This window comes from Leptinotarsa decemlineata, unplaced genomic scaffold, assembly GCF_025532065.1.
Source record: "Leptinotarsa decemlineata unplaced genomic scaffold, Ldec_3_MD MMD2_P_RNA_scaffold_2, whole genome shotgun sequence".
Lineage (NCBI taxonomy): Eukaryota > Metazoa > Arthropoda > Insecta > Coleoptera > Chrysomelidae > Leptinotarsa > Leptinotarsa decemlineata.
The window spans coordinates 8,354,514-8,498,692 of record NW_027412529.1 but is presented as its reverse complement, the minus strand read 5'-3'; the positions used below and the strand labels follow the sequence as shown (position 1 = coordinate 8,498,692).

Below are 144,179 nucleotides of genomic sequence, written 5' to 3'. Positions count from 1 at the left end.
TTATTAATTAAAGATTTGTTTTCGAATACACCTCTTTCAATTTCGCAATTGTTTCATATTCAAAATGATTCCTGACTGAATTCCACAACTCAAAATTGAAACCATTACTTCGAACACCCAAAATTTTGACTAATTTTCATGTGATCTGATGCAGAGAGAATAATTGTATGAGATATTTTAAAAAATAATAGTCGTTCTCAAGACTTTACATTTTAAGCAATAACTCAACAACGCCGTAACCAAATTTCAAAAACCAAACATGAAATGATATCAGAATTTAACGTAGCATCTGAATATGTAATGATATACAGGGCGTTCTATTTTAAAAAATGGAATTTTGGTCTGTAGCACCTACACCAAACACCCTGTATATTTAAAAATTATATGAAAATATAGCTCTCATGAACTCCTAAAACTTTTGTATGAAACATTTTTGTGTTTCTCCTTCAACAAACCAGATATTGCCTGTCACATAAAATGTGGGACACCCGGTATATTGAATTCCATGATTTCATGATTTTCATAAAATGAAAGAAAAAAATTTTGTAGAGTCCATCGGTACTGTTGGAAGCGCTATTGTATTTACTTCAATCGACAAAAAAATCACCCCGATAGCTTCATTAATTCTGCAGATATGACGGTGGAAACAAAAAATAACAGATTTTATCTGAAATCATTTTTTTCCAGTTTTTTTCTGTTAAAAAAGTTCTAGACCACTAAAAAATGTCGTAAAATACGATTTCGTATTCCTTATGACATGCTTAACAAAACCTGCCATGTCTGATCTGGTTCTACGCCAAAAAAAAAACGAAACGATAGGGTCTCGAAATTACTCCACTATTTACAAGATACCTTTGCACAGACTATAATGTAAATAGCCCTGTTTTATTGAAAATATTCCTATACTAGTCCTATGGCGGGTTTTAACAGCCATATCTAGTGTTGTATCGCAATACTTAATTTTTAGTGTAATTATTCAACAAGGTTGAGGTTTCGAATTTTTTAATTCATTTATTAAACTATTCAAACAAAAAATGAATATTTGTTTCACAGGTAGCAGATATTTTGGTTACAATACCTGATGGTACGATACGAGGACGAGAGGAATATTCCCAAAGAGGAATTAAATTTTTTTCCTTCCAACAAATCCCTTTTGCTAAACCACCACTTGGAGAACTTCGTTTTAAGGTATGTGACATTATATTTGTTTATTTTATTGACTTGTGTCATAAACTGGTTTTGACCTGACACCATTTGTCGTGAACTCTCTTTGACCCTTGTCGTACCTGTTGACATTCGTCAAGACTGGGTACTTCAAAAATGAGAACGAGGTACAATGTATTAGATGGAAATTTTACAAATACCTGTCTCACCAGTATACACGCCACCAGACAGCTTCTCACATCCCCTCAACGGTACGGGAGCATGTACCGGAGTATATGACGGAAGAGTAAGTCGAAACGTCGAAACGGAGACTTGTCTGGAAACGAAGGGATATTTTCAAACAAGTGAGACTTTTTTATTGCTAGCTATATGTTATCAATCAAACTACTGAATTACAAGGCAAACATATATTTTAATGAATAATATATAGTACTAATCTTGGATCATGAACAGAAACATATTACAGTGGAAAATCAGAAAGTGAAACAGTTTTCAGACATACAATTACACAGCCTTAATGATACCTTTGTAAGTTCAAAAAAGATTTAGTGAAAATACCAATATTTATAAATTAACCAAGTCAGGGCATAATATCAGAATACAAACAGATTTCGTGCTCTGAAGTAAAATACATAAGGTATATTCATGATCTATTGACGGTCACTAACCAACGTGTTCACAGATAATATTTTCATAAAATGCTCGATAACCTTGTAAATAACAACCCCCAGAATACAATGGGGGTTGTTATTTACAGAATACAATGAAAACATCTTATAATTAGTACAATCAAACAGTAATACAATATATTCATATGTAAAATAATCAAGGAAAATGACAATAGCAGCTGGAGAAGATATCGTGTTTGGAAGGGAGATAGGTTTCTAAAGGGTTTTTCAATTGGCGCGGGTAGATTTTGGCGCTCCGTGGCGGCCATTTTGTTTTGGTGACATCTGTCAAATCTTTTGTTTATTATTCAGTTGTTTATGCCAAATCATCATGGTAAGTTACACGATTTAACAGCACGTTCAAATGATAAAACTGTATTATCAAAATGAGTGTTCGTTAACGCAAACGTTGCGCGCATTGCGCCCATTTTACGGTAGACGTGGTGGCCCTTCACAGTCAACTCTTCAACGTTTGGTGGCCAAATTTGAGACGACCGGTTCAGTAAACAATCAGCCAACATCCGTACGTTCAAGGAACGCAAGATCGGCCGAGAACATCGCCGCGGTCCGTGAAAGTGTACAGCAGAACCCGAGGCAATCTATTCCTCGCCGTGCACAAGAACTCGGCCTTTCGTAGACTTCAACTTGTCGAATTTTGCGTCGGGACTTGGGCCTACACCCGTACAAGATCCAACTGACCCAGGAGCTCAAAGTTCATGACCATAGACAACGCCGTTTGTTCGCTGAATGGGCGAATCGTTTGGAAGAGGACCCCAATTTTGGCCGAAAAATCATCTTCAGTGACGAGGCGCATTTTTGGATGAATTGCTTTGTTAACAAGCAAAATTGCCGTGTATGGGCCGACACCAACCCACGCGAGGTTCACCAGGTGATAATGCATCCTCAAAAAGTTACCGTTTGGTGTGAATTTTGGGCCGGCGGCGTAATTGGTCCGTACTTTTTTGAAAAATACGTTAGTGAGGTGGTCACCGTCAACAGCGAGCGCTACAGAACGATGATAACTAATTTCTTATGGCCCAAATTGAACCATATGGACTTAGACGACATGTGGTTCCAGCAGGACGGCGCTACGTGCCACACAGCAAACGCCACGATTGACATTTTGCATGAACGATTTGAGGGTAAGGTTATCTCTCGCAGGGGTGATGTGAATTGGCCACCATGGTCATGCGATTTGACTTCGCTAGACTTTCTCCTGTGGGGTTTCTTGAAGTTGCAGGTCTATGCAAATAAACCACAATCGACCGATGCCCTAAAGGTGAACATAACACAGGCCATCGCTCAAATTCAGCCGGATCTATGCGGAAAAGTCATTGAAAATTGGACCACTCGGATCCGTGCCACCGTAAGAAGCCAAGGCAGGCATTTGAATGATGTCATATTCCACACTTAATGGCATACATGCGCCTTTCAAATTAAAAAATAATTTTGTTAATACCTCACACACAGCTTGTTTTATTCCATTTCAATATCTACCCGCCCTTATTGAAAAACCCTTTACAAGTTCCACTTTTGGTGAATCGATAGTAATGTAAAATTTTTAACTTTTTATCGTATCAAGTCCGTAGGTTTGTGCATAGATTCAGCGATAAACAATCGATTAACTAAATCGTCACTGCACTAAGTTGGTTCTGGTATTCCCGTATTATTTCTAGACATAATTTCGGTGATGAATTATTTAAAAGCGAAATTGCACTATTCATTTCCTTCATACATTTCATTCAATTCAATACATAAGACCGGATTTGAGATTTAGGTGACCGGTACTGAACTATTTCACTATTACATTGCGCACTGATTCGATATGTACTGAAAGAGTTTTTGCTTCAGACTAATTTCACTAATACATCACGCACAGGTGTGTTTTAGTGAATTTCAAAAATAAAAGCAATTCTTCATCAAGAGGTTAGGTTGTTAAGAGCAATCAGAACATCGTTCAAATTTTTCAGCATGTTAGGCAATGGTAAATATCTTCAGATGATATGAGCTCAAGGAAATGTCGACTTATATCGTGTACGCAAATTGATGTAACAAGTCCCAGCTGCACTTGGGTCTTCTCGACCTCCTCGCCCTGTGCCTTCTCCGTGAGTCTCTCTTAAATTTTCTCAAGACTTTGTTGTATTCAGCTAGGTGCCTCTTGCATAGATACAATATGCCTGATTTCCTTGCACTTGAAGGTCTTCATTACATCTATACTCCATCCACCAGTTCGTTATGCCGACTTACCGAACGATCGTCTATAAAGTATAATTTTTGTCAGTCAACAGATTTTTAAACCTACTTACGAGAGGTGATTTATGCACCTGAAGTTTAGGCCATTTTTTCTCTCGATGTCTTCAAGGATCATGATTGGCTTTTTTGCAAGACGTCTTTATGATTTCTGGTGGCAATCTAACAACTGAGTTTTTCAAGTCTTGTATTGTAGTGACTTGAGCTACCTACTTATATTTTCAAGGAACCACAACCGGTTGATAAATGGGAAGGTGTTTTGAACGCAACGACCAATACCAAAGTGTGCTACCAAACCTATGGCGATGACCGAACAGTTGGATTGGAAAACGAAGATTGTTTGTATCTCAATGTATTCACCCCACGGGTAAGAAATCATTGAAATTGAAAACTGATACGAACTCATAATGTTAATGAAAACCAAATTGAAAACTGATATTACAGTATCCTTCCTCAACAAACTCCCTTCCTGTTATGTTCGAGATCTATGGAGGTGGATTTATGAACGGCGCAGCAACTCTGGATACTTTCGGACCACATTATCTCATGGAAAATGATGTCATTGTCGTTTCTGTCAATTATCGAGTTGCAGCATTCGGTAAGAGAATCAAAGTTCAATTTACTTTACGTTTCCGTACTTTTCATGGACCCTTGAGTGTAAAGTACTACCGGTAGCTTCACTTTTCATGTTGAACAAATGATATTGAATATAAAAAACACGTGAATTCTTTGTCAATAGAGATTGCATAGACCATTTCAATAATCTCTGTGGTTGTTCTGATTATCGGGGTCATTGGTGGATTGGTGCCCTCTCTACTGTCGAATCTTGAAATCATACCGTCTTGCCGCACTAAGGCAGAACGCAAAAAATATTCAATGACACTTCGATAGTTGATTTTTCCATTTTCACAAAAACGCATCACCTCAAACGATCGTCAAATAACAAAGGAACGTTCAAAATGGCTAAAATTTTTATGAGTCCCTGTCAAAAGCAGCCCTACAATGATCCCCATCTTTCAGTGACTAATTCTGCCTTGCTACGTTAACTTTTCAAATGATCACCGTCAAAAAATTCTCCATTTGTTCAGTTTTTCTCTGTTCAAAAGTAGTGTTCACAAATTATAAATATTTCGAATGTTTGATTCATCTCCTCACTCGTAAAACTTTCAACAACGTGATAAGAACATGAACCTCCCAAAATAGACATATGTGAATGACGACGCTGGTCCTAGATGCACCAGCACATCAACCATTAATGGAAATATTGAGAAATTGAAAAAATTGTTATAGAGAATAATCGAAACACTATTAGAGAAGTTGCTGTGGATGCCGACATATCGGTAGGTTGATGACATGCAATTTTTTCGGAAATTTTGGACATGAAGCGTGTGGTAGCGAAGTCCGTTCCACAATTGCTAAATTTTGACCATCGCTCAGAAATTGTAGAATGACGTCAACGGCGATCCAGATTTGCTCAAAAGGGTCATAACTGGTGACGACCCATGGCTATATAGTTATGACATCGAAATCAAAATCCAAACGTTCCAGTGGAAGAGCCCAGGAGAAACGAGACCAAAAAAAGCACGCCAAGTTCAATGTAATTTCTAGGTTTTGCTCACTGTTTCCTTCGATTACCGTGGTGTAGTGCATCAGGAGTTCTTGCCACATAGTCGTACGGTCAATAAGGAGTATCATCTTGACGCTATACACCGCTTGCGAGAAGCAATACAAAGAAAACGTACGGTTTTGTGGAAAAACTCATGACTTTTACATCACGAAAATGCACCTTCTCACTCGTCATTGCTTGTTAGAAATGTTTTGGCTAGAAACAACAACGTTATCATTCCTTAGCCACCATATTCACCAGATTTGGCCCCCTGCGACTTTTTCCTGTTCCCAAGATTGGAGAGACCCATGGAAGGATGGCGTTTCACCACCATTGAGGAAATGAAGACCGAACCGCTTCGAGGATCGGGAAAATGCTGGCACAAGTGTATTATATCTGAGAAGGGCAACTTTGAACAGAACGAATCAGAAATTGATGAATTAATAAATATGTTTTGAAAAAAATGAAAATTCATACAGTGGTACATAAATACAGGGTGTAACTAAATAAGTGTAAAACATCTAAGGTGGTGATTCCTCATCGAAAAAAAGATAGGATCTTTCATATAAAGAAATTTCATTGGAGCATCCCTTGTTAAGATACAGCCCCTTAAAGGGGGTACATAAAATTTGTATAACAATTTTTTTCACAAGCACTAAAAAAGTTACAATATTGAAATTAACCTGAAGTTTTGTACTACCAAAAAGACACTTAGCCAGAAATTTATTTGGTTTACACCATGGTTGTAAGGTGTGGAAAACGCAACCCCTAAAATTTATTTCCAATGTAACTTTTTGTCTTATTATTTATTTACCATTTAAAAATTCATTTCCGATAGCCTGTTTCATTCTTAACAAAAAATGTCTTTTGGGTTTTGTGCCCAAAATAAACCAGTTCACAGCAAAAAATTATTTTAGGAACAACTACAGAGATACATCGTCATAAATGCGAAAATACGAAACTAATTTATTTAGTAGGTCACTATTAGCGATAGTCACAATTAAATTGGTATGACGCTGTCAGTTTGTGAATTTTCGAAATTCAATTAATACTAATTGTGTGTTGTTGTTCTGTTCTTAATTTGTTACTTTAATAATTCACTTGTTATTAAAATGGCATACAGAGATGAGGAAATGGCTGATATGCATTACGTTTACGGTCTGTCGCAGAGGAATGGGTTAGAAGCTTCTAGAAGATATGCTGAAATGTATCCTCAACATAGCATCCTTCACGTAGAATATTTGCTCGACTTCATCAACGATTACGAGAATATGGTTCATTCGACAAAAGAACGCAGGATTGTGGTCGCCATCGAAAAATACGAACACCACAGCTTAAGGAAGCAGTAATCAATTTGATTAAAGAACAACCTACTACCAGTACCAGAAAGATTGCTTCCCAGCTAAATGTTGATCATATGACGGTATTTCGAATTTTAAAGGAACAACTCTTATACCCTTACCATCTGCAACGAGTACAGGCACTGTTATCGCGAGACTTTCCGAACCGTCTTGAATTTTGCAATTAGCTGCTGGAAATGATTAGAAGAAATTGTGACTTTCTGAAGACGATAGAATTCACAGACGAATGTAGTTTTTCTCGGGACAAGATTATCAATTTTCATAATTACCACATATGGGCTGATGAAAATCCTCACGCTATTGTCGAAACTAACCATCAAGAACATTTTTCTCTTAACGTGTTGCTCGGAGTTATTGGGAATGATTTAATTGGGTTTCATTTTCTACCTCCACGATTAAATGGTGAGGCATACGTTCAATTTTTAAGAGAAGTGCGTCAGCATTTAACTGAAACATATGCAAATCAGTGGATAGGTCGAGGAGGACCACAGAACTGGCCTGCTCGATCCCCGGATCTCAATCCTCTCGATTTATCTATTTGGGGCCATTTACAGCATTTGGTTTATCGTATTCCTGTTCGCGATGTAGTAGACCTAAGAAACCGCGTCATCGATGCATGCAGGGTAATCAGAGAGACTCCAGGAATATTTGAGCGAATACGTGGCTCAATGCTCCGACGGCTAGACGCATGCGTAATGTCTGAAGGTAGACATTTACTATGATTTCTACATGTTGTGTGTTTTGTTATCAATAAATTAGTTTTGTTTATTATCCTTTAATCGTTTAATGCAGATACTAACTACAAAATAACAATAAATCTAGTTCGCATTTATGACAATGTATCTCTGTAGTTGTTCGTAAAATAATTTTTTGCTGTGAACTGGTTTATTTTGGGCAAAAAACCCAAGAGACATTTTTTGTTTAGAATGAAACAGGCTATCGGAAATGAATTTTTAAATGGGTAGGAGTTTCGTTTTCCACCACTTTCAACCATGGGGTAAACCAAATAAACTACTGACTAAGTGTCTTTTTGATAGTACGAAACGTCAGGTTAATTTCAATATCGTAACTTTTTCAGTGCTTGTGAAAAAAATTGATATACAAATTTTATGTACCCCCTTCAAGGGGCTGTATCTTAACGAGGAATGCTCCAATGAAGTTTCTTTATATGAAAGATCCTATCCTTTTTTCGATGAGGAATCACCTCCTTAAATGTTTTACACTTATTCAGTTACACCCTGTATAATATTACAGAATTCAACAGGCAAGGCAAGAATTCAACAGGCTTGTATGAAATATTTCTTGAGGTTTTGAAGTCAACAGTCTGATGCATAATCTCACATTTTTCTCATGAATATGTTTATCCATGAAAGTAGCAGTTGCTTTTTCTCTTCTCGGAAGAAGAAAATGAACAACTACGAATAGAATAGTTTTATAATTATTCTGTAAGTTTTGAAGCAATCTCAATAACGATTTTCTTGAATATAATATAATCATCTTGTTAGCTTTGAAGGAAGCTGCATAATGACTTGTTTTTTGAAAAATTCAATATTACAGCCCAAAATTAACACAGATTTCAGAAAAATAAGTAAGTTCAGACTGCGACTGATCATATCTTAAATATAACTTATTTTCAACTCGATCAAGGATGTTATGCAGTATAATTGATGTTTAAATCATCGATGAGTTGCATTGTATTCCTAAACCAGAAACATTGTTTAAATCAAATGGAATTGAATCAGTAATTTCTCCCTCTTCCCATAGATAGATATCACCATCACCTTTAAAAAATACACTAATCCTTAATTTTGATAAATTGATTTCATCGGCATTAACTTCATATATGTATATATTTCATTTTTGGTATCAACCTAACTGATGAGAAAATCATCAAGGTTTTTGCTTCCTTAATCAACTTATATTTCGGATACAATTCGAAAATATATTAGCTCGAAACAACAAAATTTATTTTGCTAATCGTCATATGAAGTCTAATCTAGTCAAAAAAGCTCAACTCAAGATATGATTTGGCGTATAGTTAGTCATATGTCCTACAATATACTATCTTGGGGCAGGAATTAGCATAGACCTTTCATAACTCAAAAATTACGGTTATGCAAATATTTCTGCAGATAATTTTTTGTATTCTGAACTTTTGTAAGAAGTCATGTAGAAAAAACACATCATGTATTAAGTTGCAAATTGAAAAACATATAAAAATATCCTCACCCAGGAAATCTGCTGATATTCCTAATTCAAAAATTGTGCTCAATTCAAATATTACGCTAAAAAATTGTTATTAAAAATTGGTTTTCATACTTTGGAAAAGTTTTAGAAAAAAATATATTATATAAACATTTTGAACGCTCCAATTAAGTTCAAAAATAAAAATAACGTTTATAGTTCAATGTTTTGCAGGCTTCAGAGCATATTGTTTTATTTTAGGATACAGCATTTTATATCGTTTAACTTAACATGTGTAGCTATACTGTATGTTATATTGATGATCAAATCTATTCTATTCTATATCTCAATTCAGGTTTTCTATCAACGGGAGATATGGTAATTCCTGGAAACTACGGACTGAAAGATCAACAAATGGGTCTCAAATGGGTTCAGAAAAATATCAAATATTTTGGCGGAGATCCGAAGAAAGTAACAATATTTGGAGAAAGCGCCGGGGCCTCTTCGGTTGCTTATCAATTGTTGAGTAAAGGCTCCCAAGGTAAAAACTCTACCCTGAAACCCTAATGTGCTTGCAGAAATGCCTCTTATAATTTCATGTATGAAGTGGAAATATATTCTACTTCTTCAAAGTCTGATCTCAGAAATGTTATTAGTTGAATATGGTGAATATGGTGTTAGAAATGCTCTACTGAAATGATTTGTTACATCACATATTCATTGAATTGGGCTATATTTGTGAATTTCAGGATTATTCAGGGCGGCTATTGCTGCAAGTGGAACTGCTTTGTCTCCGTGGGCCTATCAGAGGGATCATAAAGAATACGCTTATAAACTAGCATCTGGTATTGACGAAAACTTCAAAGCGAATTCCACCTCGGAAGATCTACTCAACTTCCTGAGAAGTGTTCCTGCTAGTAAAATCAAAGATGTTACACGAATTTTTCCGGTAAATCAGCATACTTTTTTATCATTACAAAATGTTCTTCACTTCTATTTGGGGATAAATGCTTGCAAATCTCAACGGGTCTAGATCCTTCTGGTCGGTAGCTTAAGCTGTTAATCAGAACTTTACAAAATCCACAATTCCACCACTAACACAAGCGGATGGTTCAATTGTAACAACAGCCATAGAAAAGGCAAATCTACTAGCTGAACAATTTGCGTCCCACTCCACAGTCGATTTTCTGGGAAAGGCACTACCAACTATTTCCACACTAGAATCCATAATTCCAGAAATTACTTTTTGACAGCGTTTAGTCAGGTGAATTTTAAAACAGCTCAATATCAACAAGGCGTCTGGTCCTGATGAAGGGCCCGTCATCGTACTCAAAATGTGCGTAAATGAACTCGCACCAGTATTTTGCAGACTTTTCAACCTGTCTTTCAAGAAAGGGGTTTCTCTTTCTTGTTGGAAGATTGACCCCATTCAGTCCATACCCAAAAAGGGCCAGAAAACTCTTCCATATAACTATAGATCAGTGATATCAATCATGAAGAAAGCCGTAAACCACCATATTCTCAAATATTTGAAAGGCTTCAACATCTTCAGCGATCATCAATATGGCTTTCAAAAACAAAGATCAACAGGCGACCTTCTATCATGTCACCCATATTTGGAATAATACAATCGAGGAACATGGAGAATCAAAAGCTGTTGCGCTTGATATTTCTAACCCCGGCCGTACACGGACCACATATTTGCAATTGAGGCAACCACAACATTGTGGCCACGTTGACTGCACTTCGCGGCTGAACCGACCACATTTTTGTCGTCGACTTGCGGTCATATAAAACCGCACTTGCAGTTGTGGCAACTAACATCTATATTTTGTGGTATCAGAGTTTAGTGCCAATTTCAAAATGGATTTCGAAAAAATTCTACTACTTCTCATTTTGAGGAGAAGGAGAAGACGTAGAAAAGTACGATCGCTTTGGGTACATCCACTTTTGGCTGTGCGACAACAGGGAGGAAATTTTTATATTTTATTCGATAAACTCCGGCAAGACGAAAAACATTTTTTTAATTACTTAAAAATGTCCATTAGTTCTTTTGATGAATTAATCAGAATTTTGAAATCAGAAATTGAACGCTGTGAGATCAATATGAGGAAAAGTACACCACGGTGTACGCGGTTGCGTACGACTGCAAGTTTGTAGTTAGTGTACGGCGGATGCCGCGATGACATCTCGGCGGAGATCAGCAGCAAGTTGACTGCAGACGCCCGTTTTGACTTTTGTACAGTGTTTCTTATGGGTGGCTTGAGTTCGCTGGAACGCGACTGCAATTGTGTGGTCGATCCAACCGCAAAATGTGGCTAGTGTATGAACTCTCTAAGGCCTTTGACCGTGTGTTGCATGAGATTTTGCTGGCCAAACTTCGATGCTATGGCTTGTCGGGCCATGTATGGCTCTTTAGCTTTTTGAAAGAACGTTCCCTATAAGTGACCATCGATGGATATCTCTCGAAAACTTTCACCGTCAACGATGGTGTTCTCCAAGGATCCATGTTGTCTCCAACTCTCTTTTTATTGTATACCAACAACTTATTGAAAAAAAACAAGAATACAATATATTGCTTTGCTGACGATAGCATACTTGTCTCGTCACTCCATTTTGATTCCAGAACATCGGCTACGGAGGATTTTCCTGTACTACTTGTGTCTTGTCCTTGAAAAATCATCAGTTTTTGTTTCGATGATCTCCATATTAATTCAATTTACTTTCTCTAACTGGTCTAAATTATGTGATTATATTTTGTAAGTTATTTTTTGACCTTCATCAACATACGAAATCAAGTTCTGTGTATATTTCTATTGGATAACTGTTTTCCTCACAACAATAATTATATATTCATGAGATTAATTATCAAATATAAAATTGATAATCTTCTTTGGCACTGGAAAACTAACGCCAGCGATTTAATTTTCAGGAAGATTTGCATAATGACCAAATAACTGAAGGCTTCTTTTTTGCACCTGTCGTAGAACCAGCGCATGAAAATGCCTTCTTAACTGAAAAAATGTACTCAGCAATAGAAAACGGACGAGCGAACAGGGTACCGCTTATGATAGGAATGTGTGAAGAGGAGTTATTGATTAAAGCCAACGGTAAATACAACAAAATTATATTGCTTGCAAGCCAGTACATATTCCACAGAACAAAGTTTTTTCCATTTTTTACCTCTATGCCTTATTATTTTCAATTTTTATGTTCGAAGATATTGGTATTCGATAAACAACTTTTTCAATAATGATACACCCAAAGTGCTACTGTCATTATGGTATTTTTATAACAATTTTAATTTTTTTAAAACTAGTTCTTATCTAAGAATGTAAACTTTCACGGCCAGAGATAACTGTATGAAAGCTATTTTCCGGGTTTTTGACCGTGGTTTGCAGGTTTTCATGCCTGACGTTTTGTCTACTACTGCGGTAGACATTATCAAAATCGATGTGGTCGCAGTTGGAACAACGGGAACGCAGTAACCGGTTACTGGGTTCGGAACAACGGGAACAACAACTTGAGCACTGCGACCGTTACCACATCGTTTTTGATAATGTCTGCCGCAGTAGTAGACGAAACTTCAAGCATGAATACCTGCAGATCAAGGCCAAAAAACCGGAAAATAGCTTTCACGTAGCTCTTATCTATCACATATTCATCATTATTAATGATAACAATTCAATACTTTATAATTGAATAGGATGAGGCCCACCAAACTTAAAAGTTGAATATTCGGTTGTATTAATTATAGAAACAAATGAAATTTCGTAGACTACGAAAAAGCTATCGTGAAGATCAAATCGTGAGGTGTAGTTAAGAAATTACTATGAATCTTCATCGAGTAACGACCGAATCAATCAGAAAAAAAAACTTGAATCAATTTTTTTTCTAGGATCAACATTGAAAATATTGTAAAACGTTTTGAAAACTTATTCGATAGGCCCTATTAAAATACCACAGGCCCAATAAAAATATTTTTAATGAAAAATCCACTGATTCTGTTCCTGGATGTATTTTTTGACATAAGGAATTAAAAACACATAAATCTTCCAAGTCCTCTTGGAAGATTTATGTGTAATCATTATTGTAATCATTATCGAATATAACAAAATATCGGTCGGTAGCCAGGCGGTTCGACGTGGGTGCTTTGTCCACTCACTCGAATTGACTGCCGTGTTGGTCGGTGGTTCAAACCCTAGTCTGAACGATCGATTTTCACGATAAAAGGTAATCTTAATCCTTAACTCCTTAGCTCGCAAGTTTCGACTTCTGAGGGTTGTCGTTCGTAGGGGTGCGACAGCTGGTTGACGGAAAAACAGATTTTTTCAAACTGATTAGTCCGGACCTTATTTGCCGTAAGTGCCTTATCAGTTTCTTCATTATTATACGAATGGACAACTATCATCCAGTAAAGCGATCTTATCTGGTGTCCCACAAGAATCACTTCTGGGTCCATTTCTTTTTCTTTTGTATTCAGATAATCTGGCTTTAATTCCAATTAGAGGAAATTTTACTATTTTTGCACACCACCGTCCTCTGGCTTGAAAAAAATACCCAGCAATTGGAATATATTATCACTAGTGATCTTCAAACGGTGTGATTCCAATTACTTATGTTTTAATACGAATAAATCAAACGTACTTACCTTTAGCACCTTCTGTGATGATTTGAGCCTGAACAGACAAACTTCAGACAACAAAAATAATTCAAAATTCCTAGGAATATTTATTGACGACAAACTGAAATTTGATTTGCATATTAGAGCATCGACAAAAAAACTAGCGGCGGGATGTTATGCACTTAGAGTTGTGTCAAATGAACTGAGCACATATACAGCGAAGATGGTTAGTACTCTATGATAGAGGCTCTTTTGAGATATCGAATTATTTTTCGGCGATTTTGTAGTCAACAGTTACTAACTACCATCAGTGTTTGTCCTACAAAAAAAGGCGGTTAAATACCTATGCAAAGCTCGAATGCGTGAACTTTGTAGGCCATTATTTATCAGCAGGGACATTCTAACCCTCACCTGCATTTTCATTCTAGAGTCTGTATGTCTAATACACAAAAACCTCAATACAGTTGATACCTCAAAACCAAGCAGTCAAATGAAATATGTCACAAGGCAAATATCCGAAAATAAAATACCTCTCCCTATTCTGAAATCTACTTTAACAAAGGACTCTCTGATTTATGAAAGCAAAAAAATATATAAGTAATCACGTACCCTCCGAAATAATCAGAAATGAGAAAATTCATTACAAATTCAGAAAAGTAATTGAAGAAGCTCTACTCAAAAAAGCATCCTATAATCAAGAGGAATTTCACAGTGAGACTCTGCTATGATTTTATTTTATATATGATTTCATTCTCAGTATGTATTATTTATATTTTATTCGCTTTTTTGGTTAATTTTCTTATGTGATTTTTCTATATGCCCACTCATTTCATCTATATTTGACATATGTTTATTTTTTAAACTGATTAGTATAGGATTGCTCTACTTCCGTAAATCTTCTGTTTATTTAAAAAACACTCCTTAACATTTTTTTACTAGCATACTTGTCAATAAGAACTTGATTTCTTAGACGACAAAGTATATTTCTCTCTCATCATCATTAAAAACCATTCTTTGAGAGGTTGCAGGAAACCTTCAATGTAGCAAAAGTCATCAACATAGAGAGAGAGAGACATAAATCCATTGATGAGCCGAATCAATGTGTGGTCCCGGTCACTACCAGATTTGTGAACGCACTCTTAATGGAATATTTTCTTCCGTGTTTGGTTTGGGATCGCATGTTAAAAATGAAAGAACGTCGCTTTCTTCTGAATAACTTCGGAAGGTTATTTACAGGGTGTTCTTTCAGTTTTTTGATTTCATAGTACATGACAACTGTATCTGTCATTTGCCAACTTTTTAAATGATATATTCAACATATATATCAATTCTATCATTAATTTATATACATACATACATAACGTAACGTAACGTAATGTAACATAGCATATCATAACTTAACATAATATAAGGTGGTCAATTAAATATGAACTAACTCGTACTAGTATGAATGAAAATATTGACTTATTGTATACCTTTTTTGTCATATTTTAGATCCTTCATTTTCTCAATACCTGAAATTAATCGATGAAGATCAATCAATATTGGTCAACAAAAACATGCGATTGACAGATGAGAAGGATATAACAAATGCCGCTAATGCAATACACAGTTTATATACGAACGGCCGATTCGAGGATCATCCTGGAGCTGCTATCAGAGTAAGTACTACTCCTAATTGGTATGGCTTCTGAGAAAATGAATCGAATATATACATACAATATACATAGCTCATACAAGCTGATAATCCAGAGAAAAACGATATTTGTCGTAGAGTTTTCAGCTAATGACGAGACGAATATAGTCAGAAAAGAGGAGGAAAAACGAATAAAATATCGAGATTTTCTCTTCGAACTCCGCAGACTCTATCAAGATCACTCTGTCAAGATGATTGTCCTGATTATTGGAGTCCTTGGTGAAATGATGCCCTCCCTACTCTCGAATTTTAAAATCATACCGGCTTGCCGCACTAAGGCAGACATTTTAGCCGCAGAGATGCAGAAGGCTGTCATTCTTGGCTCACTGCGCTTGCTCAAGGCACATGATTCTCGAACCCAATGATCATTTATCCCACGGTGTGGGGAGTTGTCATTGGTTGGTTGATAATGCTGGCGCGCCCTCCCGAATATATCGGGGCTTCAGGGGATAAGGCCTGACCAGCGCACACTACGGTGAAAAAAAAATGTTTATTTACTCAATATAGATAGAAGGTATAGATAATTCTCAAATACTCATAGAATACTCATACAGAATAATTGTCTCATATCAGGGACATGCGTATCTCTGGTATGTTCGGCCTTTGTGAAGTATTATTTTTAAAATCCATTTTTGAATTGTATCAAGATTCACCAAATAACAATATTTAACTCCTTCCTCACCATCCAATTATCCCATACGTCAAATGAGACTGAACAAGTGCAGAATATAGGGTTTCCAAGTGTTTCATTTCTAGGAAGTTTTTGAGATATTGGAATTTAAAAAGTGTATAGTTCAAGTAAAATATATAGTGCTCCCTACCTTCCAGCAGTTCCACTTTAATAACACACACAACGCGGTACTCATCGCTACATTCTATTGGTCACCGTAACATGACTTCAAATTGAATTTTATGACTCTTCAGCCAATCATAAAACTCGGTTAGTAAAAATTATCCAATACGAACCCCGTCAATTTTTCAGGCCACGTGGACTAATTCGTTGCGGCATAATTCCTTTGTATTGGTTTTTTTGGCCTTTGACTTCGCCGACACCATTAAGATTACTATATCAGTTACTTCCACTATACCTCTCATCTTTCTTACTGTTTCATTTATGTGTAAGTCCCAACGAAGGTATCTATCAATTGTTACCCCTAGATATCTTATTGATTCACTTTCAGTTATATAGTAATTATTGTTGATATTGAGTTGTCCAATATCAGGCAATATATTGGAGTATGACGTGAATGGTAAGTAATTCGTTTTATCGAAGGTAATTGTGAGTTTGTTCTGTTGAAACCAACTTTCGATTGCTAGAAAATCTTCTTCTATACATAACTTGACTTGTTCCCACGTAGATCCTGTGTATATGATGGCAGTGTCGTCAGCAAAGCTCAAGACATTACCTCTTGTATCAAGAAGGAGCAGTTCATTCAAGTGAATTGTGAAAAGAACGGGGCCTAGCATAGTTCCTTGAGGTATCCCAAAGCCCACAGTTTCCGGATTACTCATTGTATCACCTATCCTGACCATCTGTTCACGATCATTCAAATAACTTTTGAAGAGTTCATACGCCTTTCCGCGAATACCAATCTTTTCCAGCTTTTCTAAAAAGTTTGGGGTGACTCACTGTATCAAAGACTTTAGAGAGATCGATAAAAATGTACACTGTTGGAATCTTTTTGTCTAAAGAATTGTAAATTTGTGATGTAAGTTTATATATTGCATCTTCTGTCGATCCCCCCTCCCTAAATCCATATTTTTGCTATATTCGAAATCAGTGTGATCAGTCTGTAATTAGTCATATCCATTTTATCTCCTTTTTTGTACAATGGTTTTATTATTCCCGTTTTGAATATTTTAGGAAAACAACCATTTTCAAAACATTTATTAATGAGAATGGTCAATGGAACTTCAATTTCAGTAGGAATCATTTTCAAAGTTTCCGAGCGAATTCCATCATGCCCTGGTGACTTTTGTGATTTCAATTCCATGATCACGTCATGTACTTCATTTGTATCAGTTTCATAAAGATACAATGAATTTTGTAACCTTTGTTTTGGAATATTGTAGTTTTTTTGGTTCAATAATCCTGTTCGCATATATTTCTCCAAATGAGGCATAGTATTTGTTGAATAAGTTACATATATCAGTTACATCATCAATTACTGTTCCATTTTTGAGTCTTATTTTTGGGATCTGTGTTTCAGGTTTTGATTTATTGCATATGTCATCTACGAGTTCCCAAAGTGCTTTAGAATTATTATTATTTTTCTCTATATTTTTGCAATTGTCATTAATTTACACAATTCATTTGTGAGTGTGGAGTATTGTTGTTTGAGAATTTCATTTTCTGGATATTTCATTGATGTATTCAACTTCAATAACTACCTTGAAACAAATTAAGGTTTCGGCCGTTACTTGATGAAAATCCATAGTAATTTTATATATAGTATATCCATTCCCGATTGGAACGGCAATAAAAATAAGAGTACAGTCATAAACATTTCTTGTCTGTGGCCCCTAGTCGCCCAGATAGTTAGTAAACGTGCTATCAAATGTAGTTGAGAAATAAAGGCTCGGCTAGCTGGACTGGCTGAATACTTATTTTTTGTCCGTTTCACAATATTTCTCTATCAGTGCCATGTGTTCGTGGGGTTAGGTGAGGGAGTGAGTGGTTTTGCAAACCGATTTTTGAAAACTTTTTCTAGAGATCAATTACGCTAACACCAATCTGATATTTTTGCACTTGACGCGCGTTTCGCTAACAAGGTTAGCATCTTCAGGAGAAGCAAATTGATACTGAATCTAAAGACAAGGGTTAGCTGTTTATATACCTAAAGTTTTTTGGTCCGATATGGAATTTGTTTGTTAAATGATGATTATTCTAATTGATTTTTCGGCAATTAACTAGTGGAACCACTACCTGCAAATTAATTTGTCAACAATAGATTTAAAAGCGAACAAATTAATTTGCAGGTAGTGGTTCCACTAGTTAATTACCGAAAAATCAATTAGGATATTCATCATTTAACAAAGTCCGCATCGGACCAAAAAACTTCAGGTATATAAACAGCTAACACTTGTCTTTAGATTTAGTATTAATTTGCTTCTCCTGAAGATGCTAACCTTGTTAGCGAAACGCGCGTCGGGTGCAAAAATATCAGTTTGGTGTTAGGGTAATTGATCTCTAGAAAAAGTTGTCAACTTTCACACCAAAGGTTCCAATCTCATCGTTTAAACCGATTTTTGTGAAAATCTCAGTGTTTTTGGGTACTTTCATCAATATGGCTTTCTGGAGATCTTTTGAAACAAATGATAACATTACGTGTGAGGAATCTGTGTCAATCGACAGGGATCCGGAATTTGAAAATAAGGACTTACATGTTCAAGTTCAGCGAGTAATTTTAACTTCACAGAATGCTATTGTGAATAGAATATGCGAGTTAACGAAACTATCTCGTTCGACAGTTCTTCGAGTCATTAAAATAGGGGATGTCATTGACCATGCAATGAAACGAAAACAATGGAATAACAAATTCGCAAACGTTGATGGTGCTACAAAAGATGTGATTCGGCGAACAATTTATGGTATATAACAAAAAAATGAAGTACCAACCTTGGAAATGATTTGGTATAAATTACTCGACTATCCCGATTACAATTACAAATCTTTAGAAACTCTCGAGGTGTCTTATTGTCTTGTGGTTTCAAATATAAAAAATTGAACAATCGGATGGTCATAATGGAATCGACACGTATTCTTCAACTCCGACAAGAATATTTGAGGCGAATGAAAAGCTACCGAGAATCCAGCAGATATATAATCTACCTCGACGAAACTTGGTTTGACACCCATGATGTTGTCAAATATGGCTGGGTAGACGAAACCAAGTATTGTGCTTTGAACACACCTTCTTCAAGGGGAAAACGTGTTATAATTTTTCATGCCGGGAATGAAAGTGGTTTCGTACCTAACGCTTTGCTTCTGTCGGCCAAAAATATTAGAGATTAGTCTGCTGATTACCACGAAGATATGACTGCGGCTTTATTCGAAACCTGGTTCAGTGAGCAGCTTCTCCGAAATATTCCTCCAAACTCGGTTATTGGTATGGATAACGCTTCGTATTATTCTCGGTTATTGACTACAATACCAAACAATAACACAAAAAAAGCATATATTGTTGATTTCATGCGAAATCATGACATGGAAATACCCAAAAAGATTCCAACGAAAAAGGTATTACCTACTGGCGACCATAAAACAACGTAATTTCAAAAAAGAGTATATTTTTGAATCGATGTGTGAAACACGTGGTCATATTCTCTTATGTTTGCCTTCATACTATTGTGTGTTCAATCCAATTGAAATGGTTTGGGCACCATGAAAGAAACCTTGCGGAAATGTAATCAGTCACCGACTCTGAATGCTGTAATGTTTGACAATAAAGGCGAGTGGTGAATGAAGTAGGTAAGAGTGATGTGTGGAAGAACTGTGTGGCCCACGTTATAAAAGAAAGAGAACAAATATTAAGTGCAAAGTTCCATAAATCCGATCGTTATTCAACCAGATGATGATTCCACCTCATTCGAATATAGCGAAGGAGAATTTTGATTTTTCTAGCAATTTTGTTGGCCTCTATTATTTTGTAAATATATGTTTGACGAGAATTCGGTGTGATTATTTGTGTTTTCATTGTATTTTAGAGTTTTCGACTCTGAAATCAACTACCTTAAATTTCGAAGTTTTTCATAATTACTCATGGTGGAAAAATTCAGTTGAGAAAACTCTTTCATGGGGTGATAAATTGCTATGATTGTAAGAATAAGTAACTGAAAAACTACCACTGAAAAATAATATGCCGACGCCTATGTCATGGCGGGAATTCCTTCTCTGTGCTGTTCCATTCGGTATTGGAAATACTATACCACACCTAACGAATTGATCTTCACAAACTATATTTGAAAAATATATCTCGACATGTTTCGCTATCACAGTAGCTTTTTCGTATAGAATGAAAAAGCTACTATGATAGCGAAACATGTCGTGACATATATTTTTGAAAATCAAGTTTGTGAAGATCAAATCGTAAGGTGTAGTTTATGAAACGAATTGAGTTGTTTTAATCAGCATAAATTATAGTTTCGTGTGCCGTCTTTAAATTACATAAATCGTTGACATAAATGTTAGAAAGTAAGGGTTCAAGGACGAATTTTTGAGGGATTCCATGTTTTGGTTTGAAGTTTCAAATATGATCGTTGCAAGAAACAGCTTGAGGGTTGAGAGAAGATGAAGAATCTCCTCCAACAACATAATAATGTAATTTTTTCGACTACCAACGACTGTGATTTATACATCAGTATTCAAAATTATAGACATTGATTAAAATTTCATTCATCATCTAAAAAATTTGTAACATTTGAAATATACTTTCATAAAGAATCAATCAAAATAGTTAGTTATTTTTGCATTCTTTAAATGATGTTTTTAATATGTAATTAAAATAAAGTTATTTTGGACTATTAACAAGAAAGTTATTAGTGATCCAAATATTTGTTTATATTCTGTTCATAATAATACAGAAATTAAACATTCTCTTTCTGAGGTTTTTAGTTCATCGATAAAAACAGAGCGTATTTTCATCAGCTCACAGAAAATGGACAATATGAGAGATATTCATTATTTCCAATGTTTCACCAAATATTTTAATCATGGAAAAAATTTTCATGCATACTTCTACTCTAAGACGAGAATTTTAGTTTTTCAGTGACTCAGGATTCTCGAAAGGAATAATCCGTCATGCACAGTTGCAGTCAAAATTCAGTGAAGTCTACTTTTATCAATTCAATTATCATGGTAGATTATCGGGAAATACAGGTCCGTTTTTTGAAGGTATGTATGAATGAAGGGCCAATGGTTTGAATTAAAATAGTTGCATCGATTTAGTCGGGAATAAGGGTGTCTGCAAGAAATTTTCGTTGCTTGCAATACATTAGGAAGTTCACATCATCCACATATTTTTAAATTATTCCACCTGCTACCGCAAAATGTTTAGAAACACCATAAAACTAGATAAAACTCTTTATTATACTAACAGAATAAACAAAGCAAACAATAAGTCAAGAGAAACATGGAAGATAATTAATGATCTCAGGGGAAAGGGTAGAAAGCAAAAATTGGACACTTCGTTATCATCCACCGATTTCAATAACTATTTTTGCATGATAGGAGAAAAATTAACTGGAAATATTCACATTCCGTATGATCCATTTGATTATTTAATTGATATTGGTATAGCAAATAAATTTATTCTATACGACACAAACCTCTCAGAATTGAAAGGAGTCTTTAGGGAGATAAAAAATAAACACACTTCAAAAATTGACGACATCTCCTTGAATATTTTCGAAAATCTACCAGGCAATGCTTTATCAGTACTAGTTGACATAATAAATATCTCATATTAAGAAGGAGTTTTTCCAAATTTTCTCAAAACGTCTATTGTTATTTCTCTCCATAAAGGTGGAGATATTGGCATCTCTTCTAACTTCCGGCCTATCTCTTTAATAACAACACTTGCAAAGATTATAGAAAAACTAGTCGAAAGAAGACTAGTTGATTTTCTCGAGAAAAACCAGATATTAAACAAATGTCACTTTGGATTCCAAAGTAGAAAAATTGTTAAAACGACTAATTATTCTGAGGAAGGAAAAATAAACTATGGAGTTCCACAAGGCCCAGTCCTAGGTCCATTATTATTTCTTTTGTATATAAATGATCTGACATCTATTGATATTAAAGGAGAGTTCACACTATTCGCTGACGACACTACAATTTTATGGCATGATCAATCACCTACCATCAAATCTGAAATTTGCATGCAATAACGTAAACTTTAGGGAAGTTTTGAATGATTTTTTTGTGAGAGAGCCTATTATAATTTATCAGAGTACTATCAAGATACTTTTTGATTCGACTTGTGGCTGACTCGTTTCATGTAATTGATATCGAAAACTTTCCAAATAAACTCTTATTGGCTATATTCGTGCAAGTGATGTATTGTGCTATGCAAATACTAATTGTTTTGTTTTTGTTATTTTTTGTTCTTTGTACATATGTTCAATAACTACCTGAAATTTTATTCAATAACTACCTGCCAATGTATATTATTTTATAGTGTATAGTTTTCGAGAACATTATTCGAATAATCATAACTTGACAAGTAGCGATAGCTACTATGTGTGAATTTGTTTCTCGAATTATTTCAACAAATTACAGAAATAATAGAGGGACAAAATACCTTTCAAATGATGTATCACTCGACCCCCCATGCCATTAAAAAAAATAGGGGGGGTAGTTGCTGACCGCTGGGGGAGAAGTTTCTTGTAAGATTTTCATATCAGAATCAGTCCCCCTAGAAATGAATATTGAAGTGTTCTTTGAAATTTTCGATTACATGTCCGTTTTTGACTTACAGGGAGGGCATCTATACAGGGCGTTCCGTTAGAATGCCATGTATAGATGCCCCATTTTGGCGAAATGATGAATATTTGAAATTTCTGCCATTCTAAATTTTCCGATATCCATATCTGGCATATGTGATGATTTGATCTGCAGAAACTGTATTAATTATGGTTACCGTTGCTCCCTTTTTGGATGAGTTGTTTGCTTTATTTTATTTTTCAAAGCTTCTTCATTATAACAAATTCTTACTTCATCTCCCGTTTCAATAACGAGGAATGAGAAGTGATAAAGTGGAATATTCATACATCATTATTATACCAGTATAGAAGTAAATTTATGGTGAATTGAAGGGGTTATATTTTCAGGAGTGATTAATTTTTGGGAAGAGGACTTTCTTTCAGTTTGTGTCTGAAAGTTACTTCTTTGCATGATCTACACATCCATGTATAGAGTTACTTATTTTCAAATTGATTACTTCTTTCCTTTCTTTGGAAGATTCCCTCGTCCTTTTTTTTGTATCAAGATGAAGTAGTGGAAAGCCAAAAACTTGCTTTCCCATAAATTTATGGTGTTTTGATTTGAACAAGTTTCTGCTAGGATATCATTGATTTTGAACAAAATATTAAAAAGTTGTGACATGGCATACGGATTCAAAAAGAGAAAGTTGAGAAAATATATTATTACTTAAACTTTGTCATTATAAACTAGACCTATTCACAAATTGTATTACACTGTCAGTTAACGCATGTGCATCATTCAAATTCAAGAATTCCTTGAAAGAAAAAACTCGCTCATAGAACTCTCGATAATTTGAAATAAAAAGTAAAAATGAGAGTGTGGTGTATGAAAGCTCTTATTGATTCACATCACCACTTTCTTCAAGTATGAAATGAAAGATACATTAAAAGTTAGAGTTTGGTGAATGAATCATCTATAACAGATAATTAGAATTGTCATTACCTTGTAGGAGCTGGAAAAATTAGACACGGAGAAGACCTGACATATATATGGGCATGGGATAACCAGACTTATTTGAATAGCTTTCCCCAAGAAGATGTACTGACAAACGAACGAATTCGGCAATTATACACTGATTTCGCAAAACATCTGTGAGTATAATTTATAGAACAGAAACAACCCTACGTCTATAACTTGGCTTTCACTAGATAAATGCCTTAGAGCAATAAAATTTGTTCAGAAACAACTACAAACATTTCTTCATAGATGTGAAATACAGAAATCTACAAATTTACAAGGTTGGAAATTATGGTTAATTGAAACGAATGGGAAATCAGTATACAAATAATTATGCTTATTTTAACAATTAGGAACACAGGTTTTCACGGCCGAAATCATGATTGAAAAGAACAAACTCCGAAATAGCAGGCCATGGTCGAACGGAAATTGTAATAACGTTTCGTCTGCTTCGGCGACAGGCAGGTTCAGAATATAGGCATTGATTGCAAAAACGAAAGTGCTATCCCGAAGTATCAGAACGACTCACTGTCAGTCCGACAGATCAGGAAGATCCAGAACTTCGGCATTGGCGAGAACTAATTCTTTATTTGTGCACTTTTTCACTTTCGTTTATTCTTAATTTACATTTGTTGCGAGCAAACTTGATACGATTTTCAGCACTGGGATTTTTGCCCCACTGTCGGTAGACGAGATTTTTAGAAGTTTCATTTTATATGATACATATTTCAGTTTTTTTTATATTTTGCAATAATTTTTATTTCTATACTTATAATACAATGAGTTATAAACGTTCATATTGAAAAGGGCTGCTGTTGTTTATTGAAAAATCAATATATTTGTATTAAGTTCTGGAGTTTTCATAAATTTTAAAATGAACAATAGCAGCACACCTTCTAGTCAGTAAGATAAATTCCAATTTTATGTAGACGATCAAGGTATCAGCCATGGTTTAGTCTAAACAACGATGTAAGGTTAGGTACTCTGTAAACTCTGTATCAATAATATTATCAATATGCATGATGCAAACTAATAAGGTTGATTGAATTAGTTAGTAGTGATTGGAGAAACAAGCTTTTGATTTCTTTCAGAAACTTCAAGGAGAATTTTCTTATTGTCACATATTAAATATGTTTCTGCTTATTGCTGGGAGAGCAAATTTCAAATCTGAAAGAGTTATAGCATTATAGAAATTATCATTAGTAAATAACCAAAGAAGTGCTTCGGCCAAAACCTTAACTATATACTGGGTGTTCCTCAATAGTATGCGAATATTCAAAAGTGTAAATCTACATAAAAAAATAATATAGAGTGTTGTATAAACTATGATGCAAAAAGTCCGTCACAAAAAACACGAGAAAAAAATGGAAATTATTTAGGATATTCCAGTGATATTTGGTAAGCAGTGACAGTTGATAAAAATTTATATTTTTCAGTCAAAAAATAATGTTCAACGTCAACAGTGATGTGTGTACGGTAATTGACTTCAATATTTTTGAAGAAGAAAATGATACGTCTATGAATTGTCCTCAAATATTTTTTCCAATGATACTTCAGTATTGGAATTAGGTAGGCGATGACAGTTGATAAAGCTGCCCATTTCGTTATAAAAAGAATTCTTCAATTCAACAGTAGTATGCATACTATCGATATTTTCTACCGGTACATTAAATTTTTGTTCGCAAATGAAATTAATTTTTGAATCTCTCGTTCAATTTTAACCAGGGTTGCTCTTTTGAGTGTTTTCTGTGACTCGCCATTTTTGAGTAACTGTCAATTGTCACTGCTCACCAAATATCACTAAAATATCCCAAATGTTTTATGAAATTTCAAAAAATTAACATTTCCATAGTTCAAATGGATTTACATTATACTAGACTAGTACTATGTTGCTGTATCGCTGCTGTTCCAATATTTTGACAGAATCAGAATCAACGAACTTAGGCGTGCGCATCGTTATAGAACAGTGCTTTCAACAAATTTTTCTGCAACGCCATCTAGTGGTAAGTTACAGAAAAATTGATAGCCTAAAAACCTTTTCTATGAAAAGTTACTTATACATTACATGTCAAGTTTCATCACGATCGGTTAAGCGATGTAGAAGTTTATCACTTACCAACCAACCAACCAACAAACATCCATTTTTATATATTAGATTTATACCCTTGAATATTAGCATATCCATATGAAACACCCTGCATATTGAGCATAAATCTTGTATTCGTTATTGAAATATGTGACATCTTAATATAAAAATACAAGAATCTATAGACAATTTTACTAGTTTCACTACTATACTATACTATAGAGGAAATTTCTCACTATAAGACTGAACTTCCATCATTGTATTCTTCTTCCAGAAATCCAACACCATCTGAATCAGAATTGCTTGAGAATATCATTTGGCCAAAAGTGAAACCAGACGATTTTCAATATTTGGATTTCAACAACACTTTGACTATCAAGAGTAACCCCAAAGCTGATGTGTATTCCAAATGGCTGGACATTTACGAAAAAATGGTTGTCAAGCCATATGATACATTTTAAGATCACGTCTGTAGATGTTATATGAAAAAAAAAATATTGTAATTATCTGAGAAAATTTTCTTTCTTTTCTAACATTTCCAAAACGGCTCATTGTATGAAAAGCTTTGCGGAGGTCCAGGAATAAAAGACCACAGTTAAACTCAAAGCAGCGGACTCATTATCACTAGACTTTCGAAAGCCACATTGCCTGCCCATCATAAAAAAATGTATTGTTTCTAAATATTACGTCTTCACGCATTAGTCCGGTCAAATTAGACAAAAAATAAGAGTAAAGCCACCTAAATTCCCATCAAGCTGAAAATCAGTAAGATTGTTTGAAATATGATTAAAAATATAATTTGACAGTTCCCCATCCTTCCCCTTTATGGAAAAAATTGTATTCAAGGTCAAAGGCCAAAAAAATTAGTTTTTCGCGATTTTCAGGAAAACTTGTAAGTTTTATCATAAAAATACTTCAGACAAAAATTGTAGATCAAAAAATTATCTACAAAAAGTGTATTAATACTTCTTTTCCTACGAGCCATCGTTTTTGAGATATAACGATTCAAAAAGTTGTAAAAGTTGTGATCGTCATAATATGCATGAGTGCGCCACGATATACATCTCTGTAGTTGTAATATATGTTAAAATATGTTTCTATCGGTCACTGTATATGAATTATCTCTCTACCCTTTATCGTTGTGTGATAACATCGGGATACACAGAAGTCTGCCATTTACGATTGTTTCGAAAAGGTAGATTTTGATATTAACAACACAAATGCGACATACATCATTGACGGAGGATGCTCTACTAGGCACATCGCGCTGTGTAGGATAGCGAAGAAACATTAAACGTTATTTTAGATAAATACGTACAGTATGTAGGTACGTCGACATTTTGGTTCCAGAGTTACTGTCGTATTTGATGGCTATAATGATTGCACGAGAAATACTAAAGCTGCAGAACAACGTCGTCGAACTTTAGCAACATCTACATCATTTGATATTTTATTTGATGAAAATGACATTTCCAATAAGTAAACAAAAATTTCTTACAAATACAACAAGTCTCGGTTCATTTCAATATTGAAAGAAAAATTTACTGCTGAAAATATATTGGTAAAACAAGCTAATAATGATGCTGATGTATTGATAATTGAAAAGGCAATAGAGCAATTCAATTTGACAAATACAACTATTGTTATTGGTGAAGATGTAGACTTACTCGTATTACTCAGTGCTCGAACTCCAACTGAAAAAACTTCTACTTCTTCATAAACCCAGAAAAAGCTCAACATCAATCGGAAATATATTCATCAAAAGTTTATCTACTTTTTTACACGCAATAACTGGCTGTGATACATCTGCAGTTTACAAGAGGGGTAAAATAACAGTTTTCTTAAACAGGATCACAACTGACCTGTGGAATAGACCTACTGGGGAAACCACGTTGAAAAAACACGCTAACCTCGGTCGGTAGCCAGGCGGTTCGACGTGGGTGCTTTGTTCACTCACTCGAATTAACTGCCGCGTTGGTCGGTGGTTCAAGCCCTAGTCTGAACGATCGATTTTCACTTGCTATCGTCCAACCCGTGTTAGGAATCACACGTTGAAAGATAAGACCTCGTTAATCCTTATCTTAAGTATTTTTATGATAAAACCTACAGTTTTGCTGAAAATCGCGACTCATTTTTTTTACTTTTGACATTGAATAATTTTTTTTCCATACAGGGGAATGATGGGGAAGTTTCAAATTTTATTTTTAATCATATTTTAAACAATCTTATTGATTTTCAGCTTGGTGGGAATTTAGGTAGCTTCGAATGTCTAAATTGACCGGACTAAATGGCCTTTCTAAAATTTTTAGAAAGAAATACAATGAAACTGGTCTATAATTATTCATCACAATGAACACCAAGCTTTTGATGAAGCAATATTGCTTTTAAAACTGAAAACCTGATATCGGTTCTAGTTTATTAAAAAATTATCTCCAGAATCGCAACTTTGCGGTGAAATTCAACAGTATATTTCTGATTCATCTGGTGTTCTACACGGTTCAAATTTAGGACCTTTGCTATTTGTTCAAACTGCTCGAGATTGTGTTTGTTGCATTTCAAATTCAAAACAAGTAGTGTTCTCAAACACCAGAACTGCAACACTCTTCTCAACGCGCATCGTCAGCAACTACTCTAATAGTAGTTTGACGATTCTCCATAACAATTTTCTTCACTTTCTCACTTTTGTGACTCAGAGTACAATCACCGTATGCCACTGTCAACATTCAAGTGTTTTGGACACTCAATTATATTTTTCTCACAAAATTTGATTCAAATTCCTCAATAGTAGAAAATCGCCAAACACGCAATACACTCTTCTAACTTGGACGTCTCTCACCAACAAACAAATTATGCTAAATAGCTGAAACTGAAAATATGTTCGAGACGAGTGTAACAACAAAAAAAATTGCTAATCGAATGAACGAAATTTGAACCTCACCTCATTTTTTAAACAGACCACTATACCACTTCAATAAATAATCATGAACGTCATAGAACATTGAGATGGACGAATCCAAAAATAACATCAGCATACTTTCGTTAACCCACCAATAACATCTCTTTTTCGGAAAAAAACGGACTCGGACAGACAATAATATAAGCAAATTTAATGAGTTATTGCCCAAAACGTTATATTGGCCAAACGTGAAGAATTTTTGCTCATAGAATAAAAAAACAGAGAAATAGTTCCCTGAATGTGAAGACAAGTTACACATTTGAGAACCATCTTTTGACAGAAGTGCAAGAGTTCAAAGACGACTATGAAGGATTACGTTTAGAAGAGAGAAGTTTGAAACTCAAATCTTTTGGAGTGCTTAGAAATTATTAGATTTGAGAATTCTGGAAATTCACCGAATGATCAAATAGAATTGAATGTTTCTAACTTCTGAATTTGTTTTCTAGTGTAAAAATTTGTAGTTATATATCACTTGTTCATTTGACTGGTTGGAAAAATTTTGATGATGTTTAAATTTTTAATTAGTTTTTACCACAACCCAGGTAGGTATAATTATTAGTCATCAAGTTAGAATGATTCAAATTGTAATCATATAAAGCGCATATTGTATATTCCCATTCAAGAATTGGAACATTTGATATTGATAGGGCCCTTTAGGTAAAAGCCTTATTGAATTTAGTCACAAAATTAGAGATATTCTCACAAAAAAGAAGTAAAGATCTGGGCATGTTTATGAATTTCATCTGTAATTTTTTAGCTTTTTTATGAAATTTGAAAGAGGGTCAACAAATGTTGGGATTTAGCTATTCATTCATGAATATATCTACAATAAAATCTCATATTATGCTTTGAAATTCAGTTAGCTCATTTAGAAATCTCAACGTCAACCATTTGAACAGCATTGAGACCTATTCAATTAGACAAATGTATCCCAAATAATGATTTACATAATATCATGAAAAGCAATATGGTTAGTAGAAACATAGTGGAACTATTTTAATGTTTCCCCATGTCCTACAAGTCCAGTATTTGTTAGATAACCTTAAGCAGAAAAAAAACGCCGAGCCCTATTTCAACCATGTTTCAGGCAGTGAATGAAATTATTGCTTCAAAAACATTCAAATTTTTAGTAATTTCTTTTCAATCTTCAGGTAGAAATATCAATGTGAATATTGGGAATGAATATTAAAGTATGTAAGCTTACATATTTTTGGAAATACGAAAAAGTCACACGGAGCCATGTTTGGCAAATACGAAGGCAGGGGCATCGTTATAGTATTGTATTTGATCAGAAATTCACAAACAATCAATTAAGTGTGAGCAGGTGCATTATCGAGGTGCAAAAGCCGTGAATTGTTTTTTGATAAACCCGGGCGTTTTTTTGGAATGCTTTACGCCAACTATCAGATCGTTCATAACCATTTCTTGCACTTTGTCCACGTTTTCATTGGTTGTTGATGTTCTTGGATGTCCGGAGCGTTCGTCTTCGTCAACGTCTTCACGGGCATTTTAGAAATACCTGTACCACATGTAAACTCCTGTTTTACTCCTAGGTGACTCACCATCAGCCTTTGTTAACATTTCACACAATTTGTTACTGTTTGTGTAATTTTTTTCGCAAAATTTGATATACATTCTAACAACCGAAAATCGCCGAGCTCTTGACACATCTAACCTTAGCAGCTGCCACAGACAAAGCAAACAATGAATACAGCTGAACATTTCATCATGAACTTCAAAAATTCTTGTTATTTCATGAACATACCTCGTAGAGTTGAGAATAAGTATTTCCATGTAATCAAGCTCCACGTCTGTATGGAAAAATAAAATGAAATAGCAGACCGTGAATACCACACAGGGTTAATCAAAATAATACCATTATAGCTTTTTTTGTTAAGGTTATATATTAAAAATGTTGAAACAATAAATAAAAAACAGCCAGAGGTTGCCAATAAAATATAAAGAACAAAAATATACTAGGTCAGTAGCATCTAAATAAAAAATTCTAACAGAATTTACTTCAGACCTTAGCAAAACATTTTCATTTCAGGTAAGAATGGTCACTGGGTTATTTGAGCTTAATACAAAATTAAAGAAATGAAGATCTAGACCCTAACACTTGAGATTACAAAGTTAATAAGCTTCAAATCCAAGTTGCTTTTTTTAATTTTGCTGATGTGAACAGTTGTTCCTGCCAAAACTGTCGAGATGCTTCATATCACAGAACACAATATTCTTTCATGACAGTAACCCATGTCAAATATCAATTACACCAATATAAAAACACACTGAAAAGCAATTAGTACAATTGGCTAAAATATGTATAAATGTACTCAAAGAAATGATTGAGTTGGTTGTTATATTCCAACCTGTTGAAGCTGCATGAAATTAACAGTAAAATATAAAACAACATTGGTATAAGCTAAACAAAGGCACTATTTTTTCTGAAATCCAGATTCATTCTCTCCGGACTTTCCAGTTCCCTCAGAGAAGAACAAACCTTGACTCCTGGGGTGCAGGTGTAGGCAGAACGCGAAAGACGGGTGCTTCTGCGTACAGGGGTAGCCACCAGCTTGGGTTCTGTGTCATTCCTGGAATTCCTTGATTAACATTTCAGTACCAATATCACAATTTATACTTACTTTCTCAGTTTCTTCTCTTGAACAGCAAATTTAATAATAGAAGACTTGAAGACATTCCTAGCATCTTGTACAATTCTTGCTCTCTCCCTAGTAATTTTTTCGTTTTCCAAATTTTCTGTACTCAAGTTTAGAAGACTGAACTTTTGCAGGAGAATATCAAGAGATTTGTCAACTTCCTGAACCTACAGAATCACCCAAAAAATATATCAAAAATATGTTTCAACATTCAATAAATAAATAACATACCTCTGCCCCCTGTACAATTGCTGTTCTGTAACATTCAACTGCACTAGTAATGTTGCCTCTAGACTGTTCGATAGAAGCCCGACATTCCCAATATTCTGGTTCCTCTTGTAGTTTACTATATTTCTTTTTGATAACTTCAAGCCAACCTTCACATTGATTAACTGGGTAACCCTGTGAAGATAAAATGAAAAAATTACTGGCGTTTCTCGAACATTTATGCTAAGAATACATTGAAGTGTAAGATCTTGTTATTAACTCCCCCAAGTTTTGACGTCTAAGGGTTGTCATCTGCAGGTTAATGGAAAAACAATTTTTTTAACTAATCCATTATTTTGATACGTTTTATTTTGACTGCAACTTTTGAGGCACCAATTATTTACTTTTGATGAAGAAAGCTGACGTCTTTTCAATTTTTTTTTTTTATTAATAATAAAGGCTCATATTATTTCCAAGAATTTACAATGGTTTATACCGGAAATGTACACAAGAACTATTCATATACAGGGTGTTTATTAAACATGCGGCAAAAATTTTAGAGACTATTCCTTGGATATTCATAGGGATATTTTGTCCTCTGATGATTTTTTATAGGGCGCTTTGTTTCGAAGATGATAGGTAGCGAAAAAGAATTTCGATAATAACAATAATATCACATGTAATTGTGATATACTGTTTGGAACCTTTGGTGTAGTAATGACTATTACCGGAGTTTTTTCCCAACACCAAATCGTTATTTTTACACCTCGACACGTGTTTCGATCAGCAAGTGATCATCTTCAAGAGGAAGATAAAACTAATAACTACTCAGAACTAAAGCTACTTATACTAATCAGGTACATCATACAGGTAGGTAATCAGTAATACCACCCATACAAGTGTACCACCCTAAATTAATTTTACAATTGCCCTTTCTATATTATTTACCATATGTCCTTATGTATGTTTAAATGTTACAGCTATATATAGAACAATTTTCAGCTATATAAAATTAGTTTCACAATATTGCCTATCTAAATATATTTACAATGTGTCTTTTTGTAGTAATCAGTAAACCCAACAATATTATTTCAACAAGCTATATAGTATGCTATTTGGTATTGGTCCGTTATCGTTATTCATAATATTATTATGTTTACTTATTTCCACACTCTCATAGGCATCTAGTTGCCTGTTGTTATTAACTTGTCTAACTAATCTTAAAGAACTGAAGTCTATGGAATGGTTTTGTTGCAAAATATGATGGGCGACTGCTGATTTTTCAAATCTTCCATATTTTAAGTGTGCTATGTGTTCCTTATATCTCACTTTAATAGATCTTTTTGTCTGTCCATAATATTTTGCATCGCAGTCCTTACATTCAATTTCGTAAATTCCAGACTTTTCCGAATTCTCGACTTTGTCTTTTGGACTTCCCAAAAGGTTCTGCAGTGTATGACTTGTTTTAAAAACCACCTTCATACCTAGTTCCTTTAAAATCTTTCCAAAGTTCTTCGTATATTGGTGGTATGGAACTGAGATGTATTTATCATGGTTTTTGTCCTTTCTGAAAGTCGAGATTTCGTTCATTCTTAACCTAAACTTCTTTTTCCTAATTATGTCATCTACAATACCCCTCGGGAAACCGTTAGTGGCTGCTATTTCCTGTATTGTACGTTTTTCTTTTGTGAACCTATCATGTATTAGAGGGAAAGTCAAAAGACGATGCACCAAAAAATTCAACACAGCACGTTTGTGCTGTCCACAGTGATGTGACAGCACAAACCAAACCATTACCAAAACGTCAAGAAATGGTAGTTGTCCCTTATTTTCTACTTCATACGTGAATTTTATTGATGGACATCTATTATTTAAAAAGGAAACAAAGTCCTCGATATTCGATTTTTTGGTATCGAATACCGCGAAAATATCATCCACATACCTTAGCCAAATCCTAGGAAAATACTTTGACTCTTCTTTAGTTTCCATTTCGAATCTGCTCATGAACAGGTCTGCCAGGTAGGGGGACAGGGGATTTCCCATGGCCGTTCCTTCCTGTTGTTCATTAAAGCAACCTTCTACCTGGAAACGATTTTGTTTCATTCACAAATTGGTAAGAGAAACGAATTCATCGATTTCGTTGTTATTGAAATTATTTTTCTCTAGTAGTTCCCTGAGGTATTGCAATGTCTGTGGAATTGGGACGCTAGGAAATAATGAACTAACATCAAAAGAAACCAAAATCTCACCTTCTTGCAGAACCATGTTTTTTGTGTGTTGTATGAACTCTAAACAGTTTTTTATACTAAAACCTGGTTCCGCAATAGACAAGGTTTCAAATTCCTTAGTGAGCCACTTCGCTATTTGGTAGGTAGAAGCTCCAATAGCTGACACGATGGGGCGCATTGATTTTCCCGGTTTATGGATTTTTGGGAGGCAATATAGTTTCGACACCGTTGGGTTGGAAACTTGTAACTTCCGTTTCAGTTGAGGGGTAAGTATGTTGTCGCATTTCTTTAGGATGTCTTTTACTTCTGCAATCATCTTTGGCAACGGGTTTCTGGACAATTTCGCATACGGTCCGTTGGTAATGAGAGTATTGACCCTTTCGTAGTAGTCCGATTTATCCAGAATTACTACTTTGTTACCTTTGTCGGCTTTCAAGTAAAAAACGTTCTTGTCTTTTAATCGTTTGATAAGTTTCTTTTGTTTTTTCTCGTTGTTTATTGAATGCTTCCGTTTATCTGTTATCATGTTCTTAGAGATTTGATTCCTGACCTTTTCTCGAACTAGTCCCTTCGAGGAATCGGGCATATATTGAATCGATTCAATATATAAATAAGCATTCAATAAATTCCCTTCGGAAGCATTCAATAAACAACGAGAAAAACCAAAAGAAACTTATCAAACGATTGAAAGACAAGAAAGTTTTTTACTTGAAAGCCGACAAAGGTAACAAAGTAGTAATTCTGGATAAATCGGACTACTACGAAAGGGTCAATACTCTCATTACCAACGGACCGTATGCGAAATTGTCCAGAAACCCGTTACCAAAGATGATTGCAGAAGTAAAAGACGTCCTAAAGAAATGCGACAACATACTTACCTCTCAACTGAAACGGAAGTTACAAGTTTCCAACCCAACGGTGTCGAAACTATATTGCCTCCCAAAAATCCATAAACCGGGAAAATCAATGCGCCCCATCGTGTCAGCTATTGGAGCTTCTACCTACCAAATAGCGAAGTGGCTCACTAAGGAATTTGAAACCTTGTCTATTGCGGAACCAGGTTTTAGTATAAAAAACTCTTTAGAGTTCATACAACACACAAAAAACATGGTTCTGCAAGAAGGTGAGATTTTGGTTTCTTTTGATGTTAGTTCATTATTTCCTAGCGTCCCAATTCCACAGACCTTGCAATACCTCAGGGAACTACTAGAGAAAAATAATTTCAATAACAACGAAATCGATGAATTCGTTTCTCTTACCAATTTGTGTATGAAACAAAATCGTTTCCAGGTAGAAGGTTGCTTTAATGAACAACAGGAAGGAACGGCCATGGGAAATCCCCTGTCCCCCTACCTGGCAGACCTGTTCATGAGCAGATTCGAAATGGAAACTAAAGAAGAGTCAAAGTATTTTCCTAGGATTTGGCTAAGGTGTGTGGATGATATTTTCGCGGTATTCGATACCAAAAAATCGAATATCGAGGACTTTGTTTCCTTTTTAAATAATAGATGTCCATCAATAAAATTCACGTATGAAGTAGAAAATAAGGGACAACTACCATTTCTTGACGTTTTGGTAATGAGGAGCAAAGATGGAGGGATAGAATACGATATATTTAGAAAAGAAACAAGCACGTACAGGTATATTCCTGACAATTCACATCACTGTGGACAGCACAAACGTGCTGGGTTGAATTTTTTGGTGCATCGTCTTTTGACTTTCCCTCTAACACATGATAGGTTCACAAAAGAAAAACGTACAATACAGGAAATAGCAGCCACTAACGGTTTCCCGAGGGGTATTGTAGATGACATAATTAGGAAAAAGAAGTTTAGGTTAAGAATGAACGAAATATCGACTTTCAGAAAGGACAAAAACCAAGATAAATACATCTCAGTTCCATACAACCAATATACGAAGAACTTTGGAAAGATTTACAAGGGACTAGGTATGAAGGTGGTTTTTAAAACAAGTCATACACTGCAGAACCTTTTGGGAAGTCCAAAAGACAAAGTCGAGAATTCGGAAAAGTCTGGAATTTACGAAATTGAATGTAAGGACTGCGATGCAAAATATTATGGACAGACAAAAAGATCTATTAAAGTGAGATATAAGGAACACATAGCACACTTAAAATATGGAAGACCTGAAAAATCAGCAGTCGCCCATCATATTTTGCAACAAAACCATTCCATAGACCTCAGTTCTTTAAGATTAGTTAGACAAGTTAATAAAAACAGGCAACTAGATGCCTATGAGAGTGTGGAAATAAGTAAACATAATAATATTATGAATAACGATAACGGACCAATACCAAATAGCATACTATATAGCTTGTTGAAATAATATTGTTGGATTTACTGATTACTACAAAAAAGACACATTGTAAATATATTTAGATAGGCAATATTGTGAAACTAATTTTATATAGCTGAAAATTGTTCTATATATAGCTGTAACATTTAAACATACATAAGGACATATTGTAAATAATAGAAATGCCAATTGTAAAATTAATTTAGGGTGGTACACTTGTATGGGTGGTATTACTGATTACCTACCTGTATGATGTACCTGATTAGTATAAGTAGCTTTAGTTCTGAGTAGTTATTAGTTTTATCTTCCTCTTGAAGATGATCACTTGGTGATCGAAACACGTGTCGAGGTGTAAAAATAACGATTTGGTGTTGGGAAAAAACTCCGGTAATATTCATCACATGTAATGTTTCTGAATCTACAAGAATCGTTGAAAATGACTAACCCCCGCTCGGAAGCAACAATCCCATCTTCTGCTCATAGACCCCCACACTTTTTCTTAATTTAATGATTTTATGAAAGTAGTTGTTTGGAGAGTACTTTTTCTTCCAGTTTGTGTATGAAAAATTCTTCTTAACATGATAGACACATCTTTGTTGAGAGTTAATTTTTGGAAATAGGTTGCTTTCTTCTTTTTTCAGAAGACTTCCACAAAAAAAAATTATTCTCCGTAAAAATATACCCCTTTTCGCAGTAATTTCATTCTTAAATTCAAAAAAAGGTATTGGTTATGTGGTTTAAATTTCTTATTTCCAGAGAAAATCTGAAACGTGAATTCTGGATTCATTGGATTTTTATCACATTACGACTCATGAGAGTTGAACCATAAATACGATCACAATATGCTAATTTGGACATAATTCATAACCACAGACTTTTAGATTGATCTGTGGTAGCTGTGACCTCATGATTAATCTCGATTTAGTTTTCTCGAACAATTGAAAGTCAATTCAAAATTATGGGCAAAAGATATATCAACTAGTGTTGATGTGTTGTTCATTTTTGTTAAAGCGTAATGCACGAGAATAATATTGAAGTTGATAAACATTTATGTGTCATCAGCATACTGATAGAGGATACAATCTTTCACATATTTGCCATAATCAGATATTTAGATTGTAAACAGTAATGGGCCAAAAATCAACCCATGAGGGACATCGAATTCACAAGTTAATCGACTAGACTTTCAACTCCCACATTTCGAGTACAACCAGTAAAGTAACTCAATAAGAGAAAGTTGCTGTTGAATCATCAAACACATATAGCAAAAGCTTCTATCAGAAGAAGGTAATCTAATGTATCAAACAGTGTGCAGTAATCAAGTAAATTTTCTTGGATGACCTTGGTCAGTGGCAACAACAATATCATCAGTGATACTGAATCAGATATTTCATTTTTCAGTTATATCAAGTAGTTTGGAGTATGTAAATACTCATAGGGCTAAGATTACAAAAATCTACTGGTTTTCATACTTTGGGGTTAGCTAAAACTTCAACGATTTTCTAGGAGTCAGGAATTTTGATATACCATCTTACCCAATTACATTTGAATTTAATGAATTTAAACACTCCACCATATTAAATTATAATAATCTTTCGAAAATTCAAAAGCGTTATCATGACAAGCAAAATTATATTTCCCAAGTAAATTTGAAATTACTGGAATAAATTGCTAACAATGAGTATAATAATAGGGGAGCCCAAGCGGGGATTTCGGGATTTACTAAAGCACGGCAGATTAATATACAGGGGGATACTTTGTACCCGGTTAAGTACCTCCACCAAATATGAGCCCCATATATAAGGCCGGCTGTGAGGGATAAAGGATCAGATTAGTAAAAGAAAAATTGATCATCAGTAATTGTCGAGCGCGTCAGTGCAAGGTAGGGTGAGTTAATTACCTGCTAAAAAGTGTATATTCCAGTAATCTGACAATTTGAGAGTGACGTAAAGAAGCGGAAGGGCAGCAAAGTTGTAAAAAATAACGTCACTTCGACATTCTCGAGCGTAGCTAATTTTTTTTTATTTTGAAGGAAATAATTCAAGGATAACGAAAAATATATAATCTGACGTTTTCCGCAAGCCGAAATAACAAAAATTCGTCAATGAAGTTTAATGTGTGCAGCTGTGTGATACCTATATATTTCCCTCTCCGAGTTTCTATTCCTCTATTCTCTATTCACTTTTTCTCTATCTATTACTCTCTCACTCCGTTCCCACTCTGAATTCTGTTGCCATGACGCCATCACAGCTGATCACAGAGACTCGTTCGTGATGAAGATGATGAATAATTAATCAATTAATTGGTGGATGTAGCCATTACTACGTAGTAGGAAATCATAATGAAGAAAAGAGAAGTTAAACTTTTTATGTTTTTTACTACTTTTATTTGTAACTAACGTTACTGCAGTTTCGTCCTATAAGGACATTTTCAAACTTATACAATATATTAGGAAATTTTCAAACTTATACAATATATGAGTTTGAAAATGTCCTTATAGGACGAAACTGCAGTAACGTTAGTTACAAATAAAAGTGGTAAAAAATATAGAAAGTTTCATTTCTCTTTTCTTCATTAATTAATCAATTGATTATGAAAAATTGAATTTTTTTGAGCATTTTTTTAAAATTATTTTCTTATAAATACAAGTATTCTACTTAAAAAACATGCACTTATTTATTTGCATGCTATTTCCTGAGCTTTTCAATTGATTAAGTTCAATGAATTGAAAAATTTTAAAAAAAAATATTGATTTTGTCAGATTAAGCAAATCCCTCTAGATAATCGTCAGATTTTTTGAGATAGCATGTCTAAAACATAAAGATGAACCATATACATCTTAATCTGACGCGCTTGAGTATTTCAAAATGGCGAATTTTTTTTTAACATTAAAATAATGGCCGCGAGTTTGCGTTAGATCGAAATCGTCAGATTATTGAATGGGAGCTTTTTTTTGTTGCACTTAACACCTCCTTAGAAAATCTGACGCGCTCGATTAATTTTTTTTTTTTTCACTTTTAACCCTTACATACAACCACCCACATCATGCAAACGATCAGATTAACATACCAACATTATTAAAAATACGTAGGACATTGATGCTATCAATATCTGACGCGTTCAAGTATGTCCATGCAACAGCATTTTTTTACATATTTAAAAATCTATAGCCGCTTCCCTCCACCGATGGAAAGGTATGTATTATATAACATTTTTTTCTTCTTATCATCTAAGCTTTGCAACCTAATATATCTCAATGACGCTCAAGTAAATCCCCATTTTGCATCGTGGGCTCCCCTGCTATAAGTTTCATGCCAGATTGTCACTAAATACCTTTCAACATTAGTTGTAGATTTTTTTAAATTTCTCACGTATTGAAATAATCAACTTTGAAACCAATTCAAGTGATACATGTTTAATTTAAAAAAAAACACAGTCAATTACAAACAATTGATTAAGAAAATTTACTTACTTCTCTTATCAAATTATTCAAATCTACCAATGCAGCCTTGGCCACATGCTCCAAGTTCTGGTTATCAGGCTTATTATTTTTGGCTCCATCATCCAAATCTTCAGATGGAACTATCATCAGATCTTCATAACTACCTTTGTTGGGAACATAATTATCTTCTATATTCTCCTTGTTTTCCTCCGTTATCACTGCCGGCGACTGGAAATGCTTCAAATGAGAAAACATGCTGATGCTCTTACCTCTCTTAACTAGCCAATCGTTCAATCTCTTCTGAAGCTCTTCCAATGATGGAAGATCATTCGAAGGATGATATATCGATCTGGAACAGAAAATTCATCATGTACAGAGATATTATCATTTGCTGACTACATTTCTGATTTCAAATAAAAAAAACACTAGTGACAAGGGACTGATTATTTTACCTTATTCGTTATCTTGTTGCCTTTTATGTTTTTATATAATGGCATTATGATATTCATGAAATTCGACTTTTTTTACAATACAAATTAATGATGAGACTATTTGTCAGTGGGTGTTTGAAAAACGGAAGTATGAGAAAAATGGAAATCACTTGTGAAGGTTGTTTGAAGAATTTTCATGATTTTAAGGAAGGCCTAATTTGAAAAGAATATATAGAATACTTCTTTCACCTTTTAATAATGAAACACCACCAGAACACAATTGATCATTTCATGATCACAATGCATAATTTTGTCTTGATTATTTATCCTTCAGTGAATAATCTCGTTTAGGGCAACCAAATCAGTTGTAATTCCAAAAATAATGATGTTTTAAGCAATATTATTGAAGAAGATTGGCGGCTGACTTACTGTGAAAGCTTGTAAAAATAATTCTGATGACATAGTCATCAAAGGTTATAACTTTCATAAGTTATTCAATTGTGAAACATTTTATATTCCATGAAAAATATTACTACAGATTTTCAATCATAATTGTGAAAGAGAGTTATATCATATTCACAAAAATCCTTACTGTAAACTTCATTATTAAATAATAATGAGACATCGAAGAATAAATTGATTGAGTGGAGAACAACTCAGTAGCACTTGTGCTAACCCAGTTAGCAATTATTTAATTTAGTTAATTTAAGTTAGTAATTTATTTAAATATGTGTATGTAACTACAGCTGGAAAACAATGAAGACGATTATTATTATTATTATTATATAAAATAAAGTAAAGTAAACTTTATTGACTATTGAAAATATATATATATATATATATATATATATATATATATATATATATATATGTTAACTCGAAGATTCTCACGGATAAAGTATGATGAGCTGTTTTCTCGGGTTTCGCTCCGTGTTCTGTGTATTTTCTCCCCATAAGGATTATTTTCACAACGTTTCGGCAAAGTCTCATTTGCCATCTTCTGGTGATGTCTGGTTTTTTCAACTAGACTAGTTGAAGTACTTTTCTTGATTATTCACATAATATATATATATATATATATATATATATATATATATATATATATATATATATATATATATTATGTGAATAATCAAGAAAAGTACTTAATAAAAATAACTGTGTAAACGGAAGCAAGACATAAGTAGAACCCCCTATTGGTGTAACACCCAAGTCAAATTGCCAAGTCTTTATGTCAGTGTTGGTGGTTTGACTAATCAACCGACAACTGCGGTAGCAGAAATTTGGGAAGCTAACCTGAAATATCATCGGAAAACAAATCCACGTTTCTAGAAATGATATGAAATCGACAAAAGTTAATGCAGGCAAGCTGCTGGAAAATAATTCCATGAAAATCAAAAGATAAATAGATAAGTACTACTTTGATCACCCCCACATTGATTTCAATTTAAGAGCCACTGGTTTCATATCATTTCTAGAAACATGTGGATTTGTTTTCCGATGACATTTCAGGTTAGCTTCCCGAATTTCTGCTACCGCAGTTGTCGGTTGATTGGTCAAACCACTAACACTGACATAAAAACATGGCAATTTGACTTGGGTGTCACACCAATAGTTGGTTCTACTTATGTCTCGCTTGCGTTTACGAAGTTATTTTTTAAGTACTTTTCTTGATTATTCACATTTTGTCTTCAATCGAGGACCGCCTGCCCGGTACTGACGATGCCCAATAGGCTGAAACAGTTGTCTACCGGTATGTAGTCACTAGCACATCTTTGTCCACAATATTTTTCAGTTTACGCAGCAAATAGTTCGCTTGAAAGTTTATTGCAAAAATGGTTTATGTGACTATTCCACTTTAAATCATCATCAAGAGGTATCTCCGGAAATTTAACAATGGATCCATGCGGAATGTTTTTATTAGAGGAGAATATGATGTGCTGAATATGAAGTTTATGTATGGAACTTTTCCTGAACAAATTTTTTATCATAGCTTCACAAAAAAGGTGAAATATATTCGATATTTTTCTTAGGCGGATAAAAAAGAAATTGAATCAATCCTAATTTCTCAGAACTATATCAATTCTACTGGTAATATCGAAGATTTGAGAGTTTTAAGATTAGTCCAGTTCCTGCAACGATATATATTGTCCGAAAAGTGGGAGTCCGCAATACCATCGATCATTATATTTTAACGAAGAAACTGTAATATTATGGGGGTAGAGGGATTTCCTATAAATAACTTGAATCAAATCTGTCAAAGCGTCTCCAAACAACATAGTGGAACAAATCAATCTCTTAGACAATTCTACTGATTCAATGAGTGCCCCAAGGTTCCATCATTAATACTAGATCTTATTAAAAATGTCACGTTTGTCACGGCAAGTGCATATACAAATGACACCTTATTCCAACAAAAGATGAAACTGAAAGTGATCTAAAACAACAGGCAGAGTTACTTCTACCCAAAGCTTATAATTGATTCTCTGCAAATTTACTCCTGCTATATAATGAAATATTACAAACCCTAATCTTGATACACAAGAACAATACAAAAGAAAAATCACTAAAATTGCTTGGAATATACATGAACTCAAAACTACATTGGAAGTCACATAAAACAGCTTGAGCAAGAAACTGAATCAATAATATATAAGGAGAGTGAAAATAATTTTGACACTCTCAGCAGCTAGAATGCTTATTAAGCAAAGTATTTGTCCAGCAAAAACTAGCCATAAGAACTCTATGGAGACTTGGATATAGAGATAGTCACAAAGATGTGTTTTGTCAACAAGGAATACTAAAGATTCTGAGTGTGTGTATATGGTTTCCTATAGTTTGTTCACGCTAACCCAGAGAATTTCTCAAAAAATTAAATCATTTTTGGAGACATTGAATGCACAATACTTATCAAAATAGTCAAAAATAATAAGTCAATAAAGTCAATTGGAAATCATAAATATATGAGAGTGGAAGATTTATACTTCAACAAAATGAATTACATATATCTCTAGTGGGTATATATGTATGTAATATTTTTTTATATATTTATTTTATTATTTTGAGAAATATGTCTTGATTCCTTCAATTCAGGTGTATCTTTGGAAGATTTAAACATTTTTTTTTATCAAGATGGAGAAGTAGAAGGCCAAAGACTTTCTTTCCCGAAAATAATGATTTTCTAATGTCTCATTTACAATGGTTTTTATCAAAGTTCACTTACCTTCTACTCAAGTTAGAAGACTGTGGAGTTAATCTAAATACACTACGCCTTTTATATGCAGAAGGAGTTTTGAAAGTTAAATTACCCTCCTGGCTAATTTCTGCTATGGGTGATATTGTATGTTTCAAAGTTCCTTGGTCTGGCATCCTCATATTCTCTAAAGATTGGGCTGGCTTTACATTTTTGTCACTTTCCTCAATTTGAGCTTTGCTCGCACCTTGAATAGTCAAAATTTGTTAAAATGATAAGTAAAAATGTACTTACTTTACACAAGTAATAACAAAACTCATTAGATAAATAATTAAATCTGGTAAAGCTGGTAGACTTTGAATAAACAATTAGGTAAAGTACTTCTAGGAAACAGGTAAAATATTGAGATATGTTAAAACTTAATTAGATAAATGATTAATTCTGGCAAAATAGGTGGATTTATAAATCACAATCAATACAATATTATTTCTAGGAAAACAGTCAAAATGTAAATATGTTAATTAATGACCTTTCAAGAGAACATTGATTTCCAGAGATACTAGCAGGTTTCATTGTCTGGAAATCAATATCAGGGTTAACAAATTCTTTAATAAACTCAAAATAAAAAAAACAAGCAGACTGATGTAAACAATATTGGTTGAAACTACGACCACCTCTAGAACACTGAACAAGAACAAATAAATGGGAAAGAAAGATGAACAGTGATTGCACATATGATATAAATAAAAGCAATAATGACAAAATATTCTACAAGAAAATCTTTTCACGAATTCGACCAATTTTCCAAAGTTGATGAATAGTCCCATGAAATAGAAAATACTAGATGCAATTTTTATGAAGATGAGTCAAGTTTTGCTCCATCTCTCTTTGTATATTTGTTTAATTTTAGGCCGAAGGAAGTTTTTGTGTCTGGTCAAACAAAGATATTAATCAGAAAATAACAGTTCTATTCATGCTTGATACAGAAATTAAATTTTGCTTCTTTGAAGTTTTGAAAGGAACAATAGATTAATCCATTGGTGGACTCATCCAAGACTGTATTTTGAGTGAACCAGAGACTAGATAGATAACATATGATATGGTGTTTCAAATCCGTAATAATAACTTCAATCACTCTTTCAGAATTTCAAGGCCGGTAAGTCCTTTCTTCCAAAGTGATGATTATCAGTGTGAAGCACAAAGTTATTTAAATAAAAATTAATACACAATACAAATACAATTAGGAATCAGGAAAAAGACAATTTTTCAGTTTGAGGTTTTCTTGCTGAAAAAGTAAGAATAACAAGAACGTTTCTTTCTTAGGTTGTCAACACCACTTTGAATAAAACTATATAAAAGCAATCTTAATTTGGAGTCTTTTTCTTTACATAATTTACAAGGACAATTTTTTTCATTCAGGTCAAGAACCAGTGCATTGTGCCATATTATATTTGATGGGTACAACCAACTGTTGTAGAGTTAACATCACCAGAAAAATCATAATTCATTATCATAAACTAAAGGTTAACAGAACCCAGAAAAAAGTTGAGGAATAAAAAATAAACTACATATTACTTTTTTTATGTCGTGTTGTTTCTTCTACTTTGATAGAGGTTCTTTTTAATTGGTTTAACAGTTGTGTAGGAACCACATGATGAACTTGCTATATGTGGTTTTGTTAGCTGAGGAAATAACACAATGGGGAAAATAGGATTCAGCTTTCTGCTTCTCCATCAAACAAAAAATGTGGTAATCTCCCAATGAAAGGATGAAAGCAATTAATTTCAAAATGAACTCTATGCAAAGATTTGTTGTTCATAGGAGATTCTCACATTATTTTGTATGAAGATAGAGAAGTAGAAGGCCAAAACTTTTCTTTTCCAAAACTATACTTACCCCTTTCAATTTCAAACACAATTCTGATTGTTCAACATTACAAAAAGTGGTACCACTTTTTAAAGGAATATTTTTACATTTTTGGTTCTGCAGAACAAAAAGGTAATTTTTTTTTCAAATAAAAAAAAACAACAAAAAATCTTTTTCAGATGTATCAATCATTCCTGGCTGGATAAACCTATAAATTAATTATTTTTGCCTTACCATTTTTGCGATCAAAATGCTGGGCAGAAAGGGATCTTCTGAGATGTTTCGGTTCCCCATTTGAAACTAGACTTTTGGACCTTCTCACACCTTGATTCATCACCTTCTGCTTAAGGTTTGAAGAGTTTTTGCTCATTTTACTCAGTGGATGTTTGATGACTTCTTTACTCATAGGATTTATCAAGGTTTTTGGCTGTGACATTTGTTTGGGTTCATTCTTTTGCGAACTATTAGTTTCAAGTATTGTTGAGGATAGAATTTGGTTGGTTGAATTGAAATCGACTGACGAGAGCCTTTCTGAGTTTAAGCTCATATGTTTAGCATTCGGATTTGGTTCGTTGCCAGCCAATTTTATAATGGTGCATGGTTTTGATCCAATGTTTAGTTTTGTATTTGCACTTGCAGTTACTTCGACATTTCTTCTGGGTGCATTGTCGAGGTTATTTTGAGAATTTTTTTGACTCAAATGGCATGCAACAGGTAATGGAATACCTTCCATTTCGTATTTCAACAAAGGGTTGGCTTGTAACATTCTTTTCATGCTCGTTCGAGTTTGTTTAACCTCTGGGGCTTTTTTCTTAATAGAAGGCTTTCTATAGAAATGATACTTTTTCGAATTTTCACTCTTGTCTTTACTGCTGTCTTTACTTTCTGAAGACGTACTTGTCTGAATAACGTTCTTTTTATTTTCCATTTTGCTCTTTGTGATGTAATATTTCCCGAGTAATGAAACCACAATTATTATGCTAAACTGGACTAACTAGACTTTCAAAATTTCCACTTTCACGGTTAAAATTCAACATTCAAATTAACAAATTGAATCATCAAATCAACGGTCACAGTCACGTGATTTACTTCTTCTCCTTTCCTTTAACTTTTATGGTCTTGGCTACTGGAGCTACCCGACTAGGATATGACAATTTCAATCTCTTGGGTAGGTTCCATTAGCGTCAAAAAATGGTAATATTTTTGATACTGGCTGGGAATTAAATTAACTCTTTTTTGTTGAATAAATGATTTCATAAATGTTTTATGACATGATGAACTGAAAGTTAAAACTGAACCTCTGAAGTGGAATTAATCCAACATTTCTTTCGTACAAACACATACACAACAACCTTACTGTTGCATTACAACTAGTGAAATTTAAATACGAGTAAAAAATGTTAGCAGAAGTAGAATTCATTGAATAGTCAACTTTCAGGGCTTGAAAATATCAGTGTAAATATTAATTGTCCCCAATGGGGAATGTTCCTCAATTTGGGTTATTACAGCAAATGCAAGTTTGAACAGAATAAAGTTTGGTTTAATTCATGAATTTTTCAAATTCACTTCGAAAAGTATTCAAATTGATGTTTCAAATGTTGGGTTTTAATTTTTAGAGGGATTTGTTTCTAATTCGCATATTGGCAACAGTGCCTATATCAAGTTGAAATAATTTATACGTACCTAGATATTCTACTTTGAAAAAGGAAAATTATCTTTATAAATCAACAATTAAGGCAAAATATAAATTATAGTTGAATACCACCTCCACAACCCACATGAACAACAGTTGTTTTGTTATTTATTTATATAGATGAAGATAGGTTAGGTGCACAAAATGTCATATATTACACATGTCTCGAAACTCGGAACATAAGTAAACAGAACAGCACGCCTCTGAAATATGTCATCTTAGTTTGTCTCATATAGGTAGCAGATTCATTGTCCTTTATTAGCTATAACCGATGTTGCCAAATGGTGAAATAGACACGAATCCCTTCAAATGTTGAATGTATTATTTCATTTCTCTTTTTTAAGTATTTAAATAATTTTTTAAAGAAAAAGGTTGAAATGATAAGTTCAAAATACGTTGTTTTAGAGCTCTTTTATGAAAACTACTTGATTTTCGTCAGGAGGAACATTCTCCATACCAAGTGAAAACTGTTATTAGAGAGATAGTGTTCTGGACACTAAATTTTGAGTGCTACAAAAATGTGAGATCATAAATCAGATTAGATGATTTATTATTTTCTTCGTAAACTGTCACTTGTCCCCAATTATGACTAGGTATATTCAAACTTGAATTTTCAGTCCCAGTAAACTGTGACTTGTCCTCGTATTCGACCACGTCAAAAATGTTAATGAAAGAATGATACACTGAACTCTGAATTTTCAGTCCTACAAAATAATTGCATCATAGAATAAAACATCCCATCTTCGTCAGATTATTTATTTTTCTGTTCGTAAACTGCAACTTGTCCTCGATTGAGACTGAGTGGAAAATGTTGAAAGAAAAACGATGTATTCATCCCGGAGTTTCAAATTTGTATCTATCATATCTAATGATTGGAAAAATAAATTGAAAAGTGATGAACATTTATTCATTTATATAGAATTTCAGCAGTTCAGCAGTTTAGTTCTTAGGAAATATTGTTGGGTATTGTTGCATAAACCCGCTATAAGAGTACGTTTATGTTGGATCAGAGATAAGCGACAAGAACAACGATGAGAACAATACGATTGGAGGAAACCAATTCTTTGCTTTCATACGCTGTTCTCATCACTACATGTATGTAATGGAAAAAATAAATGTTGTTTCGCAATATATTGTAGCATTGAGAAATTGATTATTGTTAGTTAATAGTGAATTGTAAGTAGATATATTCACTTGCTGCAAAATATAATAATTTACAGAAGAGGTACATAAAAAGGGGCCACCGAGAAATGTGCTACAAGATCAAATGACCTCTGTGGAAGCTAAGGCAGCAAATATCAAGAATCTTTTCAAACAATTGATACGACAGTTTTATTTAAGCATAGTTATCAATTTCACCCCGCACTTTATTCAACAGTGAAAGCCTGGCAAGAAATCCACCAATTAACTCTTTTATATCCATCCTCCATAAGAGAAGAGAAAATTGGATTAAACCTAGATTATCGTCGCTCTTATATCATTAATCATAGACCACTTATCGTTCAAAGTGTTGCTTCAATGTAAACAATTACATAAGAAACAATGTTGTTTCGCTAGTATATCGCTCTTACCATTTATCACGGTTCCAACATAAATGCTAGGCTTACATTACTTCATAATTTTTGAATACGTAGATTTTTATGTTGATTCTAAATATATTTCATACATTTTTCTATACACGGAATCCTTCTATACTTTTTATAAAGAAGAGTGAACATTTCCAGAAAAAATCTGACATTTTCTCTTCAATAAATAAAAGATATACTCGTATATATTATCAGTATGTGTCAAACGGTTTCACGGCCATTTTTTCATAAAGGTCCACCCATTTTGGATACACATCTCCCTTGGGATTCCTCTTTATGGTTAAGGTTTCGTTAATATCCAAGTATTGAAAATCATGTGGCTTCACCTTTGGCCAAATGATGTTTTCGAAAAGAGGCTCACTTTTAGGTGTGGGGTTTCTGAAAACAAATACTTTAATAACAATGAAAAGTAGGTAATGTTGGCATTCAACGTTCAGTCGGACATAAACTCACAAATATTTAGCAAAATTCGTAAATAGTGCTCTGAAACGATTGCTGGCAGTAATATCTTCAGCAGAGTATTTGTCGAGGAAGGTATGGTTTGAATATGCCCATAAATAGTGGTTATCTTCGGCGTGACCAACTCTGTAGGCACCTGAAAAATCGAAATTCAATAATAATGATAATTATTTTAACAGCAACTTAGATTGTTAGGTATTCAATAAAGAATCAGGAATGGGTTCAAAATAATTATTGAAACACACCCAAATAATATCCATAAAGTGTACACGGATCACACACAAGCCAATGCAATTTTTCTCGGGCAGTCAAGCGGCGTTGGTAGCTCTTGGCTCCTACGGAGTAACATGCAAATTGGTAGCACATTGCCAAAAACAAATCTCCTCAATAGGAAGACTTAACAAATTGTCTCTGGTCTGGATTCTTGACCACACGGGCCTGGAATGCAATGCAAAGGAGTGTGCTGCAAGTAGCTTCATCGGACCATAATTTGTCATTAGCATCGCTTTAGGTTTTGCAAACAAACAAACATTGAACACCTGAATGGCAAGAAGATTTAAAGACTTCTGGCAAAATATTTCAGGATTGGCTTACTCCAAGGCGTTCATTCACCCTTCGAAGCTTGATTCCAAACAGTTGTTGGACTACAGTAGGGATGAACTAAGATGTCCAACAGGACTCCTCACAGATCACTGTCGTCTGAATTATCATATGCAGATACTCGGACTGTCGGAAGACAGTGTGTTTCACCTCTGTTTAGAAGGAAAGAAAAAGAGTGATGGGAGGACTAAAACCACCAATACTCACTGAAGTGGAGATCCCTCTGTCGCCCCGGAAGTCAAATACTTATAGGTGTGACTTTCGATCACAGACTCACATGGAACCTCCACATCCAAAAAACAGTACAAAAGGCGAAGATGACCCTGGGACTCTGCAGAAGAATGTGCAGGAACCCAAAAATGACACTCTGGTTATATACAAGGGTAGTGAGACCCATGATAACATACGGTGTAGTGACTTTGTGGACAAGAACAAACCAATCAGGTACGGCTAGGCTATTAGGCAGCATACAAAGGCTGTCATGCCTAAGTGTCGCGGGAGCCATGAGAATGACCCCAACTGCAGCACTTGAGGTCCTACTTGGACTTCCGCCATTGCATATCTACATACAAAGAGAAGCTCGACTGGTGACACACAGGCAGGGGCACACCCCAATGAGCCAGTCACATGGTGCAGAATACTTGAAACTGTACAATGAACTGAAGGCAGATCCAATTCTTGAAATGCCCGTGGATAACACAGTTCCGCAGTACAACTTTCAAAAAGATTTCTAAATCATCATACCAAGTAGAGAGGACTGGCAAAACGGCCCACCGGTAAAAGCGGAAGAAACTTGGTATACAGATGGCTCAAAGACCCAAGAAGGAGTGGGAGCGGGTACCTATATACGGAGGCAGAGCAAAGTTGAGAATCGCACTCAGCCTGGGACATAATGCAAATGTGTTCAAGGCAGAAGTAGCGGCTATCAAACACTGTATAGGGGGAAATAAACAGGCAGAAGGGCACAAATAGTGGAAATCTGACACTAAAGCGTTTTTGAATTCATCTGCATATCATTTTATTAATCCTACAGATTACAATAACGACACAGAATGGGGAATGGTCGTCAATTTGGGTTATTACAGCAAATGCAAGTTTTAACGAAATGAAGTTGAGTTCAATTCATGAGTTTTTCAAATTCACTTCGAAAAGTATTCAAATTGATTATTCAAATGCTGGGTTTTAATTTCCAAAGGGATAACCATAACTGTTTCTGGAAATAATGTTGAACAACTCATCAGCAAATCAGACATCATAATCGATATATTCAGTGCATGGTGTCAAAGAAACAAACTTATTTTAAACACGAACAAGTCTGTATCGTTGAAGTTTCACTTTAGTAGAGATAACCCAGTAAATTCGATCATAAATGATAACCAAAGTTCTTTTGAAGTGAAATTTTTAGGTACCTACCTAGACTCTCACTTAAACTGGGAAAAGCAAGTCGATCACACTTGCTCTAAAATGAATAAAGGTTACTACGCCCTTAAGCAACTGAAACCAAGTTTAGATGAATCCGGCCTGCTCAGCATCTACTATGCTATGGCCTACTCTCATATGAGCATGAACATACTTGTCTGGGGTATGGCTAAAGATTTCTCTCGAATATTTCTAGCCCAGAAAAGAATAGTAAGACTTATCTATAACATAAGCTACAGGGACAGCTGTCGACCTATCTTCATAGAGAAGAAAATTCTTACAGCTCCTTCCATTTTCATCTTCAAATCCATAATGTTTGTCAGATTAAACCTACACCTATTCAGAGAAAACTCCTCCGAGCATTACTATAATACACGTAAAGGTGACCTTCTTAGAATTCCCCAACATAGAATGACACTTTTTAAGAAGTCTCCTCAGTACAATGCCATTACTTGCTTCAACAAGTTACCAACTGAAGTTAAAGGAATTAGAAGCGACATAAAATTTCAGGCAATCATAAAAAACATTTTAATAGATAAGTGCTAATATAGTTATCAAGAATTCTTGAATGACAACCTCACAAACAACTCATTGTGAATTTATGTTTGTAGATATATATGTGTATGTGTGTAAATATATACCTATATTTTTAAATGGGTGTGTGTGTTTACGTGTATGTGAAATTTTAAGTTATGCGTTAATAGACCTAGATTTAGGTACCTTATTTTTACATAAATATACCTGTGTGCTTTATATTTCATATATTATATTTTATATTTTAACATTTAAATTTTAGTTTTTTTAACTTATCTATGTGAAATTTCTGGCTGACGTACCATAAATACAAATTGTATCATAAGTGGTAAATAAAGATATTATTATTATTATTATTATTATTATTTGTTTCTAATTCACATATCGGCAACAGCGCCTAGAACTTTACCTGCCATTCCTAAAAATATTTTACCTTGCATATAATATATCAAGTTGAAATAATTTATACGTACCTAGATATTCTACTTTAAAAAAGAAAAATTATCTTTATAAATCAACAATCAAGGCAGAATATAAATTATAGTTGAATACCACCTCCACAAGTCACATAAACAACAGTCGTTTTGTTATTTATTTATATAGAGAAAGATAGGTTAGTTGCACAAAATGTCATATGTCACAGAATGTCTCGGAACTCGGAACATAAGTAAACAGAACAGCACGCTTCTGAAATATGTCATCTTTGTTTGTCTCATACATGTAACAGATTAATTTCCTTTATTAGCTATAACCGATGTTGCCAAATGGTGAAATAGAAACGAATCCCTTTAAATGTTGAATGCATTATTTCATTCTTTTTTTTAAGTATTCAAATAATTTTTTGAAGAAAAATGTTGAAATGATAAGTTTAAAATGCGTTGTTTTGAAGCTCTTTTATGAAAACTACTTGATTTTCGTCAGGAGGAACATTCCCCATTGGTGTATATCAAAAACAAACAAATACCAAAATAGAACCCTGTGCAACTCCACAAAAAACTCCTATTGTTGCCGATGAAAACATTTTTTTGTCTTCTTCTTTCAGTTTAGAAACCAAGCGAAACTATTATCTCTAATACCTATATCATCTAGATGTCAAGTATTTGGTGATTGGCAGTATCAAATTATCAAATGCGTGTTGAAAATCCAAAGGTAGCAAGAACACATTTTTATTCTTATTTAAATTCAATTGTATTTCTGTGACGAGATCTAAAGTTGCTACTCCCGTATCTCCAAAATTTCAGAAGCCGTACTGATATTTTCATAATGAAGTTAAGTTTTCCCCGTGGATTTGATCAGAACTGAGGACACTGTACAATTGAACTCTAGTTCATTTCACTGCTATACTGACAATACAACATAAACACTTCAACTAAAATTTCGGACTAATACTCAAATGTCTATTGCCTTACTAGAACACTTCGTACCGAACTTCCAACTAAACTTCCCGATCTGCGTGTCGGTAGTATTTATATATCGTAATAGAAGTCTCTGGACGCCGAAAGGCAAGTCGCTGGAAGTCTCTCGACGCGACATCTAGAACGGTCGCGAAATGCAAGTCGAGTTGAATGCAACCTTGTCCAAATCACAAACGATTGACGAAGGTCAGTGGCAGCCAGAAATATTTTTTCAAGGGATGATTTACAACAATATCTGGGATTTTTTAAGCAACTGCTGATTTGCTTTCCATTAATAGTTCTGATATTTTTCCATTACAAAAAAAGTACGCAATTTTGAAGATAATACGTTGCTTTTTCAAAATATATAACACAGCATTCTTCCTCCCATTTGAAAAAAATGAGGGTAAATGCCTACCCCGCTGAGGGGTTGAAGTTACAATGATAAAATTGATGTGTAAATATATCTTCGATGGGCCACTCTGTATTTATTTCCTTAGATATATTGATTTAACAATGAAATAAGATAGGAATAGCCTGTTTTTACACTCAAATAATGCTTATAAACAAATACACATACATTACCTTCAAGATATGGTCTATTTCCACCCAGAGGTCCATGGTAAGAAAATTGATAAAAGTAGACGTCACTATAATTTGATTGCATTTCAGCATGGCGAATTACAGCTCGATTGAAAGACATGTCACTGAAATACTATAAAAACAATTTGTGAATTTCAATAGTGATAATAATTCAATTGAAATAAACGTTTGACAATGCATAAATACTTTAAATAATATCCATTTTTCTACTTAGGCACTATCTGTGCGCCCTTTTTTATCTTTATAAGTCTATAATTCAAAGTTTTACTGTTTTTCAAGCATGTAATTGGTAATAATTCAGACTATTTCTATGAAATAAAAATTGCAGTCTTTCGAAACCAAAACAACATCTACTAGTGGAATAGAAAATTCAAGATAATATACCTGCAATTAATATTACTAATTGCGTTACCGTCAATATACATTTTTGCAGTCATAATTAGCTATGAAGTTGTAAATTATATCTGCATATTAATCGTGCAGATAACTTATTCCACACTCGTGTGAATGTGGCATTGGCCCTCGCTCGTACTACAATTTTCACACATCTACATCGTGTGGAATAGGTAACTTTCTGAACTTGTTACACAATATACTATTATTGTACCAAAGGCGTAAACTCGATATTGTTAAACTGAAGTTTCGTCTGTTGAAAGCAACTTCAGTTTCATATTTTACTGAACCAGTTTCATGAAACAAGTTTCTCCAGTGTGCACGGTACCTTAGACAGGAGTTTTGAATTTATGGTTTTTTTCTACACTACTTTTGATAAATATTAGAGCCATAGACACAATCGGTAAAATTAAAATAGACAATACTAACGATTCACCCAGAAGTATTTTTATACCTGTCGTTGAAAAATGCCTGGCCCCGTATAATGTTCTCAGGGATAACTAAGATCTCTGAACAAGTTTGTTTATGTGTTTTTCGAATCTTAAAGTACAGTATATCTCCACATCAAGGTTTTTTTGTGTGATCTATAAGAGCTAATTGGTCAATATCAATAGTAATGTTGATATCTTGAGAAAACGATAAATTGTCTTTTGGATGAAATAATGATTTGATGCTTTTTGCATGGAGATGTGAAAATCTTCGTTAATGAAATTACAGGCCGTTATCATATTCCCTGGATAAAAACTGTAATAAATCGTCGTAAGAGCAGATAGCAGTGCAGTGTGGGACACCGGATTTGAGGTTTAGAGTTGTTGAACTGACATAGCCAATACACACCTTTTGTTTCCGTCCAAGTAAAAATGCTTCAAATAACTTAATTGTTGCTACTGATAAGCCTAAATAGGGCAGAATAGCCAAAATCAGTTGATAATTGATATTGTCAAATCCACGGTTGAAATCCGAGAGCATTAACAGTGTACATTTTTCACGATCCCTCGATGTGATTATGTCATCGACAATTTGAAGGAGCGCTGTAGTACAGCTATACCTTTTTGATTGGGAGTACACTTATAGGGCGGATATCTTTATATTCAGCTGGTTCAGACCTTTAGGCAGTACTTTCAGAAATCTCCTAACTATCAGGAAAAACACTATTCATCAAACAGAAATTGATTATATGAGTTATAAATTCAATAATAAATCTTAATTGAACTCAAGTTCAAATCGTCATATTGTTACGTTTTTCTCTGTGGGTTAACCAATAATTGACTACACTGAACAATAATCGAACTCAAATTTATTTCACTTTTGAATAAAAGAAACACTTCAACTAAAACTTCAACTATTATTCGAATGTCTATCGCCTTACTAGATCGCTTCGCGTACCGCACTGTAACTTATACTTGACTGTCTCGATGGGCGGGTGGATGGCTCTTATATTTGGCATTAGAAGGCGCCGGAATGTTCCTCGGAATTTCATCGAAGCCGCTAGCAACCTTCTAGAAGCAACGCCACGCCTGAAACGGCGGGGAACATAGAACATTCGCGCGCTCTTAGCTACGTCACAAAAGGTTTATGACTACCAGTGGTGGCCGGCGTTATTTTCTTTAGGGTGTGATTTATATCCCTAGCTTTTCACATTAGTTTTATATTACAAATTGTTTCATACAAAAATAAATCATTAACCTCAGAGAACTGAAATCGGTGTCCTGATATCAAACAATAATGTTAATGAAATTATACGAGCTTATTTGGGGATCATTGTTGGGAACAGACTCGATACAATAATCATCAATTTCATTAAGATTCTTCAGTGATTCGGGTAGTTCGTGACGTTTTTGAGAAATAATATATAAGAAAAAAGAAATTTAAAAAACTTCAGATGAAATCGCTGAAAACTTAACAGAATACATGTATTTCGTGTCTTTTGGTTTCAATGCTCACCCTTACAGCCTTTCCCAAATCATTTTGCAGTAGTCCATTGGTATAAATCTTTCTTATAGCTTCTCCAGCAGTTTTTTTCTCATTAGCGTCGACAAGGTGCATATTTTTGTTAACTAGTCTTGACAGGTCATTTTCGTATGAAACAACAGATGATTGGAAATTTGCAACTAGAGCAAAACATAGATTATAAAATATTTATATAACCTTCTTTTGATTTCAAATCAATTTAACTTGGCCTAGATTAAAAGAATACAAAAACAAAACCATTTTTTGACAAAAATGTAATCTTCTTGGAGGAATCAATATACCGGGTGTCCCACATTTTATGTGACAGGCAATATCTGGTTTGTTGAAGGAGATACACAAAAATGTTTCATACAAAAGTTTTAGGAGTTCATGAGAGCTATATTTTGATATAATTTTTAAATATACAGGGTGTTTGGTGTAGGTGCTACAGACCAAAATTCCATTTTTTAAAATAGAACGCCCTGTATATCATTACATATTCAGATGCTACGTTAAATTCTGATATCATTTCATGTTTGGTTTTTGAAATTCGGTTACGGCGTTGTTGAGTTATTGCACTTTTCCTTAAATATAAAGTTTCAAAAAAACTTATTTACTCGTACACGAATCCAGTCTATATCTTTTATTAAATTGAACTAGACTACTACTGAATACAAACCATTATTCTCACCTCTACGATACGATATCGATATCAGTTGAATATAATATTGAAATTCTTGAGAATGTGACTAACTTGAGGGTGAATTGCTTTATATTGCACAATTTCATCAAGTAGCTTATGCTTGTTGATGCCATAGTGACAGGGACGCGCCAAGTAACTTCGGCGCCGTCGTGCGAAATATTGATAAGCGCCTTTATCAAAATTACCAGGGTAGAAATATTATAATCAATGACTCCTTCCCATTTCAGCGTGGAAAACTATGAAATTTTTTCTACATCAACCTAGATTTTTTTTGAAGAAAACAATAAGTACACAGTACACTTATAAAAAATAATATATTAAACACTATATTGGCTATATTGCACAATAAAACAGAACAGAATAAAAACTATGTTAAAGTTATAAAACATTACTGAAAATTATTAAAAAACTGAAGATCAAATAAAACATATTTAGATTGCGATTCTTTTTTGAACAAATACACTTATTATGATGAAAACCAACGGAAATTTCTTATAGAAATTGAACTTTTCTTGCTTTACCTTTGGCAAATTCATTAATTAGATTTTCAATATTCAGCTCCTTTAACAACTCAGATTCTATAGAAATAATAGCAAGATTTTCTAGCCGCTCCTGACCCATTCTAGATCTTAAGTAATTCTTAATTAGTTTAAGTTTAGAAAATGATCTCTCGGCTGAAGCTACAGAAATCGGTATAGTTAATAATATACGTAACGCAATAGTAATGTTTGGGAATGAGTGGGCCAAGTTATTTTTTGCAATGTAATTAAGTGTTTCTACTACAGATGTTACCTTTCCGTCGCAAATTTGTAGAAATTGTAATTCGGTTAAAAGTTCCGTCTATGTCTCTCTCGTTTCGATTTTTGTCAGTTAACGCTTCTTCAAGTTTTTTACAAAAATTAAATTGATCTTCATCAGAATACTTGCCGAAATCTTCAGTATTCCACAAAAATTTGAAAACATCAGCATGGGAGTATAACAGCTCAAATCTCTCATTTACAGATGAAAGAGTAATATCTAGCATTCCAAAAAAACAGTTGACTTTGAATTTTAATTCTTGGTTTTCAATTGGCTGATCTCCACTTTCATAGGAAAATTGTTTTTTTATTCTTCGTGGCCGTAAGGTTTCTGCACTTTTGAATTTCGCATCTACGTCCAAGGCAGTTGCCAATTCTTTGGCATCTACCAGCATCTCACTGAAGCCTTTCTTCGCCACTTCGCCTTTCCGATAACGTTTTACAAGTTTAAACAAGAAAACTCTTGCCGGGAATGCGCGGCGCCTACACTTCTAGAGAAGACAAGTAAGTAGGTACTTTAAATAGCATTAATTTCAAATTGCACCACCAGCATTGGTGAATAATAAAATTTCACCATCGGTATTGGTAGAAACATTTTTTATGTTGATTTTTTGTAAAGTTTCAAAAAATCCTCAGTTTTGGATTGAATATTTATTCAATTTTGTCAACTCAAAGGGCGCCTTTAACGCCTTGGCGCCGTCGTGCGCCGCACGACCTTGCCCATATGGACGGCGCGTCCCTGCATAGTAACAAATGTTGTTGAATTGTATCTACTTGTCAGTTGGATTCAGTGATTCTTTGCAAAACAGTAACTGTGTTCTTTGTGCGAAAACTCCAGTATGCCTTTCCCGTTTAGTCCAAGTGATTGCATTAATATGTTATTAATTTTTGGGGAATGTCAGAAAAACTGCCGTCAAGCACAACGTCTATACCAAGAACGTTTTCCAGACAGACCCATTCCGTCACGAATGACTTTTTCGAGAGTTGTAGAAAAATTGCGAACTGGGTCAATTCCTTCTACTATAAAGCATCGTCATCATACGAGATCTGTTAGAACTGAAGATTTAGAGATCAATGTGTTGGCTTATATTATTATTCATCCACATGTTTCTATCCGTACTCTTGCAGAAGAAGTCGGTGTGAGTAAATCTAATGTACAGAGGATTCTGAAAGAAAATAAATACACCCCATTCAAAATTCAGTTGGTACAAGGTTTGAAACCCACGGACTTTGAACGATGACTTGAATTCATTGCTTGTATTCAGGTAATATTACATGAAAGTCCTAACATATTCAGTCAAATTTTCTGGAGCGATGAATCGCGATTCCACAATAATGGAGTTGTGAATCGACATAACAGTCACTATTGGTCTCAAGAAAATCCCCACTGGGTCCGCGAAAGTAATTTTCAAACTACTTGGGGTATTAATGTATGGTGTGGATTGTTCAATGGCCGCATCATAGGACCTTACTTTTTCAATGAAAATCTCAGTGGATTGCGATATTTACATTTTCTAGAAAATGATTTGATCCAGTTGATGGAAGATATTCCCATAGCAGAACGACAAGGAATTTGGTGGCAACAAGATGGTGCTCCTCCTCACAATTCACAGGTTGTTGCTGAATATCTGGATAGAACGTACCCAAATAGATGGATTGGTAATAAGGGTCCAATTCGGTGGCCGGCTCGTTCCCCAGATTTATCACCGCTTGATTTTTTCCCATGGGGTTATTTAAAAGATATTGTTTTCACTACTCCCCCTTTGAATGTGGATGATCTGAAAATGAAAATTCGACTAGCGTGCAGTGATATTACGCCTGATGTTATAAGAGCGACTTGTACGAGAGAAGTGATTCGACGTTTCGAAGCCTGTATAATATCTAATGGGCATCACTTTGAACATTTTTAATGACTTATTTCTAGGTACCTACCATTCTTATGAAACGATTTATCAAGTTATATTATTTACATTGTTATTAATTAAAGATTTGTTTTCGAATACACCTCTTTCAATTTCGCAATTGTTTCATATTCAAAATGATTCCTGACTGAATTCCACAACTCAAAATTGAAACCATTACTTCGATCACCCAAAATTTGACTAATTTTCATGTGATCTGATGCAGAGAGAATAATTGTATGAGATATTTTAAAAAATAATAGTCGTTCTCAAGACTTTACATTTTAAGCAATAACTCAACAACGCTGTAACCGAATTTCAAAAACCAAACATGAAATGATATCAGAATTTAACGTAGCATCTGAATATGTAATGATATACAGGGCGTTCTATTTTAAAAAATGGAATTTTGGTCTGTAGCACCTACACCAAACACCCTGTATATTTAAAAATTATATCAAAATATAGCTCTCATGAACTCCTAAAACTTTTGTATGAAACATTTTTGTGTATCTCCTTCAACAAACCAGATATTGCCTGTCACATAAAATGTGGGACACCCGGTATACTGTAACGAATTAAATAATTAACTGTCTTAAACAAATTTATTTTCAACAATATTTCATTATCACAACTAATTCATATTCAACACTTAGGAACTAACGCTTAATTTATCTTCAATGTTCGAATTATTTGTTTACCGCTCGATTCGCTTTCTGAATTCATACCCCCTCTCTGTCTAGTCATCATAATTTCATTCGGGTTGGAACCCAGCTCCCCTATCCTTTGAATTGTCCTTGTCTGAAAGACAAATGGGTCACAACTGAGTTTGGTGTGGCGGCATGAATGTCCTCAGACATCAGTACCGCCCTTCGCGGTGTACCCCTACCTGGCTGGAGTGAGATGGATGAAGATATTATTCATGTGTTAACGGGTGACATGAGGGCCTCATTCGACAGAGTGTCGGGGCCTTCTATATCGGGAGGGGTCGTCTACAGCGTAATCTATAGCTTCCCTGACTAACGGGTTATCGTGAGTTTACCCCCTCTCTGAACGGGAAGCCGTCCTTTAATATTGGTAACAATCGCTCTAGATTCCTCTAGGGGTTTCGGTCCTCATCTATACTTTTCGCGGAGGTTCACGGTGAGTCATATGTTTGCTGGCTGAGATATCGGTCAGGGCCGGCTTCAGATTCGTTTCAATACATTTTTTATTTCTGATTCAACTAATTACTGATCACTTACTGAAAACCGAGTTAACGATGCATCATTATCTAAAAACTCTTTCATTTCAAATGGCAATGCAAGTTTCAAAATCATCTTGTAAATTTCCTCACCTGCTGCTCTAGCAATTGCTTCCTCTGAACAAATTCCCATCATGAGGGGAACCCTGTTCATGTGACCTTTTTCAATAGACGGATACATCATTTCAGTAATGAAGGCGTTTTCGTGGTCTGGCTCCACTACAGGAGTAAACCGGAAACCCTGTATGATTTGTTCGTTTCCAGTATTTTGCTAAAAAAACACAAGATGATTTAATCTGAATTCTTATTGATTAATATTAGTTTTTGAAAACCTTGAAGTCATTTGCAGCCTTATTAAGATCTGCAGCAGAAGCTCTCCTAAGAAATGTTAGAAGTTGCATCGAATCAGAGGACCTGTTGAAACTGCAATCTAAAGACGAAGCTACGTCATAAGCAATTTGCTTGTAATCTCTTTGGTAAGCCCATGGACTGATGATTGATCCACTCTGAGCTATGGCCGCTCTAAACAAACCTGAAATATAATAATACTTTCACATATTATATTATATTAAGAAAAAATATTTTTTGACATATTCACATTTGATGTTACTTCCCGTATCGCACCCATCAGAGCATGTCACCAATTTTTTCAAATGTTTCGCATAATCAGATATTCCACGATGAGCAGATTTCAACAAAGTATAGAACATATGGTCTGAAGCTTATGGTTCGGGAGCTACAAATTATTTGAGTTGAAAACGAGCCACCCTGAATAACATTTGGAACAATGACTTGCAGGAAAAACTAAAAAACTGGTCCAAAATATTCGTTCTAGAGACGAATATGGCATCAATAAATCAGAAAAAGAGATTTTTATTAATCCTTGAATCAAAATCTGATGACTGGACATGGTACAGAGTTTCTATTGCCGCCTTCACATGGTTGAGAATCTCGGGAGTTATTTCTCTGCAATGCCTATATTCTCTCTCAAATCTTTTAATGTTGTTGATTCTATCTCATACACTTTCGACTCTGAATAACCCTATAGAAAGAAATCTACAGGAGTGAGATCCGAAGATCTTGGTGGCCATTCTGTACGACCTCTTCTGCCAATCCAGTGACCAGGAAAATGATCATCCAAAACTTGTCGCACTGGAGCTGCATAATCAGGAGGTGCACCATCCTGCTAAAATGCTATTTCGTTTTAGAATAAATTTATATCCTCCTCAATTCCCCTATTGATGCACGGTATTATTCGATTCTCCAACATATCCAAACATTTATCAGTAGTCAATTTGTCATCGATTAAAAAGGTCCTATGATGTGGTCACATTTCGTTTTTGAGGTCGTTCGATATGTATATCGAAATCATCTTCGTTTAATTCATGTACCACTCTAATCTTATATGAATGAAATTTGTACTTATGAAGGATCCTGAAAACATTTGTATGACTGATTCCTGATTCTGGAGATAACTTTTTTTTGTACCTTGGGAGCTGTCTGACTTGTCCATTTAGTCCAAGTCTCCAGAAAACACTGCAGCCTCTTGGGCTTTTGCGTTTATTCTCCCATCTTCTTATGACACCCATTCCATCAGTCTCGTTCCCTGTACTAGTTTGTACAAGTTCCGTGTTGGATGTTCGTCATATTCTTCTGGGCGTAATTTTGTACGTCCATATATTGCCTACCTCCTGTGATTCAGTGCCTCACATTCGCATAAGATGTGTTGAGCTGTTTCTATCCCTTCGTTGCATAATCTGCAGCTGAGGTCTCCGTTGTACAGCCCCATTTTATTCAGGTGTCCTCTAAGCGGACAATGACCGGTTAGTAACCCTGTAATTATTCTGAGCCGATCCCTACTATATTGAAGTAGTTATTCGGTTCTTTTCTCGGACGGTTCCCTAATGAAGGTTCTACTGTATTTGTTGCCAGGTACTTTTGTCCAGTACTCTGTGTGCTTCTTATTGGTCCATGTCCTACTCTGGTTTCGTACCAATGATTTTGGTACCCCCAGAGCTGGTTCAGGACCTATATATGAAGTTGATGATCCGCGTCTAGCGCATTCATCAGCTTTATCATTACCTGTGATTCCTGAATGCCCTGGCACCCAGTACAAAGTTAATTTGTTCCTGTTTGCAAGTTCATTCAGTTCTGCATGGTATTCCCAGACCAGTTTTGATGTCACCTTCGGGTTTGTCAGAGCCCCTAGTGCGCTTTTGCTGCCTGTAAAAATATTGATCCGCTCATTTCTTTGAGGTCTCAATTTAATAAGCCTTGCACACTGCAAGATAGCATACACTTGAAAGACGGATGTGTATAGTCCTAGCGGATAGCTGTAGTTTAGATTTCTACCCGCTCGGTATATTTCAGCTAACGTTCCATGTTTGGTCTTCGATCCATCTGTATATCAGGTGTATTTTCCAAACATGTTTCCGAGATGACTAATGGTCTTCCACTCTTCACGGCTTACAATTTTGGCCGTGAAGTTTGTGTTAAAGGTGTACTTCGGTGTTATGTGGTCCGTGCACATATTCAATATGTGCTCCCCCACTTGTTCCAAAATTTCTGTTCGGTCCGATCTTTTGTAGTTCGGTGAGTTTTCTAGTCTGAATTGGCCTATCCTGTCCTCCCCTATTATCACAAATTGTAAAGGAGGTGGGAGGTAGTAAATGTGTAAAGGTAGGAGAAGTGTCTCCAATGCAGCTGTTGGGGTACTTTTCATTGCTCCCGTCATTCCCAAACATGCAAGTCTTTGCACCTTGCCTAGTTTGTTGATGGCGATCGCCTGCTTTATCTTTGGCCACCAGACCAGAGATGCGTATGTTATCATGGATTTAACTACCATCGTGTATAGCCAATATACCATGTCTGGTTTCAGCCCCCATGTTTTTCCATAGGTGCGTCTGGCGAGCATCAGTGCTACCTCCGCTTTCCTCTTTGTCCTGTCCAAGGGTTGGTTCCAGGTCAGTTTGAAATCTAGGATTACTCCCAGATATTCAACCTCCCCCGACACTTGTATTTCTTCACCTCGAAGTTTTAGAGGTCCGAGACTTTTGGTGAATGCTACTATGGTCGATTTGGATGGGCTTATGTTAAGCCCTTCTTCTTCGGTCCATCTTGTTATAATGTTCAGGGCCTGCTGCATGCATCCCTTCACTACATTATTGTATTTACCCTGGACTGAGATAACTAAGTCGTCTGCATAGCCCAGTGCTTTATACCCAATATGTTCCAAGAGAAATATAGTAGCTCGTCCATTACAAGGTTCCATAACAGAGGGGATAGAACCCCCCTGAGGACAACTTCTTGCTACCCGTGCCACGACTGTTTCCCTCATAATGGTTGTATATACCAATCTTCCTCTAAGCATGCAGTCTATCCACCTACAGCTTGTCTTGTCGATCCCTCTTCTCCTCGACAGCTGGATGATTGATTCTAACGACGTATTATCAAATGCGCCCTCAATGTCCTTGTTTTTGTAAGTATATTCTACTTTTGCTGTTACCCGACATAGAGCCGTTTCTGTTGACATACCTGACCTGTATGCATATTGGTCTCGATGTAATGGTCTGATAGACAGTGATACGTCCCTGATATGCCTGTCAAGTGGTTTTTATAGCGTTCTCAACGCAAATGTCATGAGACTAATTGGTCTCAAAGCCTTCGCCGAGTCCTGTTCTATTTTCCTAGGTTTCGGAATGAAGGTGGCCCCAAGTTTTTGGTATGTGTCCCAGTGCTAAGCTTGCCCTGAGAATTAAACACAAATTTTTAAAAAGTACTTCCGGTCCCTTTTGAAGCATTACTAGGTATATGCCATCAGGTCCCGGCAACTTATAGGGTTGAAATGAGTTTACAGCCCATTTAATTTTTTCCATATCTATCACCTTCTTTGTCATTTGCCAGTCCTCCCTGGATGCCCTTTTCGGGGTCTTCAGTTCTGAATTCGCCCAGGACTCCGGTGTTAGATTTGTAATTTCTGACCCGGGAAAGTGTACCCGGAAAAGCTCTCTGAAAGTCTTATCTTCGGTTTTTGTATACTCCTCCGTATTTGTTTTCAGATTATTTATTGAGACCTGAGGTTCCTTCGAGAGTATTTTGTAGAGCCTGGCACATGCTTGGGTCTGTTCGACCTCCTCACATTGCCTTCTCCACGTATCTCTCTTGGATTTTCTCAGAATTGTGTTATACTCAGTTAGGGACCTTCTGCATTGGTCCCATGAACATGACTTCCTTGCACATAAAGATAACTTAGTAAGAGATTGCGAATTTTCTATTAATCCAACGTGCCCTAAACCTGCAGTACAAATAGCTTCATCGTTGACAACTCCTGAACGGTTATGCTTTTTATTGTTAACAGATACAGTTTCCATACATTTGTTCAATAATTCCGAAACGTATTTGTGTCGTACATTTTTTCCTAGATGATTAACCTTGAACATACGGGCAGCAGCTCTAGCACTATTTCCATTCTGGTAGTATAAAGTCACTATTTCAATCCGTTCCGTTCTCTGTTATAGTGAATTCTCAAGAATTCACTATAACAGAAACACCAATTGTAACTTCACCTGGTAGGTAATCGTTATTGTAGAATGAGACAAATACAAAATGAAGAAGAATATCAAATTCAAACTTAACTGAGCAAAATAAGACTTTCTTGAAGTATACTTCACAAAAACACCTATGAAACCTAGATAACAGATTGTACGGAAATTCATTCAGGGTGGCTCGTTTTCAATTCAAATAATTTTTAGCTTCCAAACTACGAGCTTCAAACCATAATGTATTCTAATTTGTTGAAATCTGTTCATCATGAAACATCTGATAATGCAAAACAATTGATCCGTTTAAAAAATGGTGACATGCTCCGGGGATGCGAAAGTTAGATTGAATGTAAATATGTCAAAATTTGTCCCCCTGTATACTAATGTTGAGGTGTTTTTCAATTATTCCTGAAAATCATCGTTCCAAAAGTTATTCAGGGTGGCTCAAATAATTTGTAGCTCCCGAACCATAAGCTTCAGACCATATGTTTTATACTTTGTTGAAATCTGCTCATCATGGAGCATCTGATAATGCGAAACAATATAGGGTGATCCATTTAAAAAAATTGGTGACATGCTCTGGGGGTGCGGTAGGGGAAGTAACATCAAATGTGAATATGTCAAAATGTGGCCCCCTGTATACTATGGTTGACGTGTTTTTTTATTTTTCCTGCAAATCATTGTTTATACCAAAAGTTATTCAACATAGCTCGTTTTAAATGGAATGCACTATTTTTCTAAACTGAGACACCATGTATTCCGTAACACTTTTGAATAGGTAAGAAAAAAATGAAATGATTCCATATAAGATACTATGTACCTAACTATAACCGTTATCGAGTTAATGTTTTTGTTATGAAAATGCTAGGGTTTTTTACAAAAATCTGTTTTTTAAAATCTGTTTTTCCGTTAACCAGCTGTCTACGAACGACAACCCTCAGAAGTCGAAACTTGTGCGAGCTAAGGATTAACGAGGCGTTACCTTTCAACGTGTGATTCCTAACACGGTACAATTGAACATTATATAACATCGAAATGTACAAAAATCATCCCTTCGAATTCTGACCAATCATAAAAGATTTTTTGGTCTATTTCTCCCTGACGTTTTGCTAGCGCGAATGGCTAGCTTCTTCAGAGGTTCATACAACCTGAGTTATCTTCGATGAGTGGATATTACGGCTGCGTAAAGTATATTTATGGTGATTCTGTTAGTTTGGTGTGTTCATTCCGGTTCCTAGATTAGGTAAATTGTCAATAACATTATTTGACCCTTTTCTACCTGCTGTCATGATGTTTGTTATTCAACCAACCGAATATGGAATCCCAACTTCTATTCACACTTCCAGTATCATTGGAGTTGAGTAGCTCAGAGTGAAAATACATTTCCAACACAAGTATCGTTCAGGTTGTTTCAGAATGAGTCTTGCTCTGGCTCTGAAACTTTTTAATTCGGTGAGACTTTCAGTGGTTTTCAGTCTTTTATATCTGTTGAGTGTTTTCTTATTGTTTCGCAATATTCATCTCACCAAGGAACTGGGTTTTTTCCTGCAGTGGAATTTGTTTTTCAAATGAAAGCCTCAACATTTTTCATGACGACTAGCAGAAAATGTTCAGGAATTGATCAATGCTATTCGTGATGCTACAGTTTTTTATATCTCTACTCCATCTGTTCATTATTGTTTCGGTGTTAGACACTAACTTCAACACATATTTTCTTGGAAATTTGAACGCGTTTTTCTATTTTAGATTATAGCATTTGCGTTCAAGTTAGGTTATTGAATATACCTATATGAATTCATCTTTTAACTTACCCACTGATTTTTTGCTCATCAAATGAAAGGAAACTGATGCCGCCCCGGCACTTTGTCCAAAAATAGTTACTTTCGCTGGATCTCCACCAAAATATCGAATATTATTTTTCACCCATTCTAATGCTAATAACTGATCTTTCAGTCCATAATTGCCGGGTAAAACAGTGTCTCCAGTTGATAGAAAACCTAAAATTTTGTTAATGAACATTGCAATGTTGAAGTATAAAAATAATGCTGAGTTCAGAAGAAAAGGATTCAGTATTGCACGGAAAATGTTTTTTCGCCTACCTCTATCCAAAGTATACATTTCCTGGCCTCATTGTAGGGAGCAAAGTCGTACTTTTCCTCACTAGGGAGGAAAAGTAAAAGTGACGTCATGGTACATAATCAATGAAATAATTTATACGGCATTGACAACCTAAACTATATTCTATTATATAAATATAAAGTTTACCGTTTATTTATAGAACAACCTGTATTTTGCAATATGGTATAAATTAGTGGGTATTTTAATTTAACGATTTTTTCATTGATAATTTGTTAGATTCATAGATCCATCCGGTTTTCGAATTTATGACAAATTTTATAGCATGCTATGGTCGTTTGACAGTTTCAAAGTGTGCTTCACCATACATAATAGGTATATCTGTAAAATATTGAGAATATTTCAAAAATGAGTGATTCAAGCGATTTTGAAGATATAAATAATACACCACCGGATATTTTGGAACAAGTTAATGTAACGGTACAATCTTTATTGCCCCAAAAATCTAAAGATAAATACGAAAAACAATATTTACATTTCAAGCGATGGGCCGAAAAAAAGCATATTCGTATTTACTCAGAAAATGTTATGTTGGGATATTTTTCGATATTAGCAAATACACTAAAAGCCTCTACATTGTGGTCCAAGTATTCGATGCTACGTACCATGCTTCAAATAAAAGAAAATATGGATATTAAATACCCAAAATTAATTGCTTTCTTGAAAAGGCAAAACCAAGGATATAAACCTAATAAGGCTAAAACCTTCTCAAGAGAGGAACTAAATAAATTTTTATTAGAAGCCCCCGATAATAATTATTTATTAATGAAGGTAAGATATTTTCGAGAAGTAAATATATTTAAAAAATAAAAGTTGAATATTATAATAGAGCTAAAGCTTTATACTATGTTTATGATTCCGCAAATAGTATATTATGCAACGATCATGTAATGATGGTTATTAAGACACGAGCATTAACCGGGATACGAAACGAGCCGAAGGCGAGTTTTGTATGGTATATGCGAGTGTATTAATAACCATTACATGAGAGTTGCATACGAATTTTTTCTAAACCCAATAAATAATGAAAACCTATAAATATTATATTTGTATTGAACACATTTACAGTGATTAACTCATATTTTTTTTTAAAAACACAAACTTAATGGTATTATCATGGATATATGAAAACTATAAAGATTCTAATTATATTTATATTGAATATAACAACTGTTATTAATCTGATCTTTTAAAAATTTTGGAGTCGATGGTATTCCTTCTATATCGCTGTTTTCAGACATTTTGATAATATAGGTAGGTAGTATGAAAACTGATTTTGACAAATAAAGCAATTAGTTACTTAGGTTAGAATCTAGGACAAACAAAGGAACAGGATTCTTGATTGAAAAATTATGGGTTTCTATTAGTTGATATTCTGTATCGTTATGAAAAATCTGTATCATAATGGATATCATTATGAAACGGATTATGGTCATATAAGTGTATTGTTAGAGTACGGGTGTAGAAAAAATAGTTTATTAGGCTCAGTAGCGCAGTGAGTTGGTGCACCGCTCATTATTCATGACGGCCTTGTAGTTTTTGGTTCGAATTCCAGCGTCGACAGTTTTTTTCTTTTTTTTAAATTATTTTTCTTTGTTTTGTAGGTTCTCCTCATTTTCGGAATTTCAGGAGCATGCAGGTGTGACGAGCTCCTTAAAATGACCACTACAGATATTGAAGATAAAGGTTCAATATTAATAGTAAATATACCAAATTATAAAACAAATATTCAGAGAACGTTTGTAATCAATGCTTCACTGGGGAAAGGCCCTAATTATATTGATATTTATAGAAAATATCGGTACGCCCTAAAATAGATCAGACACGTTTATTTGTCTGCTATAGAGCAGGAAAATGTATCAACCAAATGGTTGGGAAAAATACTATAGCTGAAATTCCTACAAAAATTGCAGAATTTTTAAAACTGCCTAATGCCATAAATTATACCGGTCATAGTGCCAGAAGAACCTCGGCAAGTTTACTTGCAAATTCTGGAGGAGACATTCTTACTTTAAAGCAACACGGAGGTTGGGAGTCTACAAATATCGCTGAAGGATATGTGCAGCAATCTCTTGCAAAAAAGCAAAAAAATTCGAACCTAATTATGGGAGTCACTAAAGTTAATGAAACTGATTGTAATCAGCCAAGTACGAGTATTTCCGAGGGATACCAGCTGTATAATAATATAGTCAGTGAAAATATCACGAAAACTGCGTTGGATCCAGCTCTCAGTTCTAGTGGTATTCAAATAACCACTGCTCAAAACTGCACGTTTAACATCACTATAAATAATTACTCTAGCAGAAATTAAAAATATGTAGGATGCAAGTATGAAAATACTGTCCCTATGAGTTATACTGTACCTACTTCTCAGTTTTAGTTCTTTAATAAATTTTGTTTGTAAGTTTCATAAATAAATTATATTTTGGTAGTTTCATAAATAAATTATTTAAAAATTTGAGGGAGGTGGAAAAATAATATGTATAACATGGAGGTAAAGTGAATTTTCCTCCCTTGAATGATTACTGCCCTCCGCTACGCGTCGGGCAGTAAACATCATTCTCGGGAGGAAAAGTAACACTTTCCTCCCTTGTTATACAAATAGCTATTGTGTTTTATTTTTCAGTTTTTTTTATTGTAATTTACTGCTTTCTGCGGAAATCAGAAGTTAATTTGAAAATTTCGTAAAAATAGAGAATCGACTGCTCAGTTCAAACTACAGCTCAAACATTTGAAGAGGTTCATGTTGAAATAAATTAAATTTTACTCAAAGGGTTGATGCGATTTCAATTCAATGAATTGATAAACTGGGTTTCTAGTCGTTTGGAATCAAATGAGCCACCATTATCAATTATATAAATTCCATTGCCTCATTATTCCAATTGATACTAATATCGTACAGCATCTGGTGAAGTACTTTTTTGTATTTGATATTGAGCAATTCTCTTAGTTCTGAATGGTAACAGTATACCCAAACAACTGAATAGAACTCACCAAATGCTCCCACTCTGTAATTAGCTGTAACGACGATGACTCCACTTTCCATCAAGTAATGTGGACCGAAGAAATCAAAATCACTGGCACCATTCACAAATCCTCCCCCATAAATATAAAATAATACAGGAAGATTCGCGTTACTAGATGGGTTCTGAAATAATCAAATGAGGTAAGGTCAACGTAGTAATCAACAGACTTCTACTCATTATCAAAAATTCAGGGAACTAAATAACAAAACAGATGATAATGCATATAGAAATCAATAAAATATTACCACCAAATCAGTCTGATTTCAGATCTGGTTACAGCTCTTTCACTGCTTTAGCAACTATAACAGATGACATTTTGTAAGCCTTGGATAAAAGTGAGATGCGTGTTCTGGTATCGATTGACTATTCTAGAGCATTTAACACGCTAAAGCATCAAATATCAACTGCAATTTTAAATTTTATTGGTTTGAGTACTTCTGCTTGTTCTTTTCTCAAATCATATTTATCAACTCAGTATGTTAGAATAGAAAATAACATATCAAGTAGCATAGTGGTTCACGAAGGGGTTCCAAAAGGATCACTTTTAGGTATATACATTGTATACCTCCGATTTTCATAATCATTCAACATATTGCAGTTACCACATGTTTGCTGATGACTAGCAAATTTACTGTGCATTTAAATTGGAAAATATCAATCATCATTTAGAAATCCTCCTCAATCTTCCTAATGATCATCATCCATCTATGTTATAATTCTTCTGTTGAATTATTTGGTAATAATACTCAGAATCATGATGCTTCGAGTGAAATACAAATAATCTTAGGAGCTGATATGTTGACTTTCATTGACAGCTGCAAAAATTTAGGTTTACTCATAGATTCTGAATTACGTCCCATTTCAATCACTCTGACATTGTGCATGGTTCATGGGATTGTAGTGATATACGTCGAATCCAAATAGTCCAACTATCGTCCGACCCGTGTTAGGAATCACACGTTGAAAGGTAAGACCTCGTCAGTCCTTAGCTCGCCCAAGTTTTGACTTTTGAGAATTGTCGTTCATAGGGGGGTTACAGCAGGGGTTACGAAAAAACAGATTTTGACAGATAATTTCAACAGTTAGTGACTGTGAGCACAAAATTATTGCAGAAAGTGAAACATTGTTGAAGTCTGAGGTTAGATCCACTGAACTATTTTCCGATAACTATGAAGTATATCGCTGCGATCGAAAATTTGACCAGTTGGAGTCTACTTGTGGTAATGGTGTATTACTTGCATTGATTCTGAGGTTCTTGATACCACTCAAATTTTCCAGAAATAGACTTTTTGATTTGAAGTGTTCTATACCAATCTGTACCTTTTTTATAGTCATCATATACATTCCACCTCCTCTATCTCTTGACACTTTTGACAACTTCACTGAGGCTATGGAAGGATGGGATTTGATGGTAGAACAGGCTTCAGGTAGAAGACAGTAAGAGCTCCACAAGAAAGAGAAGCCGCCACAACCAGTACTTGTACTTCCCTACATCAGAGGATTATCGAAAAGGATAAGAAGGATTGGGTCCAAGTATAACATCAAGACCTGCTTCAGATCTGGGAACACTATCTGTAGCAGCCTCACGAAAACCAGGCCACCAAACGCGGACTGCGATTCCAAAAATTGCATTTACCGGATACCCTGTGAGTGCGGAGAATCATACATCGGTGAAACTAAGAGGCCATTGAAAGTTCGCATTGCTGAGCACAAGAAACACACACAGCGAGGAGAAACCACCAAATCCGGAAAAGCAGAGCATGTTTGGACTCATCAACATATAATATCAAGTGAGCTCAAGCTGAAATCATCCACAAAGAGGAACACTGGTTTAGGAGAAAATTCAAAGAAGCCGCGTATATGTTGTCTAACAACGTATTTAGTCAAGCTAGCGTAGAGATACGTAACATATGGAAACTTTTAATCAAGCGAAAAACGAACAACTCCCGCCAAAAGGCGGTGAAATCACTCCAATGACCTATAAATAGTTGGATCTCGGAGGAATAAGTCCAGTTATCACCCGAAGACGATTGTGGACACAATCGAAACGTCGTGACGTAACTTGGTTTGGAGTCTTTCAATTTTTATTTTTAATTTTTTGTTAATAATATTTTTTAATTTTCAGCTTTTATTATTATTTCAATTTTTATTTTTTTGGTTGTTAATTGCATGTTATTTCTCTGTAATTTCAGTTTTTTGTTTAATAAAATTGTTATTTCCGGTTAATCTTTTGATTTTTTTCAGGGACTTCAAATCAATTCATATTATATTAGACAATGTAAGTCCGAACTGATGAAATACGGGATTTGATGAATTCGGATAAAATTATTTTTCTGGAGTGATTTCAGTTGTGCATATTCCATTGATAACAATTTAGAAGACAAAAAAACTCGCACAATCGAAAATGTATTAACGTTTTTGAATATGAAACAATATGTAACGTTGAACGGTTACAATAAAATATTAGATTTGGTATTGAGCAATATTGAATGTAATGTATACCGAAAAAATGTAGCACGTGTTAACGAAGATTTTTATCGGCCATCTATATCTATTGATCTCTGTGGTCTTTTCACAAAATATAACAACTTCAATTTGAATGACAATAACAGATAATTCAATCTCAAAAAAGCGAATTACTCCGCTGTATACGAGTATAATAAGTATTCAAATACCGATTGGCACTGCCACTGGCATTGAAATTTCAAGTGCTCACACTCCGTTATCAAGATATTTCAAATATGTTTACCCGATTTGGTGTAGACGTGAACTAATTGAACTCATTAAAATGGAAGCTAAAATGCACAAAAAGTACAAAAGCCCTGGTTATAAACATTATTAAGTTGAATTTTGCAGGCCCAGAAGAAATATCAAACAAACAGTGACGCATACTCTGCATATTTGCAAAATATTGAACACAAACTAATAGGTGACTCCCAAAAGTTCTGGGCATTTGTTCAGAACAGAAAAACACTACGAGAATTCTAGGTAGGATGACCTTGGATGGTGAATCATATAATAATCCACAAACAATTGTTAATATAAATTGACGGATGTTGGGAAATGAAATTTTCTATGTTTTCTTACAATTTTTATTCGTAATTAATATTGTTATAGTTCAAGTAAACGATATAGTGCAACCTACCTTTCAACAGCTCCCCTTTAATGATATAGTTAGGGAGCTAACTAATTTCGTTATTCAATAATCATTTCTGATTATATAAGATGATTTGTTTCAATTTTCCCCTAATCAAGTCGATGGGATTGAAAACACACAAGTAGGGGGCAAGTCTCAATATGGTGTGTCCATATATTTCAGCAATACTCTCAAGGGCATACACTTTTTCAAATGTTTTCATCTGTAGAACCTCAAGTAGTTGGTTTTTGGAATAGTTATCTTCAAAATACAAACTGTTATCCATTAAAAAACTTTGAATTTCATCTTTTCTCGAATTTTCATTCGGTTCTTTGGTGAGCTGTCGCGAATGACAAAAAGCGTTGTCAAGACTATTACATTATTCACATCTAAATTTGGGATCAATGTGTTTCCAAACCATTCCTCAAAAATATTAGCTTCCATGTTCTTATGATAGTCAACATTGCTGTCCTCAAGTTTTGTTCCACATAATTTCAAAAAATTCGGAACGATCCACTACTTCCACCGCAATGCATAATGAATTGTCGCGATTCTTTGTTTGCAGGCATGTTAGGCGTACACATTTTCGAATCATCAGTCCACCCTTTCGTAACTGTGTCGTGAGTGTCATACCAAGTTTCGCCCAAATAGAAAATTTTCCGTTGTTCTTGTACATATTCAGTTACGCAATTCCACTATTCTTCTGCTTTCCATAACTGCTTGACGTTTGTTTATCATTGTAAATCTAAATCCTAGTTTCTTTATCCGATTCTGAAGAGTTTTGTCACAGCAACTCACGTTATGGCCGGAAGTATTCAATTTCTTCCTTATGATTTCAGTTGTAGGAATCTCATTGCTTTTGTAACAGTCGTATATTGATTTTTTCAATGATTTTATCAGATGAACATCTAAAGGTTTTGGTAATCCCGTATCATATCGCGTTTTGCGTTCATAAGCTTTGTTTTTCACTATTTTATATATACAGCTGAGACAGAAATGTCGGTCAAATCTGATGTTGCTTGTAATAGTTTGTTTTTCTCGAAACCAAACTTAACCTGTAGATTCTTATATACGTTAAAACATAATCTTTGTGTTTCAATATTCAAATGCATCCGAATCGTATTCACTGGTATTTTTTTTTTGCATTGTTCACCATTGCTATTGGAATTGCTACACAGAAAAAAGTCTGCGTTGTTATCACACTCGTTATTACTACTCATTAGTACTTGTCCAAGGACGCCACATTTTAAACAGGTAATAAAAATTTTAAGTAATTATAACTGCACCAATATCGAATTTCAACTTTCGAATCGCAATCAGTTCCTGAACTGAACATTGACAACACGACTCTTATGACCATTCTATTCGTCACCGTAACATGACTTCAAATTTAATTTTATGTCTCTTTAGCCAATCATAAAACTCAGTTAGTAAAAATCATCGAATACGAACCGACAAGTCCACAGTCTACGTGGACTAGTTGGCAGCGGCTTCATTTCTCTGTATTGGTTTTTTTTGGCTTTTGAGATCGCCGACAGCTTTAACTATGCACTATACCGGTTACTTCGACTATACTGTAGTTTCGTCCTATTTAAGGACATTTTCAAACAGCAGTTTATTGTAATTGTTTGAAAATGTCCCAATAGGATAAAACTAGAGTAACAATATTAGTTACGTATAAAAGTGGTAAATTAACATAGAAAATTTTATTTCTCATTTTTTAAAATTGTTAATGTCATTGCTAGTTTCTTTGATGGCGCGTACTCCTTATTTACAACGGAAGATGATAACTTTGTTTTCAGCTCTGATCATCATTTCTCAATGATAATTAGCGTGGTTCCCATCACTGAAATTGAAATATTACAAGGTGGTGAAAAACTTAAAAACAAATTAACTTCAGGCAGGGCTGTAGCGAAAAGAAAAACCAGAGGGGGGAGGGAATCCAAATTTTCCCAACCCCACCAGCAAAATTTCCCAACTTTCGAAAAAATTAAAGCAGAGGGATTAGTTACTACTATAATATATTAATTTTCTTACTCAGCTATCCAAAGATTGGCTGAATGCTTATGCCCGTTAGGGTATGTATGCACAAACAAAAATAAATTTTGGTAATTATAAAAATAATAATGGGAATTATTCTACTTTGGACCAAGGTTCTTGGTCTCCCACCATATCCACCATGTTCAATACAAGGAAACAACACTTATATAATATTGCGCTTACTGTTTAGTACTATTATTTTTCGTATCTTCACGGCCCAAAATTTCCCAACTTTTCCAAGTCGAAGAAACAGCGAAAAGTTGGTAATTTTGTAAAATTGTCACTTCAAAATTTGTGGAGTGTTCAGGACTGTTCTCTTACTTGGGAGAAATTAAACTTTTTTGAAGTTTTCAAACAACTCAGAATTTCAAAGTATGGGATCTCTAAGTTATGCATGTCAGGAAATCCCAATCTTCTTGTGGTTATTTCCTTTTTATTATTACATCTACCTTTCTTTTCTTTCATTTTTATTTTTTTCATTTTTAATAATTTTTTTACTATTGTTTTTCCATTTTCTTCACGGCCCAAAATTTCCCAACTTTTTCCCAAGTCGAAAAAACAGGGGGCGCCGGCCCTGACTTCAGGTCCTGATAAAATACCTTCATTTCTGATAAAGGACTGCTTGAATGTATTATTACATCCACTAGAAATTCTCTTTAATCTTATTCCAAAGACGGTAGTTTGTTAAATTCATCATAAAGCGCGGGATCGTAAAGTTATATTGCCCGCGGCTTCGCCCGCGTAGAATTTGGTTTGTCCCATTAAGTTTCGTGATAGACCATTTTAAACAAACTTATATTTCAATTTTAAAAATACAGTAACTGAAAACTATGCCAACTGTACTAAGTAATGAATAACTTCGAGACTCAAATTATGTTTCCTATAAAGAAATTCGCAAAACTAACACAACCGTCAGCGACGTCTGCCTTCACGCGTTTGCCCGTATTCGGGTCGCATTCTCGGCGATGACGCTTCATTGCTTAGACCGCCCTTCTACCCCCGAGCATCGTCCCCCGTAGTCTTACAGTAGACGCGACACGTATTGGCTTACTCCGTTGTGTCAAGTTAATTTTATCGTGATAACTTTCAGACGATTAGTCCAAATTACTTGGTGCAAAAGACAAAGTTTATCTATATTAAATAATTAAAACAACACTAACATCAATTTTTATAAGAATTTAGTAGATATTTTAAAATGTGCATTATAAAAAAGTATCCAATTTAATTGTATTTATCGCTCAGTATTTTACATATAGTGGCTATTACATAACACTATTTGAGATAAACAATCTTACGGTACATTATCTCCATGTAACTCCAACGGTACAGTCAGCGCCCGCCAAGAAAGCTCTCAAGGTGTAAGAATTTTTCCGACTTACTCAATACTTATCGTTATATTATGACCGAAATTACACAAAATCTTTGTAAATTGTAGTCAATATGTTACTCTGATGTATAAGGTGTTTTCATGTAAAGTTTCATCTAAATCCGTTCAGTCGTTTAGGCATGTCAGAGATACAAACATACATACATACATCCATACATACATAAATGTATACAAACATACATACATACATCCATACATACATAAATGTATACAACCGCATTTACCTGTCAATCATACATATTATTTCCGATCGTCCACATGATCGTTTCATGAATTATAGATCCACAATCAGTCACTTTGCTGTTTTTGATAAATTTTTATGTGAAACACTAGACCGTATGGGACAGGTTGATTTATTTAATTGTGCGAATAAGAAAGTGTACAGGAATCAGACTTACTAATGGTGTGTAAACGTTGAGGTATAAACAGTCTTCATATTCCACGGCACTCATATTGGCGATTTTATACATATTACTTTGCTGGAAGCACAATATTTGTTTGTTTTTTGACGCATCCAGAGTACCCTTCCAGTTTTCTACAGGTTGTGGATCCTGAAACACATCGTCGGTGAGAACATTTCAAATTATTAGATGTAGTAGGTATATTAGAAACTGCAAATGATTAAAATTTTACTCATATGGCAGAATATTGAAAAAAAAATTGTGACGAAAATGTTCGCAAGCACGCTAGCAAAAAAGTAAAGTTCATTTTTATTTACAACATCCGAAGTATAGGTTGTTTCGAAAGTTTTATCCGTTTTCATGAGTCTACTTTAAACTGTTATATATAAGTGAATACTCATTCAATTTGATCGTAATAGGCGACTTTTCAATCAGTGCGATTTTGCCAACGTAACACAAATTCATCACCATAAAGAAGTGTATGCTCTTGATTCGATGAAGTCGATGAAGGCTGTTTCTGTCTTGCTCTGATTAGCAAAGATTCTACTGGTGAGAAAGTTTTGGAGGGTTTGAAAAAATGGTAGTCGGTTGGCGAGAGGTCTGGAAAGTATGTTGGGTAATTTGTGAAACTTGTGGATACAGAATCAGAGGTCTTGTGTTGACGTCACACCAGCCGCAAACCACCATACTTTAACCGTGATATTTTTTTGGATCCTCAAATCCTCGTCTTCGATTAGTAGGTCGACCACTTCAGGGTTCATCTTCGAGTCTAAAATCTCCGAAATGAAATTTCGCAAACCAACGCCGAACAATGCTTTCATTAAAACTACATTGCCAAGTGTTTCGGGCTGTTTCGGCAGCGCTTCGGTTCAATTTGAATTCGTAGAGAAAATTTGGCCAAAATTCGCTCAACTACGTCACAAAGTAATAAGAGGCAAACAATTAAATTTTGGAAACATTTAATTCCTTGTAACTCTGTGTATCTTTTAGAAAAGCCACGACCAGCATATTACACTTGTTTGTTATGAACTCAAAGTGCTTTCTGGCTTCCTCCGTATCTAAGTTTTGCAGGAAGGAGGTTACTTCTTCCTTTTATCAGCCAGAAACATTCAATAACTTGACCTTTACTTAGCCAATGGACATTGTTGTGTTGCAGTAAGTCAGAATACGCTGTATCACATTCAGAAAGAAACTCCTTGAAATGTCGGTGCTAAAGAGCAGAATGAGACCTCATAAAATTGATCAACTTGACCAAGCTGTTCATTACTTCTTTCAGTGTAGCACTAAGCTTTCCACAAAGGGCTGCCAGTGAATTGTGCCCTGATACGATATTAGACCCAAGTTTGTATCTCTGATTCTCTGTACTACACCTTTTTCTTTGCCAATCATTTCTGGGTCCCGTCAGTTGAAAGCGACATCATTTTATCATAACTAATGTTAGATTCAGTAATAAACTCATCAATGACTTTCAACGGTAATATTGCTAGCAACTCTTTCCTAAAAATTTGACACTCAATATCAAGAAATCTTACGAAAATAGACATTTGTTCATCATCAACAATGTCACATGATTCGCCAAGTGCTATGGCATAACAAGTGCCTATTTTCTCTGTCCACTTTACGCTTTTCAGGATCATCTTCAGGCTTGCCATTTATGAGATAATCCTTATTGAGGTTTAACAACTTTCATAATATCAAAAGATACGCTGAGTTGTAGCTTCTTGTTCTATTGCTATATTAGCAAAGCTACCATTACCCCAATAAGGTCGTTTGTTTCAGCTTTGGGGATCTGCCGTGAACTCCATCAACTTTATTTGAATCTGATTGATAATGTTTTTTGAAAATCTGACAGGTTATAACTTCCATTGTCTAGAAAGGTCTCAACGTGAATGGAAGGAAATATAAAATGAAAATGAATTATCATGCTTGGCTTTCATATTTTTTTAATTATTTTTGCCTCAGTATCCTTCCACTTAAGTTACAGGTGAGCCTAGTATACAGAGAGGTTCAACGAAAAGTACGCACCTTCCTTTTCTCCATTTTTTTAACTAAATGCAAAAATGCTCGGACAGGTCAATTTTGCTTTTGAGGGGGGGCACATTTATGATGTGTTTTTCTACCTATGCCTTCAACCCCTAGCGAGGGTGAGTAACAACCCTAAAATTTTAAATGGAAAGTGGAGTCGAGTGATATATCTTTCGAAAGGGCACAAAATTATATTTCCAATGATACCTAATTTGTTGTATTTCACTCAAACATGTAGGTACTATGAAGAAAAACAACTACAACCCAGTACTTTGAAATGTGTGATTGACTTAGTAGAATCCTACTTCAGCAAGTGCTGAAAATGTGACCCATTTGCTTCCATACAATAATACAGATTTTGTTCAAATCTATTCCTAATATTCTGTAGCATATCAAGTGTTATACTTCTGCACTCTGCTGTAATTTGTGGACGAAGATCTTCTATGGACTCGGGCTGCGTAGCAAAACATTTATTTTTCAAGTGTCCCCAAAGGAAAAAGTCTAAAGGCGATAAATCAGGTGACCTGGCAGGCCATTCGATGGGGCCTCTTCTTTCAATCCACCGTCCAGGAAACCGGTCTAAAACCGGTCTAAAATCTCTCTTACCGGAGCAACATAGTGAGGAGGTGCTCCATCTTGCTGGAAATGAAGCCGATCATCATTAAGATTTTGATCATTTTCAATTATTTCTGTTATGAGAGGATCAATTGTATCTTCAAGCATGTTCAGGTAGACCTAACCAGTTAAATTCCCAGGAATAAAAAGTGGCCCTACACTTATGACTACCTAATATGCCACATCAGACATTGATTTTTTGAGGGTACTGGGTATGGACCTCTCGGAATGAGTGTGGGTTACTGTCATCCCAGTAACGGCAATTATGCCTATTCACAGCTCCATTAAAAAAAATGTACTCTCATCGGAAAAGCACGTGTTGGTGCAGATCATCAATTAGTAGCTGGCTCAGTTATTCACAAAATTGCAGCCTTCTATCAGGATCATCTTCATTGAGTTCCTGTACTAATTTAATTTTGTACGGATGAAATTCATAGGCTTTTAATATCCGTATTATGGACGAACGGGAGACACCTGAGGCTGCAGCAAGCTGACGGGTACTTTGAGTATGATCCAATTCAACATGTCCCAAAACAGCGACTTCCACTGCTCCATTTCTGATCGGTTTCCGTAGCTGGTGTTTCACATTACAGACAGATCCGGTATCGACAAACTTTTGGACTAACTTGGCAACGTACGAATCATTCACATTTTTCCCGAGATGACTGTTATTAAAGAGGCGAGCAGTAAGTCTAGCACAACCATTATGTTGATAATAAAGTTTAACAATTTCAACTCGTTCAGGAATCGAATAAACCATTTTTACAGTTAAGTTGAAATAATTTCAAAAGCAACCGAACTGAATCAATGAACGTTTGCCTAAATTCTTTTTGTACACTTATCTGCTGTTGTTATTTGAACCAAAAAACGCAAGAGAGAAATTGAGGAATGTAGTAGTGATAAAAATGCCGTTTTTTCCGCATTTTCATTAACACCAAAAATATCGAGTAAATGTTCTTGCTTTTTTTATAACAATTCAAGTAAATACACCAAATTAGGTATCATTGGAAAGAAAATTATGTGCCCTGTCAAATGATATATCACTCGACCCCACTTTCCATTAAAAATTTTAGGGTTGTTACTCACCCTCGCTAGGGGGTTGAAAGCACAGGTAGAAAAATACATCCCCCTCAAAAGCAAAATTGACCTATCCGAGAATTTTTGCGTTAAGTTACAAAAAAATTAGAAAAGCAAGGTGCATACTTTTCGTTGGACCATTCGATATACTCATAAGAATCTCTTCAAAAGTTCTGGATCCACTTTTAACAAAAGTTTTGAAACTGTGTGAAAGTCTAATGAAGACTTCCAGACTGTAGCGGACTTGTGTTCAAACCTCCTGCAAACTGAACTGGAAGAAAGGTGGAACACATCATCTTGGTAGTCAAATCAAAGTTGAAAGTCTATTTTTTTGTAATCATCTGAATGAAAGTAAGTATATTCAAATATCCTCAAAATAATGTCTTCTGTGGCAGGAGAATTGAGGATATACCTAGCAACTTCATTGAAGAAAATGTGGACTCAATTACTTTACCTGGAATCGTAAATTCCCCACGGGCGGTTTGGCAAACGGTATTTGTTGAAAAGCAAAAAAAGAGATTCCTCTAAGCGAATATTCCTTTCTTCCTTTTATTTTTCCATTTGGAATTGTCACCAGAACATCATCAGCTCTCTGGAAGAATAAGGATTATTAGGATATTTGATGGAATTTACCGATACTTGATGAAAATCCATAACGTACTCAAGAAGCACTTCATAGTAACATTTTCACTAAGCAGTTTCACAAAAACGCAACATGTGTTTCGCTATATAATAGCTTCTTCAGGCGTGTCTTTAATAACTAAAATTCACATATTCAATGCTTCATATAATTAATTTTTTTAATGTCCCCCCCCTTTTTATTTTTTGAACAGGCCAATTCAAAAAATTGAAATTTGGAATAATGAAATTATTGCAAGAATACTTTATTTTGAAGTGACATTGACAGATAAAACTTTCAAGTTGGCAGCTGGGCACCATCTGGGAAAAAAATATCAAATAGAAAGGGGGATCTTGTGACATTTTGAAGCTCCTGATGAATACTTCACAACCCTAGAATATGAAGTTGATATCTTCACCTACTATATAAAATAGCGGAACATTTAATAATTTCCTGAAGCCAAACACATTAATATCGATATTTCTGGAATTTTTTTTTATCTGCCCTATGGCAATTTCAACAACCCGATAAGGTTTGTTAAGTTATTTTTCGTTTATAAAAATGACAAAAAATGTCAGTACGACAATGAACATCATTGTTCAGTCAGAATATTCTCATTTAGTTTTCGGTTTTACTAGTAGAAAGGTATCACGTTTTCCGAATCATCCTATCTGTAGAAAATATTTGATGGAACTTGTATCCAAATGCACAACTACCGGTAGTATACATAACAAAAAGCCCTGAGGTCATCCGTCTATTCCAGAATAACAGCAATTGCAAATAATTGGTGAGATCATAGTAAATTTTGAACAGTCTACTGATTCCATCGCGAATGTTTGTGAGGTGTCTCCTTCCACTGTGTGGAGACTTTCGAAAAGAAATAGGTATCATCCATACAAAATTAAAATGGTACACCAATTAACTGAAGAAGACCCTGATCGAAGAACAGAATTTTACGAAATCATGACGAAAACCATTGCAAGGCGTTCTACTTATCTCCACAATATTTGTTTTAGTGACGAATGTACATTTTTTTAAACGGCACAAATAAAATTGTCGTTATTGGAGTGACACCAACCCTCAGGATTTCCGGGAAACACATACCCAATATCCAGAAAAAATTAACGTTTGAGCAGGATTATTGGGAAACCATATTGTAGGACCTTTATTTATTGATCAAAATTTAACAGGGGAACTGTATTTGAATATACTGGAAACTACTGTTGATCCTCTCATCACTGAAATCGTCGAAGGGAATCCTAATGAATTCGATATGGATACTGTATTCCAACAATTACTCCAGACAAGTGAGTACCTAACTATTTGGATACTACTACTTTTCCCGGCCTGAATTCTGTAGGCCGTCGAGGTCCTACAAAATGGCCAGCCCGCTTGCCAGATTTGAGACCTTTGGACTTTTATTATGGGGCTATTTGAAGCAAAAGTTGTACGGAACTGAACCTGCTACAATATTGGATATACGGCAGAGAATAATAAATATTTGTAGAGATATTGACGTTACTGCGTTCGAAAATATTCGGCGTGAAATATGGGATAGGCTGTTCATATGTCAAGAAGATCAAGGCAACCATTCCGATCATCTTCTAACTGACCTCAAGGTTATCACCTCATATTATATAGTTAAATGTCAATGTATTCAGGCAATTATTTAAAGTTTCGACATTTTGTAGTAGTTGAAGATATTGACATTATATTCTACGGTTGTGAAGCATTTGTCAGGAGCTTCCAAAAGATGTGTCACAAGACCCTCTTTTCTCCATTACATTTTTTCCCAGATGGCGCCCAGTCGCCATCTTGAAAGTTTCATCTGTTAATTTCACTTTGAAATGAAGTGTTTATGCATTAATTTCATTATCCCAGATTTCAATTTTTTGAGTTGATCCGTTCAAAAAATTAAGGGGGGGCATTAAAAAAATGCACTGTATCTGTTTTTACAATTTTAAGTACCTAAATTTTAAGTACCTGGATTTTACCTAACCAAATAATGTTAAATGTGAACCTGATTTTGTAATGTACCTTATGAATGAAATGATCTGAGCTTATGTACCAGTTACCACATTTGAAAAATTATTCAGTTACGGAGAGTTATTTCATTCTATTTGGTTATTCAGTAAATCACCCGAATTCTTAAATCTACTTCTATGATATTCAATTCTTTGGGAAAACGTTCTTCCTGTTTGGACACTATAAAGTTTTGGACAACTGCCACAAGTCAACTTATACAGTCTTGATATATTTGAAAGTAAAGTTTTGTCTTTATTGTTTACCATAAACTTATATGAACTATTATTCGTTCTGAAAGCCACATCTATCCTGAAAGCCACTAAGATATCACAATGGTCTATAGCGGACGTTATCGTTTCTTCACTTTGGGTAGACCTGGTCCATGGATCATTTTTGCATTTTTTTGGAAAGAATGGAGTCGATAATATATATTTTGTAATCGTTGTTGACAGCGATTTGTTTGATTAAACTCTGCTCTTTCTCTTGAAATTACTTTCCGACAGTGGAATATTCAATAGTCTGTGAATCATACTTTTGAATGCAGTTAATTTATGCTGGTAAGGGTATGTGGAGGAATTATGTATAACAATGCTTGTGGAAAACTGCAAAATCGTAATTTATTGAATTATTTACCTCCCTTTCAGTGATTTTAGTTAATAATGACATTCCCGAAAAAGCTATTGTATAGCGAAACATGAGTTGCATATTTGTTAAATTGTTTGGTGAAAATCAAACAAACTGTTTCTTTGAATGAGTGTCGTTATAATTTATAGTTGGAGTAGGTAAAAAAAATATCTCATTCTTTGAAGTACTAAGAAGAAACCTCCATATATGTATCATTATACTTTTTTGTAGATCTGACCGTCTGATTCAGAATACGCATCATATCAGTATCAAACAAACTCATCGCGGTATCATTTGATTTTTTTTACAGATACAACCATAAAAGTTAGTATGGAATCATTAACTTTCATATTACATCAATTGTGGAAATTTCATGTTGCATTGAATTCACTTCATAGAAAATGCACTGTCATTTAAAAATCTGAATCGAAGCTTATACACATTGCAGGATGGAAAATGGAACCGACGTATTGAACGTGTTTCTCAACATGCTTTTATTAGCTTCACCTGTATGTATGAATGTATGTATGTTTGTTTGTTTGTAACTCTCAAGCTCGGGATCTGTATTTGATAGAATTATAGGCATTATTGCTTGATCTGTTGACGGGCAGATGGCGCTGTACGTAACTCCTTGATATATCGATATTATTGCTTGATCTATTCGCGGGCAGATGGCACTGTACATATCCTCCTTGATATAATTCGAACTCACTTCACATGCCCTATTTGTAACCCCTGAGCGCCTACTGCCTTGGGCTTGGTAGCTTATTTTCAGGCTCCCTCTCCGGAATCGGAAAATATCAATGGTCATATTTCTAAACAATATACGGCTGATTGATCCCAAAGTTCAGATAAAATAAATATAGTTTAAAAAGACTGGAAAACACGCTCTTTTAGCATACGAAACTAAACATTGAGAAATAAATATAGTTTCAAAAACTAAAAAACACGCTTTTAAAGAACATCCAACTGAAAGGGTAAAAATATTCTTTTTAAATGAACTTAGAACAACGAACGAAAAATACTAGTACCTATAATTGTGAAAAAAGCGTGGGCGCTTTGTGCCATATTTTTTGTATATGAAGCGCTCGTCGCATCAGTAAAGTCGAAATTTTATTTGGGATGGAACGAGAAGCAGATAGCGCATAAAAAATGTCATCATTGTCAGATTACGATAACATTGATCTCAAAAGCCTTTAATTCTTCATTAGAAATATTTTTCCACTGTGAACACTTGGATGTTTGTATTTTGTCTTTCCTTAAAGAAAACCTTATTAGAAAGCGAACTTGTGAACACATCATTGAAAATCAAATTGAATGAAGAAAATTCCCCTTGATTATACGATGAATGTGATACCTGAAAAATTTGAAGCAATGTTGAATTCGACTTTCTAGAAAAACTGAAGTTGTGAAAAGCTTTCTGAATGAAAATTCACTTTCTTTTTCAATATAAATGAAATAACATCGATGAAGAATTTTGGAATATTATTTGAAAAAAATTTATTGTATATCTTCTTCATACTTGGCTGAAATTAGTTAATTTGACCTTGTTTTTTCAATCTTCTTACTGAGATTCGAAATGTTATGAGTTATCTAAAGACACTCTGAAGAAAATTGATATATTTGTAGTTGTATTCATACTCACGCTGAACAAAATACTGGAGAAAAACAATAAAACACTTATGAGCAACATCGTTCTGCGGATTAAATAATCGAAATGAAAATTTAATTAGCAACTTCAACTGAACGGAATATATCAATGAATACTTAAATTGGAAAAGTTCAGGGGCGTGCTTGCCAAACGTCCACTAAATCAATATAGATACGAGTAGTTATAGCAAAAAGTTGTGATGAATGTTCAATAACTGCTGCCAGATTATGGAAAGTTCTGTATCTGTAGAGTAAGCCACATGTGACCCATTGTACATCCTCTTGAGGAGTTGTCCTCCTAGGTAATCGTCCATCCTTCCAGGAAGGTGGACAGGTCACTAGGATACATCTCCTTCATATTGGCAGGTGTAGGCCAAGACTCGAACAAACACTCTTTTTGGCAACCTTGAGGTGTCTCACAGTGGCCTCCGCGAAGGTTTTGAAAGGTGCAGCGACATTACTGTCGTTGCGTGGCTCCTTCAACCTTCTTGGGGTTTCCTCCGTGGAGTGCACAAGTGAGGGAGCTTTCCTGCAGGGGTAGACGGTTCCTTGCCTTTATTCAGGTCGGAGCTCTTAGCGCCCACCGCCGGAAGTGCCCTTGCTGTTGGATGTGGAGCGGGGGAGGGGGTGCACTTACAGTTGCTGCTATTCCTACCTCCCTTACCCTCTTTCTCCTTTTGGCCTCGGCGCCGTAAATGCGCTTAAGCCTTAGCCTTGGCAGATCACAAGGTGATCTGCTATGTCCAGCCTAATTCCAAGCGGTAGATTGGGTTGGACATTTCTGTTCATCCCCAGCCACCGCCTTAGATTGAGGTGAGCACTTCTGTCCAGCCTCGGGATTGGTTTTTGTTTTTGTTGTTTCGGTATTTGTGTTTGTTTCATTCATGTGTGTTCTCACGATTAGCAGGGGAAGAGTTGGTCACCTCTGGCAGATCCCCGCATTACCAAAGTTAGACTGATTACAATGAGGTTTCGCCTGGTTCCCCAGGGGGATCATTCGTAACCGCATATCACCCTGCGGCCATTCAGCTGTCGGCACGATTCCTTACACGTTAACTTGGGTAGGGTGGTCCAGGGTGGCATGTTTTGTAAAGGTTTTTGGGGAGTTTTAGTTTCCCTCACCCTACTTATTCCTACAACAGACCAGGAGTCCAGCGACCCCGTCCGTAGGGCCACATTGGCTTTCCTGACAGGGCTTCAGTCCCCTGGTCGTTCCCCTATGCGCCACTTGGCGCATAGGGGAATCCCGTGGGTTGGTAGCCCAACCCACGGGATTATGCGAAGTTATGGAGCATTTTTTGCGAGATGATCAGAATGATTAGTAATAGATGAGAAAATTATGTGAGAAGCCATACTTATGAACACTTTACTACTTCAGTCTAGCAAGATGGTTGTACTGTGAGTCGATTTTTTATTGCTCCAAAACATTCATAACAAAAAAAGTTTCACTTTTCTGAATCTGTATTCATTTCCTTTGCTAAGTTTCTTTTCTTAAAGCTAGCTTGAACTACATTTTTACCGGAAGGTTTAGATTTATACACCTACCTTAGTGCCTTTCTAAGCTATCATAAAGAGCAAGAGATGATATTGAAAATTTTATGCCCACCTCAGTTTTTAACAACCTCGCGAAACTCTTTGAGATAATCTTATACTCTTACAATAGAATCTACATTAGAGTATAAAATGTGATGTCTCTTCACCAACATGGTTTTGAGAATTCCAGATCTACGAAGGTGGTCCCAGAAGTACCACCCCCAACAAAGAAAACAAACATTTTGGAAAAAATGTGATTATTTTCCAACATAATCTCCTTGCAGCTCTATACACTTTTCCCAGCGATGTTCAACAAGTTCGATACTGTTTTTATAATATGAATTCTCTTACCTGACTGATCATAGTCAGCTGATCTGTGTGAATGGAATGAATTCTTAAGAAAACGTATATCAAGAGAGGTGCCTCAAGGCTCTGCTTCGGGACCCCTTTTATTTTTTGTTTTTATAAATGATCTTCCTAAATTTTGTTCAAAAGCTTCCATTACTGTTATTTTTGCGGACGACACTAACATCTTGATATCTGCGGGAACTATGTCCAAAGTAATTGTCAAAGCTAATGAAGTAACTGATCAAATTTCTGAGTGGTGTTCTATAAATGGCCTGCTGCTAAATTCTGCAAAATCTCAAATGCTCAACTTTGTTACTAAATATACAACAATTGATAAAAGCTATTTGGTTAGATTAAATAATGAAACTTTACATAATTGTACTAAATTTTTAGGTGTTGATATTGATAATGAACTTACTTGGAAGTTATATGTTCTTAGTGTCAAACTGAAGCTCAGTAAACATATATATTTACCTCGTCGGTTAAAACAAACAATCTCCCTTGATATTCCCAAGCTTTTATACCACAGTTTAATTCAGTCAGTGATTTCTTATGGTCTTGAACACGGGTGCTTGTCAGCCTCAGCTGATGAAATTTTTGTTATTTAGAAAAAGGTAATCAGAATTCTAGCTGATGCATCTTCAAGTGCACACTGCAGGCCATTATTCATTCGTTATAGTATACTGTTAACAATGCCTAGTTTGTATATCTACCAAACTCTGATATATATAAAAAACAATATTTCAATTATTCCTAGAAATGAGCAAATCCATGAACATTTCACCAGAAATAACTCTCAACTTCATCAACCGTTTAGTAGATTGACAGTATCAAAGAATCACCCTATGTGTTGTGGAGTTGAACTATATAATAAGCTTAGTGAGGACATTAAATCCTCAAATATGAAGGCGACTCAAGATTTTTCTATTGCAAAAAGCATACTACTCTGTGGATGAGTTTCTCCTTGAATCTTAATTTGATTGCAGCTTCTAAGTATGTTTTATGTTTTATATTGATTTTGTAAAGCTTGTTTGGCCTGTTGAATCAGCCAGTATTTTTTGTCTAATGTGATTGTAAAGAAAACTTATTGAATAAATGTTTGATTGATTGATTGATTCTCAACATAGCCAATAACTGCCGGCATCACTTCTTCATCGTTAGAAAATTTTCGACCACCGAGCCATTTTTTTAAGATAAGGAACAGAAAATGATCCGAGGAGGCTAAATCTGGCAAATAGGAGGCATGAGGTAGCAATTCAAACTTTAATTCTTTAATTTTAATCATTGCGATATAGATTTGTGAGCTGGTGCATAGTCTTGATGAAACAACACTTTTTTCTTAGCCAAATGCGGCCGTTTTTATTTGATTTCTTCACTCAAACTTTGCAATAAGTTTGCATAATACTCGCCGTTGATAATTTTACCTTTTTTAAGACAGTCAATGAAAATTTTTCCACACGTATCCCAGAACAAAATCCGATGCCATTACCTTGCCGCCAGATGAAATGGTCTTCGCCTTCTTTGGAGCTGGTTCTTCCTTTCGAGCTCACCGTTTTGATTTTTCTTTTGTATCGGGTGTAAAGTTATGTGCTCATGTTCCATCCACATCAGCTCACTCAAACGACTGTTACATAACAACTGCGCGTCCAAAATGGCTGAAACTTTGGTGAGAACTGTCAACCGATGAACAACAAAATTCACTAGCTTTTATTACGAGTGCTGCCATCTTTATGTTGAGGTCGGAAACTTTTCAGTCCACCCTTGTATGTAACAAACAATTTGTCAACTATGTTATAAATAATTTCATGTATTTTTTCTTTTTTTAATATTCATTTTATCAGTCATTGTACCTAGTTTTGACAAATTGGTCAAAATGGTTTTACTATTATTTTACTATTGGGCAATAAAAGCTGTACTACTATTATTATTTTATTTTTATAATCATCTCAACTCGTACATGTTTGTTTTTTAACTTGACTGGGATTTTCCTTTAAAAATACAGGAATTTTCTCAAATATTCGACAATAATAACATTTTCATTGACTTAGGTAAGAAAAAATTGTTCCTTTCGAATTTTAAAATGTTCGTTGGTAAAATGTTATCTTTTGAAGTATCTGTGTCTTGAGTTATAGTCAAGCCTGAAGAACTTATTATATAGCGAAACATATGTGTTGCTGTGTTAGGCGAAAATCTTAAACTAATTATTTTAATTGACATTTTATATCCGCCACTGAAAAATATCTTTGGACTTTGTTTGTTAGCACATGCATATCTAATCGTATTTGATCTCTTTTTTGATTAAATCTATTTACCAACCTATCAAAATTATTATCGTTGTTGATATAAATAGAAACTGTGGAAATTATATATAAAATCATATTCCTTGCTCATGGAACTGGATATTCATTCTTCCATAATTTCTCGATCTTGAGTTGCACGAAAAAAATTGGTTTTCTTCTGGAAAGCAACTCGCTCTCAATCATCATCTAAAACTTGAAAATAATTTTTTTCAATCACTCAACGGAAAGAAATTCGTCAAAAGTAGTAAAGCTACCAATACAACGAGTGGACCGAAGCAGATATGATCCAAAAGAAAGGTCACTGGTTCAAATGAAAGTTCAAAGAAGTGACATCTCATTGAAAAGGCCTTCTGATACTCTATCCTTTGCTGCTTTGATTACGAAAATCGGCTTCATCTTTTAGGAGATATGATAGTACAAACCTATCGCATTATTCTAATTGTTAAAGATAAATTACATTTCGGTAATTTGCAGTTTTTGGCACTCAGCGAGTATAGGTTTTTTGCTCGCTCAGATAAGCATAGCGTGTCTAACCAATAGTGGTGTTAAGTTTGAAAATCATATCAGAACTTTAACCTCAAATGGATATAGAAGTAGGTTGGGGATTTATCTCTTTTCTATAGATACTTTCACGCTAAGTGTTGAAGTGACTTGGCACATTTAATTTCACCAAGAGCGTTACATATCAGAAATATGCGACGGACTGTGGCTGCTCATCGTTTTGAGGTTCAACTCAGTACACCTCGAACTTCACTGTTTGGGAACTCTTCCATTAGTTTCATTTGGAGAACTGCGTGTATGTGGAATAAACTTCCTGAGAACGTTTTTCCAAATGGATTCAATCTCCATTGTGATCCGCTACTTTCACAATCCAATGTGAATCGCTACTTTCGCACAGGCACCGCTCTTAGAGCGCCTCAAGGATTTTCCTGTAGTGCTTGTGTTTTGTCCTTGAAAAAGCATTGGTTATTTTTATTTTCTATACTATATACTTTTGTCAACTATTAAGTTAATATTCAGTGATTGGTTTTCTTTGTTTAGCAATCCTTGAAGCTAAATTAAGTAAAGTCTTTGCTAACTTTGAATCAAATTGTGAGTTTGAACTATGAGAAATATTTATTGGTGACCTTGAAAACCTCCAAGGAAAACACCCAATTATAGAGGGGGGATGCAGTATCATGATACACCACTCCCACTTATCGGGGCCGATATGTCACCTCTTGCTCGGGCCAGTTTTTGATACCGGTTCGGTCCTGGATTAAATATAGGCATTTTGGTGGGATCTAGAGGTAGCAGGACCTCTCTGAATCTATCGAGTGATCACATATAGACCGATTTCGGAAAAAAGCTCTTACTTGCTAATAGTTTTTGTCCTAGATGGAGATTTCATATATCGCTGAAGACACGATGAAATTATTCGAGTCCAGGACAAATTGCTCTTATGGTTGTTTCTATAATTCACTGACGAGCAAAAATTTCCTCTGTACAAATTTCTGTTAATTATAAGTCTATGTTCTTCGTGGTATTAGCCAGGAAATTAGTTGTATTCTAAATTCTACTACGTAGAAACGTTGTTGAGAGAGGTGAGTATTTCGCATTCAATTTCAAAATATTTACTTTCAGAGATGAAAAGATAATTTTGTTTCATGAATACGCATTTTCCTCCCGCGGTTGACGCCCCATTTGGAATATTTAAGAATCAACATAAAACGAACCTGCATTTCAGCCTCTGAAAATATAGCGGAACGGAGAAACAGTAATAAAAAGGAAATTTTCATAGGTAAACGCACCTCTTTTACCCCCACGGAGACCGCCCCAGATGTTTCATTCGAGAATCCGTTCTTAGTGCGCATCTAAGACCTAAGAAGCACCTATTTACCAAATTTCAGCTGCCTAGGACTGATCAGGTGGAATCTTTCTGGAAGGATATCTATGAACTCCCGCAGCCACTCAACTTAGACAGCCCTAGCACAGTTCCAGCCCTAGCACAGTTCGAAGCTTTCAACAGAGAGCTTTGACAGCCTGAGCTCAATGAAGTGCGCAACCTGATAACCTCAGATGACGTTCGAAGAGCCCTTGTGGGTTCCAACAACTTTGCTACTCCAGGCCCAGATAGGCTAAGCACATATTGGTGGAAAAAACTACCAAGCACCCACCGCCATCTGGCCGGCCAGAGTTTTCAACTCATGGCTTGACGGAGAGTAGTCGATTCCGGATTGGTTTGTCGAGGGGCGGACCGTTCTCATGCCCAAAAGCGGAGATTTGTTGATTCCTAAGAATTACAGACCGATAACATGCTTGAATTCGTGTTATAAGTCGTTTACAAGTATCTTATACACACGAATACTCACCGCAGTTGACCGAGTGTTCGAACGGATATATGAGCAGAGAGAATCAAAGAGAGGAATCGCTGGATGTAAAATGTAAAGAGAACCTACTCATCGATAGATGTGTAACGCAGGACTCGGTACAATATACGCGTAACCTCCCTATGGCCTGGATCGATTACCGTAAGGCATTTGATACAATATCGCATGAGCTCATCTTGCATGTGCTCAGATGCTTTGCGGTACCCGACAAAATAGTGAGATGCATTGAACAACTGATACCACTCTGGCGAACTCGCTTTTCCATAACATCTGGTCAAGCCAGAGTCCAAACAGGGTGGGTCACTTTCAGAAGGGGTGTATTTCAGGGCGACTCCCTCAGCCCCTTCTCTTCTGCATCTCACTACTGCCATTATCCGTTGCGCTCAGAAATACTCGAGGGTATAATTGTGGCATCCCCGGAAACCGAATGCACAAGGTCACCCATTTGTTTTATAGAGATGAACTTAAACTTTATGCCTCTGGAGACAAGGATCTCCATTAGTCTTTGAGGGTGGTGGAAGAGTACACGCATGCTATCGGTATGAAATTCGGGATAGACAAATGTGCAATGGTACATCTCAAAAGAGGACGATACGGGGACTACGGAGAGGATGTGCAGCTCGTAGATGGAAGCATCCTACACCATCTGGATGCCCGAGAGACGTATACTTACTTCGGGGTGGAACAACGTCACTCACAACAGGTAACAGCAGTGAAGAACTCTCTCCGCGGTAGGTATCAGCACAAACTTCGACATATCTAGTCATCGGAACTGTCTGGGAAGAACAAAGTTGCTGCAACAAATATACTTGCCGTTCCAATCTTACTCTACTCGTTTGGAGTAGTGAAGTGGACTCGGGAGGAGCTGTCTCAACTCGATGTAAAGACTCGAAAAATGATGCATCTCAATAGGAGTTTGCATCCCAAATCGCCCGTCCCACGGTTGTACTTCCCCCGACAACAGGAAGGCCGTGGACTTTTGAGTTTGGAGTGTCTAAATGACAGAATGATACTGGATACAACCTGTAAAGTCGTCAGGAGTTCGAATCCTCTTCTCTGCATGGTCCGTGACCATGAGAGAGCAGGAATTGGAGCAATTCTCTTTAGGGCAGCTGCCCGAGCAGCTGATGAACTCGGTATTGTTTTCGACACAGAACGAGGTGACCACAACTCTGTCACCGAGTTGGAACCCGTTCAGCAAAAAGCTCAGATAAAAGCCGCAGAGATCACCTTACTTCTGCGGAAACAAAAGGATAAGCCAATGCATGGGGTCTTCTTCAATAACATTGGAGACCTTGGGTTATCAAAGCGCCTGACGTTCGCTTTTCTCAGGTCGAGTGGGCTGAAGTCGGAAACTGAGGGGTTCATCATGGCTTGCCAGGATGGTGTCTTCAACACTTTAGTCTACCGCGGCCGCGTGATGGCTGCGAGGCGGCTGAGACCCTAATGCACTTGCTATCAGCATGTTCAGCATATGCGGTTTCGGCCTATATCCATGGACATAATGCGGCCCCAAGAGTGCTATATTATCATCTACGGCACTCTTACGGTATTGACGAGACACCGGTGTTGCCCTACGCTCTGGGGGATATTGAATCCGTTGTGTGGAACGAGAAGTGCCGAATTTATTGGAACTATTCGTTCCCCGCCCTCAGGCTCATACAAGCTAATAAGTATGATGTAGTCCTTCTCGACCACCAGAGCAAAACAATATTTGTCGTGGAGTTTTCAGCTCCGGCTTCCATGTTGCATACAGCTTTCTCATGTGCAAATTTTCATATTATATGCGATGTACCGCACTTTTTGAAATGCCCACTGAGTCTGCTAGCTCCCGGGCTTTCAATCGACGACCATTCAGTACCGCCTTGTGGGTTTCCTTCATCGTTTCTGGAGTCGTCACCTCATTTGGTCGACCATTGACATGCTCGTCTTGGCAGCAAACAAAATCATCAAGAGCGTACACGCATACGAGAACAAAAATATGAAAGTATAAGAACCAATAATATAATTCAAACAGGAATTATATTATTAGGATTGGACACAATGAGAATAGTCTTATACGTGTCTGGCTGCGCTATAAAACATAGGTCTGAGGTGGCTGCTGCTGGTGAGGTGGCTACTGCTGGAAACTGTCAGAATTCCGGATCTCAAGAATCAGAGGGGTCTATTTGAAGAAATGTAAAACAGAAGCCCGAGTTTTCTTGATGGTTTTTGGAAATATGATAAGAAGTTTTGAGGTTTAGTTCATTGAACCCTGGGGTAACACCCTGTACTTTGTTATTATATTTTCTTTTAAAGCAAACATTGGAAGGAAATGAAAATGTCAGAAAATTGACACCGATTCCTTTGTACAGTGGTCTATAGTGTTAAAAAATGATTTATGGAAATTCCTGTAGATGATGCCCGAATAAAATGTTTAATCTGGTAACCCTTTTCAGCACTTATACATAAATTTCTAAAAAAAATCAACAACCAACCTGGGCACATGTACCGCTTTCTAAATCAAGAAAAGAGGAAGAAACACCCTATAGTATTTAACGAATAATTGAATGATAATTTTGAATAAATTCTCAAACTGTTAATTAGGCACCACAAACCTCAATTAATTTCGTTCGTGAACTAATCTCTAAACGGATAATTAGATCTCAAAACAATCCAATCGAACGAACAGTTCTACCCTTTCCCTGTAGGTATTTATAGACGTTTATATGTATCTCGGATGATGGTACCTTGCTCCAATATTAATTTGTCTCATGAATTTTTCGAAATCTAACCTTGTATTTGATTTATTTCCATGCTGAATACATCAATAAAATTAACGTAGAGTCACGATTTTTAGTAAGCATTTTTATTTCACGCAAGGCACATGTTCAGAAATATTACCAGTTTCAGGAAAGTTTTGTTAGAGTAGCAAGTATGGTTATGAACAGAGAAACTTTTGAAGGTATGTTTTTCAATTGTTATAACAAAACATTGTTCAAAGGGTGTTGAAGAGTTCGAAAGGAGTGGAAAGTGCATAGAAGATTAGTTGGAGTTTTTGTAGTTGTTGTAAAATCTCAGGGGTTGAATTTATTGTGCAATGTCTTTCACATATACAGTGCATTCCATTTATAGTAGGGGAGCCCACGATGCAAAATGGGGATATACTCGAGCGTCATAGAGACATATTAGGTTGCAAAGCTTAGATGATAAGAAGAAAAAAATGTTATATAATATATACCTTTTCATCGGTGGGGGAAGCGGCTTTAGATTTTTAAATATGTAAAAAAATACTGTTGCATGGACATACTCGAGCGCATCAGATATTGATAGCATCAATGTCCTATGTATTTTTAATAATGTCGGTATGTTAATTTGATCGTTTGCATGATGCGGGTGGTTGTACGTAAGGGTTAAAAGTGAAAAGAAAAAAAGTAGTTTCAAATTGATTACTTTCTTCCTTTCTTTGGAAGGTTCCCACTTTTTTTTTATCAAGATGGAGTAGTAGAAAGCCAAAAAGTTTCTTTCTCAAAAATCAATCACTCCTAAGAATATAACCCCTTCAATTCAACCAATTTTTTAATTATCAGAGAAAAAAAAATATTATCATTATTATTATAGGAGTTTTTATTACGAACTGAATGCAACAGCATTTCGAATTCAATCTACCTTCAGTTGAATCAAATGTTAGGAAAGATCAACTAGTCTTTGATAATAAGCAGATTTACATATATACACCTACTACTGATTGCTAATAGATTCTACTGATCCTTCCAATAATTCAATGAATCTAGTGGATTTCACATTTTCAAATAATGCCACAAAAATCCAGGGTCTAAGATCTGGAAACCTTGGGGGCCATTTCATCAGCCCTCGTCACCTATACTCCTTATGAACATCCCATGCGTACTACGGGAACGCACCATTTTCTTGCAAGGAAAATGTTTCATTCTTTCATCTATAATTTAATGAAATATTATCGACGGGAACCACCTCCTTTGTAAACTTTTCGAGTGCACGTAATTTGTACAGATAAAACTTTTTTGCTTTCAACTAACAAGTAATAAATTGTTGCAATTGTTGTTAGATATTTGGTGTCACAATTATCCTCTACACTCAATGAAATGAAGTTTTACAATTTTTGTAAAATACTTTGACAGGACATTTTGATATTGGTTGAAAAAATATTGATTGAGGATGTTTTCTGAATATCTCAGAATATCAACCGGATATTTGATCGATATCAATTTCACACTAACTTAATTTAAAGAGTAATCAGACTATTTGTGAGTTGGAAGTCAAAAAGTTTAGCTCTGAAGCTCTCAGTAGCTGTTCATTTTCGAGAGCCTGAAAATATATAAGTCAATTCCAATCTCCATTTTGTATTTTGAATACAGAATCTCTATCATGTCTAAATTGTATTGTATTGGATAGTCAATTATTCTTAATCGTGTCTCACATTTACTCTTGATTGTTCATCACCAAGCATTAAAGCTAAAACTAATTGTTTGCTAGAAAATGTGTCTTTTTTCTAGGGTTTGATTATGTAGTCAATGTTAAAGCAAGCGACAAGATCTGCTTCGGCTCAACTATTGAAAGAAACACGAGTCCAGTTGGCAAAGGGCTATCACCCTACCAGAAGTTACAGGTCTCAGAAATATTTCCGAGGATTGGTCCAGGATATTACGACTCTGCAAAAATTACATCGGCTTTCCACCATCAACTCAATAAGGTAATTAGCTGATGCAACTGAATAAAAAAAATTGAAGTAAATAAATGAAATAAGCAACGAGAGCATTGGTACGGTATACTGATGTTTTTGAAATGAAAAAATAGAGACAAAGTTAAAATCAGCAGTACCATCAGATATCAAACAAATTTGTATTGACAAAATGAATGTTTTGCAATGAAATATTGAAAACAACCACTTCCTCAGCTAATACCGCGATAGACATTGAATTATATCAGACAGAAATGTATGCACACGTGAACTTCTTGCAAATGCTTTTATTGATACGTACCTGATTTGTCTGAGGATGTTGCCTGATTCGTCTGGGATAGGACCTTCTCAATATGTATGTATCTTCCTATACACAATTATCACACTCATTTTGATTTCTGTTGAGAGTTTTGGTACACAGGATGTTTCTTTCCCGCTTGAAGCTTTGTTGATGAGATGGTAATGTAATTAATTTATTCAAAACAGATTCAGTCTCAGACTAAAGTTTCATGTATGTGGTGGAGCAACAATAAAATTACTTGAGTCTGATTGGATCTGTCCTGCACTGATGAGTCTAAAGCCAAAATCAAAATCTCTTCATTTTCTATTTTTATTATAACACCAGTGAAACATTTTCCCCCCATACGAGAGTCAGGGGCGGGAAAGAAGGAGGGTAGTTATAGAAAGGGAAAGAAATGGCAGTAAGACGACTGTACTGTTGAGCCCAGGAAGACGACGCCACCACACAGTCCCAAGATGGGACATAAATAACGCCTTTGCCTTGGATGTCCTAACCCATAGGCCTTGCATCAGGCATTTTCCCATTATCTAACGCCACCACTGTCAAGGGAACCACTACTCCTCCGAACTGACCCCCTCCCCATACCACCGTTGCAAGGCAACGGCCATACGAGGAGGCGAATTAGCGGAGTAGAAGACCCTTTTTATTTTATTTCCTAAAAAACATTACATATCATGACTTAAGATTTTCATACTTAACTAACAATCAAAAATAAAATATTCTCATAACAACAAGTCCCAACCCCTATATTTGTTTTATATAAACAATACTGCACCTCTTGGATTTGTTCACAATCTAGCGGTATCGTTTCAAGCCATGATTGACGAACTCAATACCCCCTCCTTTTCTGTTTTCACGCTGGCTTGAGTGCAGCTTCAACATCTATCGTTCCCTTTCTTCCCTCACCACGTTCTCCGCCCATTCATTAACAAAACGTATCCATTCATCCTTTTTCCCATTCGTATCTCTCAACATGATTTCACCACGTGTTCTTTCAGTCCTCTCCTTCCATTCTCGCCATCCAATCCTGTCCCCGTTCATGCATCTGTCAATCACATGCTCTGCCGTTTCAGGCTCCCCATACTCACAGGCGCAGGGAACCTCCGGGCCCAGATTAAATCTCGCCAGGTATCCCGGAAAGTTCCCATGCCCAGTGAATAGTTGGACAGCCTTCCGCGACAGATCCAGAGATTCATATCCGACTGTTCTGCAGAACCTGTAGAACAGCCGCCCAGTCGTCCCTCTCTCCCACTCTCTCTGCCATTCTCTCCAAATCTTCTCTTTTATTCTTTTCCTCTCGTCCCTTTTAATGTTATATATTGTCACTTCCCATGTATTTTCTGTTCTATCCATTCCCTTGGTGGCATCTCCATGCGCCTTCGCATTTCCTTCATTGTCCCGGCGTGCCCCCTTCTCCACGTAATCAGGGTGCGTGCTCCCCTTCCATGCCTTTCCTCAATCATCCGCTGAATCATCGCTGCCCTTCTACTCCCCACTCTTCCTGCTTTCACTCTTCCCTACCGCCATTGCAGATTCACTGACTACTTTCACGCTCTCTTCCATGTTCCACATGCTGATCACTCGCTCAATCGCAATCAGCTCTGCCTCGTTCACGCTGCTTTGTCTGGAGACCCTTTCATTCCCTGTGATCCATTCATCCCCTCCTCTTTTGTATGCCCACCCTATCCCCATTCTTTCTTCCTCTATCCTCGCCCCAGCATCAACATATACTTCAATCACACCTTTGTCCTCTCTCTACTCCAGCAACTCCCCTTGCAGCCAGGGGAATATCCTATCAACTCCTTTCACCCTGTCCTCTGTCTTCCGTCTCCCATTCTCTCTCTATTCTTGGTTCCTGTCCCATCCCTCTACCTGAAATGGCGCCATTCCGGTGATGACATTGAGTGCAGCCGTTGGCATCCCAAGATTGGACAGTGGGAGGCGCTCCCGCTGCTGTTGGTGTTCCACCACAGTAAAAATCAACCAGAAAGTTCACTTCCACTACTTTCATTCATAAATTCACAAAAATCTCGGTGACCTCGAAACGAAGTGCGGAGCCAATTTCATTCTTTTACCATAAGCGTGCCCTCATATAAAAACGAAATTTAAGGATATTAAAGAAGATTTTGTAGTATAAATTTTCAAGGCTGTCGAAACGGTGGCACTGAATAAGTGGGTTGCAAATTTAACTTTCATTTCTCGAAGTTAGTGGGAAAGACATGAGAATTTGTTAGTTTTAGAGCCCCACGAATTGAATTTTTTTCTTCAGTATAAAATTTAATCATGTAATCCCATGTAATAGTTTCATCCGATAAAATGAAATTATATTTCATTGGCATATTTCTCAAAGCTTTGATAATTTCATGTCAACATTAAACTTATTTTGAATACGTGTAATGTTGACGTGAAATCATTAAAGTGTAATTTGATTGGGGCTTCCAAGTTATAGATGAATAAGGAATTTGATGTCCTGGTTGAAGTGAAGAACACTATCATTTCCCTGACCCTCTTAAAATGCTACATGAACTACCAATTATTCTGGTTATCTTTCCCATCAGCAAAGTAGTTTCATTAGCTCCTGAATCTATTGAACACACATTTTACCTAATGAGGGTCATCAAAATGATTCCGAGTATTACCTATTGTGTTCTTTGTTATCAATAGTCTAAACTCTGTCCATCCAAGCAACGGAATGCTCCAAAACATTACCATGCATAGTGCACGTGATCTCCCAGACAAGGCTGCTTGTACAGAGTCGCACTAAGGAACGACCGATTTTTTTAATAATATGCGGCTGGGTATAGGAGAATCATTCATCATAGTTTAACTAATGAAGAAAACAAAAAACAATTTTGTGTATTTAACATTGAATGAACTAGAAAAATAGGGGTCATTTTATTTCAGCAAGACGAACAGGTAAACAGTTTTTGATTTCAAAATGACGTTTCAGCATATACATTGAAAAATAATAATAAAATTATAAATCCTTTCATCATTTTAGACTGATTTCTGATACTGAAGAACTGCTACTGGAAGAATCACCATTAAGATTAATTATCAACGGATTTCTGTCAACTAAATCATCCATTAGATGGTCTAATCTTAATATTTTCATTTCTTTTCACATATAGTCAGTGGGCATACTTGAACCCTGGCTATAAATCAAATCATCTAAAAGAACAATTCATTAAGGCCAGTCTCAACTCCCTATACTGTAGGTTAGTGGACTGATACCTATCAGAAAACAACTAGTCCCCTGGCTAGTACCACGAAGGGCGTTGGATTTTATCCGACAGGTGTCAGTGCAGGATTCTTTACTGCTTATGCTGTTGGTGATATTACTGCCGCAATAGATTTTCAATTATTGGAACAGACTTGCAGGTTTCGGGCTGTTTGGCCACTCGTCTGATGATAGACACTACCTAGCACGAATTGTTCTTTCAGATGATTTGATTTTCATTTCTATTTTATCTTTCACTAAGAATATTTTAAGTTCACATATTTTTTCAAATATTACTGGAGTTTTTCCCCAACACCAAACCGTTATTTTAACATCTCGTACACGTGTTTCGATGGCCAAGTGGTCATCTTCAAGAGGAAGATTGAAAACATGCAATCCATTTCCTCATGCCCGTTTTCTTCTACTCGAAGGCTCACAAGGCGTTGTAGACAAAACTGGTTTCGCTTTCTATGTGACATACTATCAACTTTTTTTTATTTTCCTGAAAAGGGGTTCATTTTGTCTCGGTTGAAACAGGAGAGACGTTTTTTCTCATAGGAATAACGTCACATAACAATAACAAGTTATCTTGTTCACGAACCTAGGCGGTTTCTTGAGAGTATAATGAGGTGATTGTTACCTGAAGGGTTTTTCAAGCTAGTTGAGAAGCCATCTAAAAAAGCTTGTTTTCAAGAAGTTATTCATTGATTCACCAACCCAAATTTTGGACTGCATTTACCTACGTTTCATCCAGGTAGTAGATTTTTCTATTCTCTCTTCAGGCTCTCATTTTCATTAAATATTGTCGTCTCCACAATACTATTTCTGGTTTTTTGGGCAACAAACTAGATATTTCTCCCTCATTTTTTAAATTCAAAACTTAAATTTTTTAATAATTTGTGGTGTGTCAACCTTTTGAAATTTGGTAGATCAGGATCATCTTTTACAACTTTTAGAACTGAATCTATTGTTGGCATTTTGTTTCGAAACAAAAATATGTACTTTCTTTTTAAAATCGTCTACCTTATCAATAATTCTCTTTCGTGAGGAATATGGTTTTGTAGCCGAAAAATAATGCTTCTGTTTATATTCTCTCATAACCTCATAAACACTTGAATGAGACACTTCAGCAATGTTCCCTATTTTTCTCACGATTTCATCAATGGACAAAATTTGATTTCTGTAAATGTTCATAATTACCTTTTTTCCATTAATATTAAGGTGCATTTTTTTGGTCTTTTTTTAGGTGGAGTTTAGGGACTCAAATTTAATCAGTAGTTTCTTCAGCCGTATCTTTTTTTTTATTTTAAACTTCAAAATACCATATATATGTACACACTACATGCGTTAAAACGTAACTGACCCCTTTGACACGATAACAATGAATGCCGCCAGTGGATTTAACTAAATCTGATTGGCCAGCGTAAGGAGACTTGTTTTATTCTACCAAAAAGTTGTAAATGTGCCTGGTGATCATGATTTGATCACGCATCTATCGTTGTTTGGGTTGAATTGTTTGTTGGATGGATAGTTATAACTTTGTAGTGTGGATAGTTATAACTTTGTAATACAAAATTTTGGGCTCATACCTACTTATATTTTTGAATAGGTCAGGAGCAAAGCTGGTGTAGGGCCTTTGGCTAGTAAGGATCCACGGTTTAGAGAGAGGATTTACCATAGAACGCCTTCTCCTGGAAGATATGATGTAAGAATCAAAAGAAAAATCAAAAGAAGTGCAGTACCTTTCGGAACAACTTCTCATCGGAAACAATTTACATGTGATAATGATAACCCTGGGTGAGTTCAAGGTCAAAACTATCATTATTATAAATCATTATAGCATACATCTAAATGAAATCACTAGGTTAGGTTACACCTTCTGTTGATGCTATCATAGTTAGTGAAACACGCGTAAAGAAACAGTATTTTTGTTCTGATATGGGAAAAGAAATTTTAGATTAATTTGACCCCAGTTGTAACTATCAAATCAAAAAATCACTTTTTTCCTAGCTTTAATGAATGAAAGTCGTAAATATTCGCATTGTAATGATATCAAATGGAATTACAGTACAAGTATCCGTTTGCGCTGGGTTCTTGATGGCCTAGGGCCCAGACTGTAGTTGCGATAGTGGGTTACATGGCGGTAGGTTTGTCTGGCTCATCCTCATCTGTAGAGAAATGTAGTATTATCATTACCTTCTCTGTATTTTTGATTATTGAAAATCATTTTTAAACGCATTTTCGCCTATGAAAATAGTGGCTTCAGGAAGACCACCCATAGCTCCTTCATCATCCATATCCTTATCTTGTCTTTCTCTAGTCTTTTCTGTATTAACAGTCAATGAAGTTGTGGTACTCTGGCACTGGAGGCTTGGACATTATGACAGGTTGGAGGTGATTGGGATTCTTTTTCCAATCGAATTATAAAGGCTCGTACTCTTATCACAACCAGAGTTGTATCTATGTAGGTGAACAAGCAGTGGATGTTAGCGCACTTCTTCCGGAATTGGAGAGAATACGGCGATATAGATTACATTGTAACTCCTGTACCTATATGTACATACAGGGCTGCTCTCCTACAACGAAAGCAATAACCTCAGTTGCCCCTTCAGCCGTAAATATCCTCAGCGAGACGTTAAAGTTGGGGTTCTTCTTCAAAGTGTATCTGTTTTCGCTTTTCTCTATTTTAATATGGCTGAAGTTATATCGCAGCCATTCTTCGCATGGAAGCATAACACTTTGTCCTGTCCAAAGTGGTGTAGGAGTGGAAGGTGGACGATTATACTTCTCCTCGACAAGGTTTTAGAAAGTATATGTTAGATGGTGCAGGTAGTGAATGTCTTTATCAACAACGGCCACTGAGCTGCGTTCCTCATTCAATGCAATTGTGTTGGTGACAATGAGCCTATCAGCATCGTCGGCAGCTTGATGACATATATCCAGTTTATACTGGACTTGGCACTCATCAACATGTCAATAAAGTAGTTTTTGTCTTGGTCGTTCACCAGAAAGGGTTCTGGCTCCATAGTTAATTAACTTATGATGACAATAAACCCGATGGTAGGTAGGTAAGTACCCGAACAACGAACTTGCAACAGTTCGGTGTTCAAGGTTTTCGGTAGATCAATCGGATGTTTTTGACAGAATTGAAATTGGTTACCAATCAAGGCTTGAAATGAAGCTAATTTCATTCTTCAACTGCCCATGATGATGAATTACCAAGAAGAGGTTTTTCAATATTCAGCTCAATAAATGATGTGAAACAGATGGTTTTGGAAATCGTGATATTTTCTCGAATTGATGAAAATTCAGCTTGTTCAAGGGTATATTGTTACGTTGTCCCCGTGGGTTTGTGGTGTACACCAGATCGTTTTTTTTTTGGTCACCTAGTAAGGTCTTCGCCATGGTCTCTGCAATTTGAAACACAATTTTTCTTGACGTTGGGGGTTGGTAGAATCACACAGCTTCACCCTCTTCGAAGGTCACTGGTAGCGACTTTTTGTCAAATCTTATATTCATCCTGTCACTGGAAAGCCGTAACTTAGATCCGGCAAATTTGCGTAAAATGTTCAGTCAATGTCTCTTGAGATCATTCACAAACTCTGAAAGAGGTACCTCTTGAGATTCGTCAGATGGGCTGCCACACATTACGTCCATTGGAAGCTTCAGTTCTCGGCCAGTTAGCAACATAGATGGTGTGTAAGCTGTTGCGTCATGTTGGAAGCTCCTACATGCCAACAGAAAGAGAAGAGCCAATTTATTCCAGTCTCTTTGGTTTCCCGAGACAAATATCGGACTGTGGGTGAAGATTAGTTGTTCTTATTTCCTTTATTCCAAACAAAGTCATCATTTTTTCCATAAATCCGATTCAAAGATGCGATCCTGATCCAAATGTAACTCCTGGGGTCCTCCGTGGCAATTCCGTTCTGCAATAGAGCTTTTATCATCATTTCAGAGTCTTGGTCGGGTAAGGCTACAACTTCAGGCCATATCGAGGAATAATCCATTACAACCATAAGAAATTGTTACCAGAAGTCCCTCGAAGCGACGCGACATCTAGAACAATCGCGAAGCGCCAGTCGAGTTGACCGTGATCTTGGCCAGATCACGATTGATTTCGTCCATCTTAGGTCAATTATCGATACGATTAGGTAATGAACATAAATCAGTCAATCCATTTACAAAATGAATGTCATCTCAATCATTATATCGTCAATCAATAACATGTTTTTTTTAGGCCACCCACATATAATTTGCAAGGATTTAATGAATATGCGAGAACGAAATCCACGAATAGTTTTGGTAAACCAAAAATTTGCAACGCCGTAGAAACTATTTGTGTTAATAATCCCACAGATACCTGCCATAAATGTAGTAAGTTATGCGAAGGGGATTACTGGCACAAAGACTATGCATTGCTTTTGTGCCAACTCTGTTGGAATGAAGAAAAAACAACTAGAGAGATTTACGATGAAACGACGTTGAAACAATTTAAGGTACCTACTAACAAGAAATACACACATCGGAATAGTCTAGGGATATTTTCATAACATACTAAATATCATAAAAATAAATGCATGAGGTCGTTTAATTTCGATTAAATTGGTACACTCGACCACCCTGTAGATTTCTATGGGTTGAACAAAGCCTGCAAAAACGGTAACTAATCTTTCATCAAGTTTTTTACAAACTGTAGGTTTTCGGCTGAAATGAATAATCTGAAAGTGTCGAGTTTGTACATTCTATACAGTTCTTGCTCAGCAAATAAACTGGAAATATTGTGCTTTAACATGGAACGCCATCACTTACCATTGGCTGAGATGAATAGAGCTGTAGGTCTTCTTCAAGGTGGCATGCGACAAAATGATGTAGCTCTTCGTTTAGGGGTCTCCCAAAGTGTTATCAGTCGAGTGTGGCGGCATTTCCGTGAAACTGGCAGTCCAGCCGAACAACATCCAGGGCGAGGATGCGCTACAACTGCAGTTCAAGATCGATTTTTGGTCTAAACCACAAGGAGACATCCGACAATCACAGCACCTGAGTTGGTTAACGTGTTGCAGCAGACGCACCAGGTAACCATTGGTCGTGATACTGTCAGAAATCGACTGCATGAAGCAGATCTCCACAACAGAAGGTCACTTAGATGTCCACCTTTGTCGAGAGGCAATCACGGTAGAAGATTAGAGTGGTGTCAAGAACATCAAAATTGGGATGCAAATGATTGGGCCACAGTTTTGTTTACAGACGAATCCAGATTTGGATTTCATCCAGATTCTCGTCGAGTAAGACTGTGGAGACGACCTGGAAATGATGAACGTTTGAGACACGTCCAGGAAGTCCACACATACAGATGTGGTACAGTAATGCTATGGGGCGAAATCATGATCGGCGGCAGAACCGATCTTGTTTTTCCAAATCGCTCCCTCACAGCTCGACAGTACCTCGACAACATTCTTCTACCTATCGTCCGTCTGTTTGCTGGTGCTGTTGCTGAAAACTTCCACCTAATGCACGATAATGCTCGTCCACATGTCGCGCGTCTAGTGACTGACTGGCTCACCAACAAAGGAGTTGATGTATTGCCATGACCAGCACAATCACCGGACCTGAATCCCATCGAGCATATGTGGGACATGCTTCAACGAAGAATTACTCCGCATATGGGGAACATTCACACAGCGTTTCAATTGAGAGAGCTTTTAATCGCTGAATGGGCAAATGTACCTCAACAAGACATTGTCAATCTCATTTTGTCGATGCATGATAGATGTAGGGCCGTAATAAACCAGCGTGGAGGCCATACTTTGTACTGTTTCCAATTTTTTTTGTATTATGATTTTTTTTCGGGGTGTCAAAGAAGAGCCATATTTTTTTTTAGTTTTGCTTATATGCGCACTCAGTATTTTTGACCATTTAATAAATTTTGTTGTAAGTTACATTCGTTTAATGATCACCCGTCAACTTTTTTTTCCCTAAAGCGATCTAAAAAAAATTATTGGCATTTTAAAAAATATCCCTAGACTTTTCCGATGTGTGTAGATAGTGAAAGAACTTCTGTTCGATTCTGATATATTCAAACTTCAGTTTTTAATGTTAATATAAGAGCAATAATATATTTTATTATTGTCATATGTTCATAATGATATACTATCAATTGAAATGTTTTTGTAGTTTCGTTCTTCGAACCTCAATATGAAAAAATACGTATAGTTTTCTAGGTTTATATAATTTTCTTCTTACTTATCATATATTCCTTTTTTTAGAAAATACGGAACTGTTCTTTCATGCATGATCATCAGAATACCAATGCTGCTGTAAGAATTCTACCTGGAAAAAAGGTGACAAAGAAAATTCGAATCGAAAATTACTTAGATGTGTATTTCGTCCATTAATAAAAATTATCAGCACAGGGTTTCTGAATTTTGTCTATGGAACTATTGAACAATGAACTATGTCATATTCTGCATTTGAAAGGTTGTCCAATATGTTATGTTCCAAAATAATAACTGACATAGTCTTCCTCAACGTTGTCATTATTGGCTCATTATGTTTTCACTGAGCACATTGTTTCCGGACCCAATGATCATTTGTTTCACGGTTTGTGTAGTAGTTTATCAATTATTGATGCCTGCGTAGTATCAGAGCTTCGGAGAAAGGACCTTTTTGGAAAAAATAATATTAATTCGCCGACCGCTGATCAGAAAGCTAGCTCCAGTTCTAGTGCAGTCTCCTGTATAAAGAGTATATACTCTAATCCCTTGAGCGTTCGAAGAAACTTGTAGCCCCAAGCCAGATCATGAATTGCAGACTTATCAGTTTCTCCTATAATCAGGGTTGCTTAACACTGCAAACATTTCAAAATTTCCACTAACTTTCCGGAAGATGAGTCATAGTTTGTTATTATTCCATACGAACAAAATCGGTCGAATAAATGGAAAATTAAACAGTCGTTCTTCTTGATTAAATACTCAAATGATGCCATACGAACTGTGAATTATGTAAAAGCTATTTTACGGGTCTGCAAGGGCATATAGACGTATATAGCCATATAGCCACATAGACCGTTACCATATTGTCTTCTGCAGTTGTAGACGAAACGTCAGGCATAAAAACCTGCAGACCATGGCCAAAAAACCCTGAAAATAGCTTTCACGACGTCATCTCCGTGAAATTGACATTTTTTGAACTCTGACTTGTTTTCAATCAATTCTTAAAAAATACTACATGCTTTCAGAGTGGTTTATTAAAAAGTATACATTCAGAATTATCTTTGGAAAAATCATAAAGCGTTTTATGTAAAAAATACAATATGTCATGATCTAAAGAGATTAGTATGAACACCATTTTTCTAGGAAATGTAAATACAGCCACATATTTGTTGAGTTGTTGCAAGAATGAACTTCAGAGACCTATTTTGGACCAGCTTTGGCAATGAAACACAAATGGCAAAGGAAAGGTCTGTTGAATATATATTTTTGAAAACCTTTTTATGAATATATATATATATATATATATATATATATATATATATATATATATATATATATATATATATAAAATATATATATATATATATATATAAATATATATATATATATATATATATATATATATATATATATATATATATATATATATATATAAATATATATATATATATATATATATATATATATATATATATATATATATATATATATATATGATGTGTTGTTTTTCCGGGTGTTCATCCGTTGTGTACTATTCGATAGTCGACGTTTCGCAATCATCTCAGATGGCATTATCAAGACGAGTTACTGCTTCGCTTCGAGAGGTGTAACTCTGAAAACCTACATTGTAATATATTATATATATATATCATGTCACCATATTCAACCTTTCTCATTTATTCTATACATATATTCATATCTGCGAGTTTTTTGAAGGAATGATTTACCAATATATCACTTTAATAAATTGCTTGAATTTAATGATTCGGCACTTGTAAACTTCACATCCATCAAATTTTAAATAAACATTTTCCATAGAGTAACAACAATAATGGAGCTTTCAAAAGTCGAGAATAGTATTCCAATAAAATCTTAAACTTGATAATTATTGAATATTTGTAAAATCATACAAATGGGAAATTTTTTCAGACAATATCCGATATTTTCAGTGACTGATGAAGAGGATTATTTTGGAGCACACTCATGCTATTGACAAAAAAATACACATATACGAAATGTTTTTTACAACATATTCGACTCTCAATAATGGTTTCATAATTTATCAATTGAAAACTCTCGTCATTTCGAGAGACACCAGAGACCCATCTGCATTAACCCCATTTTTAAAATAAAAATACTAATACTTTTGAGTCCTCATCAAGCAGTCAGTACTGAAGATTCTCCAGCATTGTCTGAAAAATTACAAAAAATATTTGCTAACATATATCTTAGAGATTCCTCAAGTGACGGGTCCTTCGGACTAGTATACAACTGGACGATAATCCACAAGACAATCTTGATAATTGGCTGATGTTTACAGATCGTCTGGGGTAGTCTATTTTCTCACCAAACACCTGAAAATTTCATTTCAATAAACGTGTGCTATTTCATATGATATGAGTTTTTATTAGTACGGTGAAGAATAGGCAAAAACCTATGAAATAGTGTACAATGAATTCAAAAGTTTTGGACAATATTGTGTTAAATAATCAACACATTTGGAACCAAGAAAATGCCCTATACTGTGGTGTTGTGACTATTACTCTTTTGTTGAGACGTAGTTCTTCAGAACTAGTCAGGAGATAGTGATATACACCGCTGTATGAGGAAGAATGTTGCCTTTCCTGATAATTTTTCTTTGAACTGAATATGTTAGGCTATTGCAACATTTGTGTTTTGACATTTGTGTTTTTACATTCCATATTTATCGATTTCTAAACTTCCAAAGGCATCTTGAAAACCTGTTGTCATGTATCAGTCTTAACGAGTCCAACGTACATAGTCTTTCAACAGGGACTTCCCAACTTTGACAATTGATAACGGCCATCTGTTCAAGACTTTTTGTTATAATCCTCTCGGTTGTTATAATCCTCGATTGGGCCTTGATTACAATATTCAACCTCCGTTATTTGCTAGATATCGGCCTTGTAACATTAATAACTATATTCTACTCTTCCACTGTGAGTGATGCATGCCGACCACTAAACAAGAAACAGCTGATTCTGTTAGTCTACTAAGTTTTTTGTCAAGTCCTTTATTACCATCGAATATTTGGAGATCGAATGTAAATCAGATGCTATTTTCCAATAAACATTCAAAATTATATGAGAGATGAATTGGAATAGAGTAAAATGCGTGAGGAAGATGAAAAACAAGGATGATTAAAGAGATGATCAAATAATTGAAATATTATCTACTCATGAGATGGAAATGTAAAATAAAGACAAATTTTGTATACACTGATCCATTGTTGTTTAAAATCTGTTTCTCCATTAACCAGCTGTCGCACCACTACGAACGACAACCCTCAGAAGTCGAAACTTGTGCGAGCTAAGAACTAACGAGGTTTCACCTTTCAACGTGTGATTCCTAACACGTTACCTGACATTACTTGATGAAAATCAAGTAATCAACAGTAATCATGATAATAATTCTATATTGCAGAATGAAGACACTTAGATGTTACCTGACATTAACATTTTTGAAAAATTTACCTTGAAGGATCGGGGTATTTCTTCAATACTGCGATGAACCAGAGTACCATTCAGATAAAGGACGTTGGCAGCTTCATCTTCTGGTAAAGTGAGCGTTTGATAGCTGAAGGTTGCTTCCCTTTCCATTCTCTTCAGAACTTCTTGGGAATCTTTTCCAGCTCCTACGCACAGTAAATCTGGACCGGCCATCGTTATCAATGTTTTCAAGTGTTTTGAGTCTGGTACCTGCAAAGAAAAGTGATTTTATCTTGAAAAATTACTGATAACAGTCCAACAGATATAACATACAACTACATAGTTTTCCAACGTAAACTGTATCTCAGAAGAATATGTCGGCGTAAAATGTTGGTACGAAAACCATATTAAATAAAAGACAGGGGCCTTGTCTTGTGAGATTTGTGTTATTGTGTAATAATTTGTTTTCTGTGCTAAAAGGAATAATAAAGGGCAACATTGATCTATATTAAATGCACAATATACTGAAGGTACTTAATTGGATAAGGATTAATGCTGTATTGCTTATTATTTTTCGAGGATGAAAAATGGTTATTGTGGGTCATCCCTAAGAGATAGACATATACCATCGTGGACTTTTTTGTAGACCGTTATCAAGGGGTACAATACTGTAGTACATTATTTTGATGTATCTCGTAGGGTTCAGCCAGCGTCTGCAATGTAAGCGCAAAAATTATGTTTATTCAAATCACATTAGAAACCTCTAAAATGATCAGTATTTCTCTACTATCCTATGAATGTTCTATACATGTTATATATTGTTTATTGACCTTCTCTATTCATATCCAAGGTGACATGGATGAACAAGGTTAATGTTAATGCTGACTTATGCTGAATCGATATCCGGCAATACGCAATATCATTATTTCCTTTGCTCTATTTCCAGACTATGTAATCATTTAATTTTCTATATATACGTCCTGCGTGGCGAAATGAGTTACTTACAAGTCTGTTACGTTTGTAGTTATATTACAGTTATATTATAGTTTGCATTCTGTAACTCAAGGGGATCAGTACTGTTTCCCATTTTTCAAAATGAAAAATTTTTAAAAACTTAAATTTTCAAAGTGAGATGTAACATACATATATAAATATAGTTTGCATTCTGTAACTCAAGGGGATCAGTACTGTTTCCCATTTTTCAAAATGAAAAATTTTTAAAAACTTAAATTTTCAAAGTGAGATGTAACATACATATATAAACATAACAAGTAAAGTATCATTAAGATTACAATATGATTGAACTATAATTCGCCATAATCTCAGTTCGTCGAAGCTACTGAGTAAAATGTTATTTTCGAAGTATAGGAATAAAATCCAAATCATAATTACAATTGCCTTTCAATGATGCAACGCAAATCGGTGGCATCATTGAAAGTAGTCCCAGGTCAGCAATCAGCATTCTATCGAAATGAACTGAAATGCAACAGTGATTATAATAATAATCGACTTTATTCAGCACAAAAGATAAAGGATATCTTATTCATATTTACATTAATTGAAGAAAACCTTATGACCAATGGCCAAAGTATCAACCAAAGCTGTTTTTCAACTCAACCCTGAAGTAAACAGATATAATAGAAAAAACTGAAGCTATGCAAATAATATCGCTAACGGTACGTTTCCTAAAATACATGATTATAACAAAGATTTGAAAATAAATGACATGATTATTTGATAATGTTATCATTTTCAGAGGAAGAATAGCCAGATGTTACAATGCATTCTACACAGACGTATTTACAAAAAATATAACAATACTGACTATAGCATTTTGGTTAAATATATTGAACAGATAAAGGTAGGTTGGTATCTAATACTTACAATTTTAAAAAATCATATATTTGTAGTAGCCGGTCTATTCACCAACAGATGCATCTAGAGTACGCCTCTTTCTCAACTTCTTTTTGAAGTTATACAGAGAGTAATCCCAGAATCATCAGGAAGCAAGTTATATTCTTTCTAATAGACGTAAGATGAACTTCGTGCTAATAGAAGAGTAAAGTGTTTAGGTACAAGTAATATATTGCTTTTTCTGGTATCACTTGTTTCGGGCTACGCATTGTTATTAGCCTTTTGAGTAGATATGTGGGATTACCAGTAATCAATACTTTGTGAACAAGAGTGAGGAAAAGAAGTTTATTCATTTTTTCGTGGTTAAGCCACCCGGAATCTACAAACTTGTCGCTAATGTGATCAAATTTTCGAATTCCATATGTAAATCGAATACAAGACTTCTGAATTCTATGCAAACGATTATAATGAACCTGAAGTCATACAGGACCCTTTACACAATCACAATATGATATTATGGACATCACCAAAGTCTCATGTAATTACAGCTTAAGTTTACTGGGTTGGATATTTCGATTGGGGCTGGCTATTCCACTAGACCGACCACTTTGCCAATTCAATGCCTGGGAAAACATTCTTCCAAAAACTGTGTCATGCAAACTATGGAATATGAGAAGAACAGCGAAGTCTGTTACCTTAATAGGTGTACATGGATATTCCGGAAACGCTGCAGCAACTGCTCTGGCTCCAGCTTCATTTGTCCATTGGGAAAGGCCCACAAAGAATTCACGACCTGAAAAATAATTATTTCGATTAAAAAAATCGAAATAAACTACCGGAAATACATAGTAGTCGTCAACAAGTAAAGCCGTACACTCAACAAGGTCGATTTGTCAAAGTAGATTTCTCAATACTCAGACCGCATATTTTTAACAGTGTCACTGTAGTATTGAGCTAACTCAGTTAAGAAAAACAAATACAGAATTTTCGCAAAATATTTGACAATTTTCAAGACATTGCAATACTTCTATGATATTTATCAGTCTAATTCCGACAACCTACAGGCAGGTGGTCTCAATAATTGCTGTACCTATCTCCCCCATCCGACATCCATGAAAGGTCCCGTTTTGATCTCTGTGAACATGAATATCCATTATTTGTCAATACAAACATAGACGATAAATGGATGCCCATAGGAAGTCTGTGATCATTCCTATTATAGATACCCTTTTATGGACATGAAAAGAACATCGGAAAGATTTCAATGAGTGGTCCATTTAAAACGAACCTGAAGTGTAGAATTAGTGGACATCTTCAATAATAATTCACGTCGATAAGTTTTTTGGGGGTTGAAATGGACACGAGCATGTCTTGGCACAATCATGTCACTGGAGTTGCAAAGGCTGCTTCTCAAAAGCTTAGCACACTGTTCTGAACCAGAAAACTGTATACACCTCAGCAATTGTTGATGCTTTATTAAGCTCAGAACAGACCTTCTATTAAGTATTGTTCTTATGAAGCTGCTGGATTCCATCCAGAAAAGAGCCATCCGCCTGATTGGAGACGCGAACATCACTTGCAATCTTGATAGTCTGGAACATCGAAGAAATGTTGGAGATTTGTCTCTCTTCTATAGAAAGGTTCACGAGAAGTGTTCAAGTGACTTGGCACATTTGATTTCATCAAGAGCGGTACATATCAGAAATTTGCGACTGTGGCTGCTCATCGTTTTGAGATTCAATTCAGTACACCTCGTACTTCACTGTTTGAGAACTCTTTCATTTGGAGAACTGCATCCATGTAGAATAAACTTCCTGAACACGTTTTTCCAAATGGATTTGATCTCCAGTGATTCAAATCCAATGTGAATCACTACTTTCGCACAGGTACCGCTCTTACAGCGCCTTAAGGATTTTCCTGTAGTGCTTGTATTTTATTCTTTGAAAAAACTTGATTGTATTGTTGTAAATCATGACCGAAAGAAAATAACGCCGGCCGCCGCTGGTAGCCATAAACCAGGTGTGACATGGCCAAGAGCGCGCGAGTGCACGATGCTTCCCCGCCAATCGAGAAGCAGCGAGAATAATGCTATCGGTTTCGACAGAACTTTGGAGAAATTTCGACGACATTCGATAACGATATTTAAAGGCTAGCCAGGAGGATATCGAGATAGTCAAGGGGACGTTACAGCGCGGTACGCGAAGTAATCTAATAAGGCGATAGATATTCAAATAATAGTTGAAGTTTTAGTTGAATTGTTTGATGTATTTAAAGTGAAATAAAGTTGAGTTTGATTATTCAGTGTAATCAATTATCGGTGAACCCACGGGGGAAAAACGTAACAGTATTTACTACTTGTACAGTTTTTGAAAGAAGATTCGTACAGAAAAATTATACCCGACAGGTATCGCCTGTTTGAATCACCTTCATTCAATTTGTCACAAGATGAATTATATTGGGTATTTTAAAATTCTTCGAATGCTCGTACGGTTTACGACAGAAATTTTGAATAATTGTCTAATACTTGACATGCTTATCCAAATTTTGGTCATTAAACTAATTGTACTGTAATATTAGAGCACCTACCGTCAGGGAGTATTAAATTGGAAAAATGACATAATGACATAATAATTTTATTTGGGAGTTGATGAAAACTAACTTTCTTCATCTACTTTCCACACAAAATTTTCATCAACTTATATTTTTGTCAGTTCCTGCTACATTAAATTCAATTAAATGAATGGGTTGAAAAGAGAAATCGACGATTTCTCAGTGATGTTTCGCTTGACCTCTAATTCCATTTAGGATTTAGAGGTTAGAATCATCATGCCAAAGAAGTGGTAATGATAGTGGTATAGGGGTTTGAGCGATTTTATTCTAATCGAAAACTCAAACTCCAAAATACAATTATTATCTACCGAGACAAAATTATTCATCAAAGAGCTGTAGGAAAAAATTATTTCACTGGAAAACCGTTATCTATGCGGATTTTCGACCACTTTTATACAGATGTGACAAAGACGATTGTGGGTTCCAACAATCTAAACGACATGATTTCAAAAAAATTAACATTTTGAGAGGACATTTGGTAAACCGATTTATCATCACCATTATTTTCGATGATTACAAAAATATTTCACTTATAAGAACCGATCACATGGAGCAGTTCCAGGGTTTATTATTTATTTACCACCTTTACCATTCACTGACAAAAATTGATAACAAACATTTTCCTTTATACACTCCTCAAATTGAAAGCCACATTGGTTTCTCACCTGTGAACAAAACGTCTCCACCATCCAGTCTTGCTTTGGCATCGGACATTTCAATAATGGGAAGATCCAGTTCCTTTTTGAGAACTACGCGAATTGTTTCTACCTGAAATTCAAATTGATAAATGAAAATCGTGAAATGAATAGAAAGTCTTATATAGCACCACTGATGAGACTCATGGTGGGTCGAAACAGCGCTGTCTGATGTTGAATCATAAATGCGTTGTATGAGGTTCTAAGGCCGTACCTTGTGATACACCATATTTGATTAGATGGTGATTACTTACGGTTTCATCAATGTAAACACACTGTTTATTATTGATTATACACTGTGTCCGTAAAGTATGGAACAAATTCATTTTTAGCTAAACAGGTCATTTTAAGAAATAATCCTGAAACATGTCGATTTTTGATGTTAATTTACCGTATTTTAAAATAATAATCTAATATACAGGGTGAATTACGTTCGAGTAATGACGTCACCGTCATTTTTTTTAAATGGAACACCCCCATTTTGTCTCAATTTTCGGATTACTCTAGCTGAGCTGATTCCAAAAATGTATCACATGTTGATTCCAATTGGTACAGGGTGGACAAAAATACAGTAGTTGTGTGTGTGCTAATAAAGTAACACGTAACATTCTTTATTAGGTAAATTAACAATATTATCAAAAATACTTATTGTCTAGCGGCAATTGGTTTAAATGTAACACCCCGTAGTTTGCTACATGTTTAGAGTAACAAAAATGAGCTGTTTCCAAACATGTTTGGTACTTGTGGTCTAGCAGACAGAATATGAAAGAAATTATTTCTTATCTACATTCATAAAAAACATAGTCGTCTAGTTTTTTGTGAAATATCATTATTTGTTTAGTAATTTATTGATGTTCAGTGACAGTTTAGTACTACAATATTTTTGGTATTCGTGAATATTCGAATGATTGCTTAGATTTAATTGGAAGTAGAAATGGAGTTAAGTGTAAAACAAAGAATTGAAATACTTATGATGATTGGGTATGGAGACAGATAGCGAACTCAGATGGAAGTGTGCAATTTGTTTAATGATAAATATCCAGAAAGACCTATAACGCGTTCAACAGTCAGTAAGCTGGAAACGAAATTTCGAGAAACTGGTACAGTTGCAAATGTACGCAAATTAGGTCGTCCCCCTGCAAATTCTGATACAGCATTAGATGTTTTACTGAGTTTTGAAGAAGATACGCACACTTCTGTTCGTAAAGTTAGTCGCGAAATCGGTGTTGGCAAAACAACGGTACACAAACTATTGAAGCTTGAAAAATGGCATCCTTATAAAATCAAACTTGTGCAAGAATTAAACGAAGATGATCCCGATAGACGACTCCAATTTTGCGAAGAAATGATGGATAAATGTCACCGAGACCCTCTCTTGATACAAAACATTATTTTTTCTGATGAGTCCACTTTCACGTTAAATGGTGAGGTTAACCGTCAGAATTGTAGATACTGGGCAAAAGAAAACCCCCACTGGATGCGTGAGCATCATACACAATACCCTCAAAAGGTAAATGTATGGACTGGAATTATACGAAATCGAATCATTGGACCCTACTTTATCGAAGGTAATTTAAACGGGGCAAAGTACCTTGAGTTTTTAAGGGGGTATCTCGTACCTACTTTACGTAATTTATTTCCCAGCAGACGTAATCCTGGAGGTTTCGATGAAAGTTTATGGTTTCAACAGGATGGTGCACCTCCACATTATGATGTAGATGTTAGAAGGTACGTAGATGAAATTTTTCCGAACAGGTGGATTGGTAGACGTGGACCCACTGAATGGCCAGCGAGGTCACCAGATTTAAATCCTTTGGATTATTTTCTGTGGTGGCCATCTGAAGAATGTTATTTATAAAACGAAACCAGCAAATATTGAAGATGTACAAGTGAAAATTTTAACAGAAATAAACAATATTACGCAAGAAACCATTCACAAGGTTCAACAAGAATTTGTACACCGTTTGGGTTACTGTCAAATATAGCTGCAGTTCGAACATTTAATATAAAGTCATGTATTCCAGCATATTCTGTCCGCTAGACAATAAGTATTTTTGATAATATTGGTTATTTACCTAATAAAAAATGTTACGCGTTACTTTATTAGCACACACACAACTACTGTATTTTTGTCCACCCTGTACCAATTGGAATCAACATGTGATACATTTTTGGAATCAGCTCAGCTAGAGTAATCCGAAAATTGAGACAAAATGGGGGAGTTCTATTTAAAAAAAAAATGACGGTGACGTCATTACTCGACCGTAATTCACCCTGTATATTAGATTATTATTTTAAAATACGGTAAATTAACATCAAAAATCGACGTGTTTCAGGATTATTTCTTAAAATGACCTGCTTAGCTAAAAATGAATTTGTTCCATACTTTACGGACACAGTGTTTATCTAACTTTGTGAAAGATTATGAGCAGCACCTGAAATTTCTATATTCTCGAGTTTAGCGTGATCAACAGTTTATTTTCCAAAACCAATTACCAATACCTTTGCCTGTTTGAAAATTTGAACACGTATTGAATTGATTGCTAGTTTATTAATAGACATCGAATTCAATCAGATGGAAAGTTTGGATGTAGGAGAGTAGGATATTTGCAGGAAATTCGATAAACACAATTGTTGGACTGGAAAAATTGTTTTGAACGGTAATACCAATCGATAAAAGTATATTCAATAGGAAAGTTCAATATGAAGGATGCGAAATCCTAAATCATTCACAAATAAGTATAGACTGCCATAAAAAGATGTACCAATAAATGACAAAAATTTCTCATATAGTGAATTTTATTAATTCCTAACTTCACGAAACTTCAGAGGATGATTCGTTAGGACGTTTTAAGGAAGAAGTTTTTACGAACATATGTTTGGAGTTGCTTCGTTTCTGATATACAGGGCGTTGAAGTTTAAAAGAAAACAGTATTTATAAAACATCATAAATATCCTTACACCGATTCGGTTGAAATTTGCTGCAGTTATTTGAAGTGATAAAGCGCTTATTTATCCCGAACTAGATTTAAATTATTAGTTCGAGACTCCACTGGACCACCACTAAGGGCATCACAGCTCTCACAGAAAAAAAGTACGCCACTGACTTGTTGTATTTTTTTTCAGATTAATTAACTAAAAATACAACTTTTTTGTCGCTTGTGTTTTCTTCACATCTAGCTTCGTTTCCGAGAAAAAAAATTGAAGTCACTTGGCATATCATGAACACCTGTATTGGAGACCAGCTGATAGTGATAGTGTTGTCATATCAGTGAAAATCAGAGTTGCCAACTAGCAATAATTCTATCATGAATAATTTTACTAACACTGAAATGGCTGACATGCACTTTATTTATGGTTTAGTAAATGGAAATGCGAAAGAAGCACGAATAATTTATCTAGACAGATATCTTAACAAAGTATCTGTATCTGTAGAGCAGGGAGGGTGAGTGTTAGCAAACAGTACTTAGATCACATGTGACCCATTGTACATCCTCACAAGGAGTAGTCCTCCTGAGTCATCGTCCATCCTGTCCTTTCCAGGAAGGTGGACATGTCACTAGGAGACATGTTTTATATTGGCAGGTGTAGAGCAAGACTCGCCGAACACACACTCTCTTATTGACGATAACTCCGGGCACTCGCACAGGACATGCCTGACAGTCTCATCTTCCTGTTCACACATCCTGCATAGAGGTGTGTCCACTAGCCCCATATTATGGAGGTGTTTCCTTAGTAGATTTTTCCTGGTCATCGCCAGATATTTCTTCGGCGCTAGCTTCCCAGGGTGATCCTGGCAAGATTGCATCCTTTGGTTGCTGTTGGAGGCGGTGAAGATAATCTTATCCAGCTCCTCCATCAGTAGTTTTTTGATGAGACTCTCCCGTTCTGCGGCAACCTTACCGTACGGGTTAGTCTCATCGATGATGGCAACGTTGAGGTGTCTCAAGGCGACCTCCACGAAGGTAAAGGAAGGTGAAACGACATTACTGTCGTTGCGCAGAGTATTCAACCTTCTTGGAATTCCCTCCGTGGAGGTGCTCGCGTGAAGGCGCTTTCCTGCAGGGGCAGTCGGTTCCTTTCTTCTTTTTTAAGGCGGAGCTCTTGGCGCCCGGCACAGGAAGTGCCTTTGCTGTTGGAGGTGGAGTGGAAGAGAAGGAGAGTGCACTTATAGTTGCTGCCATTCCTGCCTCTTTCACTCTCTTTCTCCTTTTGGCCTCGGCGCCGGATATGCACTCACGCCTTGGCCTTTGTGCAGCGTCACAAGGTGATCTGTTATGTCCAACCTCATTCTGAGCGGTAGATTGGGGTGGACATTTCTGTTCATCCCCAGCCACCGCCATAGATTGAGGTGAGCATTTCTGTCCAGCCTCGGAATTGGTTGTATTTTTTTATTGTATCCATGTATCCCACGAATAGCAAAGGAAGAGTTGGTCACCTCTGTCAGAGCCAGGCTGATTACAATGAGGTTTCGCCCGGTTCCCCAAGGGGATCGTTCTTAACCGCATATCACCCTGCTGCCACTCAGCTGTCGGCACGATTCCTTACACCTTAGCTTGGGTAGGCTGGTCCACGGTGGCATGTTTTGCAATGGCTTATGGGGAGTTTTAGTTCCCCTCACCTACTTATTTCTGCCACTGACCAGGAGGCCGGCGATCCCGTCCATAAGGCCACATTGACTTCCCGGGCAGGGCCTCCAGTCCCCTGGCCGTTACCTTATCCGCCACCTGGGGACGCGCCCGACAGATATCCCAACCCACGGGATCTTAATAGAGTAATTCCATGTGCTAAAACATTCAAAACGCTACATGCAAGATTATGTGAAACTAGGAGTTTCAATAAAAATGTAGGTGGTGGAAGAGCAGAAACTGTAACAACGCCTGAACTAGAAGAAGCTATACTTGATGCGACAGAAGAAGATCCTTCAAATAGTACCAGCAAGATTGCACTGCAGCTGGAAGTCAGCCCAAAAATCGCATGGACAGGTCCAAAAAGAAACCTCCTATACCCATATCACATACAGTGGGTCCAAGCTCTACTGCCTGGGGATTTTCATCCAATATTGATGTTGGTGGTTGATTCATACGAATGCTCACAATGAACATTTTTCACCAAATATTTTATTAACGAACGAAGCAAAGTCTTCACGAGATACCACAATGACCATTTTTGGGCTGTCGAAAATCTCCACGTTAATAGAGATTTAGGTATGAATGATTGGTCCATTTTTTCTACCAGCAAGATTAACAGGTGAATCCTACACGGACTTTTTGCGAGATCATTCACCCATTTTGTTAGAAGGCTCCAGCTTATTTTAGTGTTCTTGCTCGTCAACATCTCGACAACTCCTACCCGAATCGCTGGATTGGACGTGCCGAACCTCAAAATTGGACAGCTCGCAGTCCTGATATAAATCCTCTAGATTTCTATTTATGGAGTCATCTGAAGGCTGTAGTTTATGAAATGCCTCTACTAGATGTGAATAACTTGAGGAATCGAATAATTGTCAATAGCAATGTCATAAGGAATACTCCAGGTATTTTTGAACGTCAGACAATCAATGACAAATCGATTGCAGTCGTGTATTTTATCAGAAGGTGGATATTTTGCTCATTTACTTTGAAGTCGAAATTGTTTATTATTTACTTTTGGTTTTTATTTTATGTTGACCATGGATAGTTTTTAGAAGTGATTTTTTTCTCGAAAACGAAGCTTGATATAAAGAAAACACAAACAACGAAAAAGTTGTATTTTCAGTTCCTTTTTTTCTCAATATTGTTGGCTGTGATGCCCACTGAGATGCAACTGCATCTAATAATTTTCATCGAGTTCGGGCTAAATAAGCGTCTTATCACTTCAAATAACTGCAGCAAATTTCAACCGAATCGGTGTAAGGATATTTATGATATTCGTACCGTAGTAAGGAAACACCCTGTATTCGCAACTTATGACTACAATTTTTTGTTGGTTGGAAACTTACAACTATAATTGCAAGGTAAAAAGTGTGAATTTGAGAAACTTGTGAACATGGAATTTCGCCAAATCGTAAAATGAACTGAAATATATTTTCAAGTTCCCGACGCCACTGAATTTTGTTCACTTCTTGGAGCTTTTTTGGAAGCCTCCGTTGAAAAAATTGAAAAATTTGTATTTTCTACCTTGTTATTAATGATCAAAAAGTGAAAAATTCAATTAAGGCAATGAACAATTTTTTTTATATTTTAATTTATTCGTATTCTTTTTATTTAAAGTTACATAAAAATGGTTTTTCATAATTCCTAGATCTATTTGTTTAAAAAATTGTTATAAACAAATGTATTGTTTATAAGATATTTGAAATTTTTTTGAATAGATTTTTATCAGTAAGGAATATTATGAAACGCATTTGGTCATTAACAATTTTTTAAATACTACCAAAAAAATAAAAACAACTGTTCGTCATTTTTTGTGTAGAACAATAATGAAAAATTTGTGAAAACTTGAGAAAAATTTTGGTTTTTGAAAAAATATATCGTAAAAATTGATTTCTTTCAAACAAGTTGTTTATTAAATAAATAAAGAAAATATAAATTTAAAAAAAGTTTTTTTTTTCAGAATATCAAAAAGAAATAGAAATTATGAAATTAAACAAAAACGTTCCTTAATATTCATATTCAGTAGCAAAAAAAAATGTTGATTAACAAAAAATTTTTTAAAAAACGATTTTGTTTTTGAAAAATCATAATATTCATCACTAATAAAAATCCCCCCCAATACATTTGTTTATAACAATTTTTTAAACAAATAGAGCTAAAGATTATGAAACATCATTTTAATGTAACTTTGAATAATAATAATACGAATGAATTTGAATTAAAAAAAATCATTGATTCAATTGAATTTTTAATTTTTCAACGTCTTTGATTATTAAAAACAAAGTAGAAAATCAAAATTATTCAATTTTTTCAACGGAAATCTTTTTTGAAAGCTTTCAAGAAAAGTTCCAAGAAGTGAATGAAATTTGAGGTTTTTAGTTTAAAAATTATGAGGGTTTTTATGTAAATTTAAAATTAGTTAATTAACTAAAGTAGATCTCATTCGAATTCAGAACTGGAGACCCCGAAAAGGGCATCCAGGGAGGACTGGCAAATAACAAAGAAGATGATAGATATGGAGAAAATCAAATGGGCTGTACACTCATTTCAACTCTATAAGTCGCCGCCGGGACCGGATGGCATATACCCAGAAATGCTTCAAAAAGGACCGGAAGTACTCTTTGAAAAAAATTGTGTATAATTCTCAGGGCAAGCTTAGCACTGGGACACATATCCAAAATTTGGAGACTAATCAGGGCCACCTTCATTCCGAAACCTGGGAAAATCGGACAGGACTCGCCGAAGGCTTTGAGACCAATTAGTCTCCTGCCACTGGCAGTAGCACTGGCTATCAGACCATTACATCGAGACCAATATGCATACAGGTCAGGTATGTCAACAGAAACGGCTGTATGTCGGGTAACAGAAAAAGTAGAATATACTTACAAAAACAAGGAAGTACTTTTAGCTGCTTTCTCGGACATTCAGGGCGCATTTGATAATACGACTGCATTCTTAGGGGAAGATTGGTATATACAACCATTATGGGGGAAACAGTCGTGGCACGGGTAGCAAGGGGCTGTCCTCAGGGGGGGTTCTATCCCCTCTGTTATGGAACCTTGTAATGGATGAGCTACTATGTCTCTTGGACCATAATGGGTAGGTATAAAGCACTGGGCTATGCAGGCGACTTAGTCATCCTAGTTCAGGGTAAATACAATAATGTAGTGAAAGGATGCATACAGCAGGCCCTGAACATTATAACAACTTGGACCGAAGAAGGGCTTAACATAAGCCCATCCAAATCGACCATAGTAGCATTCACCAAAAGTCTCGGACCTCTAAAACTTCGAGGTGAAGAAATACAAGTGTCGGGGGAGGTTAAATATCTGGGAGTAATCCTAGATTCCAAACTGACCTGAAACCAACACTTGGACAGGATAAAGAGGAAAGCGGAGGTAGCACTGATGCTCGCCAGACGCACCTATGGAAAAACATTGGGGGTTTAAACCAGACATGGTATATTGGCTATACACGATGGTGATTAAACCCATGATAACATACGCATCTCTGGTCTGGTGGCCGAAGATGAAGCAGGCGACCGCCATCAACAAACTAGGCAAGGTGCAAAGATTCGCATGTTTGGGAATGACGGGAGCAATGAGAACTACCCCAACAGCTGCATTGGAGACACTCCTGAATCTACCTCCTTTACATTTTTTTGTGATAATGGGGGAGGCCAAGATGGGCCAATTCAGACTGGAAAACTCGCCGAACTACAAAAGATCAGACCGAACAGAAATTTCGGAACAAGTGGAGGAGCACATATTTAATATGTGCACGGACCACATGACACCGAAGTACATCTTTAACACAAACTTCACGGCCAAAATCTTAAGCCGTGAAGAGTGGAAGACCATTAGTCATCCCGAAAACATGTTTGGAAAAATCACCTGGTATACAGATGGATCGACGACCAAACATGAAACAGGAGCTGGAATATTCCGAGCGGCTAGATATCTAAACTACAGCTATCCGCTAGGACCATACACATCTGTCTTTCAGGCGAAAGTGTATGCTATCTTGCAGTGTGCAAGGCTTATTAAATTGAGACCTCAAAGCAAGAGCGCACTAGGGGCTTTGACAAACCTGAAGGTGACATCAAAACTGGTCTGGGAATGCCATGAAGAACTGAATGAACTTGCAAACAGGAACGAATTAACTTTGTACTGGGTGCCAGGGTATTCAGGAATCACAGGTAATGATAAAGCTGATGAATGCGCTAGACGCGGATCATCAACTTCATATATAGGTCCTGAACCAGCTCTGGGGGTACCAAAATCATTAGTACGAAACCAGATTAGGACATGGACCAATAAGAAGCACACAGAGTACTGGACAAAAGTACCTGGCAACAAACACAGTAGAACCTTCATTAGAGAACCGTCCGAGAAAAGAACCGAAGAACTACTTCAATATAGTAGGGATCGGCTCAGAATAATTACAGGGTTACTAACCGGTCATTGTCCGTTTAGAGGACACCTTAATAAAATGGGGCTGTACAACGGAGACCTCAGCTGCAGATTATGCAACCAGGGGACAGAAACAGCTCTACACATCTTATGCGAATGTGAGGCACTGAATCACAGGAAGCAGGCAAAATATGGACATATGACGAACATCCAACACGGAACCTGTACAAACTAGCGCAGGGAACGAGACTGATGGAATGGGTGTCATGAGAAGATGGGAGAATAAACGCAATACGGCCAAGAGGCTGCAATGTTCTTTGGAGACTTGGACTAAATAAAATTATAAATATTTTTCAAAAAGTTGCTAGAGGTCATTCCGAATCGACTGAGCCCTGGATCATAATTTTCGGTGCCCTTGGACAGAAGTTCCAAAAAAAAGGAGCTTGTGACCCAGACTAATGATAGTATATCTATTCCATAAAAATCTATAATCTGATAATCTATATTCTATTACATTTTAGTGTTCAGAACGTTTATATTTATCCAGTTACAGTTTTCTCTAGGAAATTTTCAATAGCATCGCTGATTAAGGTCACATGAAGGGCAGCCTATTCCAGGGCGTTCTTATGAAAAGACTGACAATTTTTATTTAGCACAACATGAGAGCATTCATTCCGATTCAGAGAATAAGTCTCAATCAGTGCGGCAGTTTTCAACATTAACTCCACTGACATCTCTTTCCAAGAAACGAAGTCGGCATAAAAAATGATTGAGAGGCAGGAAAACATTATCTTGTTTATACAATGTCCCCTCCAAAAGCCTTACTTTAATTACTTTTTGCAGAAGCATGCATATTTAGTTAGTTAATGAATTCGAGCGTTCAAAACAGTTTTCACTGAAACGTACGATAAATAAATGGAAGCTGGATTAGAGAAATGGATATGGTTGTGGGTAATCTTTATTAAGTATACGAGTATCGATCGCCCAAATGTGGAATCAATTTCAGTCTCTCTCTGCAGCTTTCGTTGCAGAGCCCAAAAGTGTTTCATTCGTGCTTTTTCAACATACTGTGTTGTTTTGATCTGTCATTTATTCAACCTGACTGTGAACAGTAACAATCCTTGAAATGTGAAAGATAGTTCCATTGACGATATATTACAAACATGAACTAAAAATTGTAATACCTGCAAATTTTTATTTTGTCCCCTCCAAAGAAGTCCCCACCAGATTTAATATAATTGTGCCCGCATTAGACATATTTAGAATGTTGATTTTTCAAATTAAAGCTCTTTGTAAGGTCAGAACCTTGAAAATTTGCCTAGAAAGAACAACTTTTTCCCACAATGATGGCATTATCATTCCATTTCGGAAATTTTGCTAGTCATTATTCGAATTACAGGTTTTCATTAGAAAAATAAGTTTGAAAACCGTCAGATATTGTGAACTGTATGCATTTTTTACATTAGAATTGACCACCATGCATACGGCATTGGTAGTACTTTCTTTTATTGACTATCATTTTTGCAGTGTTTATTGAAGTGAAACTTCTTTACGCGTGTTCGACTTGGAGAGTAAGCTGGTGAATGCGTGACAATAGCATCTCTATCTTTGTTTATATCCTGGACCCGGATGTCACGTAGGTAGCTATAGCTGTCTATGTGATCATGTTAGATGTAGCCTGGGGATTCTGAGTCTTCTGACTGGAACCACAAATGTGCGGCTGTTGGCTCCGTGCGTATGTGTAGTTTCCTATTTTCGGCAAACAAGTGTTGCCCATCTTTACACTTGCACCGTGCTGATGAGGCCAATAGCCAGAAACACGTGCTCGCGGTTTGCCCCCTTTTTGGAGTATGAACTCATACGTTGCTGTATTCACAATGGAAAATGGAGTCGTATATAGGGTATACTTCAGTTTCGGCCTATATAAAAATAAAAAGTTGATGATGTTTTCTAAAAGTGGCCATGGCAAAGTGCTATTTGTTTTACATTTTCTTTAGAAATAAAGCTAGGAGAAAATTAAAACGAAATTCTCAAATTTCGGTTTTTCTCGGATATCTCCGAAACTACTCTGAATATTAAAACTTTCTAAATGGCATATTATTAGGCACATAAATGAGCTACTTTTCTCTAATTCAGTCGATCCCATATCTCTTAGGGTTTCGATATCTCCATTCTGTTCATTCTTATCTTGGACACAGTGTATATATTTATTTATTTTCAATTAATTAATTTATTTATTTATAATTATGTTTTGCCTATATCTTCTTCATTAGCAGACATATTGAAAATCTGTCCACAGTTTTTCGAGAGTTTTTTTTCATTTTTAGGTACCTATTCATATTTTTCCCATTGCTTCGAGCGTTTTCTAGAATGAACCTCGAGTAAGAAAACCTTTTATGATTATCTGAAACATATCTACACCAAAAATATATCATATCTGTTTTAATAACCAGAAAAAGAAATGATAGCAATAATAACATCCGAAACGAACACTATAATTTTAATGAAAATAGAAATGAAGTAATTTATATAAGTACACAAAAAAATTAATGGCGCAATAAATGTTCGACTTGGAGTCCATCCATTTCGAGACATTTTTGAACTCGGTTTTTCATATTATTTATTGCCCTAAATACACTTATTTGCTGCATGAAATCATTCAAAATCCTCAATCTCGAGTCTTCCACATTTTCTATCTCTCTTTCAGCATAAATATTTTTCAATATCACTCATAGAAAATAGTCCAAAATAGTAAGGTCTGGTGATCTTGCAGGCCATATTATTGGCCCATTATTTGTCTCGAAATGGAAGGACTCCAATTCGAACATTTATTGCCTCATTAATTTTTTTCTGTATATAATTTGTTTTTATTACAATTATAGTGTTCGTTTCGGATGTTATTATTGCTATTATTTCTTTGTCTGCTCATCAAAACACATATAATATATTTTTGCTGTAGAAATGTTTCAGATAAGCATAAAAGGTTTTCTTATTTAAAGTTCAGAGAACACGTTCAGAGCAATGGAAATATTAAAAAAATATGAATAGGTACCTAAAAATAAAAAAACTTTCTGAAAACTCTACGGTACATAGGAAGACCTGGAAGTTGTGTTTTCATTCAACTCAGCCAACCAATTTTCAGAGCCGTAATTCAAATGGAAATAATTCACCCAATTATAATCAAATATTACCCCGAAACATCCCGAAATATAAAACTAAATTAAATTTCTCAGTATGAAGTGAACGTCTACGATCCAAAAACTACAACAAAAAATACAGGTTCGTATTTAAAAATTCAAAGATGGGGGTGGCCCAAGTCAGATGACACCCTGTATAAAAGATTCATGGATATATTCTGAGAGCCCACAGATTTTCAAAATGTCTGCGAATAAAGAAGATATAGGCAAAAAAATAATTTGGGATTTTTTTGTTTTTCCTATATATCTCCAGAACCAAAAGAGCTTTATTCGATTTCTTTACATCATTGAATAGGTCTCTAAAATACGTAACTTTGCCATAGTTTAACCTAAACTCAATCTCTTATCGTTTATGAGATCCCCATGTACAGAAACAAATTTGAATGAATGCACCGAATTTAATAATTCAGTGCATGAAAAACTACCCTCGAAATTGTTCACTGTCTGTTAGAAGTTTTACCTGACTACTTTTATGGTCGAGTCTTTTCAAATATAGGAAGCCACTAAAATTCGTTAGAATGTATGGTTATAGGGGATTCAAGGGATCAAAACTGAAAAGATTTGGTTGCAAGGGTGCACTAACATATTCTAATCCGACTAGAAAGTAATGAACTGGTGTGAAGTTAGCAGCCAAAGTCAGCAGCTCTTTTTCCGGAAATACCCGAATGGTCAGTAGCGTACCGAAATCGTGATAATGTTTTTTGGGTTTCTGATGTGCCTTTACGTGAAAGCATATAGCTATACTGTATATTCTGTATCAAGGCAAATCTCTTCGGCGCCGTCCAAGAGGGCTAAACACACCCCCGAAATGAAAAAAATTCTTGAAGTATGAAGGAAACGAAAAGCCACTTTGGAATCAATACGAATGATTTGTATCATAATATTTTTCACTCGGTATGAATGAAAATCTCTTCGCCCCGTCCAAGAGGGTTAAACACACCCCTGAAATGAAAACAAATTCTTGAAGTGTGAAGGAAACGAAAAGCCACTTTGGAATCGATACGAATGATTTGTATCATTATATTCTTTACTCGGTATGAATGAAAATCTCTTCGGCCCCGTCCAAGAGGGTTAAACACACCCCCGAAATGAAAAAAATTCTTGAAGTATGAAGGAAACGAAAAGCCACTTTGAAATCAATACGAATGATTTGTATCATTATATTTTTCACTCGGTATGAATGAAAATCTCTTCGCCCCGTCCAAAAGGGTTAAACACACCCCTGAAATGAAAAAAAATTCTTGAAGTGTGAAGGAAACGAAAAGCCACTTTGGAATCGATACGAATGATTTGTATCATTATATTCTTTACTCGGTATGAATGAAAATCTCTTCGGCCCCGTCCAAGAGGGTTAAACACACCCCCGAAACGAAAAAAATTCTTGAAGTATGAAGGAAACGAAAAGCCACTTTGGAATCGATACGAATGATTTGTATCATTATATTCTTTACTCGGTATGAATGAAAATCTCTTCGGCCCCGTCCAAGAGGGTTAAACACACCCCCGAAACGAAAAAAATTCTTGAAGTATGAAGGAAACGAAAAGCCACTTTGAAATTACTACGAATGATTTGTATCATTGAATTCTTCACTGGATATAAATGAAAATCTCTTCGGCCCCGTCCAAGAGAGTTAAACACACCCCCGAAATGAAAAAATTCTTGAAGTATGAAGGAAACGAAAAGCCTCTTTGGAATCAATACGAATGATTTCTATCATTATATTCTTTACTCGGTATGAATGAAAATCTCTTCGGCCCCGTCCAAGAGGGTTAATCACACTCCCGAAACGAAAAAAATTCTTGAAGTATGAAGGAAACGAAAAGCCACTTTGGAATCGATACGAATGATTTGTATCATTATATTCTTTACTCGGAATGAATGAAAACTCGGAATTCTCAATTTCTCCTCACAATTTTTAGCAATAAAGACAAATATTACGATCATATTTCTCTTGAACGAGACCGAAGAAATTTTCTTTGATACCGTATCAATTTCAAAGTGGCTTCTCGTCTCCTTCATACTTCAAGAATTTTTTGAAACTGAGATTATCATTTATATCCAGTTAAAAATTCAATGATACAAATCATTCGTATTGAATTCAAAGTGGCTTTTCGTTTCCTTCACACTTCAAGAATGTTTTTCATTTCGGGAGTGTGTTTAACCCTCTTGGACGGGGCCGAAGAGATTTACCTTTATACCGAGTAAAGAATATAATGATACAAATCATTCGTATCGATTTCAAAGTGGCTTTTCGTTTCCATCATATTTCAAGAATTTTTTCATTTCGGGGGTGTGTTTATTCCTCTTGGACGGGGCCGAAGAGATTTGCCTTGATACAGAATATACAGTATAGCTATATGCTTTCACGTAAAGGCACATCAGAAACCCAAAAAACATGATCACGATTTCGGTACGCTACTGACCATTCGGGTATTTCCGGAAAAAATGCTGCTGACTTTGGCTGCTAACTTCACACCGGTAAGTAATGATCGGAAATGGTGAAGACGAAGACTATGAGCGAGGAGTGCGTTAATAGGAACTTCCTTGAAGATTCACAACTGAAAGAGGAACTTTCGAAGAAAAGAAGAAAAAAGTTAGGTACCACTAGAAAAACTCCATTCCGTGTTGAGAATCACACGTTAAAAGGTAAGACCTCGTTAATCCTCAGCTCGCACAAGTTTCGACTTTTGAGGGTTGTCGTTCGTAGGGGTGCGACAGCTGGTTAACGGAAAAACAGATTTTAAACAGATTTTTTTAAACACATTCGAATTGATAGGAGTATATTTCTGGGAGACAATGATTTTTGGGAAAGAATGAGTTTCGCTTTCTACTCTTCCATCTTTATACAGAAATATGTGGAAAACTTTCAAAGGAAGGAAAAAGCAATTAATTTCAATATAAACAAAAATCTGTATACTAAAATTCCATAATAGTAGGCACTAAATTTTCAGAAGTATCATTGCATCAAAACGAAAACATTGTTGTCAGGTTGTGATTTTATATATTTTATCATTCTATATATTTCATTAGATGATACAATATATAGAATCACAACTTTACAACAATGTTTTCGTATTAAACAACTAATATTTCTGAGACTTTAGTGCCTACTTTTATGGAATTTTAGTATAGTTTATGCAAAAAAGTAACTTTCGCTCACAAACTAGAATGAAAAAGGCCTCTCCAAACAACTACTTCAATATAATTGGCGTGTCTTTTCTCCATGTAAGTGGAACTTTACTTGTTTCATTTACTATATTGTGTAGTAAACCTGTAAATGATATCTGATTCAATTCCTTAAAGAATATTTGGAGTACAAACTGAATAGGAAAAAATGTTTTTACACAATTCAATGTTGTTTGAAAGTAGTTTTTTTGGGAGAGCTTTTTCTTCCAGTTCGTGTCTGAAAGTTACTTCTTTGAATGATCGACACCTCTTCGTAAATATTTCATTTTGGAATGAATGACTTTCTTCCTTCCTTTAGAAGACTCGCACTTACTTTTTTATAAAGGTAGAGAAGTAGAAAGTCAAAACTTTTTTTTCCCAAAATTTACCTGTCCTAAAATTACACCCCTTTTAATTTATAGAACTGAAACTTCTCTGCTCTGAAACATCAGAGCTGCAATACTGTTTTCGACGCGCGTTGACATCTACAAGAGATAGACTACAACAATAACGTTCAAATAAGATATTCTCCACCCCCAGAAAAATATAATTCATTACTTGGTGGAATTAAGGTATGAACTAGGCCTAACTAATTATAATTAACCGAAAACATTAGTACCTTGACCCAATTATTTCAATTACTCTCAATGTAACCAGTAAAAAGATAATAAGTATTCCACCCATGAAATTAAAAGTATAAATAGATTGGAATGACAAAATGAATTCTATTTATACAGGAAGTTCCCGTAGTGCGTGTCAATCTAATCATGTTTTATCACACGATTGGATCAAAAACTATGATGTCATTCCATATATATTCTTTAGTTTGCAATATTCACCAAGTTCTGGTTTAGAATGTTAAAAATCGTCAAATGAAGAGGCATTCACCTTCGTGGACAATTATTTTGCAGTGCTATTTGGACGGGTTACCGAGAGGGGGGCATCGCCGGGAGAAGTGTACAGAGTTAAAAGGATACTATGTTGAAAAATTTAAAAAATCTTACCACCCTCCTAATAATGATGGAACTTGAACATTTGAGAGATATTGTAGATGTATGAGTTATACTTAAATTAATTATTCATTTTGAGAATACGTGTTCAAAATGAAAAATCTTTAGAAAAGAGCTGCAGGTTACGCCACTGATTTCAAGTAGTTAATCTGTTGCCAAACACATTCATTCTTCAGGTGGTATTAGAGTTTACAAAACCGAAACACGTGTTTCGCTATACAATTTTTCTCAGGCTGACTTAATTCTACCTAATTGGTGCTTTATACAGGCTGATTCACGGTGGATGGCACATTAGACGTTTCTGGTGAACCAGACAACGGATCACTTTGAAAATTTAATGGAGGGCATATTCGGACATTCTCCAGCCAACTGAAATATTTTCGACAATGCGGTGTTGTCGCTTCTATTAGAAAGCAGTAGCAACTTTGATTTTTCAAATGGAACACTCTGTATATAATATTATTTTTGGAATCTCCAACAATTGCCGACAACTTTTCTTGATATTTCCCTATACCTATCTGTTACCGTTTTCGAAATAAAAAATTAATTTCAATTTTTTTCTTCGAAAATCATGACTTCTAAAAATGCCGATATCTTTTAGTTAAGAAGTACTATGATATCGAAATTTGGTTTGGAGTTAGGTGATACTTGGACACTTCCCACACGTCAGCCTAATCTCCGTTACTTCAATACAGGGTGGTAAAAAAATACAGTTTTTTCGTTTGCTTGAAAAAGTTGCTGAAATTTGATTATTTTAAATGGAACACCCTGTATATTATTGAAAATTCGGAAAGCTGCTGAAATTTGCTTGCTTTCTTTCTATGTATATCATACCTATACCTAACTAGTCAAGTTTCGGACTTATGAACATTTATTTGTGAAAATGTCCCTTCAGAATGGTATTTCCATTCGGTATTTGGTAAGCAGGCCATGATTACTATTTGACAGTAACGTTGTGACATTCTCCTAATAATATCGACATTTTCGTCACTTCAGAAGTTGCAAATACCTTCAAAACGATGGAACAAAACTATTCAAACGAAGTTCTTATGAATTTGTTTATTATTTTTGGGCAGTGTGACAAAATTATCAGCAGAACATGTAGAAAGTTCAATGAAATGTATCCAAATCTACCGCCAATGAACCTCAAGAAATTTATACGAATTCAGAACAATTTCAATGCATTTGGATGTTAATGACTCCTCGTATATCACGTACCTCAATTTGTTGTCCATCAACATGCAGAAGACATTAAAACTAAATTTTTCTTGAAATCCGGCTTCTTTTGTGACGTGAGGATTTTCACTGGACCAATAATGACGTTTTTTTCTATTGAAAATCCCTTCTCTCGAAAATTTCGATTCATCAGTCCAAATAATTTTATTTAAAAAAAGTGGATCTTCTTGAATGCGTGTCAACAACATTTCACAAAATTCTACTCTCTGTTGAGGATCTTGAGGCTTCATTGCTTGAATTTTGGTGAATTTATAATCATGCATTTTATGTCTTCGCAAGATTCTTTGAACCGATGAATATTTTATACCCAAATCTTCTTCAGCACTTCTTATCGATGACTCATAAGGACTTCGTTTGAATAGTTTTGTTCCATCGTTTTGAAGGTATTTGCAACTTCTGAAGTGACGAAAATGTCGATATTATTAGGAGAATGTCACAACGCTACTGTCAAATAGTAATCATGGCCTGCTTACCAAATACCGAATGGAAATACCATTCTGAAGGGACATTTTCACAAATAAATGTTCATAAGTCCGAAACTTGACTAGTTAGGTATAGGTATGATATACATAGAAAGAAAGCAAGCAAATTTCAGCAGCTTTCCGAATTTTCAATAATATACAGGGTGTTCCATTTAAAATAATCAAATTTCAGCAACTTTTTCAAGCAAACGAAAAAACTGTATTTTTTTACCACCCTGTATTGAAGTAACGGAGATTAGGCTGACGTATGGGAAGTGTCCAAGTATCACCTAACTCCAAACCAAATTTCGATATCATAGTACTTCTTAACTAAAAGATATCGGCATTTTTAGAAGTCATGATTTTCGAAGAAAAAAATTGAAATTAATTTTTTATTTCGAAACGGTAACAGATAGGTATAGGGAAATATCAAGAGAATTTGTCGGGCAATTGTTGGAGATTCCAAAAATAATATTATATACAGAGTGTTCCATTTGAAAAATCAAAGTTGCTACTGCTTTCTAATAGAAGCGGCAACACCGCATTGTCGAAAATATTTTAGTTGGCTAGAGAATGTCCGAATATGCCCTCCATTAAATTTTCAAAGTGATCCGTTGTCTGGTTCACCAGAAACGTCTAATGTGCCATCCACCGTGAATCAGCCTGCATAATATAACAATTCGAATCATACGAACTTCTACCTACTTAATGACTTATAATTCAACCTCAGTTTGGGTAGAAACTAATTGAAGATTCAAACATTATAAAACTAATTTTATCAACTCATTAAATGGGCATGTAATAAACTAGCAATTTCCATATTGGAAAACAGATTAAACAGGGGGAAAAAATTCAATTCTGTTCGGTCATTCAGTAAATATTCAGATTTTTTAAATATATAAATTTCCGATTATTCCAAAAGATCGCCAACAGCATAAGCACGAATAACTAGGAAGAAGAAATAATAATAATAAAGTAGAAATGAAAATCAAGTCATCTGAAGGAACAGTTCGTGCAAGGTAGTGTCTATCATCAGATGAGTGGCCAAACAGCCCGAAACCGGCGGCCTGCAAGTGTGTTCCAATAATTGAAAATCTATTGCGGCGGTAATATCGCCAACAGCATAAGCAGAAATAACTTCAGTGAAGAATCCTGCACTGACACCTGTCGGATATAATCCAACGCCCTTCGTGGTATTAGCCAGGGAATTATTTGTTTTCTGTTAGGTGTCAATCCATTAACCTACAGTGTAGGTATTTCGAGACTGGCCGTAACGAATTGTTCTTTTAGATAATTTGATTTACAGTCAGTCTCCAAGTATGCCCACTCAATTTGTGAAGTTTTTTTCCTGATACGAAGAATTGGGCAAATTTCGGATATGCGGTTCATTACCTCGATCACAGGTAGATGGAGCGATGACAAACCAGTTGTTTTTTGTTCGCTTCAGTTCGAGGAATGATACTCTGAAGGAATTCGATTTTCAGTTATCGGAAATCATCGTCTATATGTTGATGATTGACACTACCTTGCACTGACGAGTGGCCAAATAGACCGAACCGGTCTGCAAGAGTGTTCCCATAATTGAAAATATATTGCGGCAGGAATAACTTCAGTGAATAATTCTGCACTGACATCTATCGGATATAATCAAACACCCTTCATGGTATTAGTCAGGGGAGTAGTTGTTTTCAGATAGGTGTCAGTCCATTAACGTACGGTGTAGGTAATTTGAGACTCGCCTGAACGAATTGTTCTTTCAGATAATATGTCTTTCATTTTTGTTTTGGTGGGTTTTTGTTCTATAAGCCACGTCTAAGTCTTTCATTTTTGTTTTGGTGAGTTATGTGTGGTGTTATTGGTGGGTTCTCCATAGTATGTCAATCTCCTATGAGTGTAATTATCGTTTCTTGAAGAGGAATAGACCTGGTTAAAGGTTAGTCCGTAGTTTTTTCAAAGAATGGAGTCGCTCATATCTACCTTGTAACCGTTGTTGATAGCAATTTAGTTGATGAAACTCTGTTCTCTCAGAAAATTACTTTCTGGCAATGGAATAGTATATGAAGCATACTATCAAATGCTGCTAATTTACGATGGATGTGTCAAAAAATTATCTATTACAAAAGCTGGCTGGTGGAAAAATGCAAAATCATTTTTATCTTTAATTCCAAATTGAAACCCGTTTAAAAACGTGGATTTACTCGCATTTTATTGACATGATGATAAAACTTCATAGAACAAAAGTTGCTTAGAATTGGTCAGTCTATCAAATTCGCGGATTCATTTTCGATGAAACATTTTTCACCCCCGAGAAGAGATGGCATCCACCCCAGAGAAAAAAGAAATTCCCGGTACAGGGTCAACTTTGACTATGAGAGTACGTAGAACTATAATTCCAATTTTTGTGAATACAAATGCTGTTTGGCAAAATTATACGCGGAAAAGGTCAGGGACTGTATCAATTTCAGGTACTTCTCGCGCAATTTATTCAAAGGAGAATGTTACCTATATGAGACAAACAAAGATGACATATTTCAGAGGCGTGCTGTTCTGTTTACTTATGTTCCGAGTTCCTAGACATTCTGTGACATTTTGTGCACCTAACCTATCTTACTCTAGATAAATAAATAACAAAACAACTGTTGTTTAAGTGGCTTGTGGAGGTGGTATTGAACTATAATTTATATTTTGCCTTAATTGTTGATTTATAAAGATAATTTTCCCTTTTTCAAAGTAGAGTATCTAGGTACGTATAAATTATTTCAACTTGATATAGGCGCTGTTGCCAATATGTGAATTAGAAACAAATCCCTTCATAAATTAAAACCCAACATTTGAAACATCAATTTGAATACTTTTCGAAGTCAATTTGAAAAATTCATGAATTAAACTCAACTTTATTTTGTTCAAACTTGCATTTGCTGTAATAACCCAAATTGAGGAACATTCCATTGTCCTCAGGTTTGTTCATACTGACTCAATTTTACCTAATTAGTGCTTCATAGAATATAACAATTTGAATCACATGACCTTCTACCTATTTATTGACTTATAATGGGGAATGTTCCTCCTGACGAAAATCAAGTAGTTTTCATAAAAGAGCTCTAGAACGCATTTTAAACTTATCATTTCAACCTTTTTCTTTAAAAAATTATTTAAATACTTAAATACTTAAAGAGGAATGAAATAATGCATTCAACATTTAAAGGGATTCGTTTCTATTTCACCATTTGGCAACATCGGTTATAGCTAATAAAGGACAATGAATCTGTTATCTGTGTGAGACAATCAAAGATGACATATTTCAGAGGCGTGCTGTTCTGTTTTCTTATGTTCCGAGTTCCGAGACATTTTGTGACATATGAAATTTTGTGCACCTAACCTATCTTTCTCAATATAAATAAATAACAAAACAGCTGTTGTTTATGTGGCTTGTGGAGGTGGTATTGAACTATAATTTATATTTTGCCTTAATTTGACACTATTGACATGATTCTTCTTCTTCTACTACTAACCTGAACTCAGATCTAGCATTCTAGGCGCTGTTGCTAATATGTGAATTAGAAACAAATCCCTTTCAAAATTAAAACCCAACATATGAAACATCAATTTGAATACTTTTCGAAGTGAATTTGAAAAACTCATGAATTGAACTCAATCTACTTTGTTCAAACTTGCATTTGCTGTAATAACCCAAATTGAGGAACATTCCCCATTTTACCTCAGTTCAGGTAGAAACCAATTGAAGATTCAAACGTGGATTCATTTTTGAAGAAACAATTTTCACCCTCGAGAAGAGATGGCATCCACCCCAGAAAAAAAAGAAAATCCCGGTACAGGATTAACTTTGAATCTGAGAGTAAGTAGAACCATAATTCCAATTTTCGTGAATACAGATGCTGTTTGGCAAAATTATACGCGAAAAAGGTCATAGACTGTATTAATTTCAGGTACTTCTCGCCCAATTTATTCAAACGATAATAATATTCCAGAATCTACTGTGGTACATTAAGATAGTACATATCGCTTCCATTCGAGTGATTTTATTATCGTAATAGAAGAATAAATATAGTTGAAGAAACTAAAAAACACCCTTTTAAAAAACATCGAACTGAAAAGGTAAAAATATTTTGTTTTAAATAAGCTTAAAACAATAACGGACGAAAAATACTAGTATTATTGTGAAAAAAGCGACGGGCACTTAATATACAAAAAATATAGCACAAAGCGCCCACGACGGGCGCTTGATATACACGTTTTTTTCACAATAAGACTAGTATTTTTCGTTCGTTATTGTTTAAAGTTTATTTAAACATTTTTTTCAACTTTTGAGTTCGATATTCTTTAAGGGCGTGTTTTTTAGTTTTCAAACTATATTTATTTTTCATTTTTTAGTTTCGTATGCTATAAAAGCGTGTTTTTAGTGTTTCTAAACTATTTAAACTTTTTAATTTATTAATTCTGAACTTTAGGATCAATCAGCCGTATATTGGTTAGAAAAATGACCCTTGACATTTTTCGATTCCGAAGAGGTAGCCTGAAAATCAGCTACCAAGCCCAAGGCAGCAGGCACGCAAAGGAGGTTTACAAATAAGGCAGCAGGCGCGCGTGTTAATAAAAAAAAAATACTTCTTTCAAATGAAGAAATGCATGTAAAGTGAGTTCGAATTATATCAAGGAGGTTACGTACATCGCCATCTGCCTGCGAATAGATCAAGCAATAATGTCGATAATTCTGTCAAATACAGATCCCACGCTTGAGACTTACAAACAAACTGACACACAAACAAACATACATATACATACAGGTGAAGCTAATATATAGCGAGTAATAATCGCAGCGAATTGAATTTCTTAATATTTCACAACCATTGTCGATCAAAAAATTACAATTTGAATTCAGACCCGTATTTCAAATTCTGAACTGATGGTGGTCCAAGACCTATGGCACCCCGAATGAGAATTCTATGAGCATATTCTGTTAGCTAATTGAAACATTTCGTGAAAAAGTTCAAAATTTCTGCGAACAAAAAAAGATGCAGTCAAATTCTACTTTGCCACAATTTAATCTGCTCTCGATCGCTTATCGTTTACGAGATCCCCAAGCAAAGACTTCGAATTTGGTACACCCGGTATATTTCCAGTTTTCGGTGATGCAACAATGCACCTTTAAATTGCTGCAAACAATATATTCGAACCCCAATTGCCCACAGCTTACATCATCTGTACACAATAACCTCATAATTGACCAACAATGAAAGAGCTTGATAGATCAACCATATCGTGAAGTACATAATTTGGCTTATTAGTGCAGTATACGATCATAACTTGACAGAATTATTGACCAGTATCTTTTCTGATGTAGATTAATTTCATTGGGGAAATAGTTCTGAGAAGTACTTGAATTTTTTGGTAATAAAAAACTTGTGCAATTTTTCATAATGTGTGTGTTATTGTTACAAGTTTCACACTGCTTATAATCTTGGTGATTGGACTTTTCACAAATACCATAATTGAATAATATAAAAATTGTGATGGAGAACTTCATACTATAATAAAACGATTTGCAATTCAGCTGGAAATTTCAACAGAGAAGTATCATTGATAAAACCTGTTCTGGAAGAGAACGCTTATCCAGATTCATTCGTAGAGTCAACAATAAATGCAATGAAGAATAAACAGTCAATCGAAAATCAAATGACCGTACAAACAGCATCACAAATTCAACAACCACCGACCCCTTTCACAACTAACGCTGTGAAAAGATGAAACGAATTGGGAATAGATATGATGTTAGAACTTTCAACAAAACAACAAATACACTGAAATCTATACCAGAACCATTAAATGTGCGTGAGATCACATCAGAAATTAAGAACTATTCAAAAAATAAGGTGAATGTTCAAATTTCACGGACTACGTACATTCATTTTTTTTTCTGATTGATTCGGCCGTTACTTGATGAAGATCCATAGTAATTCAAAAAACTACACCTCACGATTTGATATTCACAAACTTTATTTTGAAAAATATTTCACATGTTTCGCTAGCATAGTAGCTTTTTCAAGTGATTTATACTTCAAGTTGTTCTTACATTAATATTTATATACTACAGGTAACCACAATCGATACTACCTCAAAAAAATTACCTAAACCTGTACCTAAGGTACCTTTTCAATCATGATTACCTGAAGCATATTACCTCACATCTACATCAATAATAAATAATTCTTTCTCGGTTTTTCAGAAAACAAGTTCAATAATGGTGATCTATTCAAATCCATTTGGTCATTCATTAGAATATTAGAATTTTCAAGTTTATTAATTTCCATTGCTTCCAAATGATTCAGTTTCAAACCTTTATTTTCTATGTGCCAAATTTAGAACTCTTCATCAAAGATATGATTTTCTTCTAGAATATGATTTGAATATGTTGAATTTGTTTTCTTATTTACATAGCTCGTATGATGTTCCTGGATTCGATTCCTGAATGTCCTGCCCGTTTGACCAATATATACCTTAGCACGTTCCACACTTTAATTAATATACTCCTGATTTCTCGAATTTGGATGTCTTGTCTTTATTATTTTAAACTAACTTTCCCAACGTATTACTTCTTCTATATGCAATTTTAATATCTCGTTTCCTCAAAAATGAAGCCACTTTTCCGTTGGTTGTCCAAATTACGTTAAAGCTCTATAATTTTGATTATAGACTTTTTTCTGGGTTCAAAGCCGAATTATTAAACAAAATACTTGCCAAGAAAGTCTACTCAAAAGCGATTCGAGACGTTTTTTCTATTGATAAGGTAGGTATTGAAAATAATAAAGACAAAACATCCAAATTCGAGAAATCAGGAGTATATAAACTGAAGTGGAAACACCCCCTATCTTCCGTAATATTCGAGGTGGAACGATGAAACTCTCAGGACTGATGTTCATGTTTTGATGTCAAAACCAAAAAAAATCTACTTCAATTATTACGGAAGATACGGGGGTGTTTCCATGAGAAGTGAGACAAATTCGGATTTTTCAGGACTGAAATTTCTCCAGGAAAAAAGTGTGTATTCGTAGTAAGTTGGTAGTTCTGATCACGAATCTGAAGGAATTTTCAGCCTATTTTGCCCCCTAATATGTATGATGGGGTGTTCCATCGCGAGTGGCGGACAGTGTATATCACTTTGGCCAACCCCATTCAGGTGGTAAGTGCATTTTGAGCATTTCCATCAGTCCTGAGAGTTTCATCGTTCTACCTCGAATATTACGGAAGATACGCGGGTGTTTCCATGAGAAGTGAGACACACCGTATATTGGTTAAACGGGCAGGACATTCGGGAATCGAATCCAGGAACATCATACGAGCTATGCAAATAAGAAAACAAATTCAACATATCATCTTCTAGAAGAAAATCATATTTTTGATGAAGAGTTCGAAATTTTGCACATAGAAAATAAAGGTTTGAAACTGAATCATTTGGAAACAATGGAAATTAATAAACTTGAAAATTCAAACATTCTAATGAATGACCAACTGGATTTGAATAGATCACCATTATTGAACTTGTTTTCTTAAAAACCGAGAAAGAATTATTATTGATGTAGATGTAAGGTAATATGCTTCAGGTAATCATGATTGAACAGTTACCTTAGGTAAAGGTTTAGGTAATTTTTTTGAGGTAGCATCGATTGTGGTCACCTGCAGTATATAAATATTAATGTAAGAACAACTTGAAATATAAATCACTTGAAAAAGCTACTGTGCTAGCGAAACATGTTGTGATATATTTTTCAAAATAAAGTTTGTGAAGATCGAATCGTGAGGTGTAGTTTTTGAAAAAACGTACATTCAGTCGGTGATTTTTCATTTTTTTATTTTGTGTGTAAAATGGAATTATGTGCTCAACAGCACTTTAAATGTTGACAGTGGCATACGGTGATTGTACTCTGAGTTGTCAAAAAAAATTACAGGTCGTACAGAAGGTCGAGAAGATATGAAAGACGACGCTCGCTCTGGACGCCTCTGCAACTTACAAACCATGAAAATGTTGAAAAAGAGAAGAAAAATTGAAAATCGTCGAATCACTATATCAGAGAAATTGCTGAGGATATCGGCATATACGTTGGCTCATGATAAGCAATTTTTTCAGAAATTTTGGGCATGAAGTGTATGGCAGCGAAGTTCGTGCCAAAATGGCTGAATTCTGCCCAAAAAAAACGTCGCATGAGCATCGCTCAGAAATTGTTGAATGACGTCAACGGCGATCCAGAATTGCTTAAAAAGGTCATACCTGCTGACGAATCATGGATATATATGGTCATGACATCGAAAACCAAAGTCCAATCGTCCAACTGGAAGAGCGAAGGAGCGCCAAGACAAAAAAAAGCATGAATCCATCTAGTTTATTTTTCCTATAATGAGCACAATATTTTCTACCCTTTCTATCCATAATTGTTATCATGGGAAAGGAAGGTTTTAGCTTAGCACTTCTCCAACGTCATACAAAAAATATGGGAATCTTCCAAAAAAAGAAAGTAAGCAATCAATTTTAAAAAATTAACTCTATTCAAAGATGTGCAGACCATGCAAAGAAGTAACTTTCGAACACAAACTGGAATGAAAAGCTCTCTCGAAACAGATTCTTTCCCACAAATTATTCTAAATAAATCCCTTTCAATTCAAATTGTTATCATATTATTATTATTTGTTTATTTTGTTTGTTGGTTTGCACTGATTTACCAATTCAAACAACAAATTAATTTCAATTCCTAAGTGGCCAACAATACCACCAACGACCTCAATAACCTTACAATCCAAGAATACATAATAATAATGAATAATGAAATGGAAACAAATTAATAATAAAAAGCCGAAATCTAATGTTGGTCCAATAATGAGTTACTAGTTATGTACCTCTATCTACTAACAAGAATGAATTTCAAAGAAGATAACTTTTTCTCATTTAGAAATTTTAGTAAAATGACTGTTCTATTGTGTGTTTTCATTTTTAAATATTATTTCGTAGAGGGAATAATAATTGAGTTCTCAAACTCTGACCCCTGAATGTTCACATTGAACACGAAATAAAAACTGAATAAAAGTAGTTAGAAATCAAATCTCTTCAGTACATTTCCACCGTAAAAACCCCATTCATTGCTGCAATAAACACGAACAAATTACTTTAAATGTCTGACCCACTTGCCAACATTAACGAGCTCAATAACCTCACAATTTACCAACAATAAAGCCACGTACTTCTTGAACGCGGTGAGCCGCACCTGGCCTGGTTATCAATGCCGTTCCATTGCAAACCACCGCCGTATCCTCAACGAAAACGCACTCCGGTAAAGCTTCGTCTGGAGGCAGTTCAATGACATCCAGACCGATCTCCCGCAGCAGCCTGACATAGTTTTCATGCTGTTTTTTCGCTTCTTCCAGATCGATTTCGCCCCGAGTGCCGAGCGACGTCGGCAACCTGCACACAACGGCGTGCGTGTAGCGAAACGCCGCCATGTTGTCAAACAAATGACGATCGCGACTCGACTGCGATCCGTGCGAAGTTTGACGCTGCAGCGCGCACTCGATTCGATGATGAACAAGTTTTGCTTATGCGTCGGCTTCCTTGGAACCGATCGCTTCTTGCGGTGTGTGTTATACTACCGGAATTGGGGCACCGTATAATAGTCTAGTCAACAAGGAACATTTCGTGAATTCTTCCAGACTAATTTTCAGTTTGAGCTAAGTTCCGCACACAAATAGCTCAGGAATTATAAACAATTTTGTTGAAAGAGGGGGGTTTGTTTTATGCAACTGTCTAAAAAAATATAGCAGTTGTGGTGACCATTCTGGCTCCACCTGTATATGTGTTCCTATACCTTTTCAATAATCAAAGAAAATTCAAACCTTTTCAAAATCTACCAGAGCTCAAATTCATATAACAATCTGAAATCTCAGTTAATTCAATATTATCAAGTTTCTGATGAAGAAAAAATGGCCAGACTCTTTGGTGAATGTGAGCTAGGTGATAAAAAACCAAGCCAGCTTTTTAGGGAGATGTTGGAGTTGTCATCCGGGCAGGCGTCCAAAAAATGTGTACTCATTTTTTGGTTGAAGAAATTACCATCAACCGTCCAACATGTTATGAGAGCTTTTTTGGAGAAGCTCACAGAAGATGAACTTATGAATATGGCTGATGGTATGCTCAAGAGTACGAATTCTGTCGAGCATGTTAATGCAGTAAAATTATCAACTGAGCAAAAATTAGAGCAACTTGTGGATAAACTGAACGAAACTCTAAAGATGGGATCAAGATCCAGATCTAGAAGTCGTAGTGGGAATCCAAGGCGCCGTTCAAGGTCCGACTCTACAGAACGAAAAAAAGTTTGCTACTATCATAGAAGATTCAAAGAGCGAGCTACCTCATCAGGGAAATGGCAAAGCCAGTCGTTGAAGGCGACCAACGATCAAGACATTAAAAATTGTCGTCTATTCATCGGCGATCCGTTAACTAAAGTTCAGTATCTTATTGAC

The 144,179-nt window shown here is 35.5% G+C and overlaps 5 protein-coding genes across 7 annotated transcripts in view; 2 read left to right on the top strand and 3 right to left on the bottom strand.

Moving 5' to 3' along the window:
* LOC111511649 (juvenile hormone esterase) overlaps positions 1-26,595 on the top strand; it is a 35,440-nt gene extending 8,845 nt beyond the window's left edge. Inside the window, exons 2-11 of the mRNA XM_074182906.1 lie at positions 1,054-1,188; positions 4,309-4,449; positions 4,527-4,680; positions 9,589-9,774; positions 9,983-10,182; positions 12,166-12,343; positions 15,352-15,518; positions 21,314-21,446; positions 23,986-24,127; positions 26,354-26,595. Coding sequence (XP_074039007.1) covers positions 1,054-1,188; positions 4,309-4,449; positions 4,527-4,680; positions 9,589-9,774; positions 9,983-10,182; positions 12,166-12,343; positions 15,352-15,518; positions 21,314-21,446; positions 23,986-24,127; positions 26,354-26,540 — 1,623 coding nt within the window. The 3' untranslated portion in view covers positions 26,541-26,595. The remainder of the gene's footprint in view (positions 1-1,053; positions 1,189-4,308; positions 4,450-4,526; positions 4,681-9,588; positions 9,775-9,982; positions 10,183-12,165; positions 12,344-15,351; positions 15,519-21,313; positions 21,447-23,985; positions 24,128-26,353) is intronic.
* A 4,743-nt stretch (positions 26,596-31,338) lies between these two features.
* Positions 31,339-47,152, bottom strand: LOC111511647 (uncharacterized). 2 transcript variants are annotated; one of them, XM_074182884.1, is made up of 6 exons: positions 45,610-47,152; positions 43,540-43,756; positions 39,916-40,234; positions 31,924-32,094; positions 31,678-31,859; positions 31,339-31,635 (listed from the first exon to the last, which is right to left on the bottom strand). In XM_074182884.1, the coding sequence occupies exons 1-6, from the start codon at positions 46,301-46,303 to the stop codon at positions 31,458-31,460; spliced, it is 1,761 nt and encodes a 586-aa protein (XP_074038985.1). In that variant the 5' UTR covers positions 46,304-47,152; the 3' UTR covers positions 31,339-31,457. The 2 variants fall into 2 exon arrangements, with proteins under 2 accessions (XP_074038985.1, XP_023023447.2); XM_023167679.2 differs by having other exon boundaries at positions 31,339-31,626; positions 45,610-46,752.
* A 658-nt stretch (positions 47,153-47,810) lies between these two features.
* On the bottom strand, positions 47,811-86,093 carry LOC111511648 (juvenile hormone esterase). Its single transcript, XM_074182895.1, has 11 exons — positions 85,948-86,093; positions 81,489-81,626; positions 77,315-77,467; positions 70,322-70,475; positions 67,003-67,188; positions 60,983-61,182; positions 60,744-60,921; positions 56,001-56,167; positions 53,646-53,775; positions 49,108-49,249; positions 47,811-49,032 (listed from the first exon to the last, which is right to left on the bottom strand). Exons 1-11 carry the CDS (start codon positions 85,993-85,995, stop codon positions 48,846-48,848), a joined length of 1,683 nt encoding a protein of 560 aa, XP_074038996.1. The 5' UTR covers positions 85,996-86,093; the 3' UTR covers positions 47,811-48,845.
* A 9,248-nt stretch (positions 86,094-95,341) lies between these two features.
* On the top strand, positions 95,342-107,129 carry LOC111514718 (uncharacterized). 2 transcript variants are annotated; one of them, XM_023170965.2, is made up of 5 exons: positions 95,342-95,446; positions 97,017-97,213; positions 102,332-102,519; positions 104,960-105,218; positions 106,986-107,129. In XM_023170965.2, exons 1-5 carry the CDS (start codon positions 95,419-95,421, stop codon positions 107,112-107,114), a joined length of 801 nt encoding a protein of 266 aa, XP_023026733.2. In that variant the 5' UTR covers positions 95,342-95,418; the 3' UTR covers positions 107,115-107,129. The 2 variants fall into 2 exon arrangements, with proteins under 2 accessions (XP_023026733.2, XP_074038979.1); XM_074182878.1 differs by lacking the exon at positions 104,960-105,218.
* A 1,536-nt stretch (positions 107,130-108,665) lies between these two features.
* LOC111514717 (N(G),N(G)-dimethylarginine dimethylaminohydrolase 1) lies at positions 108,666-143,226 on the bottom strand. The gene is made up of 5 exons (XM_074182860.1): positions 142,905-143,226; positions 115,510-115,612; positions 112,930-113,027; positions 110,426-110,650; positions 108,666-109,285 (listed from the first exon to the last, which is right to left on the bottom strand). The coding sequence occupies exons 1-5, from the start codon at positions 143,160-143,162 to the stop codon at positions 109,160-109,162; spliced, it is 810 nt and encodes a 269-aa protein (XP_074038961.1). The 5' UTR covers positions 143,163-143,226; the 3' UTR covers positions 108,666-109,159.
* Positions 143,227-144,179: the final 953 nt, after the last annotated feature.

What these genes read in the sequence shown, in the direction of transcription:
- LOC111511647 (XM_074182884.1), bottom strand. Translation starts at nt 46,303, where the DNA reads ATGGAAAATAAAAAGAACGTTATTCAGACAAGTACGTCTTCAGAAAGT. An exon ending in TCTTCTAACTTGAGTAGAAG is followed by an intron (nt 40,235 to 43,539) that starts GTAAGTGAACTT and finishes TTTCTGTTCCAG; the next exon opens with ATCGATATATCATCCTTCGA. An exon ending in TGAATAATTTGATAAGAGAA is followed by an intron (nt 32,095 to 39,915) that starts GTAAGTAAATTT and finishes TTATCTTCACAG; the next exon opens with GGTTACCCAGTTAATCAATG.
- LOC111511648 (XM_074182895.1), bottom strand. Translation starts at nt 85,995, where the DNA reads ATGTTGCTCATAAGTGTTTTATTGTTTTTCTCCAGTATTTTGTTCAGC. An exon ending in TCAACGTTTACACACCATTA is followed by an intron (nt 70,476 to 77,314) that starts GTAAGTCTGATT and finishes TGATTATTTCAG; the next exon opens with AACCCATCTAGTAACGCGAA. An exon ending in AGCAATTGCTAGAGCAGCAG is followed by an intron (nt 56,168 to 60,743) that starts GTGAGGAAATTT and finishes GTTTTGCTCTAG; the next exon opens with TTGCAAATTTCCAATCATCT.
- LOC111514718 (XM_023170965.2), top strand. Translation starts at nt 95,419, where the DNA reads ATGGTTATGAACAGAGAAACTTTTGAAG. An exon ending in TGTGATAATGATAACCCTGG is followed by an intron (nt 102,520 to 104,959) that starts GTGAGTTCAAGG and finishes TGTTTTTTTTAG; the next exon opens with GCCACCCACATATAATTTGC. An exon ending in CGACGTTGAAACAATTTAAG is followed by an intron (nt 105,219 to 106,985) that starts GTACCTACTAAC and finishes TCCTTTTTTTAG; the next exon opens with AAAATACGGAACTGTTCTTT.
- LOC111514717 (XM_074182860.1), bottom strand. Translation starts at nt 143,162, where the DNA reads ATGGCGGCGTTTCGCTACACGCACGCCGTTGTGTGCAGGTTGCCGACG. An exon ending in CGGCTCACCGCGTTCAAGAA is followed by an intron (nt 115,613 to 142,904) that starts GTACGTGGCTTT and finishes TTTGAATTTCAG; the next exon opens with GTAGAAACAATTCGCGTAGT. An exon ending in ATCCATGTACACCTATTAAG is followed by an intron (nt 110,651 to 112,929) that starts GTAACAGACTTC and finishes TTTTCTTTGCAG; the next exon opens with GTACCAGACTCAAAACACTT.